We start from the raw sequence: 123,928 nt of genomic DNA, 5'->3' as shown, positions 1-123,928 counted from the left end.
TCCTTATGACTCTCAACCTCCTTCTCCTTCCCACCTCATCCAAACTCTCTTCTCAACACTCATCCCATGGTAACTAAGCTCCAAAGCTGCACCATCCACTAGATATACTTACATCTATCTTTGATGATCACCCCAAATTGAGCCTACCTCCTCACACATGCAACAAATACCCCTCCTGGCCAATGGCTATGGATGATGAATTTAATGACCTAATAAAGAATGGCATTTGGTCTCTTGTCCCTCATTCTCTTCAGACAAATGTTATAGGTTGCAAGTGAGTGTTTCGAATTAAAAGGAAGGCTGATGGTTCAATTAAAAAATACAAAGCCTGCTTAGTAGCCAAAGGGTCAATCAACAAGAGGGTTTTGACTACAATGAAACTTTTAACCCTGTTGTCAAACCAACTACTATCCGCCTGGTTCTATCTCTAGTCGTCTCCCACTCTTGGCCTATTCGCCAACTAGACATCCAAAAATGCCTTTCTCCATGGCTTTCTAAATTAAATAGTCTACATGAAACAACCACCAGGGTTTCGTTGACACTCTTCATCTTGATTATGTTTGTTGCCTTCACAGATTTCTTTATGGTCTCAAATAGGCCTCTCGCGCTTGGTTTGATTGTCTTAGTTCCTTCTTATTGGAATTTGGTTTTGTTGGACCTAAAACTGACGCTTCTTTTTCATTTATCATGATATTTCTGGTACACTTTTTATCTTAATTTATGTGGATGACATCATTGTTTCGACAGGTTCTAAAGTGTTGCTATCCAAATTCATGATTGTTATTGCCTCTTGTCTTTGTCACAAAGATCTTGGTTTCTTCCATTATTTTCTTGGAATGTCTCGTATCTTTATTCCTTAATGGTCTTCACATTTGTCAACAACAATATATTATTGACCTTCTTCACAGGTGGCCAACATGAGCGATTGCTAGCTTGTTACCAATCCTCTTTTTCCCTCTACCTAGTTGAGCAAATTTTCGGGGAGCTAATGGTTGATCCTACACTCGTCTATATTGTGGGGGCCCTATAGTATGCTACTATGACTCGTTTTGACATAGAGTTTGCAATCAACAAAGTCTATTAGTTTATGCAAAGTCCAACCCTTGATCATTGGTCTACTGTCAAAGGATTCTGTGGTACTTAAAGGGTACACTATCTCATGGAATAGTCATCAACAAATCCTCTAATATGACTTTTAACAACCTTTTCTAATGCTGATTGGGCTGGATGCCCTGATGATCATAAGTCTGCTTGTGGTTATACTTTGTCTTTTGGGGCCCAACATCGTCTCTTGGAGTTCTTAAAAACATTCCACCGTTGCTTGCTCCAAAGACAGAGTCCGAATATCGAGCTATTGCTAATGCTGCTGCTGAGCTCACTTGGCTACAATCTCTCCTTCATGAGCTTCATATATTCCCAAGTGCTGCTCCTGTACTCTGGTGTGATAATATCGGTGCAACCTATCTCACTGCAAATACCGTCTTTCATGCTCGTACCAAACATATGGACATTGACTTCAACTTTGTTCGTGATAAAGTTGTCAAAGGAGATCTTCATGTTCGTTTCTTATCTACTAAGGATCAACTAGCTAACATCTTCATCAAGCCACTATCTACTCCACGTTTCAACACCTTGCTGGCCAACCTCAAGGTCACTTCACCTCCCTTGAGTTTGTTGGGGCATATTAGGGATATTTCTGGAAAATCAACCACAACCTTAGCTGCCACTCCATCTCAAGCTTATGCGGCTAGGGTTGCTTCCAAGAGTTCCACCGCTGTTAGAAGTCCCACAACCGATTAAACACCAGTTCTTACATTCAAGGCTTTCCAGAGTTCCACCGTTGTTAGAAGTCCCACAACTGATCAAACACTAGCTACTACATTCAATAAGAACTCTACAATTGGTACTCACAAAGACTCTAGTCAACCCAAAGAAGAATTTGATACTGATTGACACAAAACCCTAGTCAATATTTCATGTAATCTAAAACACCTACTTTCATGTAAACCAAAACACTGTAACTCAAGAGTCCTAGAACCACAACTACAAGAGCTGTAGATCACCGATGAAGAAGGACTCTATTTCTATATAAAGCCATGTACACAACTCTTTGTAAATTGATGTGAATGCTATACTTGTTCTCTCTCACACACACTTTCTCTCCTCCTTTTCTCCACGTCTCTCTCTTCAACTATCATTATTTAACAGTCCAACAACCTTGATCATCTCAATGGAGTTTGATGAATGACTAAACCATCCAAACCAAATACCAAGTTACTTAGCTTGATGAAACCCAAATTGGATTTAAAATGAAGAGCAATTTTTAACTTTTACTTACTTCCACTTCCTTGGCAAGGCTTTACATTGTATAGTTTTTTAACTTAAAAACTTTTACTTCATAGTTAGTCAAACGATGACCCTATAAAATTTTCATTTCAGCTTTAACGGGATGCATAGATCACATAAGACCTCAGATGCTCTTTTCTATGGATGCATCATAACTTAGACTCCCCCGTAGGGGAATACCATGATTAAGCATTGAGTCTACTACCATAGCAACTGAGTATTCGTGATGCTACCTTGCTAATTAAGCTTGTTGAATGACATCAATTAGCATCCGTAAACATTATTTGAGAACAAAATCATTATGACATAGGACAAATGTTATTGATGCAATGATGCTAGAAAAGGAAAGAGTACTAGGACAAATGTTCTTCCCATGAACTCCAGCGACAATTCAACTAGATACGGTGCTGCAAAATAGGTGTATCAGAAAAAAAGGTCTGGTCATTTACAAAAATATACTATTAAATATGATTTTTTTTTTAAGAAAACTATCAAATTTTTTTACCTTTTATAAAAAACCATTACACACTCAACAGGAACCAAATGCTCACTCCTGCAACAATAGTTACCCTTATTACACCTAAACTATCAAGTTCTTTTTATTAATGATAAAGCAAAAAAGCAACTCCATACATCCATGACTAGCTAAACCTGAACCTTCGGAGCTCCGTTGCATATGTTAGGTTATTCCCCCTACAGGAGAATGTATAAAGATATGATCAACTATTTCAATGTATGTACATTCCATATCAAAAGAACTTTCCCACGAAATAATATTGCAATAGTGAATAAATCTCACGTTATGGAATGTACATAAATTGAAATAGTTTTCTAATATCAATGTTTTTTTTTTTTTTTTTTTTGGATCTTTTGAAGGACATTATTTCTATTGATGACCAAGAGCCTTCCCATGAAATGCCTTCGATTGAGTTGATTTTTGTATTTGATTTGAGATGCTTGGATGATATAGTTTTGTATCATTTTCCCTTTTCCTTGCTAAACATATATAGGTGGGGAAGTGGGGAACGTATTTTTAATATACTTTAGTACTATTTTAGAGGAAGTGTTGACCTATTAACATGCTTTCCGACCAACTTCATAAGAAAGAATGAATGGGAAGAGCCTTTTTTAAGTTTCAAACTTTGAAGCATGCTTTTGGATAAAGTAGGTTTATGGTTTTTTATAGTCAACTGGCTCCACCCCCACCCATCATATGTTCATTTCAGCCCTATTGAATTCAAAAATAACACCATTGTTGTGGGAAGCATGTGATATACCCTTATCTTCTTTCCCTTCAATTCCTTTTTGTGGTAGGGGGAGTAGGTGACAATACATGGATTGATGGGTTGCACTTCTTGGTCTGGCTCAATTTGGGTAAGCTAGCTAGGTGCAGAGAAATTAAATTCCTTACAGGGTTAGGAGTTGGACATTGAAAAATTAAAAAAAATATATTAATTTGTCCTCGAGTAAAAAATGTAACTAAGCATAGAAAACACAATCTTAGCCAACTAAGGGAATGGAGTCATATTCTATTATGCACTACTTGTTCAAAACCTTGCCACAAAACAACTTCATTTAGAGATAAACAATGTTGTTGATTCTTTTATCTGGACAAACACTCTATCGAATAGAAGATATCTCATTGTTATAGGGAATGTAATGCTGTGTCCCCCTGATCATCTCGTGTCATTGGCAAGAGCTCGGTTGTAGGTAGCTAACTACCATTCTACAAGCGATGGAGAGTCCTGTGCTTCTGAAATAAAAATCTTCTTTGTGTTGTGCATAATAGTGCAGCATGAGCGAAAATCACCTAAAAAATCTAATTTGATGGGTGAAATTTAAGCCTTCATCTAAGAGTATCCTTAGGGTTGAAATGGACCAATCCTCTACCTGCTCATAGAAACCCCCCCCAATTCACGACCAACACTCTTTTCTTTTTTAAAAAAGAAAACCCATCTTACCTATTGATTCATACACCCTTCTCTTGATCTCAACTCTCTCTTCTCCTACTACTTCAACAATGTCTCCAAGATTCTATAGAGTAGCAGATTCGAAGATCATCAATCTCATTTCCTTGAAGCACATTTCCTCTGCAAGAGGCCTCTCCAGGATAATAGAGACATTCTCATGTACAGGTTAGAACTCAAGAGTCTCAAACAAAACCGTTTCTACTTTATTGTTTATTTTTTTCTTTTCTTTTGGTTTTGCTAATTAGACTGATGAAGTAAATAGAATCTATTTGCAGAGGAGATATATACTCCATTCCATAGCAAGAAGTGCATGCAAGAGCAAATAGAGATGGATGAAGCTAAAAGGAATAACTGGAATCTCTCAACTAGTTCAATGAAATCTCTAAGGAAGAGTAGCAAGCAGAAGAAAAATATTCTTATCAACATAATGTGCCATTGCATTTTATGTTGATTAGAGTTTGCATCAAATGTATGCCAAAATGACATTTTTAAAGGACAACTTTAACAAAAGATGTATAAAGTTCTCAGCAGCACCCTAATGTATATATATTCATGTCCGCACAACGGCACAAGACCTAATATCATCGTACATAAAAGTGCGTGAGCTCAAGAAGTATGAGGTTTAATTGAGATGCATAGAATTATATATCATTATGTGTTACATGTACATTCTTTTTTGGGTAACTATTAGATGTTCATTGGTACGTTAATTGCTATGTACAATTGACAACAATAATTTTTTTTATTTTTTAAGTTTGACAACAATGACAAGACGCCTAAGAATGATGGTGCTTGTTAAATGCAATTTTTTCATAAAGGAAAAAGAAGAAACCTTCATAATTTTTCCTTTTCCATGAAATTGAGGAAACCCATTGTATCATATGAGATCAATAAAACATAGAAAGGGTTAAATTAAATCACACCACACAAAGTACAAACCCAACAACCAAAAGAAAATGGCCTAGAAAAAAAAAAGTGAAAACCTTATTTACATTCTCTTTCATGTTCAAATGTTTTGGAGATCAAAGTAGGGACACTTTTCAGGGGGACTTGTTCTTGTATTTTGTGTATCAGAGGTATATCTGCATGATAACTCTTGTGAAAGGAAAAATGGTTGGTGAGTCCAGTACTGAGCAGTGATGACTGATGAGTTCTGAGTTCTGGGTTGAATATATGTGGTGAGTGGAGAAGGAGACGTAGGTTGAGCAGAGCATGACGAGAAGACCTTCGTCATCATCAATCATCAAACTCAATTATCCCTTTGCTATCAAACAGACCTCCCAAGTCCCAACTGCATTTTCTCACTTGCACCGATTCTGAAGCAATCAATTCTCCTCTTCCATGGTATTTCCTTACTTAGGGTTTATCTAAGTGTTTCACTTCCCACGAAAAAGATCCCCACTCCTTTTCTTGGTAACAACAAATAGCTATCCTCTCCCTCTCTCTCTCTCTCTCTCTCTCTCTCTCTCTCTCTCTCTCTCTCTCGCTAGTGTTCACAAACCAAGCCACATAAACTAACAAACCAGAAGAACCAAATGAAGAAAAATAAAAGGAAAATAGAAGAAGAGAAGAAGTGGGTTGTTGGAAGTAAGTTAAAGAGACCTGTGTTCAAGAATATTAACATTGGTTCTTTGTCTCTTAATAGTCCCAGAAGAATCATCACTTGTTGTTCGCTCCATTACTGCTTTCAATGCTTCTTGAATTGAGCTAATGGAGTACTGTTGTTGTTGTTGTTCATCATTGGTATTGGAACCATCATCTTCCCCTGTGATGAACAAAACGTTCTTAACACGTCCACCAAGTGTAGTAATCTCAGCTTTCAGAGTTCTTAACCGGAGAGCTTTCAAGGTTTTGATAAGGTCTGGTAAGAGATCAGACCTATCTTCACAGCATAAAGAAGCTTTGATCATGAATTTTCCATCTTCATCTGATGCATCCACAGTGAGTTCATCTATCTCAGTTGGTACAGGACTTGCTTCAGCTATCTGTGATGTCTGTCGTTTCAGTTCTTTCACATGTTGGATCACTTCTGCTAGCAATGAAGCTTTATCCGTCTATAACCAAAACAGCCCACAAGCAATACCATTAAACCACAAGATACAACAATAAAATCAAAATTATAGTGAGACTGTGATAGAAGATTGAGAGAAATAGTTGTGGGCTTTGTGGGGTGGAAACTGTGGAAGAGATGGGAGATGGGTTGCAGATTATTTTATTTTATTAAGATTTTTGAAAGGCGTGAAGAGGATCTAATGGGTATTTTCAGAAGGAATTTAAAGAGTTTAAAGTGCACGCTCTATAAGACTGACAAGGATGCTTGTTTGTCTTTCTTTCTTTCTCTCCTTTAGCTGGTCACCGGCAAGAAATTTCTATGAAAGCTTTTCAGCTGCTCTATTGTTCCTCTTTTTCATATCAACTGAACAACTTCTACGCTTGGTTTACTCTTCCTCGGAAATATAAATTTATGTCAGTCAGAACCCAACAGAACTATGAAGCAGAAGAAGCAGAAGAAGAAGAAGAAGACTACGAAGAAAGAGAAAAGAAGAAAACATGGCTTACTGCATATACTAGCTTTCTACTAATCTGATTTTATTTCGAGAAAATTAGAAAAAAAAATTTGAATCAAAATGGTCCAGAAAGGTTGGAATAGAAGGGCATAAGAAAAAACCCAATTGAAAAAACAGAAAAATGTAAGCGTGGAAGTACGTTTAGATTGTTTTTCCTTTGGTAATCTGTTGATCATGATGTACTTACTTTAGTGGTGTTGGGAAGCAAGCTGCGTAATTTAGCAAGATGGTTGTTGATTCTCTCTCTTCTTCTTCTCTCAGCTTCGCTATGGCTTTTAGAAGCCGCAAGCGCCTTTGCATCCATAATTTCTTGGGCTGTCATCTTACCCAACTCAGCTTGAAAGCCGAATTGTGAAGAACTGTGATGGAGACCACCGGAGACGTGTGGGTCTGATAAGATCCTGAGATGATCGGATGATTGACCTTCGTAAGCAAACTGAAGTGCAGAAGCTCTTCTGTTGAATAAACCACCCAAAGATGATGACGGATTTGGTGAAGCAAAGAAGGAATCATGATCTCGAACCGAGTTATTGGAAAAGGAAACCGGGTTGAACGTGTGAACTGGAGGGAGAGACCATGGAATGATAGGAGAGACATCAGGGAAGATTAACCCTCCTCCACCACCACCTCCTACATACCCATCAGAGCTACTGAATTGGTGTTGTTGCTGATGAAGCTGCTGTTGATGCTGTCGAAGAAGTAGCTGTTCTTGGTAGCTTTGGATGTTGTAAATCTGTGAACACTCACCTCGATCTTCTTCTTTCTTGGCACACATCTCTTATCTTTCTCTAGAAACCTATGTCGATAACCTCAAAGCCAGCTATTTACCTCAAACTCTCTTGAAGTCAATATCGATCTTATTTTTCTCTGAAGAAAGATTGGAACTTGGTTCACTCTAACTGGAGAGATCAGAGATGGAAAAAAACAGAAGCAAAATATAGGACTGATGAAAGAAAGAGGAGGAGAAGAAGAGAGAAAGTGAGACAGACTTTGCTTCAGATGTGATGTTGTGGGCTTGTGATACAGTGGGGTGAAGAGGAGGTGTCGTAATCCCCCTCTCTCTCTCTCCGTGTGTAGTCGTGTGGTACCCAAAAAGAACAAGAGAGAAAAGCCAAGCTTAGAGTTCTCTCTGCCTCTCTTATCTTTTGTTGGGTTCTTCCAAGTTTGTTGCCACATATGTGACCCTCTTTTATCCTCCACTCCCAAGCTTTTCTTTTCTTTAGCGTTTGCCCTCTTTTTGTTCCTTTCTTCTGTTCTCTGAACAACCCACCTCTCTCTCTCTCTCTCTCTCTCTCTCTCTCTCTCTCTCTCTCTCACACTCTCAGTTTCTCTCTCTACATGTCTATCTCGAAGTCTATAAAATCTATGATGACTAGCAAGTATAATTATGTATGTACACTAGAGTGGGTGTGGGACTGTGGGTAGGGTAGTCTCCTTTGCTTTAGTCTTACGGCAATCTCTCTTTCTGATTAAGTTTTGAACCAAGGGCAAAAATGATAGCTCTCGAGTTGGTCAGGTTGATCAGCTGTGTTGTTCTATCTAATTGTTCCTTGTTGGTGTTGTTGTCACCCTTTTTTTTAGTTCTTAATCATGGGTTGTCGTTAAGTCTTACAAATACTAAAAAAAAAATGAGTGAGTGAGAATGGAGAGATGATGTTGGTGTGGTGTTTGTGATTGGTTTAAAGTGAGTAATTAGTGTTGTGTATGAGAGCGAGCTAGTGCTGGTGCGGTTGGGGCAGCAGCAGCAGAAGCAGAAGCCAGCAGGAGCTGAGCGCAAGGCCAAGGGGGAACAGAATCACAAACACAAAGCATAAATAAATAAAAACACAGTGAAGGCACGACACACCGATTGTCGACCGACCAAAGACCAAAGGCCCAGCCCCAGCCCCAGGGCTAATCATGATAAAAGCTTACCAACCTCGGTCAAGCCCCCACGTTCTTCCACACACACACACACAAGAGTCTGCCTCACTATTTCCACGCCACCTCTTTCTGCTTCCCCAAAACCATGTAATCATTTTGTCTTGGAACGCACTCCTTCTACCCCTCACTCTCTCTCTCTTCTCGTTCCTTCCTGAGCTGAGAGAGCCTGAGAGAGCTCGAGAGGGCTCTCCACATTCCTCGATTTCAGTTACTCAATTTCATGCCTTTTATTGGTCTTTTTGAACACTTTATTGAAAATACAAAATAAATCATCCGCACATATGACCTTATCTTACTCTCTTATGGGTTTATCTATCCAATCTGAATCTTTCGATCTAAGGAACTTTGGGGAAAAGAACGAAAATTGTTTTGTCAGTGGCTCTGTAAGTTGTATTGATTATTCTCCCACAGCTTACTATCATTGAGAATTCTTGCCAAGTTGGCATTTCCTGCAATGATTATCAATATATATATATATATATATTTTTTGTAGGTAATCGATTATCAATTTTTTGTAAGAACGCAAAATTCTTGCCCTGCATCATTCACATATCGAAGTGGATGATAAGTGTAGAATAGATTGTATGAAATCCCCAAGAATGTCGCCAAGTTCCAATTTTTTTTCTTTTCCATTTTGAATAAAGTGAACTAAAGTAGTATACATATATTCGTGAATCAAAACGCTTAACACTGCAACAATAGTTGCTCCATATGCACTCAATTTCACTGGTTTTTCTGTCGAAAGATAAACCAAGAATAAATAAATCAACAGCCCCTAAAACCATGGACAATGGTGTAGGCATCCCATATCAACTCCCTCTGAATATATTCAAGCCACTCCCAATAGGGGTCAAAGTCTAATCTTTTACGGCTGATGTCATAAAATAATCAGCAATTGGTATATTCTTTTCAAAAATAGTAGGTGATCTTCCAATCCATGCTCTCTAAGACTCTTAAGTAACTTTGCAACCCATACCAAAGTAGCAAGGCATGGGATCCAGAATGCCTGCATTGCCAACGCAATAGACAAGGCACTGTTTCAATCAGTAATTTCCCCACACCTACAACACGGGCTGCTGCCAAACCTTTCATCATAACTCCTCACCAAATTGAAATATGTATTGAAACTAGTGAACTCATATTAGTTGATGATCTTTCATTTGTAAGTAGTTTTGATCTTTTTCATGTAGTGTTTTGGTCATTTTAGTGTATTGGTTGGCAATTTGCATATTTGTTCTCCAAATAACTCTACTTGTGGTTGTACGTAGGGGTGTAAATGAATAGTCGAAATCCGCTTTTAAATTCGCATCTGCATCCGTTTAAGGGTATCTGAATTCGTCCGATTATTAATAGGATGCGGATATGGTATACCCCTTTCTTACTGATTAGTATCCGTCCGATAAAATTATCCGATTAAGTTATTTATTTAATTTTTTTTTCTTATTTTTAAATTTTTTTTACCTTTGATATGTGACTAATTTTTTTAGATTTTCTACTTATATAGCTACCAAAATTATTAAATTCTTAAATTTCAAACATAACCTTCACAAATAAAATTGTAGACATGTAAACAGGTAGTTGAAAACTTATATTCAATCTGTATTCATAACCGTTTAGAAGAAACAACTTAAGAAAATAATTATCCGATTATCATCCGAATCCGACTGAATCCGTCCGAAAACCTATAGGATATTATCCGAATCCATTCGAATATAATAGTATGCGAATATGATATTACCACTATCCGATCTAAATCCGGTCCATTTACACCCCTAGTTATATGAGGATTTAGTCCCCTCACATGCAGAAACCCATCTTATTACTTACCCACTAGTCTTTTTTTATTATTAGAAAGACTGAAATTTTATAACTAAAGAAGAGAAATTTTTACATGACAAACGTATAGAGATCATCAAAACAAATTTCAATATCTAAAGCCTCAAATTCAAAACTCATAGTCTAAACAAATTAAAATGTGGCTCTTTGCATATCATCCCAGCCTGTTTCCCTCCGAATATGTCCTTTCCCTTTGATTCGAAGCTTGCAAGAAAATCTACTACTAGATTTGCCTCGCAAAAAAAAAAAAATTATCTTCCACTCTATCGTCTCTAGATATCGTTGCAATGCTTGCATATTTGCATGATAAAACCATGGCAATCTCCTTTTGTTTGCAGCCATAACCACTACTATTAAACCCGTCTCATTCCAGAGCTTTGAAATGTTGATTAACTCCCTAGCCATTGACCAGCCCCTCAAGCACAGCTTCATAGCTGGATCACACTCAAATAACAGCAGAAATATTTCATCATTGTTGGATATATTGCTGTCCCCAAACAAACCACCAGCACCAACATGTCCTGGAACACTGCTAATAAAGAGCCATCTATGTTCAGTTTGAGCCACCTGACCTAAAGAAGCACCCAATGTACCTCAATCGTAGCCTTTACTGGTTGTATTTTGACCTAAACACCTAACCGAATCCAACCCCCCACCCCATTGCACTCCAAAAGAAGAGGAAAACTGCTGCCAAAAGTTTTGAATGAAACCACACGCCACAAACAAGTGATCAAAGCTCCCTTCTGCACACTCACCTAGAGAGCAACACGACGCAAGCTGAATTCCTCACCGCTCTTCCCCACTAGTCATTTTAGGTCTTCCTCTACTTCTTTTACTTCAATCGAACGTACTCACTCTTCCTTTTATGCATCTATTAGTGTTTGCTGAAAATGTCAATAGTACCTCAAGTGGCTCTCATGAAGTTTATGCTCTTCTGATGCAACTCTCAGATCAATTCTAATACAATCTTCCGCTTTGGACTAAAGACCTCGAGATTGTATCCAATTTGAAGTAGGTTTGATAAGTCGGTGTGAGTTGAATCCATTTGATGGACGTTGTAACCATGAATAGAACTCCTCCTAAGATTTTCTAGATTTTATCCAATTTGAAGTAGGTTTGTACGTTTGAGGTTAAACCCTATAATCAAACCATTTAACTCAACGAAAATAAAACCAAAGGTTTTAGTTAAGCAATTGTACTCTCAGACATTAAGGAAATATGTTCAATACTGAGGCCTATAAAGCTCCTGGTCATGTTTTGAGATATTTGCAGGGCAAATATAATTAAATGTGTTATTATCAAATATCTTCATACTTTGTATTCCGTCTCACACTCTTCCTTTGAGATTACGCATACTTTGATAATGGCGGTCCCTAGCAAAGAGAAAGCAATGCCAATAAAGGATTTTATCCTGTGTACATAATCTTACAAAATCATTGATAAGTTATTGGAAAATCAAGTGAGACCATTTCTTCATAGAGTTGGGTCCCCCATTAAGAAACCTTTTTTAAGAATAGACAAATTACTATTTTGTCAAACTAAAAGGTATATAGCAATGGCGCCCTTGCAGCCCCGCTAGGTAATGTTCGGACTTTTGAGTTCGACCTATGCAAGCATTATTAGACAAATTACTAACAATCTTATTATTTACTATTTAAAGAAGAAAATATATGTATTGACATACTCAATGTGAGACAAGTTTCTCTCTATTTTTAATATTAGGGTTACAAGTGTTCAAAGAAAACTCAAAAACAAATTACAAAAGCCCTAGAGTTTGAGAAGAACTTTAAGTTCCATAATTGCTAGGGTTGATATCTCCTTAAGCTTAAGTTGTGAAGAGTGGAGTTTGAGTAGCACTCTGAGTTGGAATGGGACTCTAACATTCCAAGGAATTCTTATCCTTTACAACCATTTCATATTTTTGGAAAGTATAAGTTAGAGAAGATCGGTGATTTGAAACATCAAAGCATAAGATAAGATTAATGAGGATATGTAAGGAAATTTTTTGAGTGCTTAAGATTTAGCCAAGGTTAGCATGGGAGTGCATTGATCGGAGGATATCGCATTGCTTTCGTGAAGCGAATTTGATTACAGATTTCCTTGCAAAAACTACAACAAAGGATCAGATTTTTCTCCTATTCGGAGTGGCCTGAATATGTGCTAAGGGAACTACAGTGGGATGCAATGGAGTCTCAAGGTTCAAGTTTGGCTAGATATGATAGGATGGAAAATGGTATTCACTTTATCACTGATATAAGAACCTGTGAATTTGGGTGTGTTAAGGGCAACTGTTGTTATGAGAGTGAGTGTTCAGTTCCTGTTGAGCGTGTAATGTTTCTTTCTTATAAAAATTAATAAAATCTAACCCTTTTATTAATAGAGGTTAGCATGGACAATTTTATTATTTTTTCATTCTATCCTATAAAATTTGGGGAGTAGTTTTCAAATATATTATCCTTTTCAGGAGATACATCATAGGCATTCGTTTAATCAATGTTTTTTCATGACAATGAAGTTTCTCACATCTTTTTTTTTTGGTAGAAGTTTCTCACATGTTAAAAGCATATAGAAGTATAGATTTGTTTAAATGTAATAAGTTTGGTATGAACTATCTTTGGAAGTCTATCTTACTCATTCACGATTTATTCCGTAAGACTCATTAGATGAACATTACTGGTACGAATCATGGATAGAATCGATCCATTACCAATTTGCCCTAATCAAACCTTGTGTATGGCTCAGGAGCATGGAGATGCTCAAAATCAATTGTCATCTGATTAATTGTTCTTGAATCTGAGCATCGACTGTGATAATAATTAAAGCAAGATACTGTAAAAAACTCATGTAAGAGGAAGCATTAGATCCAATATGAAAAGCATGATATATATCGCTATCCACAATCAAAAGCCTTATATCCCTCATAATTATAAATTTGACATTAATCCTGTAACGGGATAGTCGAAATACACCTCCGAATTTGCATTCATATTCGTTTAATGGTGTCAGTATCCGGAATTTTTCTTACCGGAAAATATTTGTATCCATCCGATAAGCAACTCGATTTGGATAATTGTTTATCAGATCGGATAATATCTAGATACAGTAAAGTATTCAACATTTTTTTCTCTGAAAATGGATGGTAATCGGATTCGGAAACTGGCAATCGACAACCGGATAATCAGAAATTGAAAATTATCTTGTTAGAAAAAATATTAAACATTCTTTTCTCTTAAAAATGGTTGATAATCGGATTCAGAAACTGGTAATCGGTAATTGAAAATTGGAGATCAGAAATTTTTAAAAAAATGATAATCCCCAATCAATACTCGAATAGTTTATTGGATCGTATTATAATCGGATATCCAGTAAAGTTCTGGATTCGAATTCGGATGCCTTCTCAAAATTTCACCGTATTCGGATTTGGATACGGATAGCGGTTTTGTTTGTCGGATTCAAATACTAGTGATTCCGAACCTAATATGATCCTTATACAGGTCTATTTGACATGTTTCAGATGAAGAGTTATTATTGCCTGAAGAGTTATACTAAGAAGCATAATTATACCGATTACTGTTATAGCAGGCAAGATTAGACCAACCATAGTGTCCTACAGCCTCTTCATGGAAATTTTATTACACATGTAATGAGTCACATTAGAATTCTGATGATTTGACATGGCCATATCTGCAATATGAGTAAAAGAATCAGTAGATGAATTATCTCTGATTTGAACTTCTTGAGTTAGTAACATAACATGAAGTTCAAAGTATGTACCGGAATGCCTCGTATGGAAATAGAGGTAACAAAGGGAATTTATCCATTTAATAGAAGACTATCCATTTCCTTGTAGATGTGTGACATGTGTTCCAACATCTCATCAAATGGTTGAAATCATGATATTGATCTGGTAACAAAGGCAATGTAATTAGGACAAAGTCCATTAAGTGCATATAAACAGAGATATTCATCACTCACTAATTTGACAGTTGCTGCTAATTGGTGTGCTATGTACTTAATTTTCAACAAGTATTCATAGATTGTACTACCTCTTCTTTTGAAGTTTTGAAGCTGCAGGAGAAGGTGGTTGTTGAAGCTGTTGAATAACAGCGACAAAGCTGCTCCAGAGCAGTATTGTTGCTAACAACTTGAGCATTGACTGGCTCAATAAGAGAAGTGATGAGCTAGCACATGAGAAGTTGATCTTGAGGAAACCAACCTGCATGATTAGTGGCTTAAGAAGTGAAACAAGCTGTGACTTCCACAGAGGAAATTTGTCTCATTTAGCTCAAGGGAGAGGAAATTATTGAGGGTAGGGACTTGGGAATGCATGGGTTGGGGCCAAAACCTAAACCTCTAATGCCATGTTGATTATGATTTTTGAAGAGAGAAGAGTTGATGAATTTAGGTGGTTCAGTTGAAAGGTACAACTTACGTCTACTGTTGAATGGGTTCTCTCTAGTGTTTTATTATTGATTAAAGTAGATTTAATATATTGCGCTAAGAGGACCCAACATTAGTTTCTGGTTCACTAAAAGAACACACGTGTAAAATTCTCTAACTTTTATTAATATAAATAATCTATTAACCAAAAAAAAAACTGTCAAAAATCTTGGATCAATGGCAAATAGATGGTGACGATCAAATCTTTATTAAGTTCCCATATAATAGTCTAGTTCGTTCATCCACCTTCTTTGAACTTGCATGATCCATCCATTCCCTGCATTAATACTTTCAGATTCCCTTCTACATTACTGACTACAAACATATGTTAATGAGCTTGCTTATAAGACATGCATCTTTAAGGTTTTCTATATTTCCCACAGATGCTCCAAATGCTCTTCAACACATCTCTCTAAGTTCTTTCATTTCAAGGAAATTTTTGTTGGATTTCGCCTTCTGAAAAATATTATGATATGAATACAAATACTATAAAAAAAAAATGATGAACAGAGATATGATAGAGAGAGAAAGAGAGACTTTTCAGGGTCTAAGACTGAAGAGATCTGGAATGTGAGACATCCATTATTCACAACCCCACAACCATTTCTTGTTAATTTTATGATTACTAATCACTGCCATTAACAGTAAACCTGGAAAAATATGACTATATCCCATCAGTGTTTGGAACAGTTCAGTTTGTCTCCTCTTTGCTTCTCTTTACCCTATTGGGCCAGTCAATATGATGCAACTCTCTCTCTCTCTTTTGAAGAGAATTTTAGACAAAGGGTTCTGACCTTTTTGGTGGTACACAAGCATGGCTAACTTTGGTCCCCATTCTTTTTTGTTTCCTTCTTTTCTCAGAGATTTTTATAATAATTCAAAGAACTGATGATGGCACCACCACCACCACCAACGAGCGAGCTTATAGTGATGTGCTAATGACATAAGCTCCAAGGTATCATGACGTGTGAGCACTGAGCAACTATATATCTCTTCTTGCTTATGGTTTACTATTTGATTAATCTCTCTGCACTATCCTCTCGTACGGCTCACATTCCCCACTTGGGTTTTAATTATATATATATTTCTGGTTAACTAAGTACCTTAACTGATATTTTATGTTGATAGTGAGAGAGCTTCTTTGCATTGTTAAAAAAGGTTCAAAAGGTTATAGTGGACCAACAACATTGGGCCACAACACAAAAGCAGATCAGCTAACCTAATTTCTTTATCAACAAATCCTTTTTCGTGGGCCATTTCCTACAGATAGTATTCTCTCTTCATTCTTCTGGCTTTGAGGTTTAGAATTTAAGGAAATATTTTTGGAACCATTTGAGATTTTGGTTAATCATCTATATATGAAATCTAAGTGGTTGTGGGTTTTTCTTCTCATATGTATCTAAGAGCTTCTTGTGTTTTCTTTTTGGATTCTAGGGTTTCATTTATTTATTTAAGGAAGAAAAGGGTTGGTAATGGTGGTGGTGGAGTTCTACCTTTATTGCTTAAACTAGATTTCTACAGGCTTCTCCTTCAACCACACATGGTTTCTTTACCCAAGTCATTTCTTTTCATCCTTCTTCCTTTTGATACACCTTTTGCTAAGTCATAAAGCTAAAAGAGTTTGCCTTCTTTCTTCTTCAACATCATAACATTCATGTTTAGTTATTTTTAGAAGATCATCATCATTCACAACTACCTTTGGCCTATGCCTGTGTTAGAACTCAAGTAATTGTTCGCTTTTCCTTGCCTTATTCAATATGGGTTTCTTCAAATCATGTATCCAGGATCTTCTAGGATCCTCGCCAGTCTTGTATATGATTTGCCATTTGAAATTCTAGCCATTCTACCTTATTCCTTGGATTCTCAACAAGATGAAACTCTCTATACTTAGTTGGGATTAGATGGCTTCAAATGTTTTGTAAGGGATTCTTATTCTTACCTGTCTATCTAGCTATGGATATCATAAACAAGTAGATACAGAACTGTAATAATGATTTTGTGGAAAATGAATTCTAACTCCATTAGACCAAAATCTTGGTAAAGCTTCATGATTGGTTCTGTGGTGAAGATGGTTTCCAACCATGTTTATAGTGCAAACCGCATAAGACTTAGTGGATGGAAATCATGTTGCATATGCAACTCTCAGTCAACAATAAATCATGTTGCCCCATGTATACATTTGTGATCCTGATTACCCATTCCCTCATATATTTTTTTTCCTGTCCTTGTGCTTCAGTGTGAGAGCTAAGTAGGGGACATGAATAAAGCTGGATGTTGCTGATCAATTGTTAGAGATAAAAACAGTCTCTCAATGATATTTTGTATGGTAGTATTAAAAACCGTAGCAGAGATGCAATTTAAAAGCACAACTCATGAAACTAGTTGAACCAAGCTAGCTCCAACTGAATTATTTCAACCCTATGAACTGTAAAACCGATATTTACAAATTCCCTTTGATCAGCTTCCATGAAAAATAAAACATCCAGGGGAATCAGTCAAACAATAAAATGGAATCTAGAAATTATATCTATAGTATTTTAACCTGGCTTTATACAAAAATTTTATGCAATCTCTCAATAAGAGAAGCTTGATGCTGTTTCATTAATTTTTTGACAAAAAAGAAGTCAAAGGATTGTGAATAAGAATATTTGAGTGGGTTCTGGGTGAAAATTATGCCTTCCCCTAATAAGGTAATCTACACGCAAAGAAATGATGAAAATAAAAATCAGAGAAATAACGATGTTAGGCTCCAAGGAGTTAAAGAAAGATGAAAATAAAGTACTAAGAATTTGTATCTTGTGTCGTCGCACAATTTATAGTGCAAAAAATTACTAATTTTAAGGAGTAATGTAAAATCCGTTCTATCCATAGTGATAAAAATTACTTTTTCTGGAGAGTCTAAATTGTATTTCTTTTGAGTTTGAGAATTTTATCAGATAAGAATTAAATTTGATGTTACTATTTAACAAGTATGAAACATGGTCAAACAAACACTTTAGACACATCAATGAAAAAGATGATCTTAAAAATCAAAATCGGTATTTATTTAATTAGTAGTCATTTTCAGACTTCAACTTCAACTTTCGAAATTCTTTCACATCTTAAGATAACAGTCCATGGAGGAGGGCTATTATGCAAGCACCACCAGCTCTAAGATTTCAGAAAAGTGAAAAGCAAAGTGAATATTTTTCCTAAGAATATTTGAAAAACCATTTTCCACCACCACCACCACTTCCTTTAATCCTAAACTAGGGTTTCCTTCATGTGTCACATCTAATTCTAGTCGACAAACCTCTGTGGTTGGTCTATTCCAATTTGACAGGGAATAATAAAAACCCTCTTTTGACTTCAGCCTTCCAACCAATTCCGTCCATCTTAAGATTTTTGTTCTTTCGCAGTTTGGTAATTTTGGATGGAAAAATGTTTATTAAATTCATCTACAAGATCTTTTCTTGAAGATGATTCATAATCTAATCTTGTGGGAACAGTTCTTGAGACCTATAAAGTTGGTGGATACACATGTTCATCAAATAATTAGAAATCTGATGATATGAGGTCTTTGGTCGGCAATGTTGCCTTTCCCTTTCAGACAAATTTTCAGATGATGACAATGCACAGGAAAGTCATACCAAACACAAAATCTAAGATAATTTGACCGATAAAGCATGGTTTTTAGCCTCTGATGGATCTTAAAGCTCTCATCGAACTTGACATAATATAGCCGGCATTTTAGCAATATTAACTAAGGGCCCATTTAGTTACATGAGCCTGAAGATTTCAAATATCTAGAGATTTCAAATCTATAGATTTCAAATCTATGGAATTATAATTTATAAAATTAGATGTTTGGTTGTGGAATGAAATTTGTGGATTCATCCTAAAAAACTATTTGATCGACGTGATTTTTGTGAATGTGCAAATGTATAGCTTTTTTGAAATCTCTGGATTTCACCCCTTACCTATAAATCTACATATTCATGTTTTTAGTGTGAAAAGGTGAATCTCTAGATTTCATGAATCTAGAGATTTTTACAACCAAACGGGTATAATTCTCAGATTCATGAATCCAAAGATTTGAAATCTCCGGGATTCATGTAACCAAACAGCCCTAAATGGATCTTAGTTAACCCTCATATACATATATATGTTCAAGCTAATGTAGAAACAATTATTAGGGTTAGATCTTGTTCAAATGCTTAGAACCTTTGAAGTTTGAAGGCAATGAAACCCTAATTTCAACTAATGGGTCAAGATATAAATTTAAAATACTTACATTTGTCCTTAACAACTTTTCCATAATATATAAGATTTAGGATTAAGAAAAGGAGAATAAGACCTAATAGAATAAAGATACAAACTAAAGTAAGAAATTTTCCACAAAAAATCAAAAGCTATGTGCACCCCTTAATGTATGAATGACTCGAAAATGTAGTTTAATGAATGCATAGTTTGAAGAACCAGCAAAATCTTGACTACCCTTTTTTTCACCCATATAAATCCATTCTAGTGAAAAACTTTTGGGTATCTATAGGATTCTTATCTTCGAGAACATAAATATTGTTGGGTTTGGGTGTCTTGTATTATGTGGGTCCATGTAATTATGATTTTAGATTGTATTTGTAATTGAAACAGGGTTTGGGTCAATTACTAGTACTTGGGTAAAATTGTAATTACATTGAGATTAGGGTTTTAAGTTTCTCTATAAATAGTCTCTATGGGATAACCTATAAGCATCCATCTCTGTAAAAGATTGGGGAATCAATCCCCTACAGGAGGGATTGGAGAACCCATCTCAAGAATAGGGATTGGGCAAGAAACAAAAGGTAACACTTTGTGGTGTGAGAATGATGTGAGATTTTCTTGGAAATAGTGAAACTTCTTTTTCTCTCTGGTGGACATAGGCATGGAACCACATTAAATTTCCCTTGTGTGCTTTGTTTGTGTTCTTCTCCATTCGAAGTTGTGCATCCATTATCCCTAACAAGTATCATATCTTTGACCCTGTTAAATATATTTCCATCATTCAATCTGAAAATTCCTCACATACAAAATTCATTTGATGATGTATCGAAGGTCTTGATAGAAGCAACATTTTCCTAAATTCATTCTTTATCTTTATTAAGGTTTTTTTTTTTTTTTTTTTCAAGTAACAAAATTATTTGATGAGGTATCGAGGGTCCTAATCCATCTTGTTAGACCAAAGTGGGGTTTCAACCCAATTTGGACTTGTCAATCAATGAATCAAGCAGAAAGAGTATAGTGTTGACTTCATACTATTTTTTTCCATCCCCTCTAGGCCCCACAAACCCTAGAAAAAAAAGTTATAAATCACAGTCAGCGTTCTAAGCTTGATGATTTATTTATTGGGTAAACGAAACTCATCTTCCTTACCAGTAGATGGTGTAGACTATGACTCTTAAATCCACAAAAGCCGGCACAGATTTTATGGATACATACCTTCCAAACCCCACTTTCTCAGTTCCTCCCAACCACAACCCCGAGAGAGAGAGAGAAGAAAAAAAGGGGGGTTGAGGGGTCGGATTTGGTTGTTTACAGTGAGAAAAACCGAATGTTGAACTGATGCAAATAAAGTCAAGAACTGCAAATCTCGATGACATAAGAATGTTCTGACAATGCTCCAAAAGAAAAAGAAAATTAAAATCTGCAATTGTTGTCGGTCATGGTCACCTTATCCAGTTGACATTTGACTTCAACAGATCTTCTAGTGGGGAATGGAAAACAGGCAAAGCTGTTCCCCAATACTATTGAGGTACAGCTCCCCTGGTAACTGCTAAGCAAGCCTTAGCAACTACTCTTGCAAGTTTTGTTTAATTTCAACACAAGACACTCACTCACAGAAAGCATTTGAATAGCTACTTTTTTAAGGAAAGGGTTGGTGGTGGAGGTGGTGGTGGTGGTGGTGGCGGCCGCCACGGTTTTACTAAGTGGAGCCTGCTAGTGGCACGGTGGGATGGTGATGGATGCACAGGAAAATGATGTGCACAGAGCATTATTATTGTAATCTGACAACCACATGGTTTTCAGATATTTAAACTCAGAATTCCTGCAGAACTTGTTTTTAGGTTGATCTTTCGCTATTTAATTAATGGACTTGAAGAACGAAAAATAAAGATTTATGCAACACATCCAGAACTGATTCAGAATAAAGCATGAATGGAGGACAGTTGATTCCAATTTGATTCTTTAAACCATGGATGGCAATGATTTAGTAAACCTGTAAACAAACCGGGCCTGTAAAACCATCAGGTGCAATTATTCATAAATTCTGAACTCTTTTAAAAGGTTAACTTGCATCAAACTACTCATTTGTTTCTTCTACAGAAACTAGTTCTAGACTGGAGGACCTGTAATTGCATTCAAAACTCGAACACCTTAATAACTTTAACTTTGTTTTGATGACAATGAACAGTCTTTTGGCAATTAATTATACACAAAATTTGGGGGGTTCTATCTGCAAGCATATGTTAGCCAACTGGCTCCTGCCCAATACTTCTACCAAAAAAACTAAAACAGGCTCTTGCCCAATACAAGGATATACAGTGGAAAACAAACAAGAAATGCAACACAGAAGGGGCATATTCTGGTTTTAGTTATGTTTTTCATTTGCTGTTTTAGACAATGATCAATAAAACAAAATGGTGTCATCCTCCATCATGCTTCCCATTTGTCATTCCATAAATCCCTGCACCAAACACAGCCATCATCCGAAGTTGGGCGCAAATCTTCCAAACAAATTGCCAATGAAAAATGCACCAGATGGATGTCCGACCTCATCAGATAGATCTGATGCATTACGCTCATTTTCAAAAACACCCAAAGCCAAAGATGCATGTCTACACATTAGAAAAATTGCTGGAGCCACCGACAATTTTCTGCATCTTTCTCCAAATCACTTCTCAATTTGTTCACTTGCTGCAGGGTCTGCTTCAAGTCCATTTCTGCTAATGGCAATGCAGAGAAGTCCTGCAGAAACTGGTTTGCCCTAGCAATACCACTTGACATTTCATCAGGGTCACATACTCGCTTGCGTTTACATCCTACCTGCAATTCATAATAGCACTGAATCAGTAACTGGACTACGTACACGGTTCAAAAAGACATACAACTTAATCAAAGAAAAAAATTGGGCTACTGCCACATCGAATTCAGTGACCTGGACAGAAATTCTTAACAAAGAAGGTACGTATAAAGGTATCCAGTAAGACCACATAAACAATTCCATAAAAAGAAGAATCGGTGTCCATTCTATGTGTTCCAAGATTTGACTTTTAGCTTCTCTTTTACTATATTTTAGTTTCTTATCTTTCATATTGAAAGCAAGGGAGTACCCCTCCATGAGGCTTCCACCATTATGGGGTTGCTTTGAAGCAAGGATTATAATTAATGTGAATGACATTCACCAGCAACATATGTATCTCCAAATCATAACATCTTTTCTATACAATAGGAGAAGATCTTGCTAAGGTGAAGAGACAGGTCTGGTCTTTGCATTGAAGTTTCTAAGGTTCTTTGTGATTCAAAAAGAGAAAACAGAAATCATATTTCTACCCACCTACAGGATGCCAAAAGTGAAGATTCTAATACTACATTAGCGGACCAAACTAGCCAAACAGGAGCCCCAGAAGTCGCTTATTGCAAGTAGTTGATAATTCCAGCCTTGATAAAGCACAAATGGATGGAGTTTCCATTTTGTCACAATTACCCAATTAGATCAGTCTAAATTGTCACGAAGGAACAAAACACATCAATGTAAGCTAGTACTTGGATTCACAAATTTCATACCATGGTGTTCGTCTGAGTGAAAAACTATAATACCCCCCTGCTTGGAATAGAATAAGTATTATTTTATTGGCTTTTATCATAACTTGCATTGTAGCCAGGTTAAAAACAATTCAACTAAATAGAGGCCTAGATTTTAAAACCCCCAGGTGCAATAAGGCGTTTAAGTAATATATATATAATTTTGCTAAAAGCTAATTAGTTACATTGTTAAGTTAAATATAAAGAGATGAGGAGAGTTAGCCAGGAAACAAAAAAAAGATGCATTAGTGTGATATTTCAGTAAAAGAAATCTTTGCTTCATACCAAAGAAGGATGGGAAGTCAGAGAATAAGTAGGAAGAGAAGGGGGGGGGGGGGGGGAAATCATATAGAGGGGTGGGGAGCTCAATACACAAGAATAGGAAAATAAGGGGAGAGAAAGACAGAGGAGGAGGAGCAGGAGAAGAAGAAGAAGAAGAAGAAGAAAAGAAGGAAAGAGAAGAGGAAAAAAATAAAGGGGAAGAAGGGAAGACTAGCATTAATCTGGTATATGTGTTCTCCTTCTACTTTTTATTTATTTTATTTGAAACCTTTGATAATCTAGACCTTGTTTGTGGGATTTCTTATCAATTGGGCAAAACCTAAATCATGATTGTTCATTAATCTCTTTGGAATGACAGTTGAATCCCATTGATGTAACCATCCAAAGACAACCCAAAAGAGCCCGAAAGAACACCCAAGCCAACTAGCAGCCTGCGGCACTGCCAAAGGAAGCCAAACCATTGCAGGGGCATTTTGGTCATTATCCACCACTAATTGGAGCCCTATTTAGTTGAGATAATTCCAGCTAATTTTGTGAGTACTTACCTACTTTTATTTTGCTATTTCAAGTCCAAGAATTAAAGTTATTTAAGAGTCCCGGTTTATGTAGAAGTCAAAGTTGAGGACTCCTAAGTTGTTAAACTGGAGTCCTAGTTAGAACTAAGAAGTCAAGTTGGGTTTTCTTTAAGAGTTCAAGTAGAACTCTCAATATTAGATTATAAATACAGGTCCATGGTTGTAATTCAATTCAATTTTGATGAGAAAATTAAGATAGTTGCAGCCAGGAAGTGCGCATGTGTGCTTCAGGCCTGAGAATCCCTGTGGACCTTAGTGAAGGTGTCTCCTCTCCAAGAATCTGATCTGCAGCCATCACCCACAAGTAAGTCTAATCCCCAGCCCCTCCACCATGTCCATTCCCCTCTCCTAGCTTTCGACTTCTTACCCAAACCTAGTGGCAGCCTAATAACCCAAGAAAACCCATGGCAGCCCTCTTATTTGTGATTGCAAAGTTTTTGCAATTCAAATTCTTCTTGAAATGGAATCCCAAGGGGAAAAAACACAAAAGAAAAGAAAAGAATAGAAAGGAAAAAGAAAGAAGAAAGAAAGAAGAAAGAAAGAAAAAAGGGGGGGAGGAAGGAAGGGAAAAAAGAAAAAAGAAAGAAAGAACAAGAAAGCCAAGGAAAAAGAAGGAAAAAAGATTCAAGAATCATCCCTAACCCACCCCGAGCCCAACTACAAAAGCCATATCCTCTTTGCCGTGGAGTCCCTATCCCTTCCTTTTACCCAGGATACTATCCCTTCCCTCCTCTAGATATATGCCAATACCCCAGCCATTCCCTCCCACCCTATGGTGTTGTTGGGTATCCCAAAGCCCTAAATTTTCCCAAATCTGTCCCATCTTATTAATTGTTAAAACCCTAAATGTTCCCAATCCCAACCCATAACCTGTTTTCTTTTCAATTCCTTTTCCATGTGGGTAACAAAAATTTGAAATAAAATTCATGGGGATAGTTTATTTGTCAGCTGGTTCGATTTGAGAGGATCCTGAAGACTGGCCCAGACACTGGGTTACATCAATTGGTATCAGAGAAAGGTCAACCAGCAATCACCAGCACCGAGGAAGGAAATCCAGAAAAATCCAGAAAAGAGTTCAAAATCTTTGAAGTGGGGGATTTTGCTCCTAATTTTTCCATGAATGTGATGGCAAAGATCTTGGTGGCTGAAAAGAGGAAAAAGACTGGAGAAGAAGCTGCATATTCTATACCAGACTCAAGTCAAGTAAGCATACAGCTACACTAATAGTTGATAGTGGGAGTAGTATCAATGTGGTGTCTGAAGGATTTGTTAACAGGAGAAGGTTGAAAGTTGAGGGGCACCCCCAACCCTATAGAGTGACCCTACTCAATAGTGATAGACTTGAAGTGTTCCAAAGATGTTTAGTTCCTGTTAATCTCCATGCTTGCTCTGAGGAAGTTTGGTGTGATATTGTTGACATTTCATATTATGCAGGAAAGGAAATATTGGGTTATGGAGGATATATCAATTGACCAAGGAGGAAATCGAGTGGTCAAGCTGGCTGATTTAGTCGCATTCATCTTGCCTGTTTGGGTTGAATTAAATCTTCTGTTGATTGGAATTTATTCTTTATGTATTCTAAATTAGTAGCATAGAACCCCATCACGTATTGGGATCTGATTTTAGGCTTGTATCAATATTCAATACAGTGCGAACTAGAGGGGGATGCTCGCATGCTTGAGTTGTCTCTCTCCCATCTCCTTCTTGTTCTCGTACTCCCTTTCACTCTTGCCTATTATCTTCTCTGTATGTGATTGGTCTTCAGTAGAGGTCTTGGTCTCATTACGCATATAATACCCAGGAGCATGGTGGGAGATCTCGCGAGATATCTCACTTTTTTCCAATAGCGAGACGAGATCTCTGGCGAGATCTGCGAGATTGCAGATCTCACTAATGGGTCTTTTTTCCACACTTTAGGGGCTTTTTAAAGCCCCTATCTCGCTCAAGAGAGGCATATCTCGCCTCTCTTGAGCCTCTCTCTCTCTCTCTCTCTCTCTCCTCTATCTCGCTGGAAGCCCAAATTTGGCCGAAAAACTCGATTTTTTGCCGGAATTTGTTGGGGATTCAACATAGCAACATCATCAACTCATCTACAACAACAAATTCAAGCATATTTCAAGTGATTCAAGCCTATTTCAAGTGATCTTCAAGAAATATAAGATTTTCCCCCAAATCTGATTTTTTTCAAATACAAGGTTTTGTATGAGTGTGGTATAAATATATGTTGATGATCACGCTTTGATCTACACTTTCATGGAAAAAATTTTAATTTTCAGTTATTATTATTTTTTTGAATTTTCGTATTTTAAAAATATATTATCTAAAAAATTAAAATTAAAGATTATAAATAAATACTTATAATATGAATGTGATTATTATTTATGTTAAACTACATTTAGAGGGCTACAATCTCATGTATTAGTATTTTGATTATCATGCTTCCTGTATTTATTTTTAATTTTTTTATTTAAATAATTATAAAAAATAATATTTTATTAAAAAATTATCTTCTCTTTTTTTTTTTAAATGATGCTTATATTATGTAGTTTATTTTAAAAATACAAACATGTCTTATTGAGCATTGTATATAAGTTATCTTAGAACAAAGTGTGTTTTGTTGATTTTATAAATTATTTTTACATAAAATAATTATAAAAAATAATATGTTATTAAAAATTTATCTGTTTTTTTTTTAAATGATGCTCATATTATGTAGTTTATTTTCAAAATACAAACATGTTTGTTTAAGCACTGTATATATGTTATCTTAGAACAAAGTGTGTGTTTTGTTGTTTTATAAATTGTTTTTACATGTATTTATGTATCTAAAAATTATTCTAATGATTATTTGGGAATATTCATGTATGTATTTCAAACTTTCAGTGCTGTACATTTGAATATTAAATGGCAACTAGTGGGAGTGGCAGCACTGGTAGTGGGACTCAAGACATTGCTTGGCAACATGGGGATCCACTAACTGCTGACAAGAAGAAATCCTGATGCAAGTATTGCCTTAAGACTTTGAATTCTGGTGGTTCAACCAGATTAAAACAACATTTGGCTGGAGGTTACAAAGATGTTTCCAAATGTCCCAAGGTTCCTTATGAAGTGCAAAAAGCAATTATAGCAACTTTAAGGGGAGGGAAACAAAAAAAGGACGAGATGGCACAAAAGCAAAGGGAATTTGAGGATACAGTGCTATCTAGACCTATTATTGATGTTGATGAGGAGTCAAGCGACGATGAAGAGAGGAGGGTTATGGGTGTTGAGTCACGAGCCAAATGGAGACAGATGAAGGCTGCAATGGAAGTTAGCAGACAGTCCTTACATGCTGAGAGTGTGAGGCAATATGAACAGACAAGGGGAGCAGGTGGTTCGGGGTCAGGGGCATCCATGCCACCTAGACATAGTTTTCAGGGAATTGAGACTGAGAGGACCGAAAGGAGGAGGAGGAAGACTAGACATTATGATTCCACATTTGACCAAGACCCCTCCCTCTTCAACCAACAGGACATCTATCAAAGAAGCATTCCATATATGTTTGCTAGAGGTAGAGAAGGCAGTAAGGAGGAGGAAGCTAGGTTGGCAATCAGCAAATTCATGCTCTTCAACAACATTGCACCCAATGTAGCCAAAACACCATACTATCAGGGGATGATCAATGCAGTTGCTAAGGCAGGTGTAGGGGTTAAAGGCCCAAGGGCTTGGGAAGTAATGAATAAATATTTACCTAAGGTAAAGTAGGAGGTGGATGAATACATTGGTTCATTAAAGGAAAAGTGGAGTACATATGGTGTTACTGTGATGGCTGATGGATGGACTGGTCCTACTAGACAGTCCATCATTAATTTCATGGCAAGCTGCAATGGAAAGACATCCTTCCTTAAGTCAGTGGATGCCTCAGATAAGATCAAAGATGCTGACTACCTTTACAAGCTTCTTAGGGAGGTGGTCTTCGAGGTAGGGCCAAAGAATGTTGTCCAAATTGTCACAGATAATGGTGCTAACTTCAAAAAAGCTGGAGAAATGTTGATGAGGAAGAAGAGCAGCAGGATCCACCTCTTTTGGACACCATGTGCAGCTCATTCGATTGATCTTATGTTGAAGGACTTGGGGAAAAGAAAGTCAATCAATACTGTGGTTGAGAGGGCTAGAAGGGTTAGTAATTTTATTTATAACCATGGTTATGTGCTGAAGATGATGAGGAACCACTGTAAGGGTGATCTAGTCAGACCTGGATTGACTAGATTCGCCACCAACTATGTAGCTCTGAAAAGCTTCCAAAAGAAAATGGTGGTCTTCGGCACATGTTTGCAAGTGAGGAGTGGTTTGGTTGGTGTGGATCTAGCCATCCTGATGCAGTACTAGCCCAACAAACCATTGTTGATGATTCCTTTTGGAGGTAGCTAAATTAGACACTGGGCATTATAGAGCCTATTGTGTTTGTTTTAAGGATGGTGGATTCGGAGAAGAAGCCCACAATGCCCCACATATATGCTGCCCTCCAGCAAATGAAAGAGTTGGTTAGAGCTGCTGCCCCTAGCTCCTTCAAATCCTACGAGAGGATCATCGATAATAAATGGGAAATGCACTTGATGCATCCTTTGCACTTGGCTGGTGAGTCACTTTTAAGTTTTTAAGTTTTTGTTGTATACTTTAATTTACATTATTTATTTGTTATAACTTATAATTTATAAACAAATAAACAACCAAATCACTAAGTCACTAACCAAATTTTTTATTTCCACAATGCAAGCTTACTACCTCAACCCAAAGTACCATTACAAGAATGATCTGGGGCTTGATGTACAGTTGATGACTGCGGTGCAAGAGATCGTGGAGAAGCTTGTGTCAAATCCCGTCATGCAAGGGACAATTAATGGAGAGGTGAGAACTTATTCAATTGTTTCTTCAACTTCTTGCATTAGTGCATTAAGCATATACATAATGCAATAATTGAAGAATTGGTGTACAGATCAGGGAGTTCAAGGATGCCTCTGGGAGTTTTGGAAAGCTTTTGCAGGTTGCAACTAGGCAAAAAACTGATCCTGGTAAATAGTCCACTACTCTATAAGTTATTAAGTCTATAAGTCTATAGACTATAACTCTATAAATGATAACTGATAAGTTATATAAATATAAAGATTTACTTGCTTAATGCATTCTTATTTTTGGTTATGCAGCTGACTAGTGGGTGCTACATGGAACTAGTGTGCCAAATCTCAGGGACATAGCAATTAAAGTACTCTCACAAACTTGTTCATCCTCTGGTTGCGAGAGGAACTGGAGCACCTTCTCACTCATCCATAGTAAGGTACGGAACAGATTGGGGAGTAAGAGGCTCGAGGACTTAGTGTATGTGCATTACAACATAAGATTGAGAGTAGGGCACATACAAGATGATATAGATGACGACAATCGTGAACCGATTGAGTTGACTGATGTATTCCACGAGCCCCCCACAGAAGATGAGGAAGATGATGTCATATATTAGTGGGTTAGGGATTGAGGTGGCCCAGTGCTGGATGGGCCAGGAGGGCAGCCGGATCCAACCATTGTTGCTGCTATGGGCCCAGATGCTGTGGCTGAGCACGTATCTTCTGATGAGGGTCAGGCTGCTGCAGCCACATCAGAAGAACGACCAACTGTACCATTTGAGGAGCCACCTGGTTGACTTGAAACAACTGAGGTGACAACTAGTAGTGGGGATTCAGATGATGCCGATGATACCAGAGGGCCAAGTGGCCCATGTCAGCCATCAAGTTCGAGTCATGGAGGCAGTCAGGCTAGTCGTGTTTCTGGTGGAAGTCAGAATCAACAAAGGGAGTCACCTCCACCAGGTGTGAGTCATCCGACACATGCGACCCATAGTTCCCCTATCTCTCGGACTTATGCTAGGAGTAGGAAGAGCAGATCAAACCAGGGGCAGGGGCAACCGAATGATGATGCGAACATGCATGATCTTGAATTCAACATGGGAAGCATGAGCCTAGATCATGGTTAAAGTGATTCACACCAGCAGAGTTTGAACAATTGGCAGTCATCGGGGTACCAATACGAGGATCACTCCACCGGGTCAGATTACAGTCGGTATTCTTCTTATGGAGGTCATACTATTCCTCAAGACCCTGCACCTGGAGAGTACACATATGGGAGTGAAGGTGGGTTGTTAACTGAGTGGTTTAGAAACCCCTACCCAGATACTCAACAACAATATGAACAACAACAACAACAACAATGGCTCTTTCACCCACCCACGATTAACAGTTATCCCAGAGTGTTATTCCTCCAGATTCTTGACATGGAGACATATCAGTTCCATATAAACCGATATGTGACATACTTCAGTGATGGATTGACTTGGGAGTCATATGTGGCCACCGTTCAGAATCAATTGATGCAGAATGCTGAGTGATACTCATACAGTCATACTCTTAGTCTTAGTCTTGTAAGTTGTAAGTTGTAATTTTGAGTTTTGACATTCTTAGTCTTAGACTCTTAGTCTTGTAAGTTGTAATCTTCTTAATTCTTATGGTTGTAAAATTTTGAAGACATTTAAGTATTTAACAATTTATTACTTTGAATCTTTGATAGTTTGAACTTTGATCACTTGTTGACTTGAATACTTGATGTGTAATGTTATTGTATTTGATACTTGATAGTTTTTTTTTTGGATGAATGAAAAACTATATTAAAGACAAAGACGCAAGTACAACTTCGCAAACAAAGAGAAAGAGCTAAAGAACACTAGCAAACCACATAGAGAGAAAGAAAAAAGGGCCAAACAAGGCCGGAGCAACAGAGGCCAAACAAGGCCAAACAGCTATTTTGCGGATTTCTTCTTTTTCTTCTTTTTCTTAGAAGACTTGAGGTCAACCAAGAAATCGTCTCCAAACGGGTTGTGCTCTTTAGCGGGGCGATTGCTCATACGACACTCAAGCACGGTCGGGGCAGGTGATTGATACTTGATAGTTGATACTTGATACTTGATAAATGAATAAATGATAACTCATTAACTTGAATTACTTGATATCTTTACATTACAATATTACATGTTGTCTCTGTCTCTCTGACTCTCTAAGACTCTAAGAGACTAAGACTCTAAGTCTCTAACCTTGCATTTCACAGAATTTCGGTTTTACACATAGGGTCGACTTATGAGACATAGTTAGGGTTATTTTCTCACAAATCTAAGGCCACCAATGTGTTCAAAAAGGCCTTAAATAGGCTAAATACCAAGTTTTAGCCCAACCAGAGCCCTAAAACCCACCAAGATGGGCCACCGAGACTACCACCATTTTTTTGGTAGATCTCGACCGAGATCTCGCCATCTCGGTCGAGATCTCGCTTTTCTTGAGTGGCGAAATCTCGCTCGAGAGCAAGATCTCCCACCATGCCCAGGAGGTTATGTCAGATTATTCTAGGGAGACCCTGGTTGTACGACAATGATGTATCTATATCATGGGGAGGGGAAATACTTGTGAGTTCTTACATAAATGTCAGAAAATTATACTCTTGCCTCTAAACCTACCAGGAGAAATCAGAAGGAAGCAGGCCTAGAAGACCGACCTAAAAGTATCCACACAGCAAATTTCAGGTGTTCCACCCAAGGAGTTTTGAGGGATCTAGCAAAGAGAGTAATCTCATCCTAGCTCTAGTCACCAAAGCAGAGACACCCCAACCAAAAGCAGAACACTCCTAATCCATCAAAGAGCTTCTCCAGAAATATTCAGATGTAGTACCAGCACATCTTCCTGATGGGCTACCCCCATTGAGAGATCCAGCATGCAATCAATCTCGTACCAGGACCACAACTTCCCAAGCTATCTACATATCAAATGAGTGTATGAGGAATTACAGAGACAGGCAGAGGATCTATTGAAGAAGGGATTTGTGACTGAGAGTCTTAGCCATGTGCTATACCAGACTTGTTAATTCCCAAGAAGGATGGATCGTGGAGGATGTGCGTAGATAGCAGAGCCACCAACAAGATCACAGTGAAGTGCATATTCCTAAACCAGACTTGATGATGTGCTGGACATGCTTACTGGTTCCTCAATCTTCTCCAAACTTAATCTTAGAAATGGGTACCACCAAATCAGAATCAGACCAAGAAATGAGTGGAAGACACCACTCAAAATCAGAGGAGGCTTGTTTGAAGGGAAGGTCATACGACTCATACCCATAACCTTTGGTCTGACAAATGCACCTCGCACCTTCACGAGGGTTATGACACAGGTATTCAAACCTTATATTGGGAAATTTCTGTTTGTATAACAATATTTCTATCTACAAGAAGAACCCAGAGGAGCATCCGAAGCATTTATAGCACGTAATGGATGTTTTCAGGGAAGCTATTGTTGAACCTCAAGAAGTGCACTTTCATGATGCCAAAAGTGATCTTTTATCAGGATTTGGTGGCGGATGAATGAGCTTTGGACTTGGATTCGTAGTCCTGGGTGAAGAGCATCACAAACATGGCAGCATTTTTAACAGTGTCCTGATACTCTTTTCCAGCCTCCCATTACTGTCGACATCTGTCAGAGCACACTCACCTAACTTGAATTCAGAATCAGAACCCCCAAGAATGAAGTTACAAAGCTGTGAAGAAAATTTGAAGGCCCAAGATCCTTCCATGTCTATGAAGAAAAAATACATTTCAATCCTGGTATTCAGATATGAAACTCAGGCTAAAGCCCACAAGAAGAGTACCAAGTAGTAAAATTCTTCAGCACTTGGTTTTTTCAAAATTTCGTTTTTATATCACAAAAGCAAGCGATTGATTAACCCTAAGATTGTTTAGGAGTGGTTGTCATTTCCAATTGATGATCCAACAGCGAGAAGTAGAGAGAGGAGAGAGGTTCTCCGTGCGTGAGGGAGAAGTATAGAGAGAGAAGCAGTAAGTATGGGAAAGAGGAGAAAAAAGAGGAGGTTTAGTTGGAAATTTGGAATGGGATTAAACATATACCATTCAATTTGATAGGGACAGATGTCATGTTTTTACAAAAACATCAGGAAAATTTGAGGGATAAGAACTGCAGACAACATAAATCCTGTATCAGATCAGCCCTTAATGTTTATATATTATGTAAAACAGAAATGCAATAGGAAAAGATCAGTTGCTAAGTCAAAGACTTACAGGAAAGAGTAAGAACTTAACCTTAGAAATGGCCAAATAGGAAACAATAAGAAATTAAGCTAAACTACTAAAAAAAAACAACAACAAAAAAGAAGAAGAAGATAGAAGAAGACTACTATCTAACTACAGTTAAAGAGTTACTGGCTCCAATTGAAAAAATCTAAGCTGTCCATTATCCTCTCTCTCTTATTAATTGAAGAATGGCTTAACTCTTTTTCTTTTTATCTAACACAACTTCAACTGTATTCAGCTTAAATATAAGATTAGTCTATTAAAGACCTAATCTCTATCCACTCCCATATTTTCTCTTCCCCTCACTTCGTCCATTGTAAATCTTTCCATGCCAACTTTAGATGTAAAACACATTTTAATAGAAAGATTTAACTCACAGTAGATAAAGTGGCAGAAATGCAGCTCATAATACACTAGGCAGACTGTCATTATCATAAAGCCTCAGAACAATAAAATGCAAAAACAGTTTTATGACTATAAATATGGTGAGGAAGTACAGAGCTCCTTTCTGACGGACCTCTTCCTTAGTGTCCTTTGAAATGGCTGGAACTGGTGAAAAATTCTCCAACTCTGCAGCCTTTTCTCTGGCAAGAGAAACAACACTCTCGGGGAACTTTGCAAACTCCGCAACATGAATACCAAAACTTTGATCACAAGCCCCCGGTTCAACCTGAAGGCTTTTATCAAATTAGATAGAACAAACAATAAAAAGGTTTAATGTACATGAAATTATAAACAAGTACACTAATTACTTTAAGCAAAATACAGGAAACATACTTTAAATAAATTATCAAGAATATACTAGAGAGATCAATTGTTTCTCTTTTTTTGGTTGAACAATTGTTTCTCATAACATAGGAAACAAGCTATTATAGAACCCATAAAAACCCAATGTCAACAAGAGGAATCACTGAAAAGTCAGAAAATACCAATACCATGTGGGGTTCCTTCTTTAACAATTCAGAGCATGATCCGTTCTCCGGCAAATTCAAACAGATCCAAGAGAGGTAAAAAAGCAAGAAAAATCATTCACCCAACATTAGAGACCTACCTTGTAAAGCATTGTCAGTTTGCGGCTTGATGAATCGATATGTGCACTGACATGATAATTTTCTACACCAAGTAACTGTCTATTAGGCTCTTTATCACTGTTACTGTGAGCTAATGCAGTCAATTCATGAAAATGTGTTGCAAACAGAGTTGGTGCTCGGGTGACCTCAACAAGATGCTCACATATAGCCCAAGCTAAACCTGAGTAAAGAAATGAACTTCGATGAATACAAAACAATAAAAGCAACTTTATCCTAGAAATACCGAAAATTAAAAAAGAAACAAAAAGTTGTTATCGAATAGGAAATAAACATATCACTTAGGAAGAGAGAGAGAGTGGCAAAAAGCAACCTACATGTAGGATCAGCTATGATGGTGAACTGACTAGGGACCAATATACAATTCAACATGAGGATCAGTTCATTCTTTTGGCCCTTTTGCCATTTCTCTTTTTCTTTTTTCTTTCTTTCTTTTTTTTTTCTTTTTTTTTTTTTTTTGGGGGGGGGGGGAGAATTTGGCAGGGGTGTAAACTTATTTTCAGTATCAAATTACATGATAGAAATAGAGCATGTGAGCTATCAAAACAAAATGCCCCAGTACCTTTTGAAAGACTACCAGTAAAATGTCATGCAATTCCTCAAATTTCCTGGAAAAGACCTATTAGCAAGTCCCTCGAGATATAATCTGGCATGCTCTAATGAAGAGAGATGCCAGGTAAATATGTGAATACCACTAAAGATATGTATGATGACATGATGACTACTGCAAGATCTGTGAGAGCTTAGAGCAAGAAAAAACAAATTAGGATTGGTTTACATCAGAGAACAGCCTAGACTGTGTTTGGTTCTGCAATTCTCTGGAAACAGCTTCAAAGGAATCATGATTCCAGTTTAAGAAAACCATTTGGTTCAAAAGTGACTCAGCATCTACATGATTCTACGGAATCAGGTGATTCTACATTTCAGTGTAAAATAGGTGATTCCATGGAAAATACCTCAATAGGTGGTTTCCATTTAGAATCACCAAAGTGATACATATGTATTTAAGGGGTTGATTCCATAGAATCACACCCATCAAGGAGGGGGGGCAGGCTTCTTCATCCTCTGCAATGTTCTCTGCAAACCCTATCCTCATCTCGATCCACAATCTGTTCAAGCTGAAGTCTGCAGAAATCATACCTGCTACCACACCCATGATGAACGGCATTTCAACCACACCCATCAAAAGGAAAAAGAGGGGGGTGGGGGGAAGCCTTCTTCATCCTCTGCAATGTTCTCTGCAGTCTGCAAACCCTATCCTCGCGATCCACAATCTGTTCAAGCTGAAGTCAGCAGAAATCATACCTGCTACCGCACCCATGTTGAATGGCATTTCAACCACCATCTTCTTGCAAATCATCTCCATTATAGGCAGGAACAGAACAAAGAGTAACCCTGTTGAAAGAATGCGAAGAAACCCAGCAAGTATTCTCTCTGTTAGGCCTTTGGGTTTGTCATGGCTGGATTAAGTGATAAAGAGGATTGGTGATGAGAATAGCATCGTTTAAGTCATAGTTGTTAAGGCATCGCCTAGGTGTCCGGCGCCCTCGGAGGCCTTAAATCACATGTCACCTTTTTGTAGACCACAAGGCGACCGCCTTGGGCGGGGGGGGCGGCGGGGGCGGCCTTGTCGGGGGGGGCGGGGGAGGTTGTGCCCGGGGGGGCGCGGGGGCGCCTTATTGGTGGGGGGGCCGGGGGGGGGGGGGTTTTTTGTTTTTTTAAAAACAAAAAAAAAAAACAAAAAAACAAAGGGACAAAAGAAAATTTGGAATGGTTGGGAAATATAAATAAAAAAAAAAATACAACAACAACAACAACAATAAGCCTTGTCCCAACTAAATGGGGTCGGCTACATGGATTCTTGCCCTCCAATCAGTTCTATTCGAGGCCATGCTAGATACAAGGCCTAAGCTATACATATCCTTTCTCACCACTTCTCCTAAGGTTATCTTAGGTCTACCCCTAGCTCTTCTAGTTCCTTCAATATGGATTATATCACTTCTCCGTAAATGAGCATTTATAGGTCTCCGTTGAACGTGGCCGTGCCACCTCAAACGACTTTCTCTAAGCTTATCACTTATGGGAGCAACTCCCAGCCCAACTCTAATATGATCGTTTCTTATCTTATCCATCCTAGTTTTGCCACTCATCCATCTTAGCATCCTCATTTCTGCTACAACCGAGTTTATCTATATGATTCTTTTTAACAGCCCAACACTCGCACCGTACATCATAGCTGGTCGAACAACGGTCCTATAAAATTTTCCTTTAAGCTTTAATGGAATACGCCGATCACATAAGACCCCGGACGCACCTCTCCACTTCATCCACCCTATTTTAATTCTTTGGGAAACCTCATCTTCCAAATCACCTCTTTTACTTATGATTGAACCTAGGTACCTAAAACAATCACTCTGAGAAATCTCTTTATCGTCAAGTATCACCACCTCATCATCTGGCCGATCATGACTAAAGTTACAAACTAAATATTCTGTCTTCGATCTACTAAGTTTGAAGCCTTTTGATTCCAAAGCTAATCTCCATGATTCTAATTTGGTATTAATCCCCACTTGGGTCTCATCAATCAACACAATATCATCCGCAAAAAGCATACACCAGGGGACCTCATCTTGAATGTCTTTGGTTAATTCATCCATTACCAATGCAAATAGATATGGGCTTAAAGTTGACCCTTGATGTAGCCCAACTGTTATCGGGAATTCATTACTTTGTCCCCCAACTGATCTAACACTAGTCACCGAACCATCATACATATCCTTAACTATATCTATATATTTACTTGCAACACTTCTTTTCTCTAGTACTTGCCAAATTAACGCTCTAGGGACTCTATCATAAGCTTTTTCTAGGTCAATAAATACCATATGAAGATCTTTCCTACATTCTCTATACCTTTCCATAAGTCTCCTAATTAAGTAAATAGCCTCCGTTGTAGATCTTCCTGGCATAAACCCAAATTGGTTCTCCGTAACTGTAGTTAAGTGTCTCAAACGGGTTTCAATTATTCTCTCCCATAATTTCATCGTATGGCTCATCAATTTAATGCCCCTATAGTTATTACAACTTTGAATATCTCCTTTATTTTTGTAAATTGGAACCACAACACTTCTCCTCCAATCATCTGGCATTTTCCCTGTGCTCATAATCTTATTAAACAACTTAGTCAACCAAACTAGTCCATGGTTTCCTAAGCTCTTCCATACTTCAATTGGGATTTCATCAGGACCTTGTGTCTTGCCGAGTTTCATCCTCCTTAAAGCTTCTTTTACTTCGGACATTGAAATTCTACGTATATAAGTTCGGACCTTGGTGCCTTGGTGAAAAGTGTAATCGTCCGAAACATAAGTGCTTGAAGAATGCTCATTTAGTAAACTAGAGTTTGGCACTTGCAGCGACAGCTCAGAGGCTTGCAGCGACCAACTAGTAAGTGCTTCTACTCCCTCCTGCTTCTTTCTTCTTCTTTTTCCTTTTTTTTTTCCTTCTAAAAAATCTGGTACAAACCAGTTACAGCACCAGTAGTTTCAAGTTGCAGCAGCACTCCGGCGAAGAGAATAACATCACTAGAATCATCTCAAGTCGAAGCGGCACTCCGGTAAGTGCTTCTAATCTCTCTGGCGACTTCTTTCTTCTTCTTTTCCTTTTTTTCCCCTTAAAAAATCTGGTACAAACCAACTGCAGGCTTGCAGCACCGGTAGTCTCAAGTTGCAGCAGCACTCCGGCAAAGTCATCACAGGCGAAGGACAAAGGTTGGAGATGCTTTTTCTTATGTTTCTCTTTTTTTTTTTCCTTTTTTTCCTTTCATTAATCTGTGATTTTGTTAAGCCTAATAATCTTAACAAAATCAATGATCGATTTGCAATAAACTCCAACAATCTTTTGGGTGTCACCATTTTCTTAGGCGATGGTATGTCTCCGGCAATTTTTTTTTTTTTTTTGTAACTCTGTTATCTGTTTCCATATATAAACAATGCTTAATCAAGGACTTTGTATGACCTATTATTGAATACCCTTATGCTCTAAGCCTCTGATTGTTGCTTCAAAGACTTCTTGGCCAATTTTTTTAAAACTTTGTTTTCAAAAATGCTTAATCAATATAATTTGCCATTGGGGACTTCATATGACCTATTATTGAATACCCTCATGCTTTAAGCCTCTAGTTGTTGCTTCTGAGATTCTCCGCCTTTTTTTTTTTTAAAACTCTTTTTTCGAAATGCTTAATCAATATGATATGCCACTGGGTACTTCGTAACCTGTTTTTGAATATCCTCATGCTCTAATAGTTGCTTTCGAGATTCTCTTACTTCCCTTATTTTGAAAAAGAATTAGAAGACACTAATGTGCAAATCATGAAGCTTTGTGACTTGAAAATTTTGTGATTAATGACATGACATTTGATTAGTTCAACGTAGAAGCTTCATAGATGTTTAATTGGATTTGTTGTATGGCTGGTGTGTGTGTGTATATATATATATATATATATATATATATATATATATATATCATGTTTTTTATTTGTAGATATTTCCTTGTTATTTACAATGGCCTCAAGTGACAATCCGATGCTTGTTGCTAGTGGGGGTGAAGCAAGTTATGATCCCTCCAAAGACCCAAAGAGAAAGGCCAAGTCAAATGACCACGGTGGAAGTATGTGTATTGGTCAGATGTGGTTGATAGGAATATAGTTAGGTCCACTTTGTGCAACAGATACTTCAAAGGAGGAATTAGAAGATTGAAGCAACATCAAGTGGGTGGATACGGGAATATTGCAAAGTGCACCAAAACCAGCAATTGCCCAAGAGCTAAATGCAGTGCTGTTGAAACATAAGAATAGGGTAGTTGTTATTGATTTAGATGATGAATGATGATGTTCAACAGCAACTGGAGAAGAGCATCCTACTCCTACCTCTATTGAAGGAGGGACGTTTCCTAGTGTTGGGTCTGAGGTGTCCTCTAAGAAACCAAACTTTGGGACTGTATCAAAGAGATTGAAAAGTGCCCTCATTAAGGCATTAAAGCAGAATCCCCCCACCAGAGGAAACAGCACCCAGAGCCGTATTCAACTCTCCCTCTCAAATTAGAAAAGGAGCGGACCAATATCCGCCATAAAGGGACCCGCCTATGGATATGCACGTTAGATGCACCCCTGAAGAAGTTGTTGTCGATAACAAGAGGGCAAAGGATACTACTCAAACAACAATCTTGAATAGAATGAGATCCTCGAAAGAAAAGAAGCGAGTGGATAACACAACATCACTGATTGGGTGTATCAATATGGCATTCCATTCAATGCAGTTTAAGCTAAAAGCTTTGAGGTGATGGTGGAGTCTATTGCACAATATGGTTCTAAGGGTATTAGCCCCCAACTTTCCATGAAGTCAGGGTGCCCTTATTGAAGAATGTGAAAGAAAGAACAATGGAGATGAGGAAAAGTTATGAAAGGTATTGGAAGATGTGTGGATGCACACTCATGTTTGATGGGTGGACTAATAAAAAGGGTAGGCACCTCATCAATTTTCTTGTAAATTGTCCAAAGGGAACATTCTTCCTTGGTTATGTGGATGCATCTAGCCATGTGCACGAAGCAAAAATGATCTTTCAATTATTGGATATTAAAGTTGAAGAAATTGGGGAAGAACAAGCAGTTCAAGTGGTGACTGATAATGCCTCAAATTACAAAGCAACAGAGGCATTATTAATGGAGAAGAGGACTACATTATATTGGACTCCCTGTGCAACCCATTGTTTTGATCTAATGCTAGAAGCCATTAGGAATTTGAAACAATATAAGAGGGTGATAATTCAGGCGAAGAGCATAACCACTTTCATTTATACGCACACAAGAAAGCTAGAGGCCTTAAGACAGAAGACAAATGGTAGGGATCATGTGAGGGCTGCAGTGACTGGATTTGCCACTTCATTCTTGACACTTCAAAGCTAATTGAAACACAAGGATGACTTAAGGCACTTATTCATTTTTGAGGAGTGGACAAAATCCAATTTGTCCAAGACAAAAGGAGGGAAGAAAGTAGTTGAAAGAACATTTGCTACGGCATTTTGGCATGGTGTGGAGGATTGCATTAGAGCATCACAACCTCTTATTATTGTATTGAGGAATGTAGATGTTGATGAAAGATCTGTATTGCCTAAAGTGTTCGTAGCAATGCAAGAGGCCAATAAAAGAATGAAGGACAATTTTGGAGGCAAAGAACGACTCTAGAAAAAAGTCATACAAATAATTGATAGGCGAAGGGAGTGTCAGATGGAGAGACCTCTATATGGTGCAGCCTTATTTTTGAATCCTGGGAAGTTCTACAATTTAAATGTTGTGGATGATTGTGAGCAGACTAGTTCTCTTCAAACTTCTTTCAATGAAGTTGTGACAAGACTAGTGCCTGATGTAAATCTACAAGATAAGGTATTGCACCAAACAAGTGAACACAAGCAAGCTAGAGGTATTTTCTCCACAAGTATGGCTATCAAACAACGTACAACTATAAGTCCTCATAAGTTTTTACTTATATGCTTTTTGTTTTTAATTATACTTATTCTATTTCTAACTCTAATTTTTATGTTAATCTATTTTTTTTTATTATAAGTTACTGGAGGGGAACCGGGGGGGGAAGGGGGTGTGCGCCCCGGGGGACTTTCTTTGTAACTTTAGTTTTTATATTAATCTATAGTTTTTTATAATATAGTTACTTGGTGGGATATACATGGACGAAATGCTTTTGAGCTTACAAGGATTGCACGGAGGATACTAGGCCTTTGTGTTCCTCCTTTGGTTGTGAACGGAATTGGAGTACATTTGAGTTTGTAAGTATTAAGTGATTTAAGTATTTAAAATACTTTTAAGTTCTAAAATTTGGAAGAATGACTTGGGATTCTCTTCAATTGCTTATGAATTCATATTCACACCAAGAAAAGGAATACGCTGGAACATGAGCGGTTGAATGATCTAGTTTATATTTAGTACAATCCCCATCTTCAAGAAAGGTTCAATGAAGGCGATTAAAGAATAGAAATTATAATCCCCCTGCTCCTTGATGAGCAAGATTGGAGCAGTGAGTGGATGGTTAGTCAGCCAAATTATTTAGTCCATCTTGAGGGTGATCTTACTTGGAGCACTTCTGATAAAGCTATGGGAGCATCTACATCACTTGAGGGCCAGAACAGACTAAGGAAAGGTCAACCAAGTGAATCAACATCCACTGAAGTTAATTTATGCTATTCACGTTGCAAGTCTTTGGAGAGGGTAGTTGAGGAACATGACTTTGAGTCTGATGGAGACATGAAAGAAAGAAAGATTTGAATGATGATGAGAATATTGTAGATGATTATGGTCTGAGGTTTAGGACAAGTACCTCTTCGGAGCAACAACAACTTTGAGAAGATCTCCCGCTTGCTACCAATTTGCTTGATGAAGATTATAACTAGTTGATTTATACTTTTCTTTTGGGAATTTTGTATATGGATTAGGATTTTTATTGGGAATCTTGGATATGGATGTTTTCTTATATTTGGGATTTGGATTTAGATTTTAGATATAAGTGGGATTGTTTGCTTAAATATTTAAAAACTTTGTATTTGGATATTTGACTATATGTTTTGTTTCATTTTCTCCTTCTACTTATGAGGATATTTGGCTATATGTTTTGTTTCGCTTTCTTCTCCTATTTCCTAATACTAGACAATGGTGGTGGATGAGGATATTGCTTCGCAACATGGAATCCCTATGGACATAAGAAGACAAAGTACAATGTGTAACTACTGTGGTAGAGTCATCCATGGAGGTAAAAGAAGGTTCAAGCAGCACTTGGTTGGAGGTCATGTAGATACACCCAAGTGTTGCCAAGTCCCTAAGGTGCAGGAAGTTATTACTAAAAACTTATATCAAGTGGAGTTGGCTAGAGCTCAACAACGTAGAGGAGCTGATGGATGAGGTGGAGCTGCAGGTGCTGGTGGAGTTGGAGTTGCAGGTGGTGCTGGTGCTGGTGCTGGTGACGTTTAATGAAGGTATGTTGTCTACTTGGTTTGCTTATGCATCTATATATTTACTATTTAGTCCCATTTTATTGTATCTTGATTCTTGATTCTTGAATTCAATTGTTAATGATAGTATGATCCTTGGAATTTATTTAGGACCTAATATGTGTGGTTTGTAGTATGTCGGATGACTTAAGGTAGGCTAATTTGAGTTCCTTTATTATATAAGATATGAAAGATTTATAATGAACTAGAGTGTATGAGATGTACACTAAAAATTTCACTTAAAATGCCTCAACTGCCTCAAAAGCGTCTCATCGACTGATCGCCTCAACTAGCCTAAACCGCCTGGTGTTGTGTGGGTGCGGTGACAACTATGTTTAAAGTTGAGAAGACGACTCTCTCTTTCACGATGAGCACCAAAAATATTAGATTGAAGGTGAGTTGGGAAGAGAGAGAGAGAGAGAGAGAGAGAGAGAGAGAGAGAGAGATGAGGTGGAGACAAGGAGGTAGGAAATGCCCCATGAAAAGAGGAAATTGCTTAACTGGATTGAACCTAAGTGGAAACCCACCTACTTGAACTGCCATGAATAAAGTAGAATCTTGAGCAAGCTTGCAGATACTGAACAAACACCTACTTCCTTGTTCTTCTTTTATCTTATCCATTTGTGGTTGAAACGTAGTTCACCCAATTTGTTCAATGATTATTTTTACTTTTTTGGGTAGAAAAAATTATTTGTAAAGGTTAAGAAGATAACATATTGCACTGAATTATAACAAATTAACAATAAAAACTAAAAACAAGGCAGTGTAGATAGGGGTGCATATAATATAATGAGGGTAATTAAATGGTTTTTCAAGTTAATCAAGTTGAATCCAATTACAAAATCAAGGTAACCAAATGGTTTTTTAGACACATTCACTTGTTAGAATCAGGAGAACCAAACAGTTTTTCTATTACAAATTTATTCCTACGGAATCTAATTCTATTGAATAATGATTCTCTAGAAACACAATTCTAATGTTGACTCCAAGGAATTGCAAAACGAAACACAGCCTTAGGTATTATGACGGACATCCTAACCAAAATCATTTAAGGCTAACAAGTGTGTTTGAGCACAAAGGTCAGAAGACGGTATTCCTACCACTCAACCTTCCAGAAGAAGCTAAAAAGAAGCAGGTCCTCAGGATAAACCAGAATACTACAAACCAATACCAGAAGCTCCTAGTGGTTCCAACCCAAGAAACAAGAGGAAGGCAATTGAAGACTTTAAAGCATTAAGTCAGAGCAAGGTAGTTCCACAAATTTGTTGGGAATGTATGTTTTAAAAAAGGGGAAGCTGACGTAACCAGAGCGACCCCCTTCCTAAGAAACCCCAAGAGCCTAAAGGAAGGGACACAACCCAAAACCATGTAGCCATACAGGAAGGCTGAACCATATGGGGGGCACCACCTTTTGAGTCCCTTTTGGTCTGGTTAGGTGCAGCATAATTTTGGAGACCAAACCTACTTTTACTTTGCTATTTCAGTCCTTGTCCGTTATTCACATAGTCCCATTCCAAGTAGGAGGGAATCTTATTTCAAATTGGATTCCTTCTAAAATTAGGAGTTTCTTTTAATTCTACAATTATTATTTATTTGGGCCCTCACAAAAGAATTCTTTCCTTAATTAGTTTCCTAGTTAAGTCATAGATTGAGTATAAGTTCCATTCCAAATGGAACTCCTTGTTTGTTGAATCCTATTAGGAAATCCTTCATGTAATGGCGATTAATAGCCATTCACCTGTAAACAAGGCAGGTTGATGATCAATAAAATCTGTGATTGAAGGATATTGAGGAGTTTTAGAGAGTTTGCAGATAGGAGAGACTGCAGCACTTTGAGATCTATATTCTTTGCAACTTTTGTTAATCAACCCTCATCTACAGCAAGTACACACCCCAATTCCCAGCCCCCACCTCTCCCTTCTCCTTCTCCCATACGCAGCCCCCGTCACCACCCTAATTTCTTCAAAACCAGCCCCTATCCCTTTCCTCCAATCCCTGCGGCAGCCTGCCCACACCCCTCCCTACCCTATTTCCCCATCCCCTTCCATTGCCTAGCTCCTTTATTTTCTATTTCTTCTTGTTCTTCTCTCCTTGCGGCAGCATAGGAAACCGAGAATTTTCCCAACCCTACCAAAGCCTAGTTTTCCTATATTGTCTAATCCCCACCCCCAATTCCCTTACCTTCCTAGGAACACCTTCCCCTTCCCCTCACTCACTCAAGCCCCCATCTCAGGCCGCCCTATCCCCTCCCCTAAACCTTTGTGATACCTAATTTTCTCTTTTCTCTTAAAACCCTAGAAACCTTGTGATGTAAACTAGGTCTAGGGTTAGGGGTATTTTAGTAATTTCCCTATACTTAGGGTTTGCCCCAGGAAACTCCGGCAAAGGGGGAGGGATTTCGGGTACTTAACGGCTTGTGTTACAGAATTTCAGACTTGTATTCTTCTGAAAACTAAACTCCAGATTTGAAATTTGAATTCAAAAGTCAGAAGTAGGGTTAGGGTTGACTCGGATAGGGTTAGGGATGGGGGAAGGCCTTGCTGCAGCTGTAGTTCAGGGCTACTGTAGCTGCTGTTCTGCAGTTTTTAGAACTGCGGGGATGGGTTTGGAACTTGTAATGTGTTCAGCACTTGAGATAAAGTCAGATTTCAAGGAGATTAAAATTCTGCAAAATCTCAAGGAAGAAGATGAAGGGCAGGTTTTTCTAAAGTTAGGGAAGTGTGGCTGAATCAAAGAAACTGACAGTAGGGATGGTACCTAGGGGTTTAGGCAATCCTAATGGAGGTAGAAGGGGCTTGGACAAGGCTGGGAATCAAGGTTTCCTAATGGGAGTAGGATTTTGCCACCTTGAGAAAGGAGGGGGAGGGAGGCCTGCAGTGCTTGGGGAAGGGGCTGGGTGAATTGTGGGCTGAGGGGAAGGGCTTGGGACGATCGTGGGAGTTGGGGAATGCTGCTGTTAAGGTACAGCAGCAAAGGGGAAGGGATTCTTGGGCTACGCAAGCAAGGAAAGGGGTGGGGAGGGGCTGCGGACCAGGAAGGGAGGCAGGGAAGGGTGGGCGACGGTGCTGAACTTACTGAGTTTGGACGCTTGATGGCTTTGATGATACTTGTGGTCTGCCGGGCTGAAGAAGATGAACTAGAAACTTTGAACAAAACACTCAACCAAGGCGTACCCAACAAGGAGACCCTGAACCTCAACTTAATCAAGTTTATTAATCATCAAAACTGAAATAAAATTGTATGAAGAGGCTATTTATAGCATAAAAGAAAGACTCTGAACCAACTTTGGAACCCTTAACAGATAAGGTTCCAATTACATCTTGAACTGGACTCTTAATATTAAAGCAACTCCTAATAAGGAATCTTATCTTGTCACAACTAACTTGGGACTCATTCATAACAACTTTAATTCAAACTGAAACTCCTCCAAACAAAACCAAACCTAACACAAATTAGCAAATTGGACTCAGACGAAAATTCTGGAAAATAATTTCAGACATAAAGTAAGGGCTAAAATACCCCTCAAAAGGGTTCCGACCAGCTTAAGGTGGCTTCTTGGAGCCATTCTAGGGCCCCCACTTAGAACTTCAGCCAGGGGGTCTTTGTGTTCACATCACCTATATCTTAGTTTTCAATCATACTTTACAAAACCCTCAACTTAACCTCGTTGGACTTAGGATCATCATCCCATCTCCCTACCCTAGCTTTGATCCCAACCCTAACCCTAGCTTCCACTTTAGAAACCTAAAAATGGAGGAAACTTTAATTAGTTAAACCCTAGAATTCTGGAATCGAATCTGAACCCTAAAATTAAAACAGAAAAATGCAGGTTTAATTTTACCAAACCCTAATCCTAAACCTATTGAGTAAACCCTATACCTCTTCCCTCGTCAACCCTTAATACCCTAGACCTCTAGAAACCCTAGCCACAGGGTTTAGATGATGTAAGCAGGAATCCTCCCCCCAGTCAAAACCCTACTTTGGGCCTAAACCCAAACCCAAATGGCGCACCTAGTGGGCTAGCCGAACCCTACCAGGGGCATAATGTCATTTTCCCACTTCTTTTGGTAATTATTTTATTCCAGTAATTTTTGTTTAATTTTTGTGAGTCCATATCTGATTTTACTCCTTTAGTTGAGTTAATAATTTGAATTCTAGTTAAATTGGAGTCCCAAATAAAATCTGTTTGAAGATAAGATTCTTTTTGGATAAGGTTTGTTTTATTTGGGTTATTATTCATTGAGCTGTTTAAGTCCATTTAGGTTATACCTTATTTGAGTCCAAGTCTTTTCCCTCCAATTGTAAGGCTATATATAGCCCATTCTAGTGCATTGTAAAGACATGTTGAATTGAATAAAGAATCTGAACTTGAGGGAATGGAGTTGTGGTCTTCCTGGGAGGGCCACGGCGGGTTTTGAGAGTCATCTTCTTCAAGCTTCTTCAAGTTTTTCCATCTTCTACATCAGTTCAACAGTTCCAGCAGCTTTCAAGCCCTAATCCAGTGAGTACAGTCCCTTTCCCTTCTTTTTCATCAAGAACCCTTCCTCCCTTTGGCAGCAGTCAAGAAACCCCTCTCTCACCCATCGCGGCCACCAGGAAGGCCCTCCCACCCCCTACGATCCTCCCCAAACCCTTCCCCCACCCCTGTGACACACCTAGGCAGCACCCCACCTTCCCCTACACGTCGCAGCACCCCCTCCCCCTTCTTTTCTCACTCGCCCCCCCCCCCTCTTTCTAACTTGTGGCAAATCAAAAAATAAATAAATAAAGAGAAGAAAAAAGAAAAGAAAAGAAAGAATTGAGAAAGATTGCCCAGGATCCAAGATCTCCAAAACCCTACCCAAGATCATCCCTAAACCCCTCCCATACCCAACCACAGGTCTCCTAGAAACCTCCCATCTCTTGTTTCATCCTTTTAATCATCCCTACAATTCCCCCCTAACCATCCCAGACTACTTTGTTAAATCCTTTCCATCCCATATTAATTTGAGATATTTCCAACCCTACCATATTGATCCAAACTGTCTCCTTCTTCTTTCCCATCCTCCCTAGGATAAATTTAGTTTCCCAAAATCATACCTTGGGATATTTTTAAAACCCTAATATCTCCCCAACCTTTCCATAGCTCTTCCCGAGTATTCCTTTTTACCCTAAGTCAACCCATTAGAATTTTAGGGAATTATCTCAATAAACCCTAACCCGAGAATTGGTTACAACATTAGAAGTCAAACTCCTCCATCCGCAGAGTGTAATTAGCTCTAATCAGTTGTTGTCCACCTCCAAATTGCCATAGAAGACCTAATAGCAGGGTGTTTACAGCCCTAATTTACTGCTGAATCAACCAAAGGGTCCTGGAGACCGGTCCTTGACTTGGGAGTTATATCACTAACATATCCAATTAGGAAGGAAACATCTCTAGATAATCTTTACAGAATGACAATGCAAGACATCATCTTTCCACTTCTATACTTTGGTCTAATGTAGCAAAATGCGCAATTTTCCCAGGTGCAAAGTACGGACACTTTCCCTCTTTCCCATGATGACCCATTATTCAACAATTTACCCTAGTCACTTTCCTACACGTTATTGCAGATACTGAGCTTATCAAACACAAGTACACAAAGATATACAGCATCAATTTTTCCCAAACATAGATTCTAATATGGAGTTGTACATAAAATTCAATATATGAGCAGGAAAGTCGAGAAAACACATTCAGTTGCTTTATCTCAATCATTTACAGAACATGAAATGACTTGAAAGAGTAAATCAGGTTCAGAAAAGTCACTATGATAGCTTGATAAGGAAGCTCTTGTACCATGTCCCTTCTTTTCGGCCACAAAGATTGATGATTTGACATACTAACCACTGGATAGGTTCAGGATCCACTTGATAACCACATATTAACCTTTGCAAACTGTCTTAAATGTACAGTTTAGCACATGACTTCCTTGGCTTTTTAACTTTTCTAGCCTATCTCATCTCGTAGAACTTCCAAACAATTTTAAACCTACGTAATAACACCAGTTGTCATAGGGGATTTCTTTTTCTCCTTAAGGTAAATTGATCATGTGGACAACAAACTACCAAAGAGAAGTTATTTTAAGGTCACTAGGTGAGACACAAGTTCTTAATCCAGCCCTGATGGAACGATGCCCTTAAACTAATGGCAGCGGTAACAGCTGAACCTTTGAAAGAATTAGGGTTCCAGAATATTAAGGGGAAACTCCAATCAGTAAAGTTATTGAAACAGATGTATATACTTAATCATTAATATAGGTATTAGATTGTATTGTATTAAGAGATATACATATGCATGTCAAAAAGGCAATTCTAAGTCGTAGTTTTCTCAATCTGAAAAGAAACTAAAAAATTATGAACTGTTTAACAGCAGGTAAGACAGACCAAATCCATCGTAAGTTGATGTTCCACGGCCTAACTCGTCAATAATTACAAGAGACTTGTCAGATGCTCCTTTCAATATTGATGCAGTCTCAAGCATTTCTTGCATGAATGTGGAGATCCCGCGCAACTGAGGAAAAATAGCCAAATAAGAAACTATATTTAAGATGGTCAGCAAACAAGACACTTGGAAGTTGTGCACTCATTAGTCTGAAATAACAATAAACTTTTAAGGAACAACAGTGAATAGATGATGCAGGAAATTACAATTTGGGTCAAGCTGTCAAGGACTGTCATGTGAAGATTCTAATGGATAACCACTGTATTCAAGTGAAACCACTACATTGAAGAGAAATAAACTTGCAGGGAGAGGCAAAATTGGTCAGGCATTCAGGACTTTGAACATTGGTTTTGCTTATTGTTTTCCCAAGGGGCACTTTTGTGGTTTGACTTGGATTTGATTTAGATTCCGTCCAGCATCTATTCAGTCCAGTTCTTCAAACAATGTTTAGCTTTTTAGAGTTGGAGACCACCAGAAAATTGAGGAACCAGTGTCTCAGCTTCCAAATCTAAATAAAAGCATCCCAGCCTTGATTATCTTACATGTTTGATTAATGGAAAAGTTATTTTTTATTATTGCAGAGTTGTTTGCCTGCATAGTGATACATTGGTGAGATAGCAGTTTCCTTGGTGATCTTCGAGGATATGAATTCATGCTACTAAATACGATGAGGGATTTCTCTTTCAACCCACAACTTTGCTCACAGTTCTCCATTTTGTCAGTGACGCACTTGCATGGGTCTGAAGTCTTAACATCCCAAAAAGATCATCCAGAAGAGCAGTTTTTTATGAGAAGGCAGCCTAGTTCATGTCTTGAACAGCAGATGGGCTACTAAAAGAGCAGCAGGTAGGCATCACAATTCACAGGTTGCCGCAGATAAAATTGTGTTTTTTTTTCTTTTTTCGAGGTGACTCGAAAAACAGAATGTGAATGGCTCACCATATGGTTATGTTGGTCTCTGATACCATGTGACAGATGTAACCAGAGATAAACCACTGAGAAGAGATTTAGGAAGAAGAAGAAGAAGAAGAGGAGTTGGGAGACTCCCGTGGAACTAAACCAACAGTCTCCCCCATGATGCTTATGTAAGTTAAGCAGAATAGTTAGTTTAGAAATGATACTTTCCTAAACTAATTCCAATTAAATAGAAGGCAATTACCTCCAAAAAGAAAACTAAACCTATGGTTAAAAAAATAACTAAAAGGGTTAAACCGAAAAACAAATTGGACAACTAATATCTACCGTATCCCACATACAGCGTACAAAACTAACACCCATGTACTCCATTGGTAGGATCGGAGATGCAGTTCATCACAATGAACTACCTTTGAGAGTTTGTCACATCTTCTGAGCAAATGTGAATATCAAACAAAAAGGTTCAGCATTCTGGATTTGAAATATCTATTCCTTCAAGCACAACAACCTAGAGATGAAGCTTTTTATCATGAAATACCTCGTAGTAATTAAGCTGAAGGTCGTGCTTGGCATGTTGGTCAGTGACCACTTGCTAAATGCTTGGTCATGGGCTTAAGTCCGGGAAACAGCCTCCCTGGAGACAGGGGTAAGGCATATCTGACCCTCTCCAGACTATGTTAAGTCAATGGGTATGACCTCCCAGTCATTAAGCTCAAGCAGAGAACAGGTTTGTTTCTCCTCAACAAGTAACTCAGATGGCATCCTTGTTCCTAATCCAAACTCAACAGAGTTGGGCTGTTCCCAAAGGGGCAGAATTGATGAACTTGCATGTTTGTGGTCAGAGAGGCATCACTCAATCTGGAAATCCAAGCCCAGCAAAAACCTGGATTCTGGTGTAATAGGGTTGGTATGGGCTACTCAATTCTGTTATATAGGTAGCTAATGTGGGAAATCTCGTCAATGTTTGCTAGAAGTACTTTTTTTCTCTCTTTACATTATTACAGTGACTCAAGATTATGCAGAGATTGAGTAAGAATATACTTGAGCTAAAAGCTAGTTTCCAGCAAGAATTGAGAGGTTAATTAATTGCTGGATGATTCTTCCTACCTTTTCAAACCTCCCTCTTCCAATCTGTTTCTTCTCTCGTCTGATCTCTTCCTTAATTGCTAAGCTTGACCTTTATTTGTCTTCTCTTTTCCTTCTTATCCAACTTTTTATTCCTTGTTCTCTCTCTTATTGTCAGACATGTTTCCAGGAGAAATCTGCAGCCCAAAGTCTGCCAACAAACACCTTTTAATCCTTTATCACTGTCCTTGCACCCTGAAATCTTGTGCTTCAGTAACCTTCCCTTGCGCAACCAAAACATTGGAACCTCACTTCCCAAAACTAATCCTATTGAAATCATATATCAAAACTCAAGAATGATTTAGTTTCTACGCCAAATCAAGTTGCTTGAATGAATATTATGTTATTGCTTAAGAGACTTTTGGTTCTGTTATTGACCACTTCAATGGATTGATAATTGCTAATCGTCCCCTAAAATTTCAGGTTGGTCCATGGTTATCTGACAAATATTCTTCACTTGGAGTGACTCTAGGTTGTCACTGGCTGTGAGTGTTATCATGAAGGAGACGGAATAATTATAAAAAATTGCAACTAAAAAGTATCTGTTAAAATTACTTCACAACCCTTGCCTTTCATGTTCTCTACTGTTTTATCACTCCCTATAGTAACTTCCAAAATTGTCCTTTTCCATGTAAAATTGATTTCCTGATCTGCTTCTCACCAAGGGCCTGACTTTGTCTTCAAAGTTACAAAATAGCCACTTATCCCTTTATTGGGGAATTTCCTCATTTTAGTGAGGCCCCTATTCACCCAAAAGCAGGGTATGTGACCAGGGGCTGCATTAATCTGATTGGCATTTGGCTGTCCTGGATGAGATTTATCTATTTTGAGGTGTTAGTAATTCTTCATTGCCCTTTGAATGCCCTCAACCTGCACCACACCACTTCTGTTCATGCATTCTTTATGCCCAATGCCAGATTTCCAAACCATGTAAACATTCAAGAATATAAACAGGGACCACCCAAAACTGAAACCAAAAAATATCAATTCCAACATGCAACATTCTAAAATTTGATAGGGAAGTCAGAAAATCATGAACAGCGAAAGAAATTCTTAGTAGCATATTTACAAACTCTATAATTATGGAGATGGAGGATGACATGAAAGAAACTTCAGCAGAGTCCTCATTACTAACACATGTAACCAATGGATTTGCAATGCTTCATTTATGCATCAGTCTAAGATTGAATTTCACAATTAAAGAACTTCTACGAGTGATTAACATGCTTTGACTCACTTGGCAATCTCCCGCACCCACACGAGCAAAAATACAATCACGAACACTGATATTTGCATTTTCACAAGGAACGAAAGAACCAACTTGTGCCATCAGGATGTTCACACCTACCTGCTAGCAGCAACAAGTGACGTGTTCAAGCCAATCAGGATGAAAACATATTGGTGACATAATACCCACTAATATGCAAATTAATTTATAGGATATGCTTACAAGTTTCTCCACACAGATGTATAGACAATTATTAAGATGTTGTCAAAGGAATAAAGGATTGTCTCTAGCTTGTCTATCTCTTTGTTTCAGCTACTTATATGCTGCCTAGAATTCACCAGAAAACCTTAATCTAGTTTAGCTCCCCATTATTTCTCTTTCAACCAATCTCCAAATAAAAGGTATAGATAGTGTACATGTTGTGGATGTTTCCATAGAGCCCTTACGATGGGTTACAATGTGTGTTTGTCATTAGAAATAAATGTGGTCATCTTAGGAGAAAACTTGAGCTTCAATGTGAAAGTTGCTAGTTCTTTAAAGAGTTGAATATGAGCTTGGATGTATCTGAAATACAATTGGTATATGTCCATGATTAAACAAACAACACCACGTAATAGCAAATCGAAATAGAAACAACAAAAACACAAAGATTTAATGTGTTTCACACACCAATATAGAGTGCTACGTCCATGGGCGAAGAGGAAGAAAATTTTCACTGCGGAAGAAGTATAGAAGGAGATCTCACAACCAATCACCAAAAACGGGCATTACAAGAACTCTCACCCAAAATCCTAACTGAAAATCTCAAATCTTCAATAATGTGGTAGGCAAACTTGACACACATATATATAGACTCCAATCAGGTAAACAGCTCGACCCATCGGGTCGGGTAGTACCACACCGTAACCCCTGCTCCCCCTCCATAAACCGAGATCAGTGGTGGGCTCTAGGCTTGGACCCTTCGCTTCCATCACAAATCTCCAAAAAAACAGGTCATTCGGGTCGCCCACCAAAAGTATGTTGGTGTGGGTCCATCTTTGAAAACAAGGACAAGAATTCGGGTCACAACACAAAAATCTCCACCTTAACCTAAATTCTCCAACAAAGCTGAAAAATCTTCATCTTCTCCAACAGCCCCTTCATGGGCTAAGCTCTAATGCGACCAACTCCAATCAAGTCCAAGCAATGCTTGAACTTAGCAATACACAAAGGCTTTATCAATATATCAGTTGGATTGTCTTCAGTACCAATCTTCAACACTTGGATATTACCTTTAGCAACAATCTCTCTGACATAGTGATATTGAACATCAATGTGCTTCATCCTCGTGTGATACATCTAATCTCTAGTCAAGTAAATAGCATTCTAGTTATCACAATGGACAACAGTCACCTCTTGAATAAAATGAGTTCTTTATTCAAGCTTCTAAGCCAAATAGCTTCTTTAACACTGTCATATACTCTGCTTCTGTTATAGATAATGCAATTGTAGCCTGTAAAGCAACCTTCCAACTAATCACACAACTGCCCAAGGTAAACACATAACCTGTGAGTGACCTTCTTTTGTCAAAATCACTTGCATAATCTGAGTCAACATAACCTATCAACTTGTCACCATTCCGCCCGAACTCCATACAAACACCAGAGGTTCCCTTCATGTACCTAAGTATCTATTTCATTGCCTCCCAATGAGTTTTACCAAGATATGATAAATATCTACTCACCACACTAACTTTCTATGAAATATTAGGTCAAGTGCAAACCACAACATGCATAATGGAACCAACTACACTAGAATATAAAACACGTGACAGAGAACTCACATCTCCATCTGTCTAAGGTGATAAAACAATTGAAAATCTCAATTGGAGTGCTAACAAGTTTTGCATCTTTCATGCAAAATGCTTCACCACATTTTCCATCTATTTCTGCTTAGCCATAGCGTCCCTACCTTTTTATCCCTCTCGATTTCCATACCAATAATCTTCCTTGTTGCCCCAAGTTCTTTCATCTCAAATGTAGTGCTTAACTATTACTTCAACTTGATGATGTCATTCATATCTTTAACAGCAGTCAACATATCCTCAACATATAAGAGCAAATATATGAATGAAGCATCAAAAGTCTTCTAAAGTATACACAACAGTCATACTCGCACCTACTATAACCCAAAGTAGCCATGACAGAATCAAACCTCTTATACCATTGTCTAGGACACTGCTTCAAACCATATAAGGACTTTTTCAACAAGCAAAGTTGTCCTCCTTTCCTTCTATAACAAAACCATCACACTGATGCATATAAATTTGTGCTTCTAATTCACCATGCAAGAATGCAATTTTCATATCAAGTTGCTCTAACTCCAAGTTATACATAGCAACTAAAACAAGCAAAACACAAATGAAACTATGCTTAACAATAGGTGAAAATACATCATTAAAGTCAACACCTTGTACATGAGCGTACCCTTTTGCAACCAATCGTGCCTTGTATTTAGCATCTCCATCACCTATGGTGGATTCTTTCTACTTGTAGATCCGTTTGCAGCCAACAATTTTCTTTCCTTTAGGTGGTTTGACAAAAGCCCATGTTTGATTTTTATAGAGACTCAATCTCCCCATTCACGGCCAACAACCACTTTGAAGAATCAACTAAAGAAATAGCTTTTGAATATGTTGCAGGTTCACTGTTATCAATTGTATCTACAAATGCATAAGTAACAATTTCAGCATACCCATATTTTTATGGAGGCCTAATGTTCTTCTTTGGCTAATTTCTGGCAATGTTGTACTTCTCTTCTTCCTAATTCCCTGGAGCACCACCTTCTTCTGTAAGAGTGGGCGGTTGAACTGAAGTTGATTGTGTTTTCTTTGAAAATGGATCATCCACTTCAACTCTACCTTCTCCCCATAATTTTTTTAACTTTCATCACTGTGAATATGGGTTTCTTTTCTAGAATTCAACATAGCAAACTCATCAAAAGTAACATCTCTGCTAATAATAAATTTTGGATTATGTGGATCAGGATACTATAACCTAAATCCCTTAACCCCAGATCCATATTCAAGAAAAATACACTTCTTAGCCGTAGGTTCCAAAAATGTTTAAATTATTGTAATTAGCAGGTTAACCTGACCATACCGTCTCTGGAGTTTGCACATAATTAGATGTGTAGGGAGACCTATTCACCAACCATATTATTGTGTTTATTGCTTCCGTCTAAAACTCATTGCCAAGTCTTGCATTTGATAACATGCACATTATCTTTTGTAACAAGGTTTTGTTCATACGCATTACAACTCCATTCTACTAAGGTGTCTACACAAGTGTATGGGTTATTGCAATTTCCTCATTAATGAAAAATTCATTGAAGCCTCCTTCACAAAATTCAAAGTCATTGTTTGTTATCAATCTTTTAATTTGCTTCCCAGTTTGTTTTTCAATCAAAATCTTCCATTGCTTGAAAGCACAAAATACTTCCTTTTTATGCTTCAAGAAGTAGACCCAAACCTTCCTAAAATAGTCATCAACAAAGGTAAGTAAATACCTGACACCAGTCACCTTAAAGAAACTTTGGATGGCCCCTATAGATCTGAATGGATGTAGTTTAAAGTTCCCTTAGTCCTGTAAATGGCAGTACTAAAACGGACTCTCTTCTACTCCTGAACACATAATGCTCACATAACTCCATTTTTCCTGTACTCTGACCACACAATAGACCCCTTTTGCTCAACACAGTCATCTTTCTTTCACTCATATAGCCTAGTTTCATGTGCTAAAATTTTGTAGTATCCCAATCAGAAACTGATGAAGCTAATACAATGTATCCAATGACTGTAGTATCCTGCAAGACACAAAAATTACCAACTTTCTTTCCTTTCATTAATAAGAGGGCACCCTTACTACCCTTCATAACTCCACCTTCAGTTGTTTATCTGCACCCGTTTGTATCCAAGGTACCCAAACTGATGAGAATTTTCTTCAACTCAAGAATATGCTAGACATCAATTAGAGTTTTGATAATACCATCATGATTCTAATATTTCTCTTCCCAACTATAATACAAGTGGAATTATTCCCCATCAACACAACTCCACTTCGAGAAGGTTCGTAAGTAAAAAACCACTCATGATTAAGGCACATATGGTTGAAACACCCGGAATTAAGGATCCATTCATTTTGTGATCTAACTCTACCATCAAACACCAATAGTGTCTCATAATCACTCCCATCTTCAGCAACACTAGCCTTTACGGAGTTCTCTTTCTTTGGTTGGTTGGCACCACCACCACTTGCTTTCTGCTTGTTTTAAAGTTTGTAGCATTTTAATTTGATATGCTCCTTTTTCTTGAAGCAATTACAGGTCAAATTTTTATTATTTGATTTTGACCTAGACTTCTTGTCACTGTCCAAATTTCTCTCAGTAGTTCTACCCATAGCCGTCAAACCAACATCTTCAAATTTTGTTGTTGTCATCTCATCATCAATTTTCTGCTTACTAAAAGTTTGTTTTAACATCCACAACTGAGATAGTCTCTCTGCCATGATCATTGTGTCTCTAAAGTGTTTGTATGACGGAGGTAGTAAACATAACAATAATAAGGCTAAATCTTCATCCTTAATTTTAACATCTATCTTTTGCAAATCAATAACGATAGAGTTAAAAGTCACAATATAAGATTTATGAGAAATACTTCACCCATATGCAAAGTATATTATTGTTGCTTGAACTACAACTTGTTAGTTCGATCTTCCAAGGCGAACCACAATTCTGCCGCTGTCTTTTCCAACAAAACTTTTTGCAAAACTTCGTTCAATAGACATACCTGAATTGTAATGAGGGTTCGATCATCTATATCATTCCAATCATCTTCAGACATAGCTGCAGATGTATTCGTCTTCCCAAATATGGCTTTCTTCACTCCTTGATGAGTAAGAATCATCAACATCCTAACTTGCCATAAACTGAGACTGATGCTCCCGTCGAATTTTTCAATGTCATATTTCCTTGATGTAAAAGCATGGATGTACAAATCGAAAACAACCAAAAGCTCTAATACCAGTTTGTTAAAACAAACAACACCACAAAATAGCAAATCCAAATAGAAACAAAATGAAAACACAAAGATTTAACATGGTGAACACCAATGTGGTGTGACACGTCCCCGGGAGAAGTGAAAGAAGCTTTTCACTATGTGGAAGCAATATAGAATGAGATTTCACAACCAATAGCCAAGAACAACATTATAAGAACTCTCACCCAAAACACTAACCGAAAAACTCAAATCTCTCAATAATGTGGTAGGTGAACATGACATACATATATATAGACTCCATCGAGTCAGGTCATACCATAATGTAGGCCCACCACTGATCCCCTCCATAGACTGAGATCAGTGGTGGGCTCCAGGCTTGGACCTATCACCCTCTACTTCCACCACAGATCTCTAAAAGGGGTCATTCAGGTCGCCCACCAAAAATATGTTGATGCAAGTCCATCTTTGAAAACGGGTAAAAGAGTTCGAGTCACAACATAACAGCCACACCCTTCATCCTTGTTTTTGCTCTCAATAATTTTTCAATAAATGTTATTGACAAAGTAGTAAAAAAGAATATGTCAATGTTGTGAAATGCACATATATTTCTATTTAAGCTGGATGACTCAATTATGATTTAACCAGGGTTAGCTGTCTCAAGGATTAATTATTTGTTAGCTGGTTCACTTTGAGAGGGTTCTGAAGAATAGCCAGAACATGGGTTACATCAGTTTGCCCTTTACTTATGAACACCCTCGATTTTTGTCCTAAATTTATTCACAAAGGCATCAATGTCAACATCACAGCTTAAGGAATCTATTTTGTTATTCAATCTTTATCCTTATTGTTGAAAAATTCCCTGTTTTTCAGTTTTGGTAGTCCTTTTTCTCTATTTATATGTAAGCTAATGTAGAATGTAAAGGGATTCATGTAAAGGAATAAAAAAAATCTCTGTTTTTCAGTTTTGGTAGTCCTTGTTAGTTGTTTCTCTATTTATATGTAAGCTAATGTAGAATGTAAAGGGATTCATGTGACTACAAATCTGTCCTCATCATCGCCTCCCACGTACCAACCTCTCCCATATGCATCCACTCAACAAAAAACCTTAATCCCAATGATGTGAACTAGAATTCAGCCCATGGCCCAAACCCTGAAGTGGGCCCAAGGCCACTCCAAAGTGGCGCAACTAGGGTTGGCCAAACCCTTTGAGAGGGATAGTGTGGTCCATCCTAACCCTAATTAGTTGCTGATTTTAATTTTCAAACTTTTCTTTTTAATTTTCAGAGGAGTCTTGGTCAGTTAGAAGTTTGAGTCAAAGATGAGTTCTTGAGTCCCTAGGAATCTTCTTATCTATCTTATCCATCTTTATTTACAAGAAGAGTTCTTTTAGTATTTGTGTCTTGGAGGGAATTTATTTTCAAGGAGATTCCATTAGATCTTTAATTATTTATTTGGATGGTTGAGATTGTAAGGGGATACTAAATACTAATCTATAAAGCAGACCACTTAGGTTTAGATTCTTTTAGTAGGCTATAAATAAGCCTATTTTCTATTTTGCAAGTTTTGAGTCTGGATTAATAAAATTATAGGAAGCATTGCAGCCAGGAAGGTGCGGCAGGGTCCTTTTGAGAGGGATGTTGCAGTTATCTAGAGATGTCTTATCTTCATCAGTTCAGCCCTGCAATTCCAGCAACCTTCCTCCTCCTAATTCAGCACTCAAGTGCCCCCCCCCCCCCCACCTCCCAAACCCATTGCAAGACCTCCCCCACCCCTCCCCTGTTCTGCACAACCCTAGAATTCCCCTCCCCTTCCTGCTGCACCACTGGCAGCACCTTCCCAGGCCCCTACAACACCCTAAAACCTCCCCAACTGCCTACAACACTGCCTAACCCCTCTCCCCTCCCCTGCTGCCCCCTTCTTTCCCTCTCTTGCTTCATCGCAACCCTCCCCTCTCTTTTTCCGACTTGCAGCATCTGAGAACAGGAAAGAAAGAAAGAAAAAGAGAAGAAAATAAAAGAAAGAGAAAGATCCAAGGAAGATTGCCCACGATACATTGTCAAATTCACTTCTATTTTGATTTGTTAAAAACCCTAGAATTTCCCTAACAATCCTTACCTTTTGTTCCCTGAGTCCCTTAGCCTTTACCATGCCAAGAACCAACCCATACTGATCCAAATTATTTCATCCTTCTTTACTACCAATCTTAGGATAAATTTTAGTCCCTCAATATCATTTCCATAGAAATTTGTTAAAACCCTAAATATTACCTATCGTCCCAGTTAGTTTGGCTAAACCAAATCTTACTCAAACCCTACCCAATCCCAATTTTATCTCCTTGTCCATCCCACCTTATTTAACAATATTATCCATCCCATCCAGTCATTAGTTATTTGACGGTTCAAAAGAAGATTATCCTGGGAAAACCCTTAATTTTAGGGAAACCATCCTAGAAACCCTAAACCTAAAATTACGTGTCCATCACCTACACCCTTAATCTTCTGACTTAAGGACAAAAGTCCGAAGTTGAGGCCTCACAGTCCTGGACCAGGCCTTGTATGAACTATAATTAAGTTGGGCCTAAATTCTGGTCCACAGCCAATCAAGAGGGCACAGCAATGTGCCTTCAATAAACTAAACTAGATAGCAACACCTAGTGAAACAAATGATGTTTGAACAGCAAAGCATCAGTTATTTTTTATTTAATTTACAGGTGCAAAATGAAGCCCACCCACCCAAAAGAGGAAGTTGGAATGCTTTGAATTTATTAACATAAGGTCAACTCCTTAGGAAATTCTAAAAAACACCACAACAACGACAACAGCAACAAGCCTCTTCCCAAATAAATGGGGTCAGCTATGTGGATCCTTGCCTTCCAATCAACTCTATTTGAGGCCATACCAGATACAAGGCATAGGTTATGCATATCCTTTCTCACCACTTCTCTTCAGTTGTCTTAGGACCTTCCTAAATTCCAAAATATAAAACAGAAATGGATATATTAAACTTAAAAACTCTAATGACATTTCCTAAGCAAACAGATGCATGGGAATTTAACGAAAAAATTGTACATGAAGCAAGCAGGAACATCTATTTCTGCAATGCATAACCAAATACACATCAAGAGGAAATATAGTTTCCCATCTAGAATATAGATTACTCTGATAAGAGAATTATCTACACCAATACATTTAAATAGTCTCTTGAAATTAACCACTTTTGTGACCTTTTGTTTGGGACTTTATTTACTCTACAACCAACTTCACCAATGTATAATTTGCACTGCAACAACTGTCTTGAAATGATTAAGCAAAATAAGATGCTGTATGAGAAAATAATAAAATAATAATAACATAAGGCATGTCAAATTCAATAGCTGTTTCCAATAGTTAAGTTAAGCCAAAGAACAAAGTTTTTGAGGTATGTACATTCAGTCAATAGACTTATCATGCATATGCATGGCAGGAATGGATACCAAGATGCTTATAATTTGAAGCCTGTTTTGCTCACAATCTAAATGTAAGAACTTCCACAGGTGCCCTTCAGAAACAGAAATGAAGTGTGTTCATCCTAGAACACTATTGTGGATTGGTTTCATACCCAATAGAATCCACCACAAAATATCTCTTATTTGCTCCAAGTACAAAACTCCCCAAGAAACCTTATCAAATTACATCTATTGACCCAAATAAAACTAATCAAATTATGTAAGGTATGAGGATGAGAGGAGAATGAGAAAAGGACTGGTAATGTTCATTGTTGGGTGAACTGTTCGTTCAATTAATACCCCCAAAAAAAAAGACAATAAACAATTCATTTAATTGTGCATGCTTTGATTATGGAAGTATCATAATTAATATTTCAATTTAGACTCTTAATCCATGTAGCTAGTATTGAATATGCTTTTATGCTTCTAAAATTTTAGTACTTCTCTAAAATTTGACTACTTATCCAATTATCCTTTCTTTCTTCTCTACACAAAATTATAAATATCATACCTGCCGGATGAATGTTGATTTTCCACCCATGTTCGGCCCTGTTATAATCTGGAACCAACTTTTTCCCCTTACCTAAGATCAGAAAACAATAAGGGTTCAAAAGAAAATTAAAAAAAATAAATAAAATCCTTTCAAGGATAAAGCAATAATTGTGAGTAGGACACAATGAATACTCACCAGTCTACAATCATTCGGTATAAAATTCACCCCATCTTGAGCCTCCACGCAAGGATGCCTACTTCCTTCAAGTATAATATCCCCCTCATCCTGCAATTTCAACATATAGCCAAAATAAACTGTGAGGACTTATCATACAAAGAAATTAATGGCCCTACCAAAGACAAAAGGATAGGTACGGAAAGAAGAGGAACGAATCACTACAGAAGGAGTAATATCTGGTCGGGTGTACGGAGTAGGACAACTAGTAGCCAGATCAGCAAAACTAAGCAAGACATCCAGTTCTGAAAGAATCCCAGCTACAGTCTCAAACACCTGCACATGGAACTTCAGTGAATTTTGAAGAAACTTCAAGAAGAAAAAAAAATATGCTATCAAGTTTAAGTACCTCATGGAAACTTGCAGCAGTTTGAACTACTCGAATAACCAACTCTTTTTGGCAACTAGTGTACTCCTCAAATGACTTTTGATACTGATCCCCTAACTTTTTAAGCTTTGTGTTTGTAAACTTGACCCCATCCTTCCGAGTTTCGAGGACAATAAAATGAGTAGTAAGCTTCTTCCTAACTTTTGGCTCCTCCTTTTTTGTGATTCTAAAGACATGTCCAAATTGTGTGCCTTTATCTAACTTCAGTGCCTTATCTAGAGGAAGATCAAGGTCATTGGCAACTTGTTTATGCAAATTATGTATCTGCTTCTCAACTGCATCTCGCTCGTCCTTCAGCGCTGATAGTTTCAGATCATAACTAGAAGATATCATGTATTCCCCATTCTCAAGCTGATCCAGGTCAACAGAAGCTTCAACAAGACCAACAAACTTGTTCAAGTGATCTTCATCAGTCCAGTACTCAAGGGGGTCCAGATATCTGTCCTTAATCAGAGTTGAATATTGCCCATCATAACGCTTCAGAGCACTTTTTATGTAAGGAAGCCGAATACTAGACTGTATTAACAAAATAACCATTGAAAGGCCCAGCAAAGTGGAGTTAAACACCAAATACAATAAACAGAAGAAAAATACACTCTGCATGCCACACAGATCAATGTGGGATTGAAAATTAAACTACGATGCTAATTTAACAAACAAAGGTTTTAATTATTTTCCCTGTTCAAAACAATCAAACGAAATTGGATAGAAGGAATGGATATTACCTGATAAAGTTTTACAATGTGTTGCAGACCAGCCCTTTTCTTTTCAAGAGAATGCATCAGGCGCTCTATATCTGAAATTCTTTTCAGATGCTGCCTAAGATCCTGACGAAGAGCAGTATCCTCCACAAATGCATGGACCAAATCCAGCCTACAATTGATCTCATTGACATCTAATAATGGTTGTTTCAACCATCTGTTTAGTAATCGTTTTCCCATGCCAGCCGTACAGGTTCTATTCATAAGACCAAACAGGCTAAAATTTTTGTTTGCATCTGTTTTGCTTTCGAGAACATTTAATGCTCTCATGGCAGCAGAATCTAACCTCATGAAACTGTTAAGATTATAGCGCTGGATGGTATAATTACCATAGTTGCTCTCATCTGCTAGTAATTCTGCATAAGAAAGTAATGCCCCCAGCGCCCCAGAAGCATATTCAAAACCGGAAAGCAGATCACGAACTGGTTCAATTGAACCTTTGACAAGCCGACCAAGATCCTGTACCAAATCTCTCGACTTAAATTCTGTTTTCTTTCTCTCAGTGAGAAGCACACCGCATCTAGACAATGCATCAAGTAGAGTTTTGCTCTGGATGGACTTTCCTCCCTCTGTTGGCAGGAGACACTCTTTGCAACCAAGAGCCACCAAAGCTGACTCGACATTTGTGAATTGACTGTCATCAATAAATTCTGCCAACCCAAGTATCCTCTTAGTTAGGTCCAAATAGCCCATCCCTATAACACACTCATTTTCACGGAAGTTTGGGCATAGTGCAACAATCACAGGAGAGTCCTGCATTTCATTGTTGGCAAACAAGATATCTTCAAAACTACCAAGATTTCCTGGTGTTCCACTTCTTGTCAACCTCCAGTTCGACCCACTTCCCTCGTAAAGCTCCAAAGTATGGTCTGTTCTCTCCAGCAGAAGATCACGGGCAATGGTTTCAAACATATTTTTACTGACACTCACGCTAGAAAGACCATTAGAGCCATTACCCAACTGCCGCATAGCAGTAGTCGTATGATAGTATGTCTTGGCAATGAACACTGCATTATCTCCATGAGCAGTGTAGTAATCCTGAACAAAACATGATAACATAAACAGGAAAATATTGACAATATGAACTAATATATACACAAAGGCATTTCAGTTATACTGAATGGAAACAGTAAATACAAGGGGATACGTTATTAGGAGGATGGAAACGATTTAATATGTGAACTCACCCGACGATCAAATAATCGAACTGCTCTTGGGTCCTGCAGCAAAGAGGTAGTAAGTGAGACCCACCAGTGATACCAAGTTAGAGCATGAGCGGTCATTCACTTTTTTTCCTTTTCCCATTCAAATAGAAAAAACTAAAGACGGCTCTTACTCTTGGTAGGGTTTTGAAGAATGAAATAAACCCTTGAGCTTGCTTGGCATCTACAGTTTCATAGCAAAGGTGTTTTTAGTTGCATGGGTCGAAACCAAAAAGATCCACAGTCAGAAAGAGTGTCCCATGGAAAGAAAAAGAAAGAGAAAAAAAGATGCTAGGAAAAGGTCATACCAAGTTTTAGCTCTGGGAGCTTGTTCTGCTCCTGCAAATCATCCTCCATTTGAAGAACTAACAGGGAGGGTTTTGAGAAATTTTGGATTTGTGAGTACTCTGAACTATTAATCCAAGAATCTGTTGAAGAAAGAGGAGAGAGGATCGGGGGAAACGAGAAGTTAAATGAAATATTAGGTAATGAGAATGGCGGGAAACAGAACACTCGGGTTTTGCGGAGATCCTGCCTTCTGGCTTCTGCTGCTCCTCTGGAACTGGAACGCTAACAGCGTTAAGGAGTTTAACGGAGAGTTAACGGCCATTTGGAAGTCTAAAACAATATATACGATGGGCCAAGAAAAAATGTTAAAATTTTACATAGGCCTCTATTTCAGTGTAATGGGCCTTCTTATGTATCACCTACTAATTGGTTCTGGGCCTACTACTTAGAGCTCGTCTGCAACTTCAACTAAGGCCGTGAAAGGCCCAAAGTAAATTTAATTTTCAGCAAAAAAAAATACATACTAATTTGAGGCTTTCTAAGTTTTGGTGGGGCCTCTCTCCCTTCAGATCATCTAACTCTGCGCCTTTGGCCAAAAAAAGGAAAATCTTACTCTGAAACCTCGTGGCTACCCAAAAAGAAAGGGAAAAAAAATGTACATTATAATCATAGTTCCTCGTGTCGGCGATATGGCGACATTTCGACGTGTCGCTGGGGGGCGACACGACACACCCCAGCGACACCGATAAAACAATAAGTCAGCGACATATCGCCCTGTGTCGGCGATATGTCGCTACATTCGCCATATATAAAAGCCTTTCGTTTGTTTTTCGCCGATTCTTTGTTCGCTATTTGCCATATATAACCCCCATGTCCGTTGGCAACAATATGTGAAGCATGAGCCATACTCAACATAATTGTATAATGAATTGTAAATTTTAGTACACCTCTTTACTAATTGTGTATTTGTGTTCTCTTTGCATATTTACATTAGTTTATATAAATTTTCCAAAATTACAGTTTTGCCCGCATATAGCCGGACATGTGCCAATTATAAACTTTAGGTAGGTGATGTTTTAGGTCAAAATAGCATTCCCAATGTGTTTATTGACCTCAAATTAGGTTACATGTCAAATTTCAGGTCAAAATGACCTGAAATACCCTTCGAAACAGGGGTTCAGGTCGACATGTCGAACCTTGATTATAATTGATCCTGCCTTCTGGCTTCTGCTGCTTTCATCGAACCCCTACCAAAAGTCGACTGACTTTTGGCGACATGTCGTCCAAGTCGCCGTGTCGCCAGGGTCCGACACGACGACACAGGCCGACATGTCGAACCTTGATTATAATTGCATTAGTATTTTCATTTTTTTACTTTTATTTTCGTACTTTCTTCTCAATTATATAGTAAAAATAAGAGATTTATTGGCTGTGGAGTATATAGGTTCGCCTGGGAAATTTGTTAAAAATGGACCATCCATTTCCTTGTAGATGTGTGTCATGTGTCCCAAGTCCCAACATCACATCATATGGTTGAAATCCATTTATAAATCACATCAAATAAAATGGATGGTCCATTTCCTTGTCAAAAATGGACTTGATACTAGTCCGGTTCACCTGTTCGTATGACTAGTTAATCTGGACTCCAGAGCAGGACCTCAACCCAAGAGACTTCTAAAGGAGAAGGATAAGCATAATTATTGTGAAAAATAACAACGTAAGTGTACGCTGTTGTAAATCGTTCCCTTAATGACTATAGAGTAAGTATCAAATTAATTATTCCAATTTTATTCGAACAAATAATAAATAAGATAATTATGCTAGACTAAATTACAAATTTAAATTTAAATTGAAATTTCTTATTAGCTAAAAATCTAGGGGTCTGATTTCACCATAATTAATCATTCTCACCCTTTGATCCATCTTTATAATCTTAAATAATTTTTTTCCGATTGATTGTCGAGATTTTCTTCTCTATCTACTAGTCTCTCTCAAGTACTAATAGAAACTCTCTCAATTGCTAATCCACTATATTTCTATACGAATTAAAACAACAACAAAAATCATTAAATTCTATGGATTCCCAAGCAAAAACTACACAAACTATGTAAGTATATTTATATTTTAGTTGTAATTCATGGCATTTACTCAAATGAACTAAACACATAAATCCCCTCTCAGTTCATTATGATTAGTGAATCAGTTAATTAGTTATCAATTAATCAAAAGCATTAACAACATAAGTAAAAATTCAATCAATGAAAACAATATTCAGAATTATATTGAAGAGTTTAATAATGGAAATTCAAAGTTAGGTTACATCTGATCCTTAGAAAAATTAAATTGAATTATTCTATAAATTAAAAACATCACAAAAGAATTTGAGAACATTGAGAAAAAATAAAGAAAAACTTATTCATAGGCTCTAAATCTTTTTTTTCAAGTCACCAAAGCCAACCAACATCTCCAAAAAATTAGTTCCTTTTTTTCTTTTCTTCTTTTATCCTTGATTCAGTTTGGTACAAGTCTAATTTCTTAATCCCACTCAACCAATGAAGTAACTTGGCATACAAATCGGACTTACTTCAAGAGCCCAAATGCACAATCCTATCGTTTGAAGAGCAAGAAGTTATGAAGCTATAGTTAAAAAATCAACTTAATCAAACATTGAATGACCATCCAATGAAGAACTTGATCGGAATTAGATAGAGACACTCAAAAACAAGATTTTTTCTTATTCCTTATTTGATTTAGTCCCAAATAGGAAATAAAACCCTGAAGCATGCAAAAATTCATTTTCTCCACGATTTTTACTTGATGAAGCTTTTAGAGTCTACGATAATTTGATAAAATAGATTTTGCTTTTTTTGAGTGTAATAAAATCCAGTTTGGTTCTTTAATATTATTTTCATAGAATTTTTAAATAATACCTCTATAAATTGGATTGATTTCCTGCAAGCACAAATAATAAATCTTAATTATAATTTGCTAGAAAATATATAAAATCACCAATAGAAATAAAACTAATTAATTAATAGATATAAAATGTATTTATAAAATATCCACAAACTTAATATTTTGCTAGTCCTAAGCAAACAAAAACAAAAATCAAATTAAACTAACCGATAAAACATCTAATTAATAAGTGAGTATAATGACAACATGCATTAGATATTTCCATCAAACCATAAATCAAGCAAAACCAAAAACTAATACAAAAATTCATGCCGTAAATCATATAATAACCATGATCTCTAGAAAAAGCATTAAATAACTCTATAGTTTTGCTTTTCATGTCACTCTCCACTAAAGTAAATAACAAGTCTTATTAAGAAGGTCAAGGTATGATAAAAGATAAATTTAAGGCTCAAAACATCCATAATACATAGAATTGAGTTCAATCTTCACATATTTGCGAGCTTTCTGTTGGATTTTATTTTAAAAAATATATATTATAATATAATATACTATTTAGATAAGTTTCAAAATCATTAAAACTCTATCTCCCTAGTTTTGTTTTAGGACTCTTGTTTCTATAGGACTCTTCTGGATGTATATCAGGTGATTTAGATTACCATATGCGTTTAGTCCCACATCGGATGGAGCTAATGATTATATGATTATATAATCATATATAGCTCCTAAGTGGGGTATATGCTGGTAGAGAGCTATGTGTGGATCACGCGCATGCAACGAGCTGGACCAAGTCAGGCGTGGTTGCGGTAGTGATCCGTAGACCCTAGTCTGACCAAGCCATGGGGCACTGTAATATTATATAAATAATATTAAGTTGTCTATGATGGGACTTGGGGACGTGGGTCATGGAGGTGACTGATCATACAGTCACAACTCTCTGCAGGTAACCTTACGTACATATGTAGCCCTCTAAAGGTGTCCATATGAGTCAGTAAATAGATGTTAAACTCTGAACTTCGAATTTCGAAAATCTAGTGTTATAAAATTCCTTCTTTTGTTTTCTTCATTCGGTGCTGTGTATTACTTTCGGATCTCCTTTGCAAGTAGACTTTGTTGGAGTGCTGCCTTCGGATCTAGGAGTTGTTGTATCTTGGAGGTAAGAACGTCAAGGTCAAACCCAGCAGCATAAAGGGGGCGTTCAAATACCTTAAGGAAAAGTACTGTTCGTACACCTCAACTCACCCTGTGAAAGTTCGTGCTGTTTTCCTTTCGCTCATTCTGCTACATTCGGGTAAGTGATTCTGACATAAAGAATACGTTATATATTTATTTCTCCTTGATTTTGTAATTGGTCTGTCTGTACTATGCCTCTGGTTTTCTGATTCTAACACTTTCTAACATTTTTTCATACATTCCCAAACTTATTATTGACTTTGTCAATTTTATTTTATTCATGGTCGAGTGCATTTTATGATCCGTCTTACATTTTATTTATTCACTTTGTTTCTTCTTTTTTTCCCCTCTAGATAGACGAGTGCATTTTATGCTATATCTTTTTACTTTCATTATAACAATTTCCATCCAATTCACAATAGTAGTTCAACAAGCGTGTACTGTGAATGAAAGTAAAAAGATGAGAAAAGTTATCATAAAGGCTGAGATATCAAAATTAGGTGTAAAACAAAGAAAAATGCTAACTTCAGCTCAAATGGAGTGTATTAGAAATATTCAATATATATAGGTGGTTAGAAATGCTCAAATGGTCCAAAAATAGCCTAAATCATCTCCTTAATATTGTCACATAGGATATCACCTTAAGTGACAATCAAACAAGTTCTAGTATTAAAATAAAATCACAAATATTACTAAGTTAAAATAAATTTATTCTAAATAAACAAAATGGCTTAAGTATCAAGGTTATGTACTCATAGTTAGTTAAATGATAAAAAATAAAACATAAGTTAACACAAAGACTAATTGATATGCATAATCATAATATTTACACTTTTCCAAAATCTATGTTAGACAAAAATTATAAATTTCATTTCTCATCATAGATAGGTTTTCTACTATAACACTAAACTAGACCAAAAAAAAAAACAAAAAAAAAAACTTTAATTGTTAAAGAATTAAAATTGAGAAACAATTCTAAAATGTATAACCAAAACAAAATAGTAATAATTATTATTATTATTTAAAAATAAATCAAATGTAAAACAATAAATGAAACCTAAATTACCCTCCCCAAACTTAAACCAGATATTGTCCCCAATGCTTGAATTAAAAAAGAAACAGTAAGAACACAGAAACTTAGCTAGATTAATAAGCATATTTCTCTGCATTATCCTCATCCATATCTTCTATGTCTTCATCAACATCCATTTGTGCTTTCCACACATTAATAGAGGGAGGTAGCAGCGCCTTTTTTTCCCTTCCACCTTATTATAAAAAATAAAAAATAAAAACCAAAACAAAGAATATTAAAATAGTAAACATCAAAATTTAAAACAGTGAAACCTGAGAACTCAATGCAAATTAACAGAGAAAATGCAGTAATAATAATAATAAAACAATATAAATGCCTCCCAATTAGCGTTTTTAGTCTTCAACCAGATTGTCTCTATGCATCATTGGGATATGTCAAAGTGATATTAGACTTTGGAAAATCAAGCACTCCATCCTGATACACCTTGAGTCATCGTTCATTAACCTTAAAGCATGCATTGTCTCATTCAATTTCCACAACATCATGCGGGAATGCCTAAACAACTATGAATGGTCCTGACTGTTTCGATTGAAATTTATCTAGGAAAAGTTGAAGTCTTAAGTTGAAAAGTAACACTTTGTCGCCTGGATTAAATTTTCGCTGCAAAATATTTTTGTCATGCCATTGCTTTGTCTTCTCCTTGTAGATCTTGTTGTTGACGTCTGAGGGATCTGCACGCACACCAGAACTGTTGTTGTAATCACAGTACTTCTTTAGAGCTGAAACGTACATGAAGTACTTTCTTTAAGGTATTTAGACACCCCGAATTGTGCAATACGGGTTCTAAAAGTGTCTTCACCCCAAGATCAGTCAGCCCAAACCTTTAAGGTTGCACCCCAGAAAGGTTTACTCAAGGTATAATCAGGTTATGTTCACTGCTTAACAGAATAACAAGGAGAGAGAGAGAGAGAAAGAGGAGGAGGAATTCTGTGTGTCAAGAATGAGCACGAAATGGAGTTTATATAGAGCCCCAAAGGCTGTGGGTGAAAGGGTAAGGCTGTGAGGGTACCTTTCAGCTCAACTCTCTTCAGCAAGGTACCTTCAACTGACCTCCCTACAGGAGAGTGCCACTCAAATGGCATCTCCACGTATTCACCCAGTAGTGGACTTTCCAGAATAGGGCCCATGACAAACTGGGCCTTCCGGATCAAGCCCACGACCCACGGCCCAAGTCCCAAAGTCCCAAGTCCCAAGTCATATTAATATATCTATATATATAATCATGGCAGGGTCACTATAGGGTATCAAGTAAATTAATAATACTTGGGCTCTTACTATATAAAAACCATATAATCAGATCCTCTCCACCCGATGTGGGACTAAATAAAACCATGGATAAAAGACACAATTAAAATAAATAAAATATTTATATAAAGTTTTAAACATATTTACAACAGATCTTCGCATTCTCATAAGCTCCAAGGTAGAATTCATTTAATTCATTTAGTTGTACAAGGCATTTTTCTCCAGCCACTTGAAGATCAAACTTAAGCAATTTCATTGCCCAATATACTTTATGTTCCAACTCTATTGGTAAATGACATGCATTTCAAACACCAATTTATAAGGAGACATTCCCATTGAAGTTTTAAATATTGTCCGGTAGGCCTAAAGTGCATCATCAAGCTTCTGAGATCAATTCGATTCAAGCTCGTTGTTTTCTCTAAGGTCCTCTTCAATTCCCCATTGAAAATTTCAGCTTGGCCATTTGTTTGAGGGTGTTATGTTGCAACAATTTTGTATATAACTCCATACTTTGCTAATAAGGAAGTTAGTTGTTTGTTGCAAAAGTAATTTCCTTTGTCATTGATAATAGCTCTAGAGTGCTAAAACGTGTAAAAATATTTTTCTTTAAGAAGCTCACCAAACCCGTGCATCATTAGGTGGGAGTGCAACTGCTTCTACCCATTTGGATACGTAATCAACAACAACCAAAATATAGAGTTTTTATGAGATGGAGGAAAAGGTCTTATAAAGTCAATGCCCCATAAGCTCAACTTCCAAAATATTTTGTAAAGATATTTCATGACGATTTGAGATATTTCAGTCCTCTTATATCTGTCACAGCTTGCAACAAAAGATTGAGCATATTTGAATAAAGTAGGCCAATAAAAACCTGATTGAAGTACCTTTGCTACAGTTTTATTTCCTCCAAAATGACCACCATACTCTGAAGAATGATCGTGATAAAGAATGCTAGAAATTTCATCTTCTGGGATACAACACCTTAATATATGATATGAGCATAGATTGTCATTGTATAAGAGTGGTTCATCCCAATAGTAATGTTTGACATTAGATAGAAATGTTTTCCGTTGTTGTCGAGTTAGCTCTGGAAGGTTATTAGTTGCTAAGAATTACTAAGTCAACAAACCAATGCAACTTATTATCATCAGTAACAACAAAGAGTTGTTCATTTGAAAAAGTTTATGAAATAGGAGAGTGATCATCTTCTGAATATTCTCAAAAGGCTCTAATCTAGACAAGTAATCAGTAGCAACATTTTCAGCCCCCTTTTTATCTTGAATCCCCAAATCAAATTCTTGTAATAACAACACCTATATAATGAGCCTTAGTTTAACATTTTTATTTTCAATCAAATACTTGATAGCAGAATGATATGTATAAATATAACTTTGGAACTAATAAAGTATGATCTAAAATTATAAAAAACAAACACAATGGCTAGCAGCTGCTTTTCAGTTGTAGCATAATTAATTTGAGCTTCATTTAATGTGCAACTAACATAATAGATAATGTAAAAAATCTTTCCCTTGCATTGATCCAAAACCGCTCCAATGACATAATCACTCGTATTACATATTAACTCAAAGGGCAATTCCCAATCAGGAACAACAATTATAGGAATAGATACTAATGTTTTTTTCAAAATCCGGAATGCTTGCAAGCACTTTTTATCAAAATTAAAAGTGACTCATTTTTCTAGTATATTCATGGTACGAAATCTCGGCTAAGTTTGCCGGTTCGCTACCTGGCGAACCGGTGAAATCTTAGCGGGATTTCGCCGACATATGCAAATTGTAAATGTAAAGTTTAAAAAAATAATAAAATAATGTAACATATCCCTGCAAAACGTTAGTGTCAAGTTTAAAAAAATAATAAAACAATATTTAATAGCAACTAAGTCAAGTCATGTATACAACTAGTCAAGTCCTAAGTCAAGTCATGTACTCTATATTGATGTTTACGTTTAGTCATTATTTACTCTCTCTTTTTTTACAATTCCGTGGTTCATGTTTTACAAATCCATGGTTTTACATGAACCACGTGTGTGGCTCAAATGCAATTCTAGTGCTCATCTTCCTCCTCCATCCTTGCCTGACAAAAAGTCGGAATCGGAGCTCGAATTGGAGTTGGAGAAGAAGCCATCTAATGACGAAGAAGCTGCTTCAGGTTGCAGCTTTGTGCAAAGAAGATCAGATTCCTCTTTTGTTGGCCCTATTTCCATAACAAATGAGGACAAAGTGAGGGTAAACCGAAAGCAAAGTTTACTCTATATAACTTTGCAGATGAGTTAATTAGAGAAGACCAGGAGCATCAATGACGTTTGCTCTTCCGAAGCCATGAATAAGCTTTTGAACTATGATGGACGGTGGTGTTGCGACGGTGGTTTTGTTGCAAAAAATATCGCTATTTTCGGCGATATATCTCGAGAAATCGCCACTTCAAGTCAGTTCGAGTTTTGGTTCGCCAGCCACCGAAACACCCGAAATTCAGCGATATTTCGCCAAATTTCGGCAAACGCGTACCATGAGTATATTGCATAAAGGTTTAGTGATTTTAGAATAGTCTTAATGAATCTTTTATAAAATCCAGCATGTCCTAAGAAAAGACACTCTCTCAATTGCTAATTCACTATATTTCTATGCGAATTAAAACAACTAAAAGATCATTAACTATGGACTCCCATGTAAGAACTACACAAACCATGTAAGTATATTTTTATCCTACATGTAATTTATGGCATTTACTCCAACAAACTAAACACATAAACTCCCTATTAGTTCATTATGATTAACTAATCAGTTGATTAGTGACCAATTAATCAAATCATTAAGAACAGAAGTTAAAACTCAATCAATGAAAACAATATTCAGAATTATATTGATGAATCAAGAGTGAGAATTCAAAGTTAGGCTACATTTGATCCTTAGAAAAATTAAATTAGTTCATTCTAAAAATTAAAAACATCACAGAAGAGTTCAAGAACATTGAAAGAAGATGAAGAAAAACTTATTCCCAAGCTCCAAGTCTTCTTTTCCAAGTCTCCAAAGCCAACTAACGTCTCCAAAATTTGTCCTCTACATTTATCCAAACGTCCTCAACCTGGTGTTGTTCTTTCTCTTTTTTTATCCTTGACTCAATTTGGTGCAATTCTAATTTCATAATCTAACTCAACCAAGGAAAGACTTGGCATACAAATTGGACTGACTTATAGAGCTCAAATGCACAATTCCACCGTTGGATTTGAAGAGTAAGAAGTTATGAAGTTTCTGTTTAAAATCAGTTTGATTGGACACCGGAAGACCATACAATGAAGAACTTGATCGAAACTAGACAGAAATACTCAAAACGAGATTTTTCCCTCTTCCTTCTCTGATCTAGTCCCAAATAAGAAATAAAACTTAAATGCAAAGAATCATTCTTTCCATGCTTTTTACTTAAGGAAGCTTCTAAAGTTTACTGTAACTTGATGAAAAATACTTTTCTTTTTTAAATGGAATAAAATCTAGTTTGGTTCTTTGAGATTTTTTCTGTAGAATTTTTCAATTATACCTCTGTAGATTTTGTTGATTTGTTACAAGCACAAATAAAATCTTAACTAAAATTTGCCAGGAAATATATAAAATCACCAAAATTATAGAAATAAAATCAATTAATTAGTAGATATAAAATCTACTCAACAACCAATGAGATTTCTAAGGGAGAAGGATAAGTATAGTGAAGGTTGTGCTTGTTGCATTTGTCAAGTGCTTACTTGTTGAATATTTGGTCACTTTTTCAAGTCTTGAAAGTATCATCTTTGGAGACAACAATAAGATTGCTTTCATTTGACTCTCTTTTTTTTTTTTTTTGAGGGGTTGAGGAGGGGGGGGTTTGAAAGTAGATTTGTTCATTACATGAAAAGTTCATGGAATCAGAATTACAAGCATCTTCAATCATGGGAATAGAAAAGGTCATTTCATTTCGCACGCTTGATACAAGACTATCCCACCAACTAGCAAGGAGTCCGCAATAGAGTTGGACTTCCTATGAAAATTGAATGGAATAAAGACAACTGTGCTCTTAAATCTAAAATATCAGAGAGAAATGGGGAAATTTCTAGAGGAGGATTGGGGCTTCAAATTATAACTAAGGGAGAATTATTTTGAAGAGAAAAAGATAAACAAATGCATAAGGTGCTTAGTGGGGATACATTGTGATTTCAAAAGATGAAAAGAGAGACACATAAGGTGCTATGAAACACAAAATATTTGTGTACTCATATTTTTTTTTGGGAAGGATAGTTCACAATTTCAAAAAAGAAAAAGAGAGAGAAATATATTAGCTGCTTAGCCTATAGTATTCCAGCTTTCTAAATGGATAGAAGGCCTATGAAAGTCAGGTTTATGGAGGAAACCTAATACTTCTACTCTGTGGATGCCAAAGATGAGGTAGAAAAGAAACCACAAAAAAAAAAAAAAAAAAAAAAAAAAAGAAAAGAAAAAAGAACAAAACAAAACAAAACATAATCATATTGATTAAGAATGTGATTAAGAATTCACTAACCTTTAGTTATTGTTATTATCATCCTAAAATCCATAGGGTCTTTAGATGGTCAATTCTTAGTTCATTACTCATATGCCTAAAAATCATGTCTAAAGCTCAAATTGGATGGAAATGTTTGATACCTAGATTCTAGGTTGTCTATTAGATAAGAAATCATCAAGATTTGTGAAGAGTTGTAGCTTGATGTCAAGGCATCAAAACAATGACCCATAAAAAATTACTAAGAAAAGACCGCATAGGAAACTTTTCCTGAACTCCGATAAGAAGCCTAACTTGATCCAATCATAACCAATCTCTCTCAGGTTTGCTGACAAAATACAAATTTGATCGTATCGTATCTAAGATTACCGACTATGCCATGAATAGAAGCTGATCAAATGTGATTGTAATGAAAGAACTGCTTGGTGAGTTGCTTGATCCCTTGGCTTAGTAGAGTCCAGAGACTTGTGAAGCATCAACTTCCCCTGCCCTGAAGGCTCTGCAAAGATAGAATTCCAGCCATGAAGGCCACTCATTCCAGATAGATCCTATGTTTTAAAAAATGGGGTTAGTTGCAGATTTCAAAATCTGATATCTACCATGATCTCTGGGAGAACTTTTTTCTAAGTTAGAGTTCCATTCCTTTCACAAAGTGTGTTCATTCCAATGCTGCCAATTAGGTTTGGTATTGAAAACAAGGATTCTACCTGCCTGTTTTGCTTTGATTTGTCTATAAAGTTTATTTAAGCCACCGACTCCCTGAAAAACCGAACAAGTGTCTGTCCAATTATATGTGATGAGATCATGAAGCACCTGGATTAGCTTTACATGGTTGTCTTTTTCCTTATAATAAAAAAAAGGGCACATTTTAATTGATTTTTTCCAGATCATTGCAATGAGACATAAGGCAAAATTGTCAGAAAATTATTGGTATTTTGTAGGATGAAATAGGAGTCATGTATGTATTTCTATTTGAGTGCCTTGAATTTCTAAATATGCATATAAAAGTTTTTATATGTTTTAGTATGTGTTTGGTAATGTTTTCATTTTGGAAGTTCAGTCCTTGTGTAAAATTATTATTTTTTTACATGTTTTTATGCTAGGAGATCGTTTTTTGTTTGGAAAAGAAGTGTTTGACAGAACTGAATATATTTTCCAATGGGCCGCAGTACAAAAAATTAGTAAGAGCAAAAGATTGGAGAGCAAAGTAGAAGGGGTTTACTGTTTACGAGCAAGGGTGGGGGTGGTCTTAAAGACTATTATCATTAGGGCTGTTTATCAAGTTTTTGTTCCACCGAAATAAATTTTTTTTGAGAAAGTTATTTTTCAGATCACTTTTCTCATTAGTCCGTTCTCAAACAACAAAAGAATGAGTCGTTTTCTTTTACACCTACTACCTATTCTTTCGTTCTCCGAGAACAAATTAATGCCATAATTGTTTCCGGTGATGTTAATAAACACATCCTTATAGTCTGGTGGTAGAAAGAGAGTGAGATGTGGATATCTTTTTCCTCTTTTGGGATGAGATATTACAAACTCGTTTTTGGGTGTTCTCAAGAGTTTTAAGTTTCTTCCATTACATAGTCAAATATCTGTTGGTTTTACTTGTGAATATAGCACATTGTATACATAATTGCTTATAACTTGCCCCCTTACCATGAGTAACCTAGCTTGGCCTATAATTGTGACCTCGATAGGCCAAATGTAGTCCTTATCCACCTTGATTGGTTGGGGCTCGCCTTGATTGACGTCAATCCTATTTCACCATCAAGAGCTAGGCCCTAAAGTTCACCTTAACCTCAACTTGACCTTGCCACAAAGCAATAAATAGTAATCAGGGTTGACACTAAAGTTGAATTCAAAGTCAAATAAAGAGTTTAAGTCCTAATAATGTTCATTGTAAGGGCAAGCCAAAATAGGGACTTGCAAGTATAATCAGATTAGTGCGTGAATCATATTAAATCTCTATATAGTCTTATTTACTTTTATTGAACTCCACAATATATAATGGGCATCAAGTGAAATGCACTTGGTTTTAGAATATTAGGCTACGTTTGTTTGCTGGAATAAAGGTGGGGTGGGAAAATTCTTGAAAAGAGTGTAGATTTCTTACTTTTCCCTTAAATCCCAAGATGGTAAATTGTTTGGTTGTTTGGGGTGGGAAAGTGGGAGACAAGTTTCCTTGATTCAAGGAAACTGAATCAAGGAAACTTGTCTGCTGATGTGGCAGCCCAACTTTCCCACCCCATGTCATTTTAAAACCCCACATATTTGGTGGGACTTTGAGGGAAAATTGGGGAAAAGTAACACTGGGACCCACCCTTATCACTTTTCCACAAAATCCTTTCCTTTCCTTCTCCCTCACCCCACTACACATAGGACCCACATGTTTTTTTTTCCCACCCCACCTTTGCAAACAAACGCCGCCTTAAAGAACTGAAAATTGTTTCATGATAACTCAAGATGGGGTCCCAATTTTCTACTCGCAAGGGTAGAAGATTATGCTCTTTTTATATCCCTTTACCACTCATTTTAGAATGGAGGTTCATCTTTAAGCATTGTCAAAGAGGATCAGAGGTTGATTTTTCTCCTAAATAAATGATAAAATAAAATCTAATAATAGAAGGTCTCAATTCCACTGGAAGATACTTGAAAGAGAGAAAGCAAAGATTGAGAAAGGTAAGGAAGATCAAGAATGTTGGATGATCACATTCTCTCATTTCATATGAGAGGAAGAACACACAGTGCAGAACATGCAAAAAGTTATGTAATTGAGAAATAAAATGAACCCATATAAATACCAATAATTTACACAAATTATCACAAGAATGGATCCACAGAAAGTCAAAAGAGCCTTATTAAACTTATAATTACCACTGGATTCAAAGCCAAAACTGGATTTGTTTGGACAAGAAAAAGCCAGAGCAACATGACCCAAAATTTAAGAATCTATTCAACAAAGCGGTGATTGAGGCCAGAATCCAGACTGGCTGGTGGCTGCCCATGTCCCACCTTCTCTACATCACAAATCAAACCAATAATTTCTTGAAAGTGGCATCTAAAAGGAAACCCAGAACATGAGAATGTTTGGAAAAATCTATCAGCTCAAGAAGACCTTGAGCCCCCAAAGATGCCAGACATGAGACACCAACATCTTTCTTTTTCCCATTTCCCTGTCAGATACTCAAAATTCACGTGATATTACAGCCAGGACTCTCTCAATTTTCCCTTCTCTTTTTCTCTGTCAACTTTAGAATCCAAAGAAGCATAAATCCAGAAATCATATTTCTTTAAAATTAATGAAAATAAAAATTACATCACACGCTCACAGCCCAAGAACTCACTGCAAATCGTTCTTTTTTGTGCGGCTTCATGGTTGGGCACACCCTTGTCGAGAAAACCCGACCCTTGATTTGTTTCTGTCGAACTCAAACATGTAACCTTGTTGCATTAGATTCCCTATCACCGATGGACCCCCTGCCTGCAAGTCCAAGCTTTGCAAAGCCAAGCATTTCACCTCCGCCGCCGTGTCTATGAAGTAGTTCCTCATCGGCGGCGAAAACAGAGACCCACCGCTGAACCTTAATCTAAATCTGGGCAGCTTCGGATTTGCCACACCAGACACATTCACGCATAGATCGAAGTTTCCTGTTTGGTCCTCTACTTTGGGTAGCCTTACCGTCTTATTAAATTCGTTCAGAATCTGTCGATAAGCTGGCTCAGGCAAGAAGGTTAATGTTGTTCCAGAATCGATTATGGTGCCGCCATTACCATTTTGATCGATGGCCCAAATGGAAGGGTTGATCCGCAGTGTGACTCCATTGACGCTAATGCTCTTTAACCCCACATAGTAGAAAGTTGGGACGAAAGGGTTGGACAGCAATGGCGTGTATTTCATCTTCTTCTTCTTCTTATTTGTGGCTTGCTCTGGTGATTCTCCGATCAGTAAATAGCTCGTCGGAGGTGGGAATATGGTGTAATCCATGAGGCAATAAGAGAATTTGTTGCTGAATCGCTTACCCATTTGGGTGGAGAATGAGATTGGACCGCGACCCAGACCCATCACACCATTAGCACCATTAAAGCTCGCACCTGAAAGACTAGGACCAGAGATGTGAAACGCACAACCAAAAACAAGGCTTTTCAGCTTCAATGCTCTTCCCGAGCTTGTGTTCAATGTGGTGGTTTCTCTGGAGAAAAACCCACTTGATCGAGACCCATCTGCATAAGTGTACTGGTAGCGACAGGTACTGTGGATTCGCGTGTGGTTACAGGGCTGGCGTTTGAGCGGGTGAGGAACGAGTCGGCACGCCGAGTCATAGCAGTGAACCGGTGAAAATGTAGCAGACTGGCGAGCCTGGAAGGCGGTGGCCGGTGAGTTTCTGCTACAGTTACGGCAGGCAGAGCATTTAACCCAGACCAGATCGCTTCCTGTATCGGCCACAAGGAGGAGCTTCTGAGGTGGGTTTCCGATTCTGAAATCCACAAAGTATTGGCCTGACTGAGTTGAAGCTCCAGAAACAATAGGAACTTTCACACCTTTGCGGCCCTGCAAGGCCGAGAACAGAGTGGAGAGACGAAGAGAATCAAAGTGGAGAGATTGAGATGGGGAACGAGATGGGTTTCTGTGGAGCAATCTTAGTTTCAAGTATTCATTTGAGCTGTTGCTGCTGGCTTGACTCTTAGAAAGATCGGCAAAACAGAGGAAGAGAACCAGTAAAATCCGTAAGAGAGAAGTCCATACCACCATTGTTGTCTTCAGACAAGAAAATCAGAGGAAAGCCAGAGATCGACGGAAGTGAAGAAAGAAGACAAAGAAACTTTGGTGGGTGTTGTTCGGTCTTGAATCTTAATTAAGGTATTATATACGTACTTGATGAGCGTAGCTCATACGTATATCAAAAATTACGAACAAAAAATATTAATGGACAGATAGAGAGCTGTGACTTTCTTGCTTTAATGGGTAAAAAACACGGTGAGAAAAGTCTTCCTTGTGTACAGATTACAGAGTGAGTCATGAATACGAAAGACGAACGTTATCGCAAATTTGATTGGAGGAAAACTCGCCGCAACACACTCCCTCGCTTTCTCTCTCTTCAGTGGAAGACAGAAAACAGAGGCGTCAGGGTTTTTATGGACTCAAACCCCTTCAAGAATTTAGTATCACGCGCAGGGTCTTGCTTGGGTGCTATGGAATTAATGTGTAGCACCACACAATGTACGGTACGGTCAGGATCGAAACTTGGATCGAGATTTCATTCTCGATCGTTCATTTTGTACAAGGATAGAAAATAATTTTTGCATAATAAATTTTGATATCAAAATCTCTTTTTTTTAACCCTAGTTTTGATCTCGACTGTGTCTCCGTTGCCTGAGAAAGTGATCTTGTCAATATCGGTATAAATGATCTTTCCCTCACGTTCTGTTATAACAGAAACCCCCGAATCTAAAGCCGCTTGGCGTTCCAACCCAGTTCCAACAATGCACTTCTCGGATCGAGAAAGTGGAACTGCTTGACGTTGCATATTCGAACTCATTAAAGACCGATTCGCATCATTATGCTCGATAAAAGGAATGAGGGAAGCCCCAATAGAAAAATATTGGAAGGGAAAAATGCTTCGAAGATGTCAAAGGCGGAGCCAGGATTGAACATTGGGGGGGCCGAATGTACGTGGACCAATGTGGGACCCAATGTAGATCTCATCTCAAAATATATTATTATATTTTAATGTGAAATCTATATTAAAAATTCGGTAAATTAGTAGAAAACTCATGAGTGTGAGAGAGAGAAATGAATAATTTGAGAAAGAGAGAATGAATACCTGATGTGGAGAAGATTTAGGAAAATTCCAAAATGTGCTAAACTAATTTAGTATTTTGTGAGACGTGTGAGAAAAAGAAGGTAAAAAAAGAGAAAAGAGAGGAATAAAAGAAGAGATTCATGAGAGAATAAATAGAAATGAAAATAGGAGAGAATAAATAAGGAGAAATTCAAGGATCGTGAGTTAGTTTTTAATTAGAATTTAACATTTTATTCCTTAAAATTAGGGATTTAATGATAACCATTAGATAAAGATTATAAATGACATTTGTACCCATCGTCTTTATCTTAATTTTTTATTTTTAATTTTTAGAGGGGGGCAAATAGTGGTATTTCACATTTAAAGATAGAGAAATAAGGAAAAATAACAAGAATATTTAGAATTTCAAAAAATCCGGGGGGCATGGCCCCCTCCGGTCCCAACGTGGCTCCGCCACTGCTGCACGGTACTGCTCATTTAATATGCAATACCCAAACAACCCACATATCAATTTTTATTTAGCAAAACTTTCTAGGCAGGTGGTGGCAATGGTATAGAACAATAGATGAGGAGTTTAGTTTATGGATCTTCATTCATGTCATGTGGAATGCCAATTGTACAGATCCGAATAATGGAATATGTGTTGTTATTTCAGTAAAATATGTCAGTGAAGGATAAGTAGAGTTGAAAGATAAGGCTAAATACTTCCATTTTAAAGTAATTAATGCAGTGATTTGCTTTAAATGCATGTTGAATTGATGAAGGGATCGTTGGTCGTAGATACTCATCGATGATGACAGTCCTATTATAAACCAATTGATGTTGTAGCTTGCTTTAAAGAATGTCAAGTTGATGATGAGGTCATAGATCACTGTTTTTAAGATTGTATTCATTTCTTATGACACAATTTTTATTTTTTTGAGTGTTTTTTAAGATGCCCACTTAAGCAGGCAGAAAATTTCAAGGTGACTACTTTTGGGTTTTTGCATAATTTAAAGTTATCTATAGTGGCCAACAGTTTGACTATTAAATTTGTTGGTCAAGTGACTAAAATGTCCTTATATGAATTAAATGACTAAAATACCCTCTCACTCATTAAGTCATCCAACACTCACCTTCCTATATCTTGTTGGAAATCTCACTACTACCCCTCTGTGCCTGTGATGTGTTATTTGTTTCTTTTGTAGAATAATCTGCCATGACTCTCACTGATGCCAACTTAAAAATCAAATTAACCGTGTAACAACCCCCGTATTTTTAACCCAAAATCCGTATTGCAGGTCCGAGAACTCGAAGATTTAGTCGGATTAATTTGTAGAGTGTCCAGATAGAAGTTCATGATCCATATCCATAACCCATGGATTTGGATTCTCTTGTTGAAGAATCTGCCTCACTGGGAAGTTGGATCTCTGGTAGAAGGCAAGTGGTGTTTGGAGATGTCCGGAATGAAGGTAAGACCTCCCCCATGTGTTGTTTTGGATTAGGCTGTGTTTGGGTTTCAACCCCCTAAGCAAAGCATCCTTGTATAGCAATATAATTGAGGGCGGTTGCTAGTGGCGGTTGATTAAACCAAGCGACAACCACTTTCTGCTTGCGGGAAAATGCCTTATTTTGCCCCATGTTCGTTATAAATAGCATCCATTGCCCTATTAACGCATTATTATGTTCGTGATTGCTATTTTGGGCGATTAGGCAGCAGTGGAAACGTGCTGGAAGGTGGGCGAAGTGCTGTTAGTGATCTGGAACCTTTTCCCTTCTATTCTTGGTGATTTTGGATAAGGTAATGAATCTCCATCTGCTATTCTCTTCTTTTTAACCTCTAATTGAAATGAACCCATCCCCATTTTGTTAGTGGTTACCCAATTGATTAGTTGTAACTCCCTTTCCAATGTTCTTGATGATATCCTGTCCAGAAACAAATCGCTGCATTTGTTAATGGATGGATCTAATAATCAAGGGGAGAATTTTGGGTGGTTGATCTTTGTTAATTTTAGGGTTTCGTTTCAGTCCTTTGTTATAGATCTATTAAGATTGAAATTCGGACTAAGATCATCCCAAAACGGATTGAAATCGGATGATCAAAAGTCTAACTTTCGGAGTTGGAAACTGTCTGAAACAGGGGTGGTCGCTTAACCTAAGTGACCAGCACAAGCAACTTGCTGGTTTCCAGTGACTGTGTTGGTTTGATTTTGGATTTGTTTTGACTCTTAACTCTTATACATTCTTGTAACCCTGCATATAGGTATCCTCTGTTTCTATTTAAAGTTTTATAATTGTGTTTGGATTGCAATTTAAAGGACTTCTACTAAATTACAGGTAAGGACATGCATTCTTATTTATATGAAATTACATATACATGATGAATCAGCTGTTCTATTTACTATTCTTTTATTATGTATCTTGCTGTAATTGTATAAAGCATGTGAATCTTATTGTATACTTGCAGTTTGAAATGTTCTTTTATGTACTTTATCTTTTATGATATTGCACAACTATTCATGGTATGATAAAGAGTGATGTAGTGTAGTTGTGATGGAAGGGGTATTCCATTGGGATATCTTGGCTGGAGATATCAGAGGGTTGTGGTATGGGACACATGCTCACTGATGCCTCTAACACTATCATGATTACTGGATGAAATACTTAGGAGAGTCTAGAATTGCATGGCTAGGTATCCCACATGCTGTTACCCTTTCGGCAGGGGAATTGAAGCCGGGTGACCTGTGACAATGGTGATGTGACTCTGTTTCATCCTACAGCGGTAACCAGTCTCGTGCGGAGACTCAGTGGTCCACTATTAGTCATGCAATGGTAGGGTTGGGCTATGGACGTTTAAGGAGCGGACCGGGTGTCGTGAGGAGTCATGAGAGCATCCGCTCCAATAATATGTGGATGACCATAGGGTTAAGGAGTGGGGTCCAACAGCGGTAGCCAGTCCGTGAGGGTTCTCACTCCTAGGTTGCGAAGGATACTAAACCGAGTTGGTTGGTGCCATAGGGGAAGTATCTGGACTTTATATGGTATGTTACCATTATGACTTGCATTGGATTAGAAACCCCAACATGCGCCAGTACTCATTGCCAATGGTCGTGGTGAGAGAATGTTGACTTAACCCCAGCCATGGTTTGAGAGCCAGATGTGGACTTACCCCTTTGCCCAGGATCCCTACGGAGGTAACCAGTCCCAGGGGCGGAACCAGGATTCAATAGTGGGGGGGGGGGCGAATAATAAAAGTTCAGATTGGGAAAGCATGCCTACATATAGTTTGTGGGGCCCACATATATTTGACAAAAATAGATAAATTATTAATAATGGTATTTTTTTTCAACAAGATATAGGTAAATTAAAGCATCAGTTAAAAAAAAAAAATACACGTGACTTTAACCCTAAAAAATTTGCAAAAAAAAAAAAAAAATTAAGTAAGAGATGCAAACCAATGGTAGTTAGTTACCTTACAATTATAGACATTTTATTTACAATATAAAATCAAATAATAAAAATTGCAAAAGAAATACAAAAACAAAGAATATAAAATCAAATAAAGAATAACATAAAAAATAAGTAAAAGAGAATAAATAAATAAATTGAAAAAGAGAAAGAGAACCTAATTGTGCAGAAGATTTTTTCCCAAATTTTCCTTAATCCTCACTTATAGAATAAATAGAAAGAAAGAAACCGAAGAGAATAAATAGGAAGAAAAGAGGAGATATGGGAGAATAAATAGGGATTAAGAAGTTAATTTCCATTAGAATTACATTTTGAATATTTAATAATATATTTTTTTTCAAAAATTTCCCTTAACCCACGTTTATAGAAGGAGAATATATAGGAAGAAAATATGTGAGAGAAAAGAGAGGAGAATTAATCGGAATTGAGGAGTTAGTTTCCATTAGAAATGGCATTTTGAATATTTAATAATAAATTTTTTTCAAAAATTTCTCTTAACCCACGTTTATAAAGGAGAATAAATAGGAAGAAAAGATGTGAGAGAGAAGAGAGGGGAGAATAAATAGGGATTGAAGATTTATTTTTTAAATAGGGATGACATTATTTCTTTAAAATTTGTTTTCAAATTGGGGGGGGGGCTAAATATTGATATTTCACATGTGAGAAGAGAAAAAAGCTGGAAAAATGAATGAAATTAATATAAAAAATGAAAAACCTAAGTAAATAATAAAAAAATTTAAAAATCCGGGGGGCCATGGCCCCCCGGCCCCTTAGTGGGTCCGCCCCTGACCAGTCCTTGCCAGATTAGAGTGACTAGACCTACTAAGAGGAGGGCTGGTGTATATTTTAAAGCATGTCAACTGTTAGAGACCTGCATAATTAGATTTTAGTAGTATTCATATTTCTGCATACCATCCATATCATTTCATATATGCATTCGTGGATTTTATTGACATATATATGAGGATTGTTTGTTCCCGAGTTCGCGGAACCACCGGCCCACCCGGCGGGCCACCCATTGATGGCGACGACCGAGCTGCCGGGATTTTGATGATCACATGGAGAAAGATTGGAGGACCCTTTTACTTGCTAATTTAGAAAATCAGTTTTTAGATTTAGGAAAGAAAACCGGAAAGAAGATTATTTATTTTGCTTCTGCTGAACTCGATATTACATTTGATTCTTGATTCTTTCCTTTGATTCTTTCTTGGATATTTATTGGAGTATTTGGACTCCTGTAACATTTTTTTATTAATTATTGCATTTATTCTTGCTCTTGATTGTCTATAATTGTGTTTATTATTATTGATGAGTAAGACCGTGGATCCTGTGACGGTTCACTCCCATGGGTTGTCGGGCGGATAACTGAGACCGGCGGGTGGGGTGTGACAAACCGTGGTTGCTATCGACTTTGGCAGTTGCATTTTTTGATGGTGCGCAAGGTTGAGAAGAAACCTGTCTCTACTTCTGAGGTGGAGAAGAAAGCAGACAAGGCACTGAGTGGCGAGAAGAAGCCAAAAGCCGAGAAAAAGCTTCCCATGGAAGCCGCTTCTTTTGACAAGAAGAAGAAGAGATCAAAGAAAAGCATTGTGACAAAGATTTACATCTTTAAGGTTTTAAAATAGGTTCATCCTAATATTGATATTTCTAGTAAGGCTATGCGAATCATGAACAGTTTCATAAACGACATCTTCGAGAAGCTTGCTTTAGGAAGCTTAATGCTTGCAAGGTACAACAAGAAACCACCCATCACCTCTAGAGAAATTCAAATTGTTGTTCGGTTGGTGTTGCCAGGAGAGCTTGCAAAGCATGATGTTCAATTTTGAAGGGACTAAGGTTGTTACTAAGTTCACAAGTTCTTGGTGTTTCTTTAGTTGTAGGTGCCGGTTTTAGGTTTTTCTAGCATTCTTATGTTTAATTTTGACTCTTGTAATCTCTTTCATTGCCGATGTGTTAGCTGTAAAGGTTAGGTTTTCAATTTACATTGTGTATTCCCTTGGTTTTTTCTATCAATGAATCGTGATTTTCTTCGTATGATTTTGGTGGTGTTGGAACTTGGAAGCTTATTGGCCGTTATTTATGATCTATTTTCACTAGAATTTCATGACACTGCGTGTTTTGGTTTGCCAATGTTGTCTCACTTGCGGCCTCATTTAATTTCCAGTGTGCAAGCCCAGTTTGCGTACAGCCAAGACTTCAAAATGCTTATTTCAAGGTACTCTGGCGGTTTCATCCATTTCCTCCGGCAAAGATTGCATTGCCGACAACGGAGAGGCGGCTGTGGGGCCTTCACCCACTTGGGGGTAGGGTCACTTAAGTGAGTGAGAGGCATTTTAGTCATTTAACTCGTACAAAGGTAGTTTAGTCACTTGACCAACAAATTTAATAGTCAAACCTTTGACCACTAACATGGGTAATTTGGAATTATGCAAAAACCCAAAGGTGGGCGCCATGAAATTTTGCCCACTTAAGTGGCCAATCAAGAATAATAGGCCCACAAGAAAAAGAAGAAAAAAAAAGAAAACCTTTTTTTCTGGGGTGGGAGGCACCTTATAGTATAAGTGGGTTCTTGCAAGTCAATTCTTAAGATGAAACAAACCCTTATGATGCAATAGGCCAGGTTTTTGTGGATCGATCCTAAGGCCAAATGGTTTCATCTAATAATTGTTGTACTTAGGAGGCTACATAGAAGGCTCTTTGGTCTTATTGCCTCTATATAGAAGGCTACCAGGATTGTGTCAGAAGCACATCCACAACTATCACTACTAGGCTGTAGAGTTGTATCTTCAAGTTGCACTCAATCCAACAAAAGGGGAATGGAAGAAGAAATTGTAAAATGGTATTTAAAAACTATAACAAAAAGAGAGAAGAGGGACAAAAGTACTTAGAATGACCTCTAGAAGTGTAAAATATTTCCCCTATTTATAGAGGAAAAAACCGCCCCATCGGGACCAACAGTCTAAGGGAGCTTGATGGAAGCGGTTTTCATAAAAAAAACCCATGATTGGCTCCTGAATAGGTGTTGTTGTTATATATAACATTCTAATTGACATCAATGAGACATGTCAAATGTTAGAAAGAACGATGGTTCTATTGGATGTGAGTTCTAAATAACCCTAACATCGCTTACTCTCTAGGCGATTATTATGCGCCTAATGCTAGCACCAGCCATCTACAGACCAATATCTCAAAGGAAAAGCTTAAATGTATCCAACACAAGAATGGGGGCAACTTTAATCAAGAGGAAGCACACATGGTGCATATCCAATTAGAGGAGGCTTTATTAAGAGAGGAGGTGTTTTGACATAAAAAACCTCGTAAGGAATGGGTCTAGTGTGGGGACAACGAATTGGGTTTCTTTTATGCATCCACAATTCAGAGAAGACATCATAATAAGATTTTGAAGCTTAAAATGGTTGATGGGAAGTAGATTGAATCTGAAGCCCAATTGAACTCCCTTTGCTAACCCATTTTTATGATGCAATGACTTCAAAAGGTGTCGTACAAAAATCTTTGGATAAGGTTCTTGCAACCGTAAACCAGATGGTCACTAATGAAGTTAGACAACCTTTGCCACATTCCATCTGAGGAGGAAATTTTGAGAGCACTTAATTCTATGAGCCCTCTTAAAGCATCTGGGCTTGATGGCTTCCAAGTATTAGAGTGTTACCAAGGAGTATGTTTCTCTGTTCATTAGGGATTTTTTCTCATTAGGGTCACTTCTTGCTGAGCTTAATAGGACACTTGTATGCCTCATTCCTAAAGTAAAAAATCTAGAGGCCCTCGAGCAGTTCCAACCTATTAGCCTATGAGGAGTTGTGGTCTTGTTGGCTTTGAAGTTTGCAAAGAGACTTATGCACTTGCAAATATCATTTTCCCTCTCTAATAAGCTTTTGTTCAAGATAGAATAATTTATGATAGTGTTTACATTGCACATAAGCTTTTCTATTAACATTAGATATCAAGGGAGGAAAATATTTAGCCCTTAAATTGGACATGAAGAAGGCCTATTACCGGCTAGAGTGGCCATTTATTAGGGCCACAAATTAGGTTTTTATGTTTGGGTTGACTTGGTAATGGAATGCATATCTCCAGTTTCATACTCCATTTTTGTGAATGGTGTAGAGAAAGGTTCATTTGGTCCATCTAGGGGTATTCGCCAAGGGGACCCCCTATCTCCGTATACTTTAATTTTAGGCTCATAGGTTCTTAGTTCAATTTTTGATGAAGCTAAATAAGCTTAGTTGACTAGAGACATTAGTATTAAAAATCAAGTTCCTTACATTTCCCATCTCTTTTTTGTAGATGATTGTATTCTTTTCTCAGTAGTGAAGCCTTCTCATGTGCACCATTGGAAGGCCTATTTGCAATTGTCATGTCAAGCACTAACAAGCCATAAATTTGAATAAGTCCTCCCTCACTTTCAGTCCAGATACACCAACAAGACTTCGTAGATGGTTGTCTAGAGTCTTCGAAGTGAAGTATGGGGCGGGTCCCTCTAAGTACTTGGGTCTCCTCACTGATTTTGGGGTTTCCAATGTCACAACTTTTTAGAGAATTTGGTGACAAATAGAGTTCAAGGTGGAAGCATAAGCTTTTGACCCAAGTGGGCCATGAAGTCCTGCCATGGCTACACATGCCAGATCTTATTTCTCTCTCCCTCTTAGTGTGCTTGGATAAAGTTAGGAAGGACTTGTCTGATTTCTAATAGGGTGGATCTAAGGGAGAGAGGAAAATGCACTGGATATTATGGGCGAGGCTGTGTAAATCCAAAGAGTAGGATCGGTTGGGCTTTTGAGAGCCTCATTTGCATAATCGGGCTTTACTTGCAAAGCTAGCATGAAGGCTTTGGGAGAACACTAATAGCTAGTGGGCTAAATTCATAAGGTCAATTTATTTTTCCCAATTCTAATTTCTTGGAGGCCTGCAAAGGCTCTTCTCCGTCTTGGGCTTGGCAGAGCATTTTGAAGGCGATGGAAGTTCAAAAGTTGGGCTAATTTAATAGAATAGCTAATGGGCTTAACACTGGAATCTGGGATTGCAAGTAGATATCTGATTTACATACATTACCAATTATGTCCTTCAAGCTAATTAATTGTGAATTGAATTATATCTCTGAACTCATTGATGAACATAATCACACTTGGAATGTTGATTTACTGCAACAACTTTTCTCTTGAGTGAAGTGGAAGACATATTGAAGATTCAGTTGAGGGTTACTCAAGGTGAAGATTTCGTGGTGTGGGGAGGGTTTAAGAATGGTGCTATCTATTTTAGAGTGCATACCACCTTCTTTGTAAGATGGGGGATTTGAATCAACAAGAGGGAGGTTTAGGTGCAGGTTAGCAGGTGTGGTCCCTTTTGGACAAGATGCAAGTCTCGTGCATGTCATTAAAGTAGGTTCCCTTCCCTAATAAGCATATGGAGAGGTCTCTGTTTAGCCTCTTTTGTTATGTGGGCTAGACCCTTTGGTTGGCTCTAGTTTTCAAGAGTAACAAATGGACTGTTGAGCATGTTATTGATCGGGCTTGCAAAGCCTATGAGGAATTTTGGGCTGCTTAGAATAATTGTCCATCTCTCATTGCTTCTAGCTCATCTAGGCCCATCTTAGTCGGTTGAACTTTACTTTACCCCCTTCCCCTTATGTGAAATTAATTGTCATTACTCCTTTTCAGAAGCCTCTGGTAAAGGTGGAGTGGGGTGTATTGGTTGGGATTGGGTTAGCTCTCAAATCTTTGCTTTTTCTAATCTGGTGACATGTTCATCCATCTTGGTTGGTGAGGTAGTAGCACTCAGGGAGGGTTTGATTGTAGTTGATGAAGTGGGCCTAAGGGATGTTATTTTCGAGTCTGATTGCCTTCAATTGGTGCTTCTCTTTGAGGATCCAAGTACTTCTTGCCACTTTGAAGTTGTTGTTGTTGTTGTTGTTGTTGAGGATTACAAGACTTCTCCATTGTTCTCATTGTTGGTCGTCAATTTCCTATATTTCTAGAGAGTCCAATGGTATTGCAGATTCTTTAGCTAGGCAGGCCTTGTCTTTGGTAAGTAAGACAGTTTGACTTTGTACTACTCTGTGGCTTCTTGATGTTTGTAATCGGGAAGCCTTGTGCTCCTCTTGCCATTCTTTGCAATAGTTTTTTTCAACCAAAGAAAAAAAAAGCTCTTATCTAGAACAAAAATATCCACACATATTATATCTCATCTTATTGTGACATAATTTGTCTAGTACCAACCCTACCAGGTTGGTTTGAGTTGGTATGTGCATGTGTGAAAAGCATTTTGGATGTAACCCTCACAAATGGGAGGAGAGGTACCACTATTAAGGAACCATAGCCTTCATTTCCAAATTGGGATTAAAATTTCCACACAAAAGTGAACTTCCACAATCCTATAGAAAACCTAAAAGACTAAAGGGCTAATTTGAGACTTCTACTTATAATACAATTCAAAAAAGTTCTTCTACAGCTTATGAAATACCTATTAAACAAAATCCTTATAATTTTCTTGAAGTTCCTTTTAAGAACATTACATACATCCAATGGTGTATTTTGTCTCCCATTTCAAATAAAACTACATTTTTTCTCCTGTATCATCTCGTCTAGCTAGATTCATGCCTCCCATGCAGCATTATAAAATATATCCATCAATTATATATATCAAAGAGAAAGACTAGAACATAAATTCTAACTTAGAAGGACAACATTTCACATAGTTGAAGATCTCACCAGACACAATCAGTCTGGGTGTAACCAATCCTAGGTTGGTTCAAGTTGGTATACAAAAGTGTGTAATGCATTATAGAACTAACTTATAGACACAAGAGGAGAAGCACCACTTTTCAAGGAACCATACCCCTTATAATTTTTTATATATAAAAAAATTCCCTATGGTTTCTACTATAAATGTTACTTTTTATATATCATCCTTATTTGGGGAATGCCATGTCAGCATTGCTACATCAGCTTCCATTAATTTTGATGATAACAAGCATAGAGTACAAATGGTTATGTTGAGTTGTGAGTGTTTAATTCAATATGAGAGTAAGTGAACCAAATCCAACTCATTGCCGGATGCCCAAGCCCAAGTCAAGGCTAAGACCAAGCCAAGATGGACATGAAGTCTAAGTCAAGATGAACATGAAGAATGGAGTACAAGAAAACTCAAGAACATCAATGACAATTAACTCAAGCTTCAGCAAGAAGACTTAGCAAATGAGGGCTTAAGGCACCTCCTTGCACATACAAATGTAATCACACTTATTTGCATAAAGAATCATGTGCATCATGTCATTAGATTGACCTAAGACATGTTAGGAGAGTGTGTGTGGACTTAGGATTGGCTAGGTTAACTAAAATCCCTTAGAATTCCACTAGGCTCCAGACATCACACCTTCTGATCCCAAACGGCGAGATGTTTGAGTAGACAGACTACTAGACGGCGCACCCTATGATTGTATATGAAATCATATAAAATCCCAATAGCCGGTAGATGCTATTTATCTGAGTTAGTACAGCTCAACGAGTATTTCCAACAGCTATTTTTTTTAAGTGATGGCACACTGAAGGCTAAAATTTGATTGTTAATTCTAGCTGTTGGAGGGCTTGGGCAAAGCAATTGAATGCCATATTTATAAATTCAACCACTCCCATTTGAGGGCTTCTACCTTGTCAATTGATTAATTGCTCCCCAATTACTAACTTGCATTGGTGTCTCTCACTCTCACCCACTCCTTGAAATTCATACTAAGTAACTAAAGCAAGCTTATGGAAGCTAGGTTGTGGTGATTGTATGCTTTTGGGTTATAGTTGTGGTGCATATCATTTACATTTGAGCATACAACTCCATTGCATCATACTCATACAAAGGTCAAGTTTTTCACCCCTTGCTAGATAATATCCTTTCATCTCTTGTAACTTATTGGTTCAATTCTAGTCTAGGTTTGATTAGAATTGGTTAGGGGTATTCTTGCCCTAGTGTAGACAAATATTTGTAAATGGTGCTTTTGCCCTATTGAAACAAAGATTGTAGAAAGGGTGCTCTTACCCAATTAAACATAGATTGTAAGGGTTTGGTTCTTTACCCACGTATTGAAAGAGAATCACCAGTAGAATACTCTCTTGAAGCCAAGAGAGGAGTAGACGTAAACTTGTAAAGTTGAACAATGATAAAATCCTTATATTGTGGTTGATTGCAATTGTTTGCTTTCTCTTAATTCATCAATTATCTTAAACTTACAATTAAAAAGATTAAGCTAATTCACTAGTTGCAACTTATTCAGCCCCCTCCAGGTTGCATTAACGATTGCTATTAGAGTGGGAGCTCAATTTGAGATTGAAATCGAACTCTAAAAGAGTAAAAGACTATGGCTTCATCCTCAAACCAACTTCCCTCAAGATCCGAAGAACTTAATACCTCTAGGGCTCCATACTTTTTATTTGGAAAACTTGGTGTGTGCCTTCAACATTGATATTTGGGATATCATTACTTATGGACCTAATGAAATTACAAAGGTAGATAAATATGGTAATAAGATACCCAAACCCTTGGTTGAAGGAGATGCAACTGATAAGGTCGAAGCCCACGCAAACCACAAAACAAAAATGTTCTTGCAATGTGGTTTAAGTGAAATAGTCTATAAAAGATGCGGCATTTGCAAAAATGCTAAGAAAATTTTTGATAAGTTGGTTGTCACATATAAAGGGACTGACCATATAAAATGATGAATTTAAATGTTTATATGCTTCAATATGAAAACTTTAAAATGTTAGATAATATAAATATTATTCTTTATTTGTTGATTCACTAACATTGTTAACAAGTTGTATAGCCTTGCTAAGGACTTCGCAAATGAGGAAGTGACGAGAAAAATTCTAAGAGCCCTTACCCTCATGGAGACCCAAGAAGACCGCAATACAGAAGCAGGTAACTTGGAGAAAATCACCCTTGATGAGCTTATGGGATCTCTACTTGCACATGCAATGAAATTTGAAGAGGACAATAAATATGAGGAAAATCATAAGAAAGAATACAAGAAGAAATCCATTGCTCTCAAGAGTTCTACCAAGGTAGATGATGAAAGCAAAAATGAAGGAAGTGACTTCGACATTGATAAAAAAAAATATCATTGATTACAAGAAGTTCAAAAAGCTCCTTAAAAATAGAAAAGGAACGTACTCTCACAAAGGACAAGAATCCAAGGAATCAAAATGTAAAAATCCCTCAAAAGAAAGGACCTTGTCTACTAACAATTGAGATGCTATTTGTTTTGAATGTAGAAAACTGAGTCACTTCGAATTCGAATGTTCAAATCAAGGCAAGAACAAAGCCTACAAGACCGAAGTTTCCCAAACAAGCGATGATGAGGAAGAGAAGGATGAATCCGATGAAGAGAAGATCAACTTGTATTTAATGTTAAGATCGGATGAAGATCAAGACCTTGAGGTAAACTCTTCATGATAGATTTAGTTCCATTCATGATGATAATAAAGATGTAAATGAAATAGATGAAATTGATGAGAAAGATCTTGTTAGTGTTATTCTTATATAATATAAGTGAAAAACTTGAAAAGAAGAATAGAGCCTTAAAAGGGGGAAGTGTCTTTGTGAAATCCCCTAGAATCCTAATTTGATAAACCTTTATTCTAGGTCCACGAACCCGGAGTACTAGTAGAAGAGTGTTATTCTTATATAATATAAGTGGAAAACTTGAAAAGAGTAATAGAGCCTTAAAGGGGGAAGTGTCTTTGTGAAATCCCCTAGAATCCTAATTCGATAAACCTTTATTCTAGGTCCACGAACCTGGAGTACTAGTAGAAGACAATTTTAGGGCATCAAAATTGAGTTTATGGGTTCAAAAGTTGAACCCATGGATATAGAAATGAAGGAGATGATTAGGCCACCATTTTGGATTTCAAGAGGAGAGAGAAAGTCCACCCGGATGGCTTAAAAAGGCAATTTTGGCATGCACGGAAACAAAGACAAGAAGACTTCAATGCCAATTGCCAAAAGAAAGTATACCATTGAGTCAAGTATGATTGGAGGTTTCTGCCCTCTGAAAGCCCATTGGAAACCACGATCATACGGAGAAGTTATAGGGGCAGTTAATCAATATAACAGCCACCCCTTACTCATAAAAGGGTATTTTTTTTGGTTTTTCACTCTTAAAACCCTATTTTATTGCTCATATGGCTCACAAACAAATTCTTTATGTTCTTTCGGAGGCTGAGAGCTTGGGATAAGAGAACGGTGAAGTCTCGGGTCAAATCATTGGAGTTTGAGGTGTGCCGAAGTGCGGTGATTTTAGCGCGTGGAGGTTAAGAGACCCTCTTTTTTCATTTCCTTTGGATTATTTAAGTTGGTAGTTGGGATTTATGATAAGAAATGTTGATAGATGTGTTGTTGGATGCTATTGAATGTTTGTTGAAGCTTCTTAGTATGTCTCATAGTCTTTTTGAGTATTGGTTGGTTTCACTTCACTCATTTGAGACCGATCGACCCTCTCTGACAACCAAATTGGGGCATCTGTGTTGGAGACACAATTAGAGTGTTTAGAAGGTGTTTTTGGGACATTGTTATTGTTCCATTAGAGCCCGAAAAGTCCCCAAAAGATTGGATTTTGAAATAGAGCAAGGGAACCCATTTTTGGTTCAGAGCCCTAGGGGCCGTCGATCGGTCTTGGTGAGCTTGACTGAACGGCTCTCCCCGGGTTCAATTGGGTGACATCTTTCGATGTCCAATCTTTGCCCAGTTTTGTTCCATTTCGTAATCAAGCTATTCTTTATAATTTTCTAGGCTTTGGGTGATCGTTTAACTTTCTAAATTGCACATTCTTGGTTCTCTTGAAGTCTACTAACACCATGTCAGGTAAAGGAGATAGTCTTATATAATCATGTGTTAAAATTCATGTTCTATTCATGTATATTATGCTTGTGTATGATTGTGCAATTTTGTTATAGGGCATGCACGCATGAGTAGCAACATGAGTTTATATTTTATTTATTATCTAGTTATTTTCTTTCAATTACAATCATGATGATGATGATATGATGGGAATGAGAGAATGATGCATACATGTATACTCTACCTGGAGTTGTGGGTTCGACCATTGCTCTTGGTATCTTGCATTTTATATAGACTCTCTATGTGCATGATATTATATATGTGTTTAGATGCATGGAAGGCCATCACCTTTTGGTAGGGGTATTAAAGTCGTGTGACTAGTAACAACATTGCTGGTTTTGGTCACCTAATAGCTTATTATCATAGGTGAGGGGACACAACAAACCACGTATCATTCATGGTAGGTTTGCACATGGATGAGGGAGGCGTACTCCCAGTTGGTTGGAGCCATTGGATGCGACCTGATCCATTGTATGTCGATGACCAGGGAGGCATTGTAAGATCCCCTAATATCCTAACCCGATAACCCACATTTTAGGTCCGCGAACTTAGAGTTCTAGTAAAAGACAATTATGGGCCATGCGAGTTGAGTCTGAGTGTGACAACCCTTGTAATTCTAACCCTGGATCCGTATTACAAGTTCGATAACCTGAAGGTTCAGCAGGAATAAGTCGTGGAGTATCCGGATTGAAGTTCATGATCCATACCCTGAGTCCATGGATTTGGATTCTCTGATGAAGAACCTGCCTTACTAGGAAAGTGGATCATTAGTCGGAGTCAGGATGTATTTGAAGATGTTTGGAATCGAGGTAAGAACTCCCCCACATGTTGTATAGGGTTAGGTTTGAGTTGGGGATCAACCCCTTAAGCAAAGCAACCAAGTACTGAAAAGTACTAGGGGGTGGTTGCTTAAGGCGATTGATTGACCAATCAACCGCCCCAAGTGGCTGCCAAGTCTGCTTGCAGGGTTTTTACCCTAATTTGCCTCCAGTCTCATATATATAGCAAACCTCGACATTTTTACTCATTATTCTATTCAAATTGCTGCTATGGATGGTTAGGAGGCAGAGACCACGTGCTGGAAGGTGAGAGAAGCGTGGTTTGCAAAGAAGATCCAATCCTTCGCCCATTTTGCGAATCAAGTGGAGGTAAGTGATCCCACACTCTCTATATTCATCCTTTATCTCTCAGAATGGTGTGGATCTATTCCCCATCAATGATCTTGATTAGATTTTGTCTAAAAATGGATCCTTGAATTCGAATAAAGAATAGATCTAATTGAAGGAGATGATATAAATATTGAATTATTAGAATTTTAGGGTCTTGTTTCGTGCTTGTGTTGTAGGCTCCTTAAGGACAAAATTCGGATTTAAATCTTCGCAAAATTGGATTAAAATTGGGAGATTAGAAGTCGGAATTTCAGACTTAGTAGTAGTTTAGAATAGGGGCGGTCGCTTATGGTGGTCGCTTGGCCAACCAACCGTCCCAAGTGACTGGCTGGGTCAGAGTAGCTCTGTGAAGTTGGTCTTTGCTATGATTTGACTCATGTCTTCTATATATTTTTGCAACTTTATATTTAGGTGATCTTTGAGGTTCTCTGAAACTATTGTGGGTGAAGTCTACTTGCATTTATAAGTTTTTTTTTTTACATATTTACAGGTAAAGACACATTCTTATATATATGTGATGATATGCTCTATGATGAATATATATATATATGTATCATTGCTCTTGTAGCTTGTTGTAGTTGTATAATTCAATGATTAGTAGTTGAATGTATGTTGTAAATGATGTTTATGTTTACTTTATTATTTTGTGATATAGAATGAATGAATATGTTATAATGGTTGGTGATGTAATGTAATTGTGATGGAAGGGTATCCATTTGGGTATCCATCACTTGGGATCTCAGAAGGCTGTGGTATGAGACACTATCTACTGATGCCCCCAACACTATCATAATTACTGGATGACATATCTAAGGAGTCTAGATTGCATGGCTAAGTACCCATACATGCTAATACCCTTTCGGTATGGGAATTGAAGCCAAATGACCTGTGATAATAGTGATGTGACTCTGTTTCATTCTACAACAGTAACCAACGTGTGGAGATTCAGTGGTCCACCGTTGATCATACCTCGGTAGGGTTGCATATGTTAGGGTTTAGGCTCATGGACATCCAAGGAGAGGCCGGGAGTCGTGAGGGGTTATGAGAGCATCCGCCCCAACAATATGTGGATGACCATAGGGTTAGGGAATGGAGTCCAACAACGGTAGTTAGTCCATGAGGGTTCTCATTCCTAGGTAGGGAAGGATACTGAAGCGAGTTGGTTGGTGCTATAGGAAAAGTATCTAAACTACCTGTAGTATGTTACTGTATGGCTTCACAATGGATTAGAAACCCCGACATGCGCCAGTACTCATGCCAATGGTCGTGGTAAGAGAGTGTTGACCTAAACCACAGCAATGGTTGATTGATGAGGACTGAACCCCTTTACCCGGGATCCCAACAGAGGTAACTAGTCCATGAAGGATTAGAGTGACTAGACCTATCCAAAGGAGGGCTGTGTTATATCTTAAAGCATGTCAACCATATAGAGACTTGCATAGTGAGATTTATAGTTGCATTCATATACTTGCATGTCATTCTTTACATATGTGCTTACTTGGATATACTGTTACATGTATGTGAGATTTGTTTTCCTTACTAAGGTCGTCATAACTCATTCCTTTTCTTTGTATGTTACATTATGTTGTACATATGGTATTCCCGAATCAGGAGAAGTTCTGTATGACTGAGCCACTCCTGTGAAGAGAATATGGTACCGTCAGTGGGAGACGGAGATGTTTGTCATGAGGCCTCCTGCGGATGCATGGAGTGCGCTTATAGCACCCATTGACGCCAGAACGAGACAGATCGCTCGGCAATTTTGAGAAGTCTTTAGAGCAAAACTGGAGAACTCCCTGTGTTGCTAGGACTGAAGCAAAGACTATAGCCTAGGAGCAAATTACTAGATTAAAACTATTTTAGTTTGATAATTGCTTCCACTGAACTCAATAACTTTTGGAACTTGATTACTTTGATTCATTTCTTTGGAGTATTTGGACTCCTGTAATCATTTTTAATTAATTATTTGAATTTATTCTTGCTTATGATTATTATTGCTTGCATTTATTATTATTGATGATAAAATCGTGGATCTTGTGACAGATCGCACCCACGGGTTGTCGGGTGGGATTGATACCGGCAGGTGGGGTGTAACACTGGGTGTTTGAAAATCAAACCTATGGAGTTGGATGAACTAGAAGAAGACCCGAGCACTCTAATTGAGTTCAAGAGAAGAAAGAAAGTCAGTCTAGAAGGCATAAAAAGGAGATTTTGGTATGCACGAAAACCAATGCTAGGGGAATGCTAAGGTAAAGTTTGCCATTGATTGGAAAATGTTTAGAAGTACCTACCCCTCGAAGCTCTTCGAAAATGGCTTCCCCAACTGAAAGTTATAGGAGCAGTGGATCAGGACGGTAGGTTAGAAAAGGGGTATTTTCAAAAATAGCCTTTAAAACCCTATTTTATTGCTCAAGTTGCTCACAAACGAATCCTTTATGATCTTTTGGAGCTGAGAGCTTTGGGGAAGAGAAAGGTGGAGAGTTGAGTCAAATCATTGTGGATTAAAGTGTGTTGAAGTGTGGATTGTGGAGTTTATCGCGCGACAAGGTAAGGAAACCATATCTCTTCCTTTTCTATGGGTTATTTAGGTTGGTGGTTAGTCTTTATTTTGGATAATGTTGGTAAGAGAGTAAATGCTTGCTATTGAGTGTTGGTTGAAGCTTCCTGTTATGTCTCTTGATTTTATTGAGTGTTGGTTGATCTCATTTCACCCATTTGAGACCAATTAAACCTCTCTGAGATGCCCACGGGCAACTCTCTAAGAACCAAATTGCGTTGGGCCTTTTTGATTCGGGACTAATTGGGATGTTTGAAAAGTGTTTTTGGGACAATACTATTGTTCCATTTAAGTCCCAACCCCCCCCCCCCCAATTAAGTTAATTATGAAAAAAGCTCGAAATGGGGCATTTTGGTTGCAGTCCTTGGGGGCAGTCGACCGGCCCTGGTAGGCTTGACTTGCTGCCCCTATTCAGATGTACAAGTTTTGGTTTGTTTAATGCTCGGTTGATTTTTGATTAATACCTAATTAGTCTTTGTGTTTTCTAGGGATATTTTGGTTTGTTACACTCTTGATTTGTGGATTTCTTGGGCGTTTAGAGGTCATTATTGTCATTGAGGTAAGTGATACACTATCATATATTGTGTATTGAATTTGATTTTAATTTTTTGATTGCAAGTTTTATGTTTATATTTCGATAAACTATTATGGGACTTTGCATAGATACAAGGTAATTTGATGTTGTATCCTTTGCTATTATTTAATTTATTCAGTTGATGCTTGAAATTGTGACGTGTGATGGAGTTGGGTAGCATGGAACCACCATATATATATGTAACATCCTGGGGTTGTGGGTTCACCTATTACCTCTGGTGTCTATGCATCCATATAAACTCACTAGGTGCAAGGTCGGTAAGTGTTTAGATGTGTTTGGCTAGTAAACCCAATTGAATGCTACTACCCTTTTGGCAGGGGTATTGAAGCCAAGTGACCCATGATGGTAGTGGTCAGGTCAGTATCATACATGCCCACTATTATCATGTAGTGGCCGGGTTGCATATGCTAGGGTTGAGCTTATAGGGAATCCAAAAGACGGCTTGAGTGCTGTGAGGAGACATAACAGGGCATCCGCCCAACATATGTGGATGACCATAGGGTTAAGGAATGGTAGTCCAAAAGACGGCTTGAGTGCCTTGAGGAATAACATTCCTAGGTGAGAAGGATAAGCGGAGCAAAAGGGCACTAGGCATGAGGGACAGTATATGGCTTACATGTGAAACCTGGCCCTAACCTTAACCTGGATACTCTTTGACTGTAGGTCCGAAGACCCGAAGTAGAAGTGAAAGTCAACTATGGGCCATATTGGTAGAAGACATAGTGTTCGACTCCGAACCTATGGAGATTGAAGATGATGACCCATACTTGAAGACAGTGTTGGATATAGAGAAGAGACTACGCCTTGATGAAGAGAAGATTGGTTGATGACCTTAAAGCTTGGTGGGATATGATTTAAAGCCATTTTTCCATGCTAAGTAAGTTATAGAATGTGTTTAAAGTTTCGTTTGATTCCGAGTAGTGGAAGACCCTCAAATCCCTGTCTTTGGCTTTGCTGTCTGCCTAGGTCGACTGCTTGGGTCGAGTGGGCCAGGCTACCCAGCCAATCGACCTAGAGATGCTGAACTCGAGCAGAATCTTCTGTTTAGGTTATGTTGCTATATATACCCCATGACTTCATGATTTTAGTATCCCTAGCCTCCAAAGCACTTAGAGAACGAAGGGAACTCATCTCCAAGCCTCCAAAAGTGTAGAAGAAGATCTAATCTTGCAAACTTGCTAGTTCTCTCTCTTGTTCTTCAATCAAAGGTTAGTATTCAATCTTTTGTATTCTTGATTCATTCTTTCTATGATCACTCTCATCTCTGAACTGAGATTATGATGAAGATGCTGCAACCTTGTAGTCATATCTTTACAATCTCTTTTCATTCTCTTGTGCCATGATCATCTTATTCATTCTTAACATGATTTTTATGATTTCTTCTTAAACTATGATCATATTCTTATTTCGATTTCTTCTAGCATTATAGATGTATTCTTTATGATTATTCATACCTCTGATCTACTGTGTTCTTGTACTAGAATGAGACCTTATCATCTCTAGTTCATCTCTTTCATTCATAGCATGTTTCCAATGAAAACCATGATTTTTACCAAAATATAAACTATGATTTCAAATTAGTAAGTAATGGTTTTAATGGTTGTTTGATGTCCAAATTATGCTTTTTAGTCTTAGACTATTGTGTTAGACATTCTCTCCAAGTTTCGTCGCATTCTAGATTGTGTAGCATAGGTTTCGGATCAAGATTCTATTCTTGGATTCGGATTTGCTCTTGGGCAGACTGCCTGGGTCGACTGACTCAGTCGACCCAGCCAATCAACCCGCAAGAACAGAATCTGATTTCTTCGTCCGATTCAATTCGATTGATGCTTATTCTTTTAGGACTACTTCCTAATGATTGTGTGATGCTATTCTAGGGTTTTTTTGCTAACTTTGGATTCATCCTCTTGTTCGTCCGGAATATATTCGAATCTATTTAAGGTAAGGAAAGTTGTTACCATATTAACATAGATTGCATAGATTTAGTTTCTAATTTCGGAATTACTTAGATTTGCTACTGTTATGTTAGTTTCTATTATGATATGAATGTTGTAAGTACATTAGGATCTTATTTCCTTAATTACTTTATGTACTTGGATCATGTATGAATACTTATTCATGTATGTTGTTCATTACTTCGATATTGTCTTATTATACTCTTTCATATGATGAGATATCTGTCGTGGATGATATGACTGAATTATGATTGTGATTGCTTAGGTATGATTTGGGATTGGGGAATGTCCTTTTGACATTTCTGTCCTTGGACCTCATTGGGAGTAGTATGGGATATTTCCAATGTTGCCCTTTGACACTTTCCCGGATTATTGGCTTTCATACCTAGGACTTGTCTAGCAGTGTTTGGCTAGGATATTCCCTGTTATATCAAACTCGATTCGGAAGGGTATTGAGACCGAACGACCCGTGGTAGCAATGGGGATTTATGGGCGCTCAAGACCGGTAACCGACCCGTGAGGGGACATGAATCACATTGTGGGGGCCATTTATGGGTAGAGTTGCATATGGATAGACTTGGGCTCATGGGCGTTCAAGACCGGTAACCAACCCGTGAGAAGACATGAGAGCTTCCCGTTTACTATATATGGATGACCTATAGGGTTGATGAGTTCGTAGTCTGGGACTATGCTGACTCTAATGTGAAGGATACCTGAAAGGATCGCCAGGGGTGAGGAATGGACGTATCTGGATCTGAGTTGATGTAACTAAGTAGAAGACTTGCATTGGGCTAGGCTTTACCCTGACATGCACCAATACTTAGACCAATGGTGATGTGAGAGAGACGAGACCTAAACCCCTAACCAAGGAATGTCCAATAAGGATGCAAGACCCAACTATCACCGGCAGACCCAAGATGCTAAGATGGCTGAGGGGGAGTGATTGACCTTCCTAAAGAAGTATGATGCTATGACTTAAAGCATGTTTGCCTATAGAGACCAGCATACATAGAGTTAGATTCATACATGCATTGTCTGTCTCATATCATATCACATTATGCTTTGCTTATGTTATCATGTTATTTATGCTATTATGGAATAACTTGCCTTGCTGAGTTTCTTTTGAAACTCACTCCTTTTGTACAACATATTTTGTTAGATTTTTCTGCAGGTCTTGATGGCTATGAAGCGCAATATGAGGAAGCGCAAGATGAAGAAGTGTACAATACGCAAGGTGTTGGCGATTATGAAGATTACTTTGAGGATTCCTCGAGTGGTCTCACTGGTTACCAAGATTAGCTCTACTGTGGAGTGGGAGCGTCTGAGTGTAATCGATGAAGTCTATGTTTACGAAGACGTTCTTTACAAAGTAGAATAAACTTAGCTTAGTTAGATTATATCTTTCTTTCTTATCTTTAGAATCAGTTGTAATCTCCTTTGACTTTCGAACTACATTTCGCTGTACTTGTGGAGTGAGATTTCGCCCCACTCTATATTTGATTTTATATATCTATTGATATCATTTCCGTACTCTGATGATTATCTCGTTACTTTACTTTGATTCATTTGAATAATATTGTTAACCTTGATTTAGTCTTGTTCTTGATTATATTGTTGTCAATGTGGGAGGCTGATTTTACTAACTACTGGATCTTGTGGACTGTGGATCACACACTCGGGTATGCCAGATAGGGTACCGGCTGGGTGGATGTGACATTACATGTAGCATAAGACATAGTTGACCTTGCATTTGGGCTAGACTTATCCTTGACATGTGTCAGTTTTTAGACCAAATGGTGTTGATGAGAGAGTGGTGACCTAATCCCTAGCCATTGTATGATGTGACTTAATCCCAATTGTCGGGGAGAACCCAAAAGACGGCTTGAGTGCCATGAGGGAGAGTGACAAGACTATCCAGAGGAGGCTGGTGTTGTAACTTAATGTGTGTCTACCATAGAATTACATTTGTTAGAGTATAGGAACATACTTACATCTTCATTTATTATCTTATAATAATTATATTTAATATGAATGTGTGTGACTGATGCGTGATGTATGTTTATGTTGACCTCACTGAGTTATTTCGAATTCACTTCCATATATATGCATATTCTTCTTAGATTTTGTTACAGGTAATGAGGACTCTTTTTACCTGGGGAGTTTGTTGCCGCCGCCGACAGAGTCCTACGAGGGACTAGCGAGAGAGGACACTGAGGTACACAAAGAGTCGTGTTCTTGCTTGGACTGTGCCTATGGAGTCCAGCTCTTTTGAAGCCATGGAGATACCTTATGAGAAAGTAGTTCCCTTAGTTATGATCACTTATGTTGTTTATTTATTTGTTAGGTAGGGGCACTACTTATACTCTTGATTCTCTTTGAGAACATTTAGACTTTCGCTATCTTGACTAACTTTAAGTAATGATTTGAGGATAACTGCAATAACATTTGATACTTTATTTCCCTTCCTACTCTTGGATTATGTTATGTGATATTGTATTGTTATGGATTGGCCGTGAACCTGATCTTGTAGTATTATTATAAAATCTCCTAAAATCCTAAACCAATAACCCATTGTTTTAGGTTTGCGAACTTGGATTTCGAATAGAAGACAACTCTGGACCATTCGAGTTGAGTCTAGGAATTTAGAAATGGAACCTATTGTTTTAGGTCTGCGAACTTGGAGTTCAAATAGAAGACAACTCTGGACCATTCGAGTTAAGTCTAGGAATTCAGAAATGGAACCTACGGAGTTGGATGAACTAGAAGAAGACCTAGTCACCTTATTTGACATCAAAAGGAGAGAGAAATTCAATTAAAAAAGCATAAAAATGAGATTTTGGCATACATGAAAATCTAGCTGACTCAAATGCCAAGGTAAATTATACCATTGATTGGAAAATGTTTAGGAGTACCTACCCTTCGAAGCTCGTCGAAGTTGGATTTCCCAGCTAAAAGTTATGAGGGCGGTTGGTTGGGGCATCATGTTAGTTTAACTGATTGCTTTCTACCCAAAAAAGCGTAATTTCGGGAATTTGGGTCAATAAACCCTATTTTATGGTTTTCTCACCTCATAAACGAATTGTTTATGCTAGAGGGAGGTTGAAAATGTGGGAGAGAAAAAGAGCTTGGAGTTTTGAAGAATCTTTGCTAATTTGATGGTGCCGAAGCGCGGATCGTGGAGTTTATCATGCAAGAAGGTAAGGAAACCATCTGTTTTCATTTTCTATGAGTTATTTAAGTTGGTGATGGAAAATGTCAGTAGGAGAGTAAATGCCATGGTAGCATGTTAATGGAGGCTAATGGTTATATTGAGTTATGAATGTCTAGTTCAATATGACAACCAAGTGGACCAAATCCACTCAACACCGACTACCCAAACCCAAGTCAAGGCTAAGACCAAGTTAAGATGGATATGAAGTCTAAGTCAAGATGAGCATGAAGAATAGAGAATAAGAAAACTTAAGAACATCAGTGAAAATACTCAAACTCGAGCAAGAGGACTTACCAACTAGGGCCTAGGACACCTCCTTGCACATACAAATGTAATTGGACTCATTTGCATAAAAATTCATGTGCATCATATCATTAGATTAAAGTAGGACATGTTAGGAGTGTGTGTGTGGATATAGGATTGACTAGGTTAACCAAGATCCCTAAGAATTCCACTAGGCTCCTGACGATGCACTGTTTGGTCCTAGATGGTTGGCCTTGTGATTGTATATGAAATCATACACAATCACAGTGGCTTAGACGAACTAGTAGTTTAAGCAGACGGTGGGCCCTTTGGGCAAAAAGGCAAGTCGTCTGACTCAGATGGTGATCTCTCTTAGTACAACCCTACGACTATTTCCAACAGCTAATTTTTTAAGTGACAGTGCAGCGCCTGACTAGAAGGTGCATCATCTAGTCTAAAATTTAACTGTTAATTATAGCCATTGAGAGACTGTGTTAATCAATTGAATGCCATTTTATTTGAGAGCTTCTATCTTGCCAATTGAATAATTGTTCCCTAAATACTATTTAACTCTCAAATTTGTCAAAGACTACTTCCATTGGTGTCTCTCACTCTCACTTACTCCTTGAAATTCATACCAAGGAACTAAAACAAGCTTGTGGAAGCTAGCTGTGGTGATTGAAAGCTTTGGGGGTCAATGTTGGTGTTGGTGGTGTATATCATTTTCATTTGAGCATATAATTCCATTGCATCACACTCACATAAGGGGTGAAATGTCACACCCTTGCTAGGTAATATACTTTCATCTCTTGTAACTTGTTGGTTCAATTCTACTCTAGGTTTGATTATAATTAGTTAGGGGTGCTCTTGTCCTAATGCAAACAAAGATTCGTAAATGATGCTTTTGCTTCATTGAAACAAAGATTGTAGAAAGAATGCTCTTGCCCTATTGAACATAGATTGTAAGGGTTTAATTCTCTACCTACCGTAGTGAAAAAGAATCCCTAGTAGAATATTCTCTTGAGGTCAAGAGAGGAGTAGACGTAAACTTGTAAAGTTAAACTATTATAAAATCCTTGTATGATTAATTGTAATTGTTTGCTTTCCTTTTATTTATAAATTAATTTTGAATTTGCAATTAAACCGATAAGATTAGATTAATTCACTAGTTGCAATCTATTTTCCCCCTTTTAGGTTGCATTAACAATTTTTTTCAATTTCAAATTGGAACTAAGATTTCCGCATGAAATGTGAGTTCCATATAAGAAACTTCCAAAAGATCTACTAAAGAAACCTTGTGGGCGGGTAATGCCAACTTTAGCTTCTTGTTCACACGTACCTTGCTGCACTACACAAAAAAGCCACCCACACCTAGCTTCTTCAATCAACGAGGTACCTGCAAATCCAAATATCACAATTAGAATGTTGCGGCCATTGAGATTCATACGAACAAATATCCTTATTAATCCTTTGTGGAGTTGGAGAAATAAGATCCCTAAAATGCCAAGACTAAATGTCTAGTACATTTAACTAGTGCAACATGTATGGTCACCATTGGAGTAACCTTAACATGTAATGGAAAAGATAGAGAAGAACTAATTCAACAATTTTCTATTCCAACAAATCCATTACATAGTTGAAGACATAAATGGTAAATGGCTCCATTTAGGTTTTCTCATATTTGTAACCTTATTTTGATAATCCTTTATTGTATTAAATTTTAATAATTTAGTAATAATTTAACTTTTGTAACATTTTTTAAAAACTACCATTTATTTTAGATTACTTCCAATAATATAATTAGGTGTGTAAAATATTAAACAGATAAATGTTAAATTGAAGCAATGTCAATAAAGAAATTCCTCTCAACCTTTATGTAGAGATAGTAAGACCATTTGGATTTTCATTCTTACGTATCTTTCCCTTCTCCTAGCCTATGGCCCCTAGTCGAAGAATTTGAGTACTGAAGTAAAATTCATGTTAGGTCAAATAGTTAAAATAGGACCAATAATTTTGGTAAAAAAATTTACATATGAAACTGGACAGCTGAATGCAAACAAGGCCCATCCAGGCCCATTTAAGGTGATTAATAAATAGTTACCCAAAAGGTGTTGGTTCTTCTTAGATTCTAATTCATTGGTTTTCAACAGGATAGCAGGAAGCCAGGAGCCACCAAACAGCAGCGATATTCCTAGTACCGAGACAGCGGCCAAGCTACGTCCGTCCTTCAGTTTTTCCCCCAAGTGACATTGAAACAAATTGAAGCAGAAACCAGAACAGCTCAGGCGAAGAGAGAGAAAAAGGAAAAAAAAATATTGGAAGAAAGAGAAAAAAGAAAAAAAAAAGGGCAATGCCACTTTTATCTTTAATGCCTGCTTCCAGCAATTCTCGTTCCATCCCAACAAAGGTAGTTGTAAGTATATCCTTTCCAGAACTTCTCTCTTGCATAATCTCCAAGGGGTATTGTAAGTACCGAATGAAGGTGGTATTTATTGTCTACAGAAGACATGTTGGAAGGAAGATGGAAAGGGAGTTTCAGAGAAGCAAAAACAAGAAGTTAGGTTTCTCAGGAGCTTGGCTTCACCTCTAATGGCTGCCCTAGTGGCATTATCACCTCTCTGCAACCCACCAGGTAAGGACCACAATTCTTCTATCACTTTATGTTTCTTTTTGTATGATACCTTATGACCCCATCCCTTGAATTGATCTCTGAGGATTGAGACCACAATTTTTAATCTTGCGAAAGTGATGATGTATGCAAAAGCATAGCCACTTCCCACTCGCCTGTGATGGACAATAATTTCTTATCCTGTAGCCACTTTTTTCTTCGTCTTCTTTCTTTTTCCCTCCCTAAAAGTTCTTGTGATTCTTCCCCAGATTTGAATAGTTTTGTGCTCTTGAATTTAGATTGGTGCTCACAGGGTCGATCATTTCCCGAAACTGCTGAAGGGGCTTTGGCAGTTTGGCTCCTCTCCTTGGAAGAAATCTCTTCAAGAGTATATTCTGCTGCCTATAATATAAATTAATCCAATGGTTAGTATTGCCTCACCCATTTAGCAAGTTTTGTCTGTTGGTAAATGACCGACGCCTCTTAATTGAAGAGTTCAGATTCTCCCTGGGTGGTATATATAATAATCTACATCCCCAATTTATCTAAAAATCGCCGGTTCTAAAACCAAAACCCATTTTCCATGAAAACCCTGAGGAGATCTCTGTTCAAACCTATGGAGATAACGATTGAAATCAGGATCGATATCATAGCAGCAGCAACTCCGAGCAACTGAAACAGTGGCATGGAGCTGACGTTGTGTGCTCAGTTTCTTCTCTCTCCTTTCCTTCAACCACATCCCTGTTGTCTATTGCCTCCGCCACCAGCATGGCCACCACCACCACGGCTCCACCTACACCTTTCCAACCGCTGCCCTCGACGCCAACTCCACCACCTCTGTTCTAAGTGTTTGCAGCGTTGTTTGAGCGGCAGAGCTGCAACCACACTGGAAACAATCTTAAAGAAAGATATTTTACTAGAAATTCTGGGAACGAATTGATTATATCTCAATGTGTTCTCTTTTGCACTTCTGAGAAAACAGAAGGAAGACAACAAGACACCACTTCTCAAGAAGTGGGTGTTGGAGACACTGAGGTTTTGTAGGGGTATTAGAACATTTGAAAGCTAAAGATGGTAACATCTGATTCAGAGGTTGAGACTAGAAGAAAAGATTGTTAATTTAGGGGAGGCTTCAAGGTTTATGGAATTTGTAACTCATCAGTATTGTATAGCATAAAAGAAACTATCCGATTGAAAAGCAAAGACCAGAGAGAGCGGAGGAAATTTGAAATGAAAAAGTTAAGGGAAGCAGAGAAATCAGACCATGACATCGTCGTTATCAAAGAAATATACTGGGTTTGGACAGAGATTTACTCAGGTTTTCACGGTGGATGGGTTTTATTATTATTTTCTTTTCTGGAAAAAGGATCTTATATAAATAATAATGGTCTATACAAATAATTTACATCCGATGGTACTTCCTGCCATTGGCATCATCCCTAACCAAAGGGAAGACAGCATTTGCATAAGAATTAACTTCACGCACATTATGCACAAAGAACAACAAATAAAAGAACCCCTTAGGTCCTTGATCTCCATGATCAAGTCAAGGGCCCTCAAAACTATACTGGCCCAAAATAGTCTTAGTAGTCATCATCAATTTCAAACAAACTTCAACATATTGCAGCCCCATAGAATGTGCCTTCTCCAAGCCGCATATGATTGCAAGCAACTCCATGTTAGTGATGTTACCATCCCTTGCCCCCTGCTAAGACGAACAGTGACTCACCTTGACGATTCTATGCTATCACCCTATATCCTCCCAGGTCACGACGAGCAGACCCATCACAATAAACACCTATCCAACCCACATTTAGCGGCGGCCAATTTAAATATGGCTTGCCAACAATAAAAGGTCACCATAATATTCCACCTACCAAAGAAGTCATGCTCCTCATGAGAATCTTCCGCCTTGACCGAAGGATAAAAAATCTAACCATGTGTGATTGATGATCTTGCCCACCGCCCCATCAGGCACACAAGAGATCCCTTGAACACCTGATTGTTCCTCTGCTCTCAAACCCTATTGATGGTGCCCATGAAGGAGAATCATTGCACCTCTGCCCTTAAAAGAAGAGCCCATGATATAATCAACAAGAAAACTAAGAACCTCACTCCACGAGTTAGAACGTCACGGCCAAAACCATTCAATCCTAACACCTTTGACCAAACAGAGGCAAAGTACAAACATTAGAATAATAAATGATCAATACACTCCACACCACAGTGCACAAGACACACCTCCCATCCGACTCCAACCCCCACTGCAACAACGTATCCTTCGTCAATAACCTCTGTCTGCATGCCAATCACAATATAAAAGAAGACTGGGTTGGTGATATTTAAATCAGACCACACCAACCCACGTAACCCTATCCACCAAGCTGCGAATCGCCTCCCAAGATAAACACGGTAGGCATCCAAACTGCTGTTTCCGCAACCAACTCTGGATGCACATGAGTATCCTCAATCTCCTACCACCGATCGAAAAGGCAATCCTCCATCAAGCACAAAACCCAACACCCAGAATCATCCAAAATATGTTGAACCTGATCAAAGAGACTCCTACCAAGAATTGGCTAGACCAACATACCCTCCTTTCTCAAAACTCCCCCACTTAACCAAGAATTGGTCTAGAGATGAGTGGACCGACCATCGTTCACAAGGTACTTGATCAGCCTTGCCGCCCTCTCCCTGGTGTCAAGAATATAAGACTAGATAGAGCAATTGGAAGGTCAAGGGGGAGACCAAACTAAACGCTCCTTTAACTACCTGGAATGAATAAAAGTCGTCCAACAAGTTTGATGCCCACTAGCTAGCTTCCATAGGCTCCAAATCAAAGCCATTGTATTTCACTCCTGAACTTCTAAAGACCAAGACCTCCCTCCTTAAATGGTAGATGAATAGTGGCCCGAGAGACTTTGCATTTCTTTGTTGTTGAAGAGCCATTCCATAGGAAACACGCCATCGTCATCTCCAACTTATCTAGGACACACATAGGTATAGACAAAAGGTTAAGCCAATAAGATATAATTCCCATAACAGCTGGCTTGAGAAGAACCAGCCGGCTAGCATAAGACAAGGCCTTCAAACTCCAAGACTGAATCCGAGACTCCACCTTGCCCACCAAAACATCATAATAAGAAATCTTAAGAGTCCTAGAACACAAAGGAATGGCCAAGTATTGAATTGGTAACACAGCATCCCGAATTCCAAGTGTAGCAGCGAAGACCTCTTTAAGCTCCCTGGGACAATTACCATAGAAAATAGATGACTTTACACTGTTGATGCACAACCCTAACTAAGCACCAATGTGAGTAAAAAATATCACGAAGACATGCTGCATTAGCGGAGGTTCCCTTGCCAAAGACCAACAGATCATTGGCAAAGCCCACTGTGATAAACACATCTCCTCACATGAAGATGATACTCAAAACCCCCTGTTCTATGCAGCATGCTGGAGAGTGTCAGAAAACACCTGTAGTACAAGATTGAAAAGGAGGGGGACATCGACCACCCCTGCTGTAATCCCTTGTTGGCGGTGAACATAAGGGACAGGACGTCAATAGTACAATAACTATTCAATTGATAAACTTGGGAGGAAAATTTAACTTATTTAACATCGTGAATAAGAAACTCCATTGCAAAAAGTCATTTCGAAGATCCAACTTCTCCTCAAACCTTGGCAGCCCGACAAATAGTTGTACCTATACATAAGCTTCTAACATAAAAGAACATTATCACTGATCTAATGCCTCTAAATAAATGCCATCTGATTTAAGTCAACCAACTTGTCAATGACACCATTAATCCTGTTCACAATGATCCTGGCAATGAACCGGTACAGGAGAGAATTAGTTGCAATAGGTCTGTAATCGCTAAAAGTATTCTGAAAGTCACCTGTTAGAAAATAAACTTTAATGAACCAAAACGATGCATTAACAAGAAGAACTAAGAAGCAGAAAAGAGAAGAAGAAAGAATAAGAATTGATAGGAATCACACGAGCTTGTGATTCTAGCTCAGAACTCCTAGAATCTCAACCTCTTATTTATAGATATCAATAGTCTAGATTATAACTTGAGAAAAAACCATCTTGCCTTCTATAAAAGGAAATAAAAAGTACAACTTATGGACAAAATTTTTTAATCTTTTAATTCCTAAAGTCTGTCCAAAATAGAAAGTATTAAAAAAGAAAAGTTCTGAAATTAGTAACTAACAGGAATAGGAACTATGCTTTATAGTAACTCCCATAACTTGTGTAACAAGATTCCTACATTAGAAATAGAAAGGAGAGAACATACCTAAAAAGGAAACAAGCATCATTGGCATAGCACTGTTCACGTGAATAGTAAAATAGCCCGTTGTTCTTGGGTACACTTCAACACTCCTCAAGCTGGAGTGTACACAAAGAAAGCTACAGTTGCACAATAAGAATAAACTTGAAAGGTAGTATCAATCTTGAATGATGTAGCAATAGTAGACGTCGATAAACACTGAGAGAATTTCACTTAGGAGAATAATCAACACCAACAAAAAAAACTTCAACTCTTCATGTCAAACAACCACTAATAATGAGAATAATCTGCAATCCATAAATATAGTAGCTTCAAAGGCACTATCCAAATAATGCTAGTAGTAGGGAGGAAAATCAACACTAATTCTTCAAAGTGCAGCTCCAATGTTCATATAAGCACTATGCAAGAAGGCAAGTAGTTGGTAAAGTATGGGTAGGTAAAAGACAATATTGGTTACTATGAATATTGATTACTGTGGACCAAGTAGGTAGGTAAAAGACAATATTGGTTATTGTGGACCATATGGGTAGGTAAAAGACAATATTGGTTACTGCGGACCAAGTAAATAGGTAAAAAACAATATAGGTTATGCCGGACCAGACAGGTAAAATGTAGTATAGGTTACTATGGACCACAATTAGGGAGGTAAAAGTAGTATAGGTCACTACAAACCAAGTAGATAGGTAATGGTAGGTATATAAAGGTATTGTTGTAGAATCCCATCTTAAGAGGACAAAGATCTTCATACATAATATCCTCAGCACACCTTGAGTAGATATAGAATAAGGTACCATTCTCCCCCTCACGTGGACAATTAATGACAACCAATTAAGATAATGGCAACATTGTAATCAACCAGATTTTTCAAGAGGCTATTTGTAAATAAAGAAGTGATGGACATGAAATGAACTAGATTTATAAATGGAGGACAGAATTGGAAGGAAAAATTCTTAATGGCAAGATTCTAATATAGTATGAGGGAGATGGGTAACCATTAAAGGAAGGTATTGGCACACACACAAAAAAAAAAAAATGAATATGAAGGATGTAACAGGCAGTCAAATCATGAAAATAGGGATATAGAGGGTGGAATTAAAGATAGGACTAGGGTAATAATGTCAATCAGGAAGAAAACTTTTAAAATAGGTTAATTAAATAGAAACCTAAGTAAAACAGCTGCCCCAAGGATTCATAGGAAACGTTATATAGCATTGTAGCTTATAAACTAGTAGTTGAGATGTAAACACAGCCAGATAGGTAAATCACAGCCCTTATCATATAAAAATGAAAAAACTACCCAGGGATTCAATACTAAGTAGATCGCACCTTAGAGAAGACCCAGAAAAAAGGTTTTGTAGGAACCATCACATAAAGGATTGTAGTCTAAAACATACAGCCAGTCTTCATTTTAGAGAAGAGCCAAAAAAATTCCCTAGAAATCTATCACATGAAATGAGTCTAATCTGAAACAACACCAAACTTCGCCTGGATTCCCTGGGTTGTTAGTAGCATGTATAGGTATTATTTGAGTCATTTATAAGTCATCAAAGAAGCAAACCATATAACTTAGTAGCCATCCCAAATAAATCTTCAGAAATCAGCAAAAGATCCCACGATCTGTAGTATAAACTCATGAACCAGCAGCCCAGACTTGAAGAAGAAACACAAAATAAATTCTGCAAAGTGCAGAACCGAATAGGGTAGAACAAAAATTGCAGTATGTAAAAACAAAAGGCCAAAGAAGGGGATTAAAAAAAAAAAAAAATTAGAATATGATCCTAGTTTTGGGATCTTCCAAAGGGGTAATAGGTGGGGAAGATCAGCTTACATTAATATTTGATCTAACAGTATATTAATTGCAGCAGTGGGTGGCTGTGCACTAAGGAAAACTGAAAGAGAATTTCATAAGAGAATACTGAGAACAACACTGTTTTGATTAAATAAGCTCTAATTCCATATTAGAAAATAAACTTTAATGGGGCCAAAATAGTGCAACAAGCCAACAACAAGAACAATTGAGAAGAAGAAAAGAGAAGAAGAAAAGAGAAGAAGAAATAGGAATCACACAAGCGTGCGATTCTAGCTTAGAACTCCTAAAATTGCAACCTCTTATTTATAGATATCAGTAGTCTAGATTACAACTTGAGAAGCAAGCCATCTTGCCCTCTATGAAAGGAAATAAAGAGTACAACTTATGGACAGAATTTTCTAATTCCTAAAATTTGTCCAAAAATAGAAAGTACTGAAAAAGAAAAGTTCTGAAATTAGTAACTAACAGGAAATATAAACTTTGCTTTATAGAAACTCCCAAAACTTGAGTAGCAAGATTCCACATTAGAAATAGAAAGTAGAGTAGCATAACTAAAAAGGAAACAAGCAACATTGGCATAATACTCTTCACGTTATTGTACACATGAATATTAAAACAACCCATTATTCTTGTGTATACTTCAACATCACCCGTTGGCACTAGATGGAGACTGGAAAGCTTCACCTGCTTCGCATCTGAGGTTATCAAAGAAGTTCATAATGGACCTACATACATCCCTGCCCACAATCTCTCATAAATGTTTATAAAACACAACTCCAAATCATCCGTTACAGGGGAACTATCATCATAAACTGCAAAAACCACCCGTCAAATCTCCTCAACAACAACAAGCCGAGTCAATCATTCATCCTCAATACAATCCAAACAGCGATCCAACGGAAGATCGAAATCAGCAAAAACCACCTAGGGGGTCCCTGTAAAAGCCTCTCAAAGTACTTAGTAGCCTCAATCTGAATCAAATTAAAGTCAGTGATGATCAGTGATGAGACTCCTGTCCAAAGCTTGAATTGAAGTAATAAAGTTTTGACTCCGTGGTTAGGGGAACATCCGAGCAATTGCCTTTGTGGATCCAAACGCGCTCACAAGGTGCACAATAAGAACAAGAGTAGGCCAAAAAGCCGCGTCAGCGCTCAAGCCCTGGAAGCGAAAGGAGTTTAGATTATCTAAAAGTCAAAGAGCTTTAATGGTCCTGTGAAAAAACTCTGTGTTCCCATCATCAAGCTTCAACCACTGCACTTGCAACTTCTGATGAAGCTTTGATTCCTTAGCATGCGTTAGAAACTAGAGATCCACCACCGCTCCTCTTTGGTCACAACGTCAAGTAACAAGAGAGGAGGCTATAAACAAGAGCCTAGATCTCCTCAACAGTAACAGGGGAACTATCATCATCAATTGTGAAAACCTCCCCCTGAATCTCCTATATAGTAACAGGCCAAGTCAACTATTCGTCCTCATGATGATCCAACAGAAGATCAAAATCAGCACAAACCACCTGGAGAGTTTCTGCAAAAGCCCTCTTAAAGTACTTTCCAGCCTCAACCTGAATCATACTAGGGTCGGTGATGAGACTCCCATCCAAAGCTTGAATAGACACAGTAGAGTTCTGACTCCGCTGAGCTTTGATGGTCTTGTGAAAAAACTCCGTGTTCCTGTCAGTGAGCTTCAACCACCACACCTGCGACTTCTGATGAAGCTTTATTCCAGCATGCATAAAAAATTGGAGAGCCACCACCGTGCTTCTCTTTCTGACATTGAAGCACCATTTGCAAGAGAGGAGGCTATCAACAAGAGCCCTAGCCTCCTCAATCCTCTCATCCAAATATGGTAAGCAACCGTACTCTGTGTCTTAACCCCTCCTTCACATCTTTCAGCTCTGAACAAAAGCAAACATAGGCCTCCTCACCATTGGCCTCGACAAGACCTTCAATAGGGGTAGGAAGCTAGGATGCTCGACCTAGTGATTCGTGGAAATAAAACTGTCTCCCACGAATCGTAGGCCTCTCTCTCAAACTAGCCACCATAGGGCCGTGATTAGAGATACTCCGAGTAAGAAACTGAGCTGATGAGATAGGGAAAAGGTCTCTCCATCAAGAATTGATCAGCTCCCTGTCAAGCTTAAGAATCAATCCGGTTAACACTAGTGCCCATATTGCTCCAAGTAATCGACACCGTAGACCACGAGAGGTCATCAAGCTCACAAGCCTGCATACAATCATTAAGGGGAGTTGTGTGGCGAGGCCTCAAATAATGACCTATATGTGTTGAAGTCCCTCAAAACTCCCCAAGCAACAGACCATCACCAATTTGACAAATATCACTCCAAAGGTCAACCCTGCCATTCACAAATATTTCCATATGCGAAGGTCAGAAACATCACCTGCTGGGTTTCCTGAACCTCCACCCGAGTATAAACCAGCTGCCTCGATGTGGAGATTACAACCACATCCACCTTATTTATGTTCCTGAGCACCCACACCTGACCTATAGGAGAGTTCGAATAATTAGTGGCACGTACACTATGACCTACAACTGAACTATCTATACGCTATCTCAAAATTAGGAGGACAAACCCACGTTTTCAGAATCTCAAAAATAGCTGGCTTCTTAGGCTACCTTGTTGTGGTTTGGGAAGCCTTTTTTATTAGGCTAAGTGAAATTCCAGACCAACAAGCTCGACGGGAGCTACCTAGTCAGTCCTTCTGCCCGCTCAGCGATTCCTTTCTCTGCTAATCACCCCTTCCCTACCAGCCTGCTGGATTGATCTTGTAAGATCAGCGAATTCATGGGGGCTTAATCTGGTCATTAGTTATCAGAACGAATCATTTGCTTTATTGAACAAAGCTTTATTAGGGGGTCTTGGTTGGCCCCCTATTTTCAAGCATTACAGCTGGCTTGAAATCACAATCATGCAAGACAAGGATTTTACATGGTTCTCCTGAAGGCTATGTCCATGGCCGGGTGATGAGATGGTTAGACTACGAAGAACAAGTTGGATTAGCCTTAGATTCATTTCATCCTCTCAAGAGGAATAGAGATCTATGTTATAGAAAAGAAAACCCTAAACTCTAGAAAAGACCAAAATGCCCTTGAATCAGTCGTCGAATTACAGCCCACAATGTGTCTTTTGAAGATCTTGACAAGTTCTTTCAAAATTCATCTCTGTTAACTAGAGTACACTGCCATGTATCACTTAGCAACGACCAGCTGTATCCTAGCTTCTCTTACTGTTGATGTGCTACTCTCGTACAAGGAAAACATTACAATCTCCATAGTCATTGGTGTATGCTTTATTTCTGCCTCAGTTGCTTTTTAGACCTGAAATGCACCCCTGCTCAAACCTCCCTGCCCCCACCCCTCCCTTAAAAAGAAAAATTGAAAATCTTCGTTTAAAAGAAATTGTGCTTCACAGATAGCTCTCCTACCATAGTTAAGATCCAACTAAAATTAAGCACTAAAGACTGCATTGAAGGTATGTCAATGGTTTCTAGGTATTGAAATTTCACTCTCAATTGCATAATCCTTGTGCAACTTTCCTTACTCTTCTCTTTGTTAACTGTCAGTTCTAAGTCCTCTCTTGTGTAGTATCGTTTGGACAGCTTATTGATGTTCAAAGAGGAGCCACATTATTTCGTCAAGCCTGCATCGGATGTCATGATGGAGGTGGAAACATAGTGCAGCCTGTATCGCTTTTACCATTAAGAACTTCATAGATCGTTTCTATTGTCTCTTTTCCTATCTTTGATCTATAATCTTTGTTTCACAGGGTGCAACACTCTTTTTAGAAGATCTACTAAGGTAATAACACCTATATCAAGCTCCATCCATTTTAACTGATGTCAGATCTTCCAGTAACTGTACCCAGCTCGTGTATATGCTGTAGAAATGGAGTTGACACAGGGGAGAAGATATATCAGATCACATATTATGGAAATAAAAGAATGCCAGTGAGTGTTCTCAACAATTACCAATGCCAGTTAATTAGTCTCAGGTAACCAGATTTTGGGTTCTTTGCAGGGTTTTGGGGAAAATTGCAAACCCAGGGGTCAGTGTACATTTGGGCCTCGGCTGCAGGATGAAGAAATCAAGCTTCTCGCAGAGTTTGTGAAGCTACAAGCTGATCAAGGGTGGCCAAAAATTGAAACTTATGGAAATTGATGTCATCAAGCTTTGCTTTGCTCAGAGCTCATTTTGTGAGGTGGGGCATTAAGAAAAGCCAACCCTGGTAGCCAACCAATCTCCATTCTTGTACTTCTTTCTACATGGCCATCCAGAGACTTCAAGCGACGCTCACCTTTCAAAGATGATCTGCAATGCTCCTTGAAGATTCTGGCCTCAAGCCACATTCTCTTCAATAGGGATTCAAGATCCTGTAACAGCATTTCATCAATCCATAGAAGATATGATGATTCAGTGCCTTGTCTTTTCTTCATCCTTGTCTTTTCTTCATCTTTTTAGTTTTTCAATCACTCTTATATTTGTTATAAGGTAGACAGTTCTTGTTTTACAACGAAATGGATGGTCTATTTCCTTGTGAAATGGACAGGATAATGGTCCCATGTTCATGTGATGTCCTCTTTGTGACTCAGTTATAAAATTTAAGTGGGCTTGAAAGGTGGCGTAGTCCATGGGCTGGGTATGTCTAATGCTTGGTCTTAGGCAAGCCTAACAAAGGGAGAGCCCTGTTTCATTACTTTGGTCATGGGCAGCCCCACATGATACACCAACAAGGCAACAATAGAAGTGGGGCGAAGGATAGGCCTGGGTTAGCAAACCTCTTGGCCCTGCTAGTGTTGGATTTGGTTTGGATTAAGCTCTAGCATTGAATCCGGCTTGACCCAACCTAGTTTGGTACTATATAAAAGATAAACAACATAGGAAAAAAAGAAGGCTACCTGGTCATGTGGGTTGCATTAATTTATTCCACATAGCCAACCTCTCTCATTAGATTGATATGATGCCCTAATGAACATTGATGCATTTTAGTTTTTCATTTCTTTGACAACTCTATGATTTAATTAACTATTAATTATTTTTAGGACGATGATGTAGATAAGAGGAATAGGGTCATTCAGGATCAACCCTGATCTAGTCCAATGAGGGTCAATTAGGGTTAGCATGGGTTAAAGAAAACCCTGAGAGGGTTGTCTTGGGTTTAGGATATCTTGACCCCATCAGGGTTAGGTGGGTTTGGATTTGATTTAGGCTAGGGGTGTCAATTTATAGTCCGAACCGTTAAAATCGAACTGCACCGGACCGTTATAGCCCAAATCGGCCCGAACCGAACCTTAATGGGCCGTAATTGGGCTGAGGGTTGTGGAGCCCGCATCAACCCGAAACCGAACCACAACCCGTTATAACCCGTTTTGTAATTTTACATTAAATAGTATTTGAATCATTATATTACCATTAAGTAGTTGGTATAGACAGTTAAAAAAATTAAGCATGAATTCAATAGTCATTTTACTACTTAATGTCTAGGTTCTTGATTTCTATTGATTGTTGTGCGAAAAAGTTAAATCTCGATGTTGCCTTGATCTATTTGGCATTTCTTTTTGTGCTCTTATGGGATTTGTCATAAATGCTTGATCCAACCTACAGGTGGATGTACTTCTAGCACAGAGTAGTAACTTCTCATGTAGAGGCGGTAAGACCAAGGAGGTCTTGAGTTTGAACCTCCATCTCTCTACATCTTCTTCTCTCCCTCTTTCTATCCCCTGGGTATATGAGCTTCCAATCCTTGGCTTTATGTTTACTAATTAATTAATTTTTTGGACATTCTTTTCTAATGATTAAGATTTCAGGTATCTTGGGCCTAGTGTCTCTTCTTAATGTAGAAAGCTCATCTCCCTCTATTGAAGCAGACACGGTTACTCATGACATTAATGCCCTATCTTCTGAATTTATTGATTGAAAATTTGTCTATCTACTTAGTCTTATGCCAAAACACTTCATAGACTTTTGAACTAGTATGAACCGTTTGAACCAGAGACAACAAGTTCTGGCTTAGTCAAGTGAATAGCTTGGCACTTCCCAGAATTCACTTTTCGGATCACCCTTTGTCAGTTCTCGGAGCTATGCTCATCATTTTCCAACTGACGTAATTCACATTTGTAAGAACGCCTGGTGGACTTCTCGGCTATCACTTCTCAGTAGGGGTGTCAATTTTCAACCCAAACCGTTAAAACCGGACCGAACCGGCCTGTTATAGCCCGAACCGGCCCGAACCGATCCTTAATGGGTCGTAATTGGGCTGAGGGTCCTCAGCCCGAACGGTTTCGGGCTGGCCCGGCCCAGCCCGTGTGCGGCCCGTTAGCCCGTTAGTCTATTACATAAATAAAATTAAAATATTAAATGTAATTAATATTTTTTTGGTATTGTTCAAATATAATTAATGATCCATGAACTCGGTGTTTGAGACGATGAGACTCGAGTTTGAGTAGTTGAGAGTTGAGTGTTAACACGTTTAACTGTTTAAGTTTTAAGTTTTAACTTTTTAAATTTCAAATTTCATTTAGTTTTATTATTTTAAAATTTAAAAGTCTTAATTGATAACTCTTAACTTTTAAGTCTTAATCTTAATCGTTAACGCTGTTTCACGTTTACACATGATAGAAAAATCTAAATTCTTTATTTTTTTAGGGTGGAGGGTGGTTTGGATCAAGCTAATGCCATCACTTTCGTTGTATCTACTTGGAGTCTTCATCTTCTATCTTTTGTAGTTTTGTGTGTGAGAAACTAGGATTTGAAATTGAGGAAAAAATAAAAATAAATTTCAATATTGATTTTTTATTTAGTTCAAACCATTAGCCAAACCGAATCCAAACCATTAGGCCAAACCGTTAGTCAACCCGAACCCAAACCGCACCAAACCGAAACCGCACCGAAACCGTTATCTTTTAAATGGGCTGGTTTGGGCTGGGGGTTTTTCAGCCCGAAACAGCTAGGCCCGGCCCGAAACCGCTCCAAACCGCACCGTTGACACCCCTACTTCTCAGTGAGAGCTCGATTGGATGCGAGACGGTCTTTGTAAAGTCGCATGCGGGTCAGCATTTAATGCACCGTACCTATACATTAATGAGTTGCTCTTATCAGGAAATACGCCAATATGTCTAAATCTCTGGGTATATTGATATGTCTCCTTCTTCTAGCTATTTTGTTGAGAGGATAGAAGGAGACATATCACATCTAAAGTATACATTTGGTAGAGTTCTCTGTAGACCTCGTGAAGAGTGTACAAAACCTTGGTTGTGGTCTTGATCTCTTTTCTAAAATCGAATTTGGCGATTGAACGACTAAGCATTATCTCCTCCATGGTGTTTCATTCATCTATAAGAACGAGCATGTGAGCCTTCATCTAGTAAGCCAAGTTAACTTAGCATTAACTTCTGCCACCACCCAAGAGAACTACATCTTTCGGGCATTTATTCCTCCTCAGGAGGAATTGTGTTATCCAAAATCTAACTTCACCGTTGGAGGCGGCTTCTCGTCCACAGAGGTGGCTGGCTCTCACCAGTTTTCTTTGACAATATATCTTTGGTTTGAAGCATTCTTTGGTTGAACTAGAGCAGGATTCTGGAGCAACATTTGACGCCATCTGTGAGAAAGAAATCTCTTCATTCTTTCCCGTGCTCAAAAGCTGTGTAATAGTGGTAAGGGAAAATTCAGACAATAACGATTCAAAGTCTTAAGGACATGGACATGGTGGTGGGAGGAAAAGACCAAATGCTCGAAAGGATGGTACACCCAAAGAGGCTCCTCCCTTACCGCCACCCAAAGAGTAGGTTCCAGAGTAACCAACAACTTTGCACATAGATCTTCCTTTGCAGGAAACAACTCCCGTATTTGACTTCGTTCAGGCTTAGGCCCTTGAACGAAAGATTATGAGCTCCTTCCAGACTATAGTAACCCAATGGAGTCAACTTGTCCCCCCTTAGGGGTCCTACTGTTGCTCTTCAGAGACAGTGGCACCCTCCCCTATCAATTAGCAAGACGGGGCCTAGGGAATTGGAGTGGCTTTGCACCCCACCAATTTTGCTAGAGCCCAAGAAATAGAAGAGTGAAGGAGGGAAGGAGACCATCGCTCAATATTTGATAGACTAGGAGCGCCATGTGTCAGACATTCATCCCCGGAGTTGTAGTGAGAGGTCACCAGCCTCAGAAAACAAGAAAACCCAGAGGGAGCGCAACGCAAAGTTGAATGCTTTAATGAACATTAACATAGATCCTCAAAGACATCTCGTTGTAAGGGACAAAAATCTCCATTAGATCAAAGCTATAAACGAAGGTTTGTGCCAGCTAGATCAGAAGGTTCCTGACGAGATGTAGCAGGTGCTTACGCATGATCCATTTATCCTTGAAATCATGATGGCTTCTTTGCCTTTGGGTTTTCGAACCCCTTCTTTCACATTGTATAATGGAACAACAGATCTTGTGGCGCACATTAGTCATTTTAACTCTATTATGACTATGTATGGTGGTGGAGATGCCATCAAGTGTAGATGCTTCTTGGCCTCACTGATAGGCCCAAAAACCATATGGTTCTCTCGTCTGCTCGAACATTCCATCCACAACTTCAATAAAATGGGCTACGCTTTTGTAGCTCAGTTTAAAAGTGGGATAAAATGGAAAAGACATATGATGACTCTTTGCGTTGAGGCAAGGCTACTCTAGGTCTATCCGAGACTTCATAGTGGGTTTAATGATATATCTATCCTGATAAATGATCTAAATGACAAAGTAGCCTTCATCACCTTCAAAAAAGCAGTAACTAGCAAAGGTTTGGTAGCCTCCATTGTACAGAAAAAGCCCAAAACTTTGGCAGAGTTGCTGAACCTAAGTTATGAGATGGCCACAGTGGAGGAAGTCTTAGAGGCCAACTGAAGCAGATGAAAAAATGAAGGAAAATCTTGCAGACAAAGTGACCGAGAACAACGTTCTAGAAATAGACCTGAAAAGAGAAAACAAAAAATAAATAGGAGTGGAGAAGCCGGCGAATCAACGATGAAGACAAGGAAGCCTTCAATGAACAAGTCACGATCTACCATTTTGATGTAGATCTAAGACACTGGATTACTTAAAAAGCCAAGAAAATTACATGCCAAGCCAGAGAATAGAGCTGATGTAAAACCCAGCCCTAACCTTGACCCGGAAACCTTGTTATTTGTAGGTCCAGTGACCCGAAGTAAAGTAAGAAGTCAGCTTTGGGCCATCCCAGTGGAGGACTTGGTGTTTGGCTTTGAATCCATGAGAGTTGATGATGAAGTTCTATTTATGGAAACTGAATCTTGATGAAGATCGGATTAGTTGATGGACTTGGAGTGCTCTCTATCTTGGTTTGAAGGCATTTCTACCTATTAGGTAAGTCACTTGATATGTGTACAAAACCCCTTTAGGATTGGATTTGATCGGGCCTTCAATTCCCCTGTTTTGGAAATTTGTCGCATTGGTCGATTGATTGGTCGATTGGACCGATCGACCAATCCACTCGACCAATGGGTGCTGTCTTTGGCAATTAGGTCTTGCTTGCTCTATTTAAGTCCAATCTCGAGTCTACTTCGTATTTGCTGCCTCCAAACTCTTTGGAACGAACCAAAGACCTCTGCAAGTCATCTCCCTTGCATCCTTGGTGATTTTCTTGACGGATCTTCGTCAAAACTCTTCCTTTTGCATCAAAGGTATGTCTACACTCTCTTCTTCTCCTCCATCTCTGTTTTTCTTTCCTTTTTGAGTTGAGACAGTAGAGGAGATGCTGCATTCTCTGTTGCAAACATCTCTGGACTTGTCTCTCATGATCATCCTAAGGATTAATGGCTAAAACAATGATCTTAACCATGATCATTGCAAGCTTTTGAAGGAATCATGATCAAACCATGATCTAGTCTTTGTTTAACTTCTGATTTGAATTCTGATCTCCTTGGATCTTCTATATTGATCATGTTAGTAGTCAATTGCTGTGTTTTCTTTTCATGATCCATGATCTATCAATCTCTAGTTGTTTCTCTTCTACCATACCATGTTTTCTTCATGAATCATGATAGTTACATATATGGTAGGTTTTGTTTCCTTATTTAGATTTATGCTCTTAGGTCTATTTTCTTGAAGATCTAAGTATGCTTTTCATGATACCTTTACCTGAATCAATGATCCATTCTCCTATTGTTCTTGTCTTTGATTTCTATCTTGAATTCTTCAAGATCCATGGTTGATCTAATTATGGTAACTTTTTGTTTCCTAATTTGGATCTTGATGGCTTGATTCGATTAGTGTTTTGAGGTCCCCTATATGTTAGGATATTACTGATGTAGTTTACCCCTTGATTAGTACCCTTTTGAATCACCAAATTCGGATTTTATATCTTAAAACTCTGTTTTTTTTAGGCTACTGTCTGCATTGGTCGACTGGACCAATCGACCAATCCACTCGACCAATGAGTACAGCAACTCCAGAATTGGTCTGTGTTGGATGTTTTGGTATCTTTTCTGTTAGGGATCTTTCCTAATATGTTGTATACACTTGTTTAGGACCTTCTTCTCAAGTTTGCCAAGATCTTACTTGATTTCTTAGGATTCCTTTGCAAGTTATAAAAGGTAAGGATGGTTATTTCCTTAATTACATAGATAGCATGAATCTAGTTTCTATATTTGAATATCATTGATTTGTTTCCTTAATCAGATTCTTACAATGATATACTACTGTTGCATA

General features: G+C 37.9%; 4 protein-coding genes across 5 annotated transcripts; 1 reads left to right on the top strand and 3 right to left on the bottom strand.

Annotated features, from left to right (window-relative positions):
* Positions 1-5,089: 5,089 nt before the first annotated feature.
* On the bottom strand, positions 5,090-8,084 carry LOC149012409 (transcription factor bHLH30-like). The gene is made up of 2 exons (XM_089160086.1): positions 7,071-8,084; positions 5,090-6,370 (listed from the first exon to the last, which is right to left on the bottom strand). The coding sequence occupies exons 1-2, from the start codon at positions 7,656-7,658 to the stop codon at positions 5,909-5,911; spliced, it is 1,050 nt and encodes a 349-aa protein (XP_089016212.1). The 5' UTR covers positions 7,659-8,084; the 3' UTR covers positions 5,090-5,908.
* Positions 8,085-21,464: 13,380 nt separating this feature from the next.
* LOC149012408 (DNA mismatch repair protein MSH2-like) lies at positions 21,465-63,911 on the bottom strand. The gene is made up of 13 exons (XM_089159734.1): positions 63,685-63,911; positions 63,511-63,560; positions 63,362-63,394; positions 62,139-63,212; positions 61,375-61,929; positions 61,191-61,301; positions 60,987-61,076; positions 60,810-60,881; positions 51,789-51,899; positions 48,454-48,580; positions 33,963-34,162; positions 33,429-33,581; positions 21,465-22,144 (listed from the first exon to the last, which is right to left on the bottom strand). Exons 1-13 carry the CDS (start codon positions 63,731-63,733, stop codon positions 21,944-21,946), a joined length of 2,826 nt encoding a protein of 941 aa, XP_089015860.1. The 5' UTR covers positions 63,734-63,911; the 3' UTR covers positions 21,465-21,943.
* A 13,503-nt stretch (positions 63,912-77,414) lies between these two features.
* On the bottom strand, positions 77,415-79,449 carry LOC149012407 (aspartyl protease family protein 2-like). Its single transcript, XM_089160068.1, has one exon. The coding sequence runs from the start codon at positions 79,363-79,365 to the stop codon at positions 77,986-77,988; it is 1,380 nt and encodes a 459-aa protein (XP_089016194.1). The 5' UTR covers positions 79,366-79,449; the 3' UTR covers positions 77,415-77,985.
* A 27,175-nt stretch (positions 79,450-106,624) lies between these two features.
* On the top strand, positions 106,625-118,287 carry CYTC6A (Cytochrome c). 2 transcript variants are annotated; one of them, XM_089158303.1, is made up of 6 exons: positions 106,625-106,899; positions 106,995-107,124; positions 116,810-116,907; positions 116,991-117,022; positions 117,108-117,171; positions 117,242-118,287. In XM_089158303.1, the coding sequence occupies exons 1-6, from the start codon at positions 106,843-106,845 to the stop codon at positions 117,380-117,382; spliced, it is 522 nt and encodes a 173-aa protein (XP_089014429.1). In that variant the 5' UTR covers positions 106,625-106,842; the 3' UTR covers positions 117,383-118,287. The 2 variants fall into 2 exon arrangements, with proteins under 2 accessions (XP_089014429.1, XP_089014427.1); XM_089158301.1 differs by having other exon boundaries at positions 106,625-106,905.
* The last annotated feature ends 5,641 nt before the right edge of the window (positions 118,288-123,928 follow it).

This window comes from Hakea prostrata, chromosome 6 (assembly GCF_041222555.1).
Source record: "Hakea prostrata isolate BN-2017 chromosome 6, UWA_Hpros_2, whole genome shotgun sequence".
Classification (NCBI taxonomy): Eukaryota; Viridiplantae; Streptophyta; class Magnoliopsida; order Proteales; family Proteaceae; genus Hakea; species Hakea prostrata.
This window is presented reverse-complemented; position numbering and strand designations above follow the sequence as displayed.

Bases quoted from the DNA above. Each gene is read 5' to 3' on its own strand.
- LOC149012407 (XM_089160068.1), bottom strand. From the start codon at position 79,365: ATGGTGGTATGGACTTCTCTCTTACGGATTTTACTGGTTCTCTTCCTC.
- LOC149012409 (XM_089160086.1), bottom strand. From the start codon at position 7,658: ATGTGTGCCAAGAAAGAAGAAGATCGAGGTGAGTGTTCACAGATTTAC. The intron at 6,371-7,070 runs GTAAGTACATCA...TTTTGGTTATAG, and splicing joins TGCTTCCCAACACCACTAAA to ACGGATAAAGCTTCATTGCT.
- LOC149012408 (XM_089159734.1), bottom strand. From the start codon at position 63,733: ATGGAGGATGATTTGCAGGAGCAGAACAAGCTCCCAGAGCTAAAACTT. The intron at 61,302-61,374 runs GTACTTAAACTT...TTCCATGTGCAG, and splicing joins CTGCTGCAAGTTTCCATGAG to GTGTTTGAGACTGTAGCTGG. The intron at 60,882-60,986 runs GTGAGTATTCAT...TTCTGATCTTAG, and splicing joins TACCGAATGATTGTAGACTG to GTAAGGGGAAAAAGTTGGTT.
- CYTC6A (XM_089158301.1), top strand. From the start codon at position 106,843: ATGCCACTTTTATCTTTAATGCCTGCTTCCAGCAATTCTCGTTCCATC. The intron at 107,125-116,809 runs GTAAGGACCACA...TCTCTTGTGTAG, and splicing joins ACCTCTCTGCAACCCACCAG to TATCGTTTGGACAGCTTATT. The intron at 117,172-117,241 runs GTGAGTGTTCTC...GGTTCTTTGCAG, and splicing joins ATGGAAATAAAAGAATGCCA to GGTTTTGGGGAAAATTGCAA.